Source organism: Siniperca chuatsi, linkage group LG14 (genome assembly GCF_020085105.1).
Source record: "Siniperca chuatsi isolate FFG_IHB_CAS linkage group LG14, ASM2008510v1, whole genome shotgun sequence".
Taxonomy (NCBI): domain Eukaryota; kingdom Metazoa; phylum Chordata; class Actinopteri; order Centrarchiformes; family Sinipercidae; genus Siniperca; species Siniperca chuatsi.
This window is the reverse complement of record NC_058055.1, coordinates 4,839,565-4,983,743: the sequence shown is the minus strand read 5'-3', so window position 1 is coordinate 4,983,743 and position 144,179 is coordinate 4,839,565. Positions and strand designations below refer to the sequence as shown.

At 40.0% G+C, this 144,179-nt stretch overlaps 8 protein-coding genes across 13 annotated transcripts; 2 read left to right on the top strand and 6 right to left on the bottom strand.

The window, feature by feature from the left end:
- Positions 1–26,044: 26,044 nt before the first annotated feature.
- On the bottom strand, positions 26,045–36,366 carry wnt11 (wingless-type MMTV integration site family, member 11). The gene is made up of 6 exons (XM_044223277.1): positions 36,069–36,366; positions 33,976–34,167; positions 31,986–32,230; positions 29,882–30,159; positions 29,360–29,652; positions 26,045–27,073 (listed from the first exon to the last, which is right to left on the bottom strand). Exons 2-6 carry the CDS (start codon positions 34,056–34,058, stop codon positions 26,899–26,901), a joined length of 1,074 nt encoding a protein of 357 aa, XP_044079212.1. The 5' UTR covers positions 34,059–34,167; positions 36,069–36,366; the 3' UTR covers positions 26,045–26,898.
- Positions 36,367–43,539: 7,173 nt separating this feature from the next.
- On the bottom strand, positions 43,540–55,234 carry si:dkey-250d21.1. The gene is made up of 11 exons (XM_044223266.1): positions 54,811–55,234; positions 53,132–53,252; positions 52,445–52,552; positions 52,304–52,340; positions 50,353–52,157; positions 50,218–50,248; positions 48,115–49,880; positions 47,935–47,983; positions 45,951–47,749; positions 45,804–45,840; positions 43,540–45,666 (listed from the first exon to the last, which is right to left on the bottom strand). Exons 1-11 carry the CDS (start codon positions 54,903–54,905, stop codon positions 44,132–44,134), a joined length of 7,383 nt encoding a protein of 2,460 aa, XP_044079201.1. The 5' UTR covers positions 54,906–55,234; the 3' UTR covers positions 43,540–44,131.
- A 1,928-nt stretch (positions 55,235–57,162) lies between these two features.
- thap12a (THAP domain containing 12a) lies at positions 57,163–60,752 on the bottom strand. Its single transcript, XM_044223267.1, has 5 exons — positions 60,553–60,752; positions 60,138–60,255; positions 59,807–59,905; positions 59,660–59,696; positions 57,163–59,525 (listed from the first exon to the last, which is right to left on the bottom strand). Exons 1-5 carry the CDS (start codon positions 60,636–60,638, stop codon positions 57,709–57,711), a joined length of 2,157 nt encoding a protein of 718 aa, XP_044079202.1. The 5' UTR covers positions 60,639–60,752; the 3' UTR covers positions 57,163–57,708.
- Positions 60,192–65,217, top strand: si:ch211-266i6.3 (cytoskeleton-associated protein 2). 2 transcript variants are annotated; one of them, XM_044223273.1, is made up of 7 exons: positions 60,192–60,286; positions 62,490–62,570; positions 62,702–63,492; positions 63,580–63,910; positions 64,002–64,062; positions 64,242–64,533; positions 64,650–65,217. In XM_044223273.1, the coding sequence occupies exons 2-7, from the start codon at positions 62,526–62,528 to the stop codon at positions 64,912–64,914; spliced, it is 1,785 nt and encodes a 594-aa protein (XP_044079208.1). In that variant the 5' UTR covers positions 60,192–60,286; positions 62,490–62,525; the 3' UTR covers positions 64,915–65,217. The 2 variants fall into 2 exon arrangements, with proteins under 2 accessions (XP_044079208.1, XP_044079207.1); XM_044223272.1 differs by lacking the exon at positions 60,192–60,286 and adding an exon at positions 61,838–61,987.
- A 324-nt stretch (positions 65,218–65,541) lies between these two features.
- stt3a (STT3 oligosaccharyltransferase complex catalytic subunit A) lies at positions 65,542–76,709 on the bottom strand. Of its 2 annotated transcripts, none has more exons than XM_044223268.1 (18): positions 76,562–76,709; positions 75,660–75,780; positions 75,505–75,565; positions 75,288–75,409; positions 74,921–75,066; positions 74,164–74,254; positions 73,969–74,075; positions 73,721–73,885; positions 73,302–73,482; positions 72,974–73,129; positions 72,780–72,871; positions 72,425–72,580; positions 69,268–69,456; positions 68,980–69,096; positions 68,788–68,890; positions 67,384–67,572; positions 66,555–66,670; positions 65,542–65,919 (listed from the first exon to the last, which is right to left on the bottom strand). In XM_044223268.1, exons 2-18 carry the CDS (start codon positions 75,745–75,747, stop codon positions 65,881–65,883), a joined length of 2,118 nt encoding a protein of 705 aa, XP_044079203.1. In that variant the 5' UTR covers positions 75,748–75,780; positions 76,562–76,709; the 3' UTR covers positions 65,542–65,880. The 2 variants fall into 2 exon arrangements, with proteins under 2 accessions (XP_044079203.1, XP_044079205.1); XM_044223270.1 differs by having other exon boundaries at positions 76,394–76,598.
- Positions 76,710–77,537: 828 nt separating this feature from the next.
- ei24 (EI24 autophagy associated transmembrane protein) lies at positions 77,538–89,402 on the bottom strand. Of its 2 annotated transcripts, XM_044223274.1 has the most exons (11): positions 89,248–89,402; positions 87,630–87,766; positions 86,067–86,212; positions 85,377–85,437; positions 84,139–84,205; positions 83,927–84,051; positions 82,992–83,111; positions 82,260–82,371; positions 82,064–82,175; positions 79,075–79,149; positions 77,538–78,981 (listed from the first exon to the last, which is right to left on the bottom strand). In XM_044223274.1, exons 2-11 carry the CDS (start codon positions 87,669–87,671, stop codon positions 78,819–78,821), a joined length of 1,023 nt encoding a protein of 340 aa, XP_044079209.1. In that variant the 5' UTR covers positions 87,672–87,766; positions 89,248–89,402; the 3' UTR covers positions 77,538–78,818. The 2 variants fall into 2 exon arrangements, with proteins under 2 accessions (XP_044079209.1, XP_044079210.1); XM_044223275.1 differs by lacking the exons at positions 86,067–86,212; positions 89,248–89,402.
- A 1,144-nt stretch (positions 89,403–90,546) lies between these two features.
- On the top strand, positions 90,547–98,278 carry LOC122888617 (beta-galactosidase-1-like protein 2). Its single transcript, XM_044223271.1, has 19 exons — positions 90,547–90,726; positions 91,268–91,453; positions 91,539–91,607; positions 92,102–92,197; positions 92,606–92,714; positions 92,810–92,902; positions 93,029–93,110; positions 93,210–93,274; positions 93,403–93,487; positions 94,312–94,449; positions 94,660–94,740; positions 94,837–94,946; positions 95,044–95,190; positions 96,072–96,143; positions 96,260–96,338; positions 96,441–96,528; positions 96,615–96,726; positions 96,844–96,960; positions 97,638–98,278. The coding sequence occupies exons 1-19, from the start codon at positions 90,635–90,637 to the stop codon at positions 97,722–97,724; spliced, it is 1,908 nt and encodes a 635-aa protein (XP_044079206.1). The 5' UTR covers positions 90,547–90,634; the 3' UTR covers positions 97,725–98,278.
- Positions 97,923–121,751, bottom strand: b3gat1b (beta-1,3-glucuronyltransferase 1 (glucuronosyltransferase P) b). Of its 3 annotated transcripts, XR_006380741.1 has the most exons (9): positions 121,335–121,751; positions 108,155–108,410; positions 104,307–104,423; positions 102,401–102,543; positions 101,479–101,990; positions 100,990–101,286; positions 100,576–100,681; positions 100,031–100,141; positions 97,923–99,392 (listed from the first exon to the last, which is right to left on the bottom strand). XR_006380741.1 is itself a non-coding variant. In XM_044223276.1 (8 exons), the coding sequence occupies exons 4-7, from the start codon at positions 102,510–102,512 to the stop codon at positions 100,595–100,597; spliced, it is 1,008 nt and encodes a 335-aa protein (XP_044079211.1). In that variant the 5' UTR covers positions 102,513–102,543; positions 104,307–104,423; positions 108,155–108,410; positions 121,335–121,751; the 3' UTR covers positions 97,923–99,392; positions 100,576–100,594. The 3 variants fall into 3 exon arrangements, 1 of the variants encoding a protein (XP_044079211.1); XM_044223276.1 differs by lacking the exon at positions 100,031–100,141; XR_006380742.1 differs by lacking the exons at positions 104,307–104,423; positions 108,155–108,410; positions 121,335–121,751 and adding an exon at positions 103,973–104,285.
- Between the last annotated feature and the right edge of the window lie 22,428 nt (positions 121,752–144,179).

Here is a 144,179-nt window from a genome sequence, read left to right as displayed (position 1 = left end):
TTTCAATAGCCCCTGAGCTGTGACAGGGCTTTCCGCTGCACATTCAGCGCTAGGAGTCAAATAAATAAATAGTTTCATCCTTTTTGCCTCAAGGTGCTCATCGTTATACATATTTAGTGACGGACGATTACAATTTTAATAAGCATAGGAGAAAGCCTGTTGGCCTCCCCATGTCAAAACATTTATACAGCATGCAAAAAGGCCTGTGGTTTCACCTGCGGTCAGGGGAGAAAGAGCTGATTTTTATTTTAGTCTGCCTCAGTCCTTCCAGAGCAGGACAGTGGGAGCATTTAGCGGAAGAGCCGCACGGCTCAGTCAGCTGTCTGGTTGCATGTGTGTGTGGTGGGATGATTCATACTCAGGAGGAGAGAAGATGAAACACCTGCATAATGTCATCCTTGTGCCATCTTGCTCGCTGATTGAATTCACCATGCAGGTCACGGTTTGCTAAAGCAAAACATCACTGAGTCTTTAGGTAAAATGGCTAGAAAGCAAAAACATGACTTGTAATGCAGGAGCAGTCATAACCACTGGTGGAAGAAATACTCACCATGTTTACTGAAACCTGCAATAACAGATTTTTTTTTTGGCCACCTGGGGGCTTTCAGAGTGTTATATTATTATATAATGTATATGACTGGATTATTGCTACTAACACATTAATATGTAAGCAGCATTTTAATGATGTAGGTGGCTGATGCGGAACCACTTTATATACTCTGGCAGTTTAATCTATAGCACTGCATCATAATTATATGCTGATCATATGTTTAAAGTAAATGTTAACTAGCTGTCAGATAAATGCTTAAGTAGAGTATTTGTGTAACGGTACTTAATTGCATTCCAACACTGGCACATATGACACATGCAATTTTGAATTATCCCTAATATTTTGATAAATGACTATAACAAATACTTTTTAGCCTTTATTTGAGTCCTAAAACATAATTTTCTTGAAACAAGTCCAACGATGGAGTGAGCCTGAACCACAAATTTGCTAAAATGATGTCTACATTCCTCTGAAGTCAAACAGTCAGAACTTGGATGACTATTTTTCTGTTTATTTTCAGAGTGAGATGAGCTGAAAATGTTTAGAACGGACTACCTCAAATGCCTTTTGTTGCACAATTGATTGACATCTGTTTATAGCATGCAAACTGTAACCAAATGAGATTATTGGGTTTCAACTGAGTGTGAACTGTTTCACAGCAATTCTTTTGTGGGTTGGAGTTCGCTAATTATGGAAGATCTCGTTTAAACAGCGATCCATCAGTGTGCTGACAGCTCATGCATGCATTTGGGACCAATGCACGTAGAGCTGGCAGCTTAATTGCTAGTAAATGAGTACAAGATTCTAGAATTGTTTTCATTCTGTGTGGTTGAGCTATAAATTTCATTCATGGATCATCATTCCTCAAAATCTAATAAAACATTCTCAGAAGATGCCTTTTTAAAGAACCATAACAGGCTGCACTGAGGAAACTTGAGCAAATTTCTAAGACTCAAAAGACACACAAAGCTGGATATTTTTTGTCTTAATGTCATTTTTTTTTATTATTTACAGACCCTGTTTTCTTTCTGCAACTTTGTCTATTATTCATTCTTTCTATTGCATTAAGTTTGTTTTCATCTGTTCAGCTTGGCTGGTCAGACAAATAGTTGTGAGGATGATGAGCAGATAAGAAACACAGTAGCTCAGTTCTGGTGGCTATTAGCCAACAGCTAATTGTGCCACTCTGACAGGCTGTGTTTACCCAGTTTATGATGTTAGTCAGAGGGAAGCATCTCAGCATTATCTGAAAATGACACCTCCTACAACAGCTCATGGAAAAAAAGAACAAAAATGGAAAACAGATGAATCCCCCCTAAATAAACAGGAACAACCGTTGAAAGGAATCTGTTCTCTTCCTATTGGTTTGAGCTGTAGGTCGATTGTACAACAGAAGGTCACACCAGAGCTGACTGGCACTGTGTTATCATGAGCATGCAAGATGTTTAGCCAAAGAAAATGAACCAGAACGGAAAAAGCCCAAGATGTTTACTGTTGTGTCTGTTCAGTTTGTCTTTGTTCCATAGGAATGGGTTGAACATTGACACCAAATGGGATTTTTGGAGCTGTTAAATGTCTACAAAGGCAAAAATGTTTGAAATTTGATGCTCTGTCCTTCAAAGAGCAGGCCCCACAGTTTCATGCATCTGTGATTTTGAGTTCTTAGGATAGTGGTTTATTGTCATTAGTAGTGTCTTTTTTTCATTCTTTAAATTATTAACAGATTCCGTTTTTAGTTTTTTAGGCCCAAAAGAAGATGTCAGAAACAAAGCATTTGTGTGAGAACCGCAGATTCATCCGAATCAAGGCCACTGAAAAGCTGCATGTTCACCATGTGCTGGCGGCCATTTTGGCTGAAACTCCAGAGCTGTGACCCAATTGCACACTTTGTACTAATACTGTTAAGTGTAAAGTATGTGATAATGTTCATAGTATACTCTTTTGGTCGATAGTATATAAGAAATTAACATACCATACTTTTTTGTACTAACAGGAATGATACAAGAGGAGTGCTGATCAATCAAACTGCAACTTTGGAATGCTACTAACAGTTTTAAATTTGGAAACATAACAAAGAGAAAGCACAATGCAAAGTATGATGTGTTTTTTCCTGAGATGTTCCTGGAGCTGTCTCACCATTGTCCACAGTTTGTTTAAATGTTTTCCAGCTGTGAGTGGCCTCTCCAGTTCTGTTGTGCATTGCACTGTGGGACAATAGAGTCCATCAACACCACTCCAAAAGTAAGTGAGTTCAGTATGCTTCTGACATCCTTGAGGATACTTGTTTTGTTTTTGTTATTCTGTCTTCCACTTTTTCTATTTCATGTCTTATTTCATTATTTTACCACATTTTATTGTCTTGTGTGTTGTTTGTGTGTTGTGTTTAGAAACTGATATGTAGCTCTTCAAAAACAGCTTAGTAGACCATTATACAATTTGAATTCAGATGGGATAGAGCGGCTTGTTAGCAGATTTTTATGCTCTTTTGTGAAAACTCAGTGTGTGAGTCAGTTTTCCAACAATATGTGTTACAGATTTGAATGTGTCTGTGAATAAGTCATCTTCAAAGCACACAATGAAAAGCAGTTAGAGTGCTTTGCTTCGCCCACTTTCACAGAACATCAAATCAAAGCCTCAATTACAGCAGTTAATCTGTTTCCTGTAAAGTCGTGGTAAAGGACGGGGATGAATACCACTTAAGGGAGGCATGTCTTGTTGAGATTTTACAAACAACTCCTGAATGGCACTAGATAATCCCATGCAGCTCTCTCACTTGGCTTCATTGGGATCCATTGTGAAGATGATTCTTTGCACTCTGGCTACCAACAGCAGGGGACATTTTGCAGCAGCAGGGGCACAGAGGCAGACAGGAGTGGCTGCAAATGTAATCCGCAGTAGTTGAGAGCCCATATTAAGTCTTAACTGATAAGACTGTCTTGAGGCTAATGACAGGCCACAGCAGGTACCTGACCCATTTCCCTGCAATAAAGCCTAATTTACAGCCTAGTCCCATAAGGCTTCAAAGAAAGAGTCAGCCTAAGCCAGGCCAACCCTGCTGAGGGTCACAGCCACTGAGAAGAAACAAAGTTGCAAACTGTAGAACATGCCTGACTGCCTGTCCTTCTGGTCATCTATCTATCTCTCCGTAAATGACACCTGTAACATATGTAGCTCTGCCGAGTCTCGTTGCCATGATGGCCAAGGTACAGAGGAGACATGAGGTGCTTCAGGGGTCAAGGAGAGAGGTCAGGAGGCTGTATTGATGTAGCTGCCCCTTGACCGTATGTCTCCAAAGGAGGGGGGGTGCCATTCAGCTCCTGGCAGCATGTGTCCACAGCCTGACCTGAAACCTGAAAAGTCCTGCAATGGCCAAAGGTCTTTATCAGGCACCTCCTCACTGTGCATCCAGGCACAAGGAGTCTCTCATTTAGCACCTTTCTGCTCTAGAACAAAGCAAACACTTTGTGATTTTACAGAGAAAGACAGGGCAGCTGAAAGAAAACAAAAACGGCAGGCTTTTGACGAACCAGAGAGGAAATACCAGTTAGATGAAGTGGCACTGTTCCTTCAGGATATTAAGTGATTACCACGGAAAAAGTCGGGAAAAGTCAGCCCAACCCTTTTCTTAAAAAACTTCACTAGGTGAATCATTTTGCTCTTTCTAAAGTCAACACTCATAAGACATAAGAAATAACACCCATTTTTTTACTATGGAACATGTACTGTTCCTTTGGGAAAAATATATAAGAAGGTATAAAATATGCAAATTATAATTTCCTTAAAAACAGACAGATCAGTAGAAAAATGGCTTCTAAGAAATGTGTACATAGATTTTTATCAGAGCAAACCTCTTGTTCATGACACACTAATTTAAACCCAATAGAACTCATTCATTTAGAATGTGCAATTCAGGGTTTCCTGTTTGTCTCTTAATTTGGTGGAACGTTAGGTCAGGGGCTAAGGTACGTGTGATTAGACTTTGTTTTGCAGATCCAGATCCAGGTGTGCATCAAGGAATCTTTTAGCCATGCTGCATAGCTATGTCGGTCTGTCTGTTGACCCACCACTGTGGTCCAGACAGAAATATCTCAACAACTATTGGATGGATATCCATGAAATTTGCTTCAGATGCTGAAGTTCCTTGTGGATAAATTCTACTGACTTTGGTGATTGCCTGACTTTTCATCTGGCACCACCAGCAAGTCAAACTTTTTTTACTTATTTTGTGAAATATCTCAACATCTACCCGATGGATTGGCACCAACGTTTGCACAGACAAACATGGTTCCCAGATGATGAATTCGGATCCCTGACTTTTCCTCTAGCGCCACCATGAGGTTGACATTTTTTGTCTTTATTGAAATATCTCAACAACCATCAGAGCCATGACATTTTGTATAGACATTCATTATAGTAATTATTTTATAATTCTAATGACTTTGGTGACCTTTGACATTTAATTTAGCACCATCATCAGGTCAAAATTTTAATTTGTCCAATACTTTAGTTTATGACCAACTACCTACAAAACTAATGACATTCCCATCAACCTCAGCTGTACTTTGTGTTTACTGCTGATTAGCAAATGTTAGCATGCTAACACGCTGAACTAAGATGGTATGGTAGTGTATATTTTGTTGCTGATCCGGATGCAGATAAAAACAATTCTGAGCATATTCTATTATTCCAATACATTCTGAGGAAGTGCAGCCTTGACAGAGGTATGCCATACTCTAGTCTGTTTCAGCTCGGTATGCAGCCAGCTTTTTAATTAACAAAAAATGTCTCCATCAACACTGTGGCAAAAACATGATGTAATTATAACGTACTATTACTCTCAAAATAAACAGAGAAAAACACACACTCCACCAGCACACAAATGTTCACAGGCAAATGATGCCAGTCAGACTGGAGTCCTCTCAAAGGCTCTGACAGACTGCTGTATCATGTATGGACCAACATTCTACCTGCGATGTGATTTATGACTCATCATTTGGAGTGTACAATTAGGACCCATAAATTTGCTTTGAAAACACTGAGTGCTTGCATCTCTGCACTGTTTAGCTGCACACCGCGCCTTGGGCAGCGGATCTGAACACTGACAGCAACAGCTCCCCCACAGAGACACTGGAGAGCACACAATACACCACAACAGCACGACGACCTCCTGCCTCGCCTATCAGGACGATCAAGTCACAACAGCTCTGGGGAAGAGTCACACTCGGAGAGCTGAGGGCATGTCCACCACGGTGGACTGCCCTCAGCCAGTGGCCAGTGTCAGCCAAGCAAGCAGGCGGAACTCACACATTTTTGATTTTGCAATCATGGGAAACCACTTACTCATACCTAACTGTGTTGGATTTTATGATTTGAGTTTATATTGGTTGATGTTCCTTCACATTCCTTCACAAGGGACCAGTAAAGCTCTTTGTAAAAACTCCCACAGTTTATGTAAGCTAAATTCTAGTGGTCTCTCCTGACCAGCAATGCCTCCTCCTCTGTTTTTCCCAGACTCTCAGTACACCTTACAGAACATTAGAGAGATAGACAGAGAGAGAAATAAAAGGAAAAGAAGAAAACAAAGAAAAAGGGATAGATCTAATCCGGTAGAGATAGCAGAGCTGAGCCGTAGCTTAAAGACACAGACACACAGACTGGGTCCAAGTTGGATTGGGTGCATTTTGATTTGCCAGTTTGGCTGCTCACAGCTTTGGACTGTGTTCAGGAGAAAAAAAACACACACACACGTGAAATACAATAGAAGATTAGAGATCATTGAAATGTTTGAGCTTTCTGTCTGATGTAGTTAAACACCTGCTGGTTTCAGTCCTGTGGCAGAGGCTTACAGTTTCAGTGCATCTTTGTTTGGTGAGTGAAGGATCGCCGGCATGTGACCCTCTCTACTGATCAGAGCAAGCTAAACAAATCATCCCTAAATGTCAGTTCTGGGTGTTCTGGCTCACAAGGACCAACAGTTCTCTGCTAATAAGTCATATAACAGATGGAAAGTCACGAGAAGGGTTCAACACAAAAGTGAAAGCAAATTTGTGAGGTTTTGTAGCTGCACAGACAAGGATTTCACTGTACAAAAACGCCTAATCTGTCTTATAAGAATGAAACTGCAACATCAGGTGAGATGCTACAGACTGGCTAAGTAATATTATGCTGTCAGGTATGGACACTCCACCCACTGAAAGTGACCAAATGAAATCTCAGTGAGTTTTTCTGCGGGTGGTGCTCTTTCCTTTGTCCTTTCAGCCATGGTTATTACTGTTCATGCTAACTACACATTTCCTCTCAGATGTATTACAAAGAAACCAGTGTTGCAGCTGTTACTGGAAAAGCAAAAACACATCACTTCCTGTGAACCACAGGACTTTACCCAGGGAAGACTGTTCAGCTATGTTCAACATTCATGTACAGGATATACTGCAGATTTTCAGCTATAATAACATCTCAGATTATTACTTAAAATATAAAAATACAATAATGTAAAGCGTCGGGTTGTCAGGTATGCCAGTCACACCCGCAATATGCGTAGACATCTTTCCGTGGCAGTATTGCTTGAAGAGGTCCAGTCAGCTAAGACACACTGTGCTGCAAAGGAATGTCATGGGGGCAGGGGCCATCAGCCAGGGCCTGCCTGACCTCCACAGCTCACTCCAGTAGGGCAGATGGGCCTTCACCCCATAATCCCACCACAACAGGGAGCAACAGGGACAGCTCAGGCAGCTCAGCCTCTGTAAAGGCCAGAAACTCCCTGCAGGGACGGACTCCAATAAAATCTCTTTGTTCCCCAGTGAGCGCTACATCTCAGGTCCTCATCAATGCTCTGGTTTGGGGTTTCAAGAGAAACTAAATACCCTGTGGCTGCTTTCTCCTCGCGCTCTTTGTTAGTGGAGTGAAAGGAAGACTGGAGTGAGAGCGTGCAGATTTATTAGGCTGCTCACAGAGCTCTGACTGAGTTTATTAAAGCAAAGCTGAGTGATGGTCATAAAATGCTGAAGATATTTCAATGATCACAGGCACAGAAAGACCAACACTTTTCATCATGATTGTTATTTTGGGTCTTATTTTTGTTTTTGTTGTGCTTGCGTTGGCTATATGAATTTCATTTATTTAGGACTCTAAGGACTTTAGGGCTACAACCATGATTTTTTTTATATACTAAAAAGATCAAGTTTTGTAAAAAAAAACAAAAAAAAAAAACATTCAGCATTCAAGTGAATAATGGATAGAAAATATTTTTTGAAATACAAGTCTATGAACCCCTAATTTAAGGTGTGTTCACCTTGACTCAGAGGTCATACAGAGAGGGAATAATATTTGCTGAATGTAATACTTCTCGTGCAATTGAAATTTGATAAAAGCTGTAAAACAAGTCTATGCTGTGTATTCTGACTCACGATCAATCCCAGACAACAACACTGTTATTTCACCTTCGTCAGGTGTTGCACTGCTATTAAAAATCGAATTATTCCTCACAGGTAGAAAAGTTTGCAATCACACACTATCATCACACTATATGAGATAGTGTGTGATTACAGAGAAACGTGACTTCACGGTCTGAGAGGTAATTTTAAAGTGGTGGTTTGTTTGTTTCTGTTGCTATGGAGATAAAAGATGAATACCAGAGGTATGGCCTTATCAGCTGCATAGTTTGGGAGACAACATGCCACAACCTTCTAATTAGCACTTCCACCTTTCGGAAGCACTTTGAAAACCTGAGAGGAATTTGATTTGACAGCATGAATTATGATGATATTTGTTCTTCTGATAAGTACTGCGTGCTATCCTATAATGATCCTCTGAATGTCAAACCTTTAAATCAGCTGTGTGACAGCTCTCGATGCCCTATTTTGACAGAAAGAACTAAACGCAGGGAAAATAGCCTTACACACTGCCAAATCCCATTGGTTAATGATTCTTCAGATGAATCTGTTTACATCTATTGGATACCTCAGCATGTGAGAGAGGGGAGGCCACAGAGAACAATGGAGAGAGTAAATATTTGATCCATCTTTCTCCTCGGCTGTGTCTAGCTGTCATTACAAATAGAGGGTGAGATGCAAAAGATTGCATGGCTCGAGAGTATAATGACTCATAAACAGCTTGTGTGAGAAATGAAATATGGTTTTAATTGAAGCATAAATGTTTATGACAGTATAAGAAACATCAAAGCCATGACTGAAACTCTGTATATAGCTGTGGCTGCTATCAGAGATCGCTAATAATGTTTATCCGAGTTGATGACCAAATTTTCGTTGCTGCATTTTTCAAGCAAACAAACACATCTTTTTGAATGGTTGTCTGTCATTGAGGAGTGTCTCAACATCCACTCCTCATTATTCAGGCCAGTTTCCATTCAAGGGAAGCATAATTAGAGAATCCAAGATGGCAGCAGATCCCAATCCACAAGCACAGAGAAACACATTAACTGAAAGCACCAATCAGCAGATTCATGCCCTGATTCACTAAAGGTTTGCCCCAAAACTGAGTGAACCAGAGAAAGGCAGGCCTGCAAATCACAGGTCAAAAACAAAAAGCCTCTTTGTTCTTGTTAGTGGATATGGTTAAATCCAAACTTTCCAATCTTGTGATTTTAATATTCAATAATCACTTCAAATAAAGCTCATTGCTCATGTGTCTCTGAGTTGGAATCATTTTCTGGATTTGCTTATGAAACCTTTTCAAAATCGTTTAAAGTCTCCCTCCACTCAAAACTGTGTTTACTTATTGTTACTTCACTGTGATGTTTGAGCTTCACTGTGCAGAATGATGCGTGCAGAGTTTAACACTAGAAGGCTGTTTTCACATTCATCTGTTGAAGGTGGAAAATTCCTCTGTGCTCACCTTAAATCTCAGTTGAAGATGTGCACGTACGAGTAGGATTTTGTGACATCGCAACTAGTTTGGAAGCCAGTCATGCTCCAGTATCCAACTTACAGTGATGTAGAAACCTCCAGTGCACAATGGGAGTATGCCATATCATATTGTTTATGATAATACCGTTTTTATTGATCTTAATGTGATAAAAACTTGTTGTTAAACGAACTCCTCAGGCATTATTAGATAAGGCTGAGGAGTTAGTTTAAAAAATGGAACAACTTCAGAAAAAGAACCAGACGAAAAGAGCAGACACACTACACACAGCATATACCGCCATCTAGTAACTACATCATAGCTGAAAGATGAGTCAGGTGACAATGATTGATTGATCGTGACAATGTACACTCGCCTTGCGTTAATTCTTTTTACTACCACAGTTACTACTACTAATTTCTTCTTAGTTTAGAGTTTGGTATTGATCAGCTGACTACCGTCAGTACAGCAGATTCATTATCAATGACTCTGATCAGAGAGCTATTTTGAAAAGAGCACCAAGCCATATGATATTTATTTTGTAGTATATACTGTACATATATATAATATATAATATATATATAATATATATATATATATATATATATATATATATATATATATATATATATATATATATATATATATATATATATATATATATATATATATATATATATTAATTAAAAAACTTTTAATGATATATATCACTAAAAGTTTTAATTTTAAGAATGTTTAATAAGGGAAAAACAACACCAGACCAAATAATTATTCAAAGCAAAGTATTTTTATATCTTACAACAAATGAACTTATTGCATTCATTTCATGAAGCAAATAAATATATAAATACTAAAAATTGACATTCTCAACCCTGAAACAATTAGATAATGGAATATTTGTCTTTCACTCTTTAATATCATATTAAATTGAACACTTTTGTTTGATGCATTGCTCAGATAAAATAAGCAATTTGAAGATCCCTTTGGACTCTAGCAACTTAATGATAATGTAATTATTTTTATTCTTAGTTAATTAGGAATTCATAAAAAAAGAAAAGAAAACAGATACATTAATCAGTCATGAAAACAACTGATAGCTGAAGCCCCACAAAATAAATTCACCAGAAAGTTAAAATGGCATCTCTGGCTGTTGTTCTAATCACATTATGTATTTTTGTCGTTAAGGTATAGATAATGATCATGATCATATTTAATTAACACTTCGTAACATAATGTCCATGAAAATAACCATCAGAGATATAGCTGGCACCACTTCCTCAATTTACTTTTTTGTTAAATCACTAAATACTGTATTGTTTGTTATGGCATGTCCAGGCTTCACTGATGATAATATGATGGTGTAAAAACTGTATAGGTCTTAACAAAACACAAAGCTTTAAACACCTTACACGTGCAAAGGTGTTATCTGTATAACACAAAAATCACTCTGTCAGAGCTTTTAAGATAGAGCCAGCCCTGTACATACGTTCCTCTAAGGTGCTGCAAATATTTTGCACAAATAGTTGACCCAGAATGGCTCCTGTCAAGGCTTTACGCAGCAAATAAGGAGGAACAGATTTCCATACAGTCTGAAGCCAGATTAGAGAATGCTCCAGTTATAAAATGGCTTTAGAGTTATGTGGAATAGTTCTGTGTCTGAAGCAGGCCTGTAATTGGTGATGAAAGGGGGCTGTTTTGAGGGCTTTTGTGCTCCACAACTTAACGGACAATTTTGTTAAAAAGTACGATAAAACTGTGAGTGCTGCAGTGAGGAGCAGCAGGGCAGTCTGGCATCACAACAACACTCTGTGATATCCAAAGACCAGACTGATCACTGAGGACGTTCAGGCAGACTAGACAGACTCTCCTAATGTTTGACATCGAGGTTGTTTCACAACACATGTAAAATCTAAATACAGCTGATAGAGATGAACACCCTCACAGTTTTATACGCTGTCCTTGGCTGACATCCTCTCCCTCTCACACACACACACAAACACACACTGACACTACAACCAGATGTGATTCAAGCATCCTCGGTGCATGTGCATTTGTTGCTGTGTAGTTTCTGGCATCCACCGAGGTCTTACGTTCCCAGAAGTGTGGAGTTATTTCCATGAGCATGTGGGGAACCAAGTAACCACAAGAGTGCTCAGATTACTGTCAGTAATAACATCTCAATTTGTTACTTGTTTTAATATTACAGGGTAAAAGCAACACGAAAGAAACAACATGTATAAATTGCCATGGTTGTTTGAATATATGTGCTGGCAGACAGATTCTTTTTGCCATATGAGCCAGCTCATAATCAAGAACTACATACATCTATAGAATTAATTACAGTTAAAATTTCTAAATTCTAAATATAAGAAAAACTTGCGTGTTGTTTTTTTTGTTTCAATATTTTTACAGTCCCAGTCATATAAAATATATTTTATTGTAACCAGCCACTATTTCAATCAACCAGCCATCTTACCTTGCTGCACCAGGTGCACACTAACTACTACCACTACTAACCAGCAGTGTTTCATGCTGAATGAGAGGAGTGTGATATTAGGGTATTTTAAGAAGGCTAAATATAGGTTATGTATAGCGAGTGAGTAACAAATAACATTGTTTGTGTTATTCCTCATCTAAACTCTGCTGCTTCAGCCTAGCTAGCATCTCTGGCTAGTTACATCTACTTTGGGATTAAATGAGTAAATTAATTCACTTAGAGTTAAATTGAATTTAAACTTCAGTTAAACTTGCTCTTTGTATCTTAAACGGGACTGATAATTAAAAAATAAAACATGTACTGCTGTTTAACTCAACAGATGCAATATTGTTTTTCTGGCTGTAACAATAAAAACTGGATGATAACTGAATATAATATTTGAGATAGGCCCATTATGGTACAGAGATGCACGGGAGACAGAGCCATGCGCGCTCCACGCACGCAGAGTTACAGCTACACACACCTGTTTAATCTGACCAATCATTTTCCTGTTTGGAACTACATAAAAGGTTATAAACTAAACTGATATAACAAAATATAATATCACAGTACATTTTATAGAATATTACTGTATTTATATTATAATGTACTAATATTATATTATATTATATTATATTATATTATATTATATTATATTATATTATATTATATTATATTATATTATATTATATTATATATAGCCTAGTGTCCCAGTATGGCATGGCTTTCAGGGACACTTGAATAGAATAGAATAATAATTAACAAATAGAATATCGTTAATATTATTAGTAACACCTGTGATTTTCCACTACGACATTTCAAAATGTCTGCAGTGAAAAAGGTTTGTTTAAAGTAGCAATACCACAATATAAAATACTCCTTTACAAGTAAAAGACCTGCATTTTATAATAGTAAAACTGTAGATGTATTATAAGCAAAAAGTACTGGAAGTATCAAAAGTAAAAGTACTCATTATGCAGTTGAATGGCTCTTGTCACTATTATATTTTATTAGATTATTATTACTGATTCATTAACATGTAAGCAGCATTTTATTGATTAATTAAATTTAACAACTGTTGGGTAGTTGTTGGATAATCTATAACAATGCATTATATTTTATAAGATTATCATATGTTTTGTTTATACAAGAAACAGGTAACTATAGCTGTACTATAGCAAATGCATTTAGTGAGGTAAAAAGTACAGTATTTCCCTCCTCATAGTAGTAGTAACTGTGGTAGTAATCAGTATTATTCACAACAGACTTACTATCAGTATTCCATTATACCTTTATGTCTCGTGTCATAATATTTCCAAGTCACTCTCTATTGGGCATTTAGTAACCACCTGTTTTATGTCAGCGTAGGTTTTACAGTCAAGACACTGAAACTAATTGTGATATTATTTAGACTGCTGTCATTTCAATAACATCCAAATGGTGCTTGTTAATTTTATTTACTTACTAATTTTACTGCATTGCATTTAATTTGACAGAACTTTGACCAAAAGCACCTGCCATTTTGCAAGGTTTTTATTTAGTTCTTGGTAAAACAAAAGTGGAAAAAAATCATGTTCATCAGGTAATAATTTCCATTTTAAAAGTAATGTTTCCCACTTTTGGCAGGCAGCGGGCAGGCAGAGTGCAGCCAGGGGGATTAGAGCCACTGTCAGCAAGAGAAAGGGCAGAGGGGCGCACAGGAAATGATTGTGGCCCCATGGAGGCAAGTCAGAGGCCAGTGCTGCCAGTCCAGCTGCTGCAACTGAGGAAAACAAGGAAAGTGCAAGGTCAGTAGAGCATTCAGAGAAAGAGAGAGGCCGAGCACAAAGAGCCACAAGGGAAACGATCAGAGAGGCCAACACGTGGAGAGAGGAAAGAAGTTACAAAACACGAATATAAAAACACAAATCCTCCTGAAACACACAAGAGCTTAATGGCCTAGAGACTAATGTTGAGTTTTTGTACTTTTTGATTTTGATTTGTTAAGGAATCTTGTCCTCCTGGCAAATCATATGTGCTGGCAATGGCAGCTCAGACACATTGCTCAGGCATGTGGAGAAGGAGGAAGTACGCTAGTGTGATTCCCCGGCATGTCACTCTGTATAGAATCAAGGTGTTTTCTGACTCATTGAGCTTTTATTAGCAGCGGCCACAGCTCTGAAGGTGGTAATTGATTCTGGCAGAAGAGCTATGGCTCACAGTTAGACCAACATCTAAATGTAAACAAGTGGAGCCCAGCTAATGTGGAATTTCTTTATTACCTGATACGGCCATTAAAAGGATCAGTGCCACTGCAATAACAAAAAACCAAGAGATGGTCTCCAGCTCTGTCATTTTGCCCGTTCATCCTCCACTCAGCCAGTCCAGTTTCAACACTCACAAATGAACACGTCCGCCACTTCAGATGCAAAGAACATGCAGAACTGAAAACAGCCACAAGCGAGCTGATTATCATCTATCAAAACAAAAGCAGAAGACAAACAAACAAAGATGCAGTTTGAGACTCCAAAAAAGCACAGACATGAAATAGTTCCTCCCAGCCAGGGCCAGCAGTGATTAAAGCAAAAAGCCAGGCAGGGTCTTTCATGTGGGGACCATCTCATGTGCCCCTCTCAGCTTCAAGGCCAAAACATCTCTTCCCCCTGACTGGCGGCGACGCAGACAGATAATTTCTTCCGCTACACCCTCCAACCAACAGTTTAGCTCGGGACTAAAAGTGTCATTGCAAATAATTAGTTTCTCTTGTCCCGCTGTTGCCACAACTAAAATACCTCAGTAACGCTGGTCTTTGTTTGGCAGAGAGAAGGATGAATCTGAGAGCAATTGAGGTCTTGGCACTTTACAGAATTACGGCCCAGAGAAGATTTCCGACCTCCTTCTCGGAATCTATTTACCTTCGGCAGAAATCACTGACTTGCAGTTAAAGAAGAACGATTTCCTTTGCCAAGTTTACAGGCGCAGATGTTTGAATCTAATTTTACAAATTGTAACAAATGCATACTGACAGATCAACAGCTGAAAGGAGGAGAATTCCGAATAAATAAAAACTTTACGGAGTCTATGTTGTGACTGAGAAGGACAACGTAGTGGAGAGCTGAGACAGATTATGCATGAATGGACAGCAGGATTTCTAGCCTTTCTCAGGCAGTCCAAATGATCTCCAGTCCTCTATTTGTCCTCTGTTAATCAGCCTCTATTAAAGCTGTTTAAGTGGCATCTACGCTCTGACCTTCACCTCAATAAAAAACAGCCGATTCAAAGTGTGTGCACATGTGTGTGTGACAAAGAGAACTCAGAGTACACATGCAAAGTACAAACCTTTAACAATTTCCATTCTTTTAAACACCTCTCATGCCAACACACACCCAAAAAGCTGCCAAGGTTAAGAATATAAATACACCGATTAAAAGTCCGGCTAAGTCATTCTGATAGACCAAAGGCGTATCTGTGAAATATTGCAAGGATGAATGATTCAGAGATTCATTCCATAGTCTTCATCAAAGCCTCCTCAAGTACCCCAGCCAAAATAGAGCCGGACACACAGCTGCACCTCATTGAGGGGCTGGGTTGATTTAATCTGTGCTAAACATGATCTAATTTAAAGCTAATATGGCCCTTGTGTGGTCAAAGTGCAGCACAACTTCAGACAATCAAACTTATAAGAAGAAGTGACCTCTGTTGAAAAAGAAAACATTCTGGGGGTCTTTGAAGGCCTGGCACTCCTTATTACCTGGCACCTGTTTCTCCAGACCTGTTTGTCTGCTTGTTTGTTCAGTTTCGTCAGGTTTGTTTAGTCGTTATAAGGATGTCGTTAAGGATAAAATGTGTCCTTCCCCGCTTAACCAAATTCAACAAATATTGTATGCAAATATAGATGGATTCCCAGTGAGCACTCAGCTCAAAGTGGCACCTCCAGGCCAGAGACAGATGATTGGTGGGACGCCCCTGGCCCTGTGTCCACCTGTCACAGCCAGTGATTGTTGAGCAGCAGTAATTGTTCCACGCTGGCATGAAAGCCCACAGGAAATCCCTCCAACAAAAAGCCCGTCAGGCTGGAATGTTGGCACCTCGCTGCTACGCGGATCTCTCGGCCCAGGGCAGCACCGGCCGAGCTCGAGGGCCATGTGACGCAGCGAGGAATGCTGGAGGCTGATGTTGGGTCAGATGGGGGAGATAGAGGGTCGGTGGTTGGAGGACAGTGGTGGGGAACCGCCAAGGTTAGCAGAGGATTTGGGGGGGGGGGGGGGCAGAACCCAAGGCTGTAGTGCTAATCCCCAGTTGGCAGGCTGAGAAGAAGTGTGAGGGCCTCTGTGCTGAAGAGGCCATCCATCACTGTGAAGTGTTCTGTGTCCTTTCTGTCAAATGTACTGGGAGTGAGGGGTGTTCTGCCTTGACTGTGCAGAGGTACACGACAAGAAGCCCACTGATGGAGAGGTTAGGATAAATCTCATTTCATTTCAGATTAACTAAGTAAAGAAAAATTAGCAGTGCGTTTTTATGTGATGTCAAAAGCTTCAAGCTCATATTTCGAAAAGCTTTAAGCTTGATTTTTTATACTAACTAATTGCACTTCTGAGAAGTTGCTTCTTTTCCCTTTCTATGTACTTTCCATAGGAAAATGTTTGTTTTGCTAAGCACCAGTATCCTGGAAGTCATTTGGTGCATCCTTTTACTCACGGAAAGAAAGTAATTTATACATATTCATATGACATTCTAGAAGTATATTTAGCTGATGCTATTTAATAAAGAAGAAATAGCCTTCACATTAGCCCCTAGTTGATGAAATTATTTAAATGTATAAATTTGGCTTCTCTTGAAGACAGAGTTGCTGGTTCCCATGTGTTTGTCATGACATAAAAAGCTGTCGTCAAAGATGTTTTGTGACAAGCAAAATGTCTGCCATTGGAATCTATCATCGTGTCTGCTGAACCAGCACAGCTGTGAATTGTGGCACACTGTGGAACAAAGATTGGGATGCAAATTCTACAGGGAACAGATTCGTGTAGGAATGCAGTGTGATCCAACCTCCCAGGCAATAATCTGGGTCCACTGCAGAGGAGAGAGAGAGAGAGAGAGAGAGAAGGAGGAATGGGAAACAGAAACAATCTGTCATACGTCTTCATCTCTTGCAAAAGTTAAACTGTCGGATGGGAGGAGGGAGGGCAAACTAATAAAAAACATAACACATGACAAAACTGTACACCATTTACGACAAGATGGACAATCACATACACACACCTCTACTGAGAGACTTGAGACAGTTTTGATCAGATAGCTCTGAACCAGTCTACACAGCAGATTCTTAGTGTATTGTATTTGTTTGTTCCTGAGACTTTGGTGCGGACAGAGAGAGAAAAGGCTTCCTTAATCATTTACTCGGCGTAGGATAAACATTAAATTTGACTCCAATGCTGCACTGCACTGAATGGCTGGTTGTGGAACTTAAATTCTATTTGATGTTATTGTCATTCTACTGTGAAACAGTGTGGGGGTCACACTGCTTTCTTAACAACATAAAGCAAGGAAGAACAATACAAGGCACTATAGTGGATTCTTTACAGTAACACACAGCTTGGTGATTACTTAATGAAACAAACTTATAGCTAAGATTACATCTTACTGATACTGAACAGTGAGATTGACATGTACACAGTACAGTGCACAGTATATTTTGCACCAAAACAATGCAAACTCTGCTGTTGGTCTCAAAACTAGCTGCATAAGTTCATTTGGTGGTTAACAGGCAAGCTCAGGTCACTCACATGCACTCATGAATGCACACACACACACACACACACACACAGCTTCATAATACAAACATGAACCCAACAAACAAGACCGCTCCTGTCAGTCTACAGCTGTGACCCTCCACAAAGTCACACAAGGCCCTGAAAGGACAAATGTTTGTTTCCCTCTGCAGAATTAATGAGGGCATCAGTTCCTGCCACCTCCACTCTCCTGCACCGACAGACTGCGCCCAGCTCCCGCTCTGCCTGGGCTTGAAAGCGAGAAGTAAATATTAGGACTTGACTATTTAGAAAGAGTTGGAAATGTGCAGCCCACAGCAGGGCCATGAGAGGGGCAGCAGGAGAAATGAGGAGTGAATGGGTCCACTGGCAGAACATCTGAAATCTGCTCCCCAGCAGGATGTGACAGAGATGTGCTCTAATTGCTTTAACCCTTCACACCTACTTGCTCCTTGTAATGGCCCTCCAGCTATTCCTCTTCAAATAAAGATTAATCTCCCCTCACCTACATACGTTCTGCATTTGTTTTATTTTAATAAGAGTGTAATTGGTCGACTCTGAGAACAGAACAGTAAGGAGGGAATGTTTGGTAAGCATCCAGCTCAGTCTTAAAGTAATCTGCAGCTTCATTGTTTTTTTATTCCGTCTGATTAGACCTCAGACAGACTCTAGCAGTTGCAGAGCGTCTTACTGTAGTGTGTGAAGGATAGCCTGCGTGTGAACTTATTCTCTGATCAGAGCGAGCCCATTGCTGAATAACGAGGAACAATATCATCTCTGCTAATAAGAATATCTCAGAGGCCAGATACTGGTATCCAGATAACAGTATTCACTCAGCATTCATAACTTTTGCGTGTGTCTCAAGATCCTGCATCTACTTCTGATCGTTTTCACCTCCCCAGTCAATACACCGAGAAAACATCACCTCCACAATGTTTCTTTATTACATTAGTAAAGCAATAAACTGGAATCCATGTTGTTTTCCACCAGGAAGGCTTGTTGTAATTTAGTTGCATTGTGGATTTTTCCTTTCCTTTCTTGTAAAGGTCTACTGTTCCTCCATTTCTTGCATTCACTGTTGTGCATTGATCTGGACTTTAGTTACACTTTTCATTATGTCTTTTGGCAGCATATTTCTACTCACACAGACGACATATGTGTCTCTAATGTGGCCAGGAAGTATTCTAAGCATTCACATCACACTAACAATGTAGTCTTATGTGTCCATGACCACCTCCAAATGTGACTTGTGTGATCGGATTCTCAGTGCATCTTGAACGTGTTCACACCTGTATTTTTAGCTGTGCGGTTGTCATTGGAGCACCCGAGACAGACTTTCATGCCAGGCCCACCCAAACAGTCATGAAGCTATTTGTACACATTTTAAAGAGAGCTTTTACAGGAGTATTTGCTGATACAAGATTGTACGACCACACACTGACCGTATGTGTGTTGGGAGAGGAGATTTGGATGAAGCAGGTTAGTAGGGAGTTGCAGGATGTATCTGGGGAGTAGAGGAGGTGAGACAGAGTGTAGCAGCATTGACTGCTCCCCTCTTGGCCACATCAGCGTGTAGATTTAACAGCCCAGCCGAGGGTTGAGTCCATTCCAGCTCTAACAGAGGCCAGTAAGCCAGGCTGGCGTCAGGCTGCAGGTATAATAAAGTGGACCTGTGGCCTGTGGCTGAGGTCTCTGGGTCAGAGACAGCACAGCGGACGGGTGTCTGCACCATCCAAAGAAGCCAAAGAAGAAGTCGAATGTAGTTTGTTTAGTTACTCTCCTCCTGTGAAAAAAAGAAGTTCTGGTTATTACTAGACTTACAAAAGACCTGTAGAAATGCATACATACAAGTAAATACATTTTCTTTTCTTTTTCTTCAATCAAGTTTTTTTGCTAAGTTCTTAAAGGATAATTCTGGTGTATTACATCTTGGGTGTTATTATCATAATTTTGGGCCTAATTTCTGTTGATTATGATAACGATGTACTCAACAAGTTTAAACCTGTCTGATCATCCTACCTAGTGTTTTTTTGCCCTGTTGGACTTAGAGCTCAACAACAAACGTGGTGAGGACAATGTTATTACAACAGATACACTTAGAAAGAACAAGTTACAAGCTACTTGCCATTTATAGGTTGTAACAACTTGACAGAATTAAGTAATACATTTTAAGTAAACTTAACTAGTAAACATATCCTATTTAACTATTTAACTATTTAAATTAATTCATTTGCTTATCTTTCAATCAGTTTCCTAATTTTTTTAAAGATGAACTTATTAGATTTTACAATAAACACTAACTACAAAAACTACAAAAACAAGACCCAAGTTGTACTAAACTGAAATTATTATATCATTTAAAAAGCATGCTTTATAAAAGCAACTGAATTCTAGGGTGAAACGATGAATACTTTTGACAAGAAAATAGAAGCTGCTCAACATCAGCACAAAATATCAGCCAAGATATGTCTTTGCTGATTTGGCCTTTCAAAATCGGTGGCCCTAAATAGCTCAGCACCTGTCTCACTTTCAGTAGCAGGTTATTGATGATTGATGGTGGCACATAGTTTCCAGTTGGGTATCCTTAAGTCGAAAAAAAAATTACTCTTTTCCCACAGGGCGTGTCACCAATCAGACAATTCACAAATCAAATCAGTGCTGCAAACAGTGCTAATCACACATAATGGCTTTGCTGGCTGCCCGTCCCACTCAGTTTTTTGCCAAGTAAATGGTATTACCTCATTCAGGCTGAGAAATATGGAAGCAATTAAAGAGAGGGGGTAATCTGGCTACCATTCAAAATTACTCTTATATTACAAATGGAGGAGAGATTGAAACAAATATGCGCATGTATAAAGTTGATTTCCTCCTCACATCCATTGCTTTTTCTTCCTATAAAAAAATGGTTCTTTTAAATGAGAGCTTAAGTTGAAAGATTTGCGAGGGCAAAAGATTGATTTACTGTGATGCGCTTGAGTTGCAGCAAGAGAAGAAATGTCAGAATTCTATGCCTTGGCCATTCATTTGGACAACTTGAGAGAACAGATCAGGGGGGATTTGAGCCATGCACTGAGCTCATATGGTCTATCTGCTTTAAGCCAAGGCTATGTGTATGTTTCAGCCACTCAACAACTATGGCTGTCGAAAGAAGTGGAGGAGCAATTTTAGCACTTAGGCCTGAACTTGTCCTCATGTTCCAGTGTTCAACCTGAGTTGTCTGGGTTAACAAAATACTGAAACAAAGCTGAACAGTGATCAGCAGCCTCATGGATTAACTGATGCAAAATAAAAACCTCAAAGAAGAATCATTCTCCCATTTAACCTTTGGGCCACAGTCACAGTGAGAGTGGAATATTTGTTAGAAATAAACAGGACCGAGATCTGTTTTTAATATGTCAATATATATGACAAACAAAGTCCTTTTCCAACAATATCCACTTGTGCATTTATTTTCCAAAACTGGACCCTGAAACAAAGGAATGCAAAAGCTGTGCTGAGCTTCAAATGAAGATCCACAAATCAATACGGAGTGGGACACTTAGTTTATACCAAATGTTTCCTGATTTTTGTCTTATTTAACAATGAACTCATAAAGTCTGTTCCTCAGTTCATAGAAATATTAAAACTAGAATAAATTCATTCATAACAATAAACATCTGTGACACATAAAAAGATACTGTAAATCTGGCACAGGCTTTTAAAAACAAAGCCAATACAAGTATTGATACTTACATACTAATAATACTAAGTCTTGCATAACATCACCTCTTTGTTCTCGTGGTTTCTTTAATATCCCAGCATTTTATCATATCTGCCATTGACCAGATTCCTTTGATGTGTTTGCAAGACATCAGTCAACTTGGCAGCACATGACAGCTGACTGTTAGATTAGGATATTACCAGGGAAAAAACACTTCATGCAGGGTGATGAAATGCAAAGGCAATTGGCCTGACACCTTGACTGATCTGTGGTCGGTGTGGGGGGCCGGCCGGGCCGCTCCACTTATCAGATCATCACAGCTGATCTTAATGCTGCTGGCTAGGTAAATGTTTTTCCTTATTGGTCCTCTCACTCTGGCCTTAAACTGTGATACATTTCATGTCAGAAGTTGCTAAAACAGTCTCCGCCATATTGTCCAGATATTGCCGACTTCACCGGACACACGTACACACACACACACACACACACACACACACACGTTAGTTGAAAACCCTCTAAAACTGTGACTGAAGTCATCTTTACATTTGTGACCCTGAATTCTCTCCTTGAATTATATGCTGAGGTTTACATAGTTTAACTCAGCTAGACAGTGGGTAAACATGGCGGTGTTTTACTGATCTTCATGTGAATAAAGCCGTGCCACTTCCCTCTTTAACCCCTCTCAGTAATGTTAGTTAGCTGTTTTTTTCTCTGGGTTTGTTGACTCCTCTACTGAGGGCGCAGCCTGCTCTGTCGGCCCCCCGGCCAGATTTACTGTGATTACACCGGCCAGTGTTTACTTTTCCCAGCGTACTTAGCTCGCTGTTTCTTTTATTCATATTAATTCAGTCTCACTCTTTCTCTCTCCGCGGCTCTTTTCATCTATCCTTCCTTTGATAGCTTATACTGAGGGTCTGCCATCCATCTAGGCACTGATTCACTTTATGTTGAGAGTATGGAAGTATAAATTTAGTCGAGTTTAGTCTGCAGATGAACAAATATGTTTTTATCCCAAACAATGTCGATAGCTTATATTAACTGAAGTGCTTCTACTCTTATGGAGGCTGTACAACTCGAAAATAAGTTACTTTGATTCAGTTTCACAGAGTTTAACACTACAGTACGAATATGATAGAGATGTTTAATGTAAATATGTAAACTGAAGTTTTGCTTTTCGAGTTCAGCTTTAAACCTTTACTGTGGTTCATGTGCCTTTATATGGCCAAGCTTTCCGCTGTTCACTGTGCTGACCTTAGTCACACACATATTATCTTGATTTGCGTGCTGTATTAAATTATAGGCTTATTGCGATTACCGTGAGAAACTCACTGTGACTCATAATACAGAAAAATACAAATCTGCACTGTAGCTCAGCTCCTGTTTGAAATGTTCGACCATAGTGGTCGTAAAAATAAAAAAGTAATGCTATTTTAAGGAAAAATAAGTTTTACAAAAAGAAATCCCATTTAAACTGTAATATTTCAATCACATGTTGACATAGGTTTTATCTTTAGCTTTCACATTTTCTAACTCAAATTAATTTCAAACAATATTTACAGTAGATATAAGTGATTTGCCAATTTTTGTCATTAATTTTACATCTGTTCCAGGATTTGTTTGCAGCATTATGTAATCTGAAAGAGTAGTAGAATTATTTAAAATGAAAGTAAAGCTTGGTTTGGTTTTATTGTGTCATTTACAACTTACACATAACACACGTGTCCAAATGTTCACAAAACAATCGTAAAGAAAGGACACATGGGCCAGGTCATGAAGAGACAGAAAACAGCAAATGAAATAAAATAAAAACAAACTGTAAATAGCATAAACCACAAACAAGATGTTATGCATAAAACTGAAGGATGACACAGGATAAAAGTTAAAAATAATTATTTCCACAGTGAAATCCTAAATCTTTATTTGTATTCTCTTAAAGGTCTTTGGCCAAATTAGTTTCCGACTAAACACCATAAACTGTGGTGTCACTGTCCGCTCCTCAGCCATCGGCTGTTTTGTCTTTATCTAGAAAAGTGCATGCTTTGCATGATCTGCTATCTCCCAGCAACATGCCTGAGGACACACACACACACACACACACACACACACACACACACACACACACACACTCACGAAAACAAAAAATGGCCTTTAACAGCACATACTGCTGGGTTCCTATTTAAAGGCTGGAAGGTGCAGGTGGGGGTGGGGGTGGGGGTGGGGTCCACTAAAGTCCATTTACAGTACGGGTCAGTACATCTGAATGCCTTTACCACCCCAGCCAAATTCTTTGTGTCCCTCATTCTCATCTAGTTATCTAGACCGCAGGCTTCACAAAGGCAATTGGCATTATATTGTCCAGGCTGACATTAACCCCTGATATTTTCACTGCTCTCCATTAAAGTCCTCTTTTCCTTCTCTATTACCAGGCAATTCCCACAGAGCAAGGGGTCACACCAACCATGGAGAGATACTTAGATACTTTCTGACAAAGACAGACAGAAAGAAAAGAAACATAAACTGCAGAGGCGATTAGTTCCGTTTTTTTTTTTTTTTTTGTTGTCGTCTTTACTTTTGTCTTCGTTTGGGACACAAAAGTCCTTAACAGCCTGGATAAGGGCCGCTCTTAAGCTGTTTTTTACCTGATCCCGCCAAAATGGCAGCCCATTCATGTCCTATTTTCCAAACAGTCACTCTTCCGCTCCACCAGAGCTTTGGGTTGACAGATAGAAAAATGGAAGAATGTGGAGAAAATGAATGTTGACAACAGGTTCAAATTGTTAGCACATTCAAGCCTTACATGAAATGTTTTATTGCATGGACTTTGTCCGAGTGAGATATTTCAGAAGGGTTAGACTGAGGTCAGCTGAATAGTTGCACGGCTTAATGATAACAATGGCTGCTCAGAAGGTCAGTTGGCCAGGTTCAGCATTTCCAGACTAAAGCAGGTCTGACTTAAGGCCCTATCTAATCTTTAGATGCCTGCCTGATGAAATTACTGTATAGTATTGGTGTGTGACAAAGAATTTCTCAGCTTGATTTCAACATTTACATGCACGTTTTCGTACATTTAGTACATTTCTAGACCAGACTTAAATTGACAGAAGTTGAAAGAGGTGGATAAGTCATTTTGTGAGACATCATGGGTCTTAGTATGGTACTTCAGAGGGTCAAGAGTTCAGCTGATTCCCTCATTGTCAGCACTTTTTCAAAAGGGCTTTAAACATTCCATAGAGTATTTGACATGTTGAAAATATACATATCAAAGCATCTTGCATACATACTCACTTACATACTCAGGCACACCGACTGTGGTGTCCTCATTAGCACTTTTCATCCACTGGTATCGTCTGACTCTTGTTGAGCCACCTGTATTTGAGGACAGCGTGCAAGTCGTCAATCAGCAGGTGAGGCATCACAGTGAACCCATTGACAGACAGCATTGGGTGGACTCTCTCACACACACACACACACACAAATGCACAATCTTTTCTCTCCAACTGCCAGGCTGAGGAATGCCAGTGACTGAAGAGTCCTTGAGGCTGTCGACGGACAGGCCTGTGTGCAGGTGAGCGAGGGTCTGCTCTGTCTGAGCACACAGCAGATCCTCCCTGCCCCCAGACAAAAAGACCACAGTAGACTGTGTTCATCCTCTGTGTCTGTTTCTGTTTTTAGACTGCAGCTAGACAACACCATCCACTGATCAAACTTTATTTATAAGACTTCTTAGAGTTCATTGCACAGTTACTCCCCTCAGTCATACTCTTAGCATGCATCGTCTTTGGTTCTCCGTTGGAGCATTAAAGAAGCTGGTGTAGTTTGGATACGGTGTCACATTTCTTCTCATTACCTGAAATAGACGTGTCTGATCAACTCTTCTTGTTTGTATCTAAAAATGAAATGAAATGAAATGAAATGAAACGGACAGCTGTGAATCAAGTCCAGCACCATTAAATGGCCACTAAAATCTAAATGACTAGTAATAATGTTCCCCTCAGCCTTGTTTTTCCAGAGTATGTGAGGTTGTTTTGGCAGTTTATCTGTGCGACCACAGGCTAGGGTCAAGAAGTGTTACAGCTCCAACGAGTGTGCAGCTTGTTCAGGCTGGTGCTGCGTTGTATCATGTGAGCTCACAGCATGGGCCCTACATCTTCCACAGCTATTTCTGTCAGTGTAAAATCATGAGAACCACTTTAACCAACACTAGGCTGGGCAGAGGGTAATATCTCTGCGCTGCACACTGCCAAGTCTGTTCCCTCGGACAGGCCAACATTCTGGCTATATGTTCAAAATAAATTGGATTTGTCTTTTTTTTATTTGATGTTTGTCCATTGGGGGTCTGGCTCTCAGACAGATGACTGTTTGAGTGTTAAAGCAATGACAGGAGTGACAAAATCCCTTTGCAATGGCTTTTGTGAGGAGGTGGAATGTCCAAACAAACACTCAGGGTAATTCAGAGAGCAATCCCAATAGGCTTTCAGGTTGAACCCTGCAACTGTGCTGAGCTGATTTACAATCACAGTGTGCTATAAGTTGTGGTATAACTGTTATTATAACACTTGGACTTGCAGTGAATTACAGTAAATGTTGCGTCGTTTAAAAATAATTTGCCTTGGAGGATATGAGTCTGTCTTTGCCAAAATTTCTGTACACAGTATATCATTAAAGGTGCAGTTCACAGAAGAAGAAAAAAAACATGCAATGTTTCCATGTAAAGATGATGGTGAAGATCATTTAATTATTTTATAAATACTTTTTTCTTTATTTCAGTATACAAAATAAGAGTATGTACATCCACACAAAAGTGGTTTACAAAATCCATGAGTTCAGCTCATATGCTCTGAAAAATAGAATATATTTTGAACTGCATGTCAAACATAAAGGAGATAATGCTTAAGTCCTTAATGCTCCTCTCTCAATCCACAGGGATGCAGTCATGTCAAGATCCACACAGGACACATGGTGAGAGTCCAAAACGTCAACCACAAAAATGTTCCATGATTGAAAAGTACTTGAAGTTCCCTTTGTGTTCCTTTTTCCGCTATTGTCCATCGCTGCACAGGAAAAAAAGTTTTAATAGTACCTAAAAAAGTACCACATGGATCCATCAGAACTGTTTGATTTCCGTGGAATGAAGCCAAACACAAGTCTGTCTAGTGGGGGGGAAAAGACAATGCCTCACCTCCAGCATAAAATCCAATATTATTTCTTTTTATTAGAGATATAATAAAATAGACTTTCAATATCCCTGTTAGGGGAATTTATAATCATGAACAAGAAAAAGGAAATACCCAGGAGGACGGCGGTCTTCACGTAAACCGACACTGTCGCCACACTCTCCACGTCCAGGTTTGTGAAGCGAAAAAGCTTAGAAGCCCAATTGGCAGTTTGGAGATTCGATACAAAAATCATACACACAGAATAGACCATATCTCGTCGAGATACACATGCTAAAGCTTAAGACAAAATTAAGCCTTCTTGGTATTGTAGTGCTTTGGTTAATCTGTAGCCTCGGGTGGCTGGGTACAAATAGAGGACTGCTGGTGGGGCCGGCAGTGGCACAGACTCATTTGCAAACGTATCTCTCCACGATCCGCTCACACTTCTTGCAGGTTACGTAGCAGCACCAGTGGTACTTGCAGTGGCAGCGCTCCACCAGCTTCTCTGTGTACGGGTTGTAGCCACGGCCGCAGCACATCAGATCACAGCTGTCACTGCCGACAGAGGTTTTGTTGCACTGCCTGAAAAAAAGAACATATTATATTAGACATTGTCAGAACAAGATAGAGAAAAGGGAGCTAAGACCAGCTAAGAACGCTAACATATTTCCAGTTTGGTTTCCTGCCTAAGAGAATTAGGTTTACAGCTTCATTCAAAAATATTTTGTACAATCTCACAGCCTGTGAAGGGCCTACAATAGTCCTTTAAAAGTGCTTGACCAACTGGTGCCTTAACCTTTTGTGCAGTTTCTTCCAAAATGTTTTCCTTTCATTTACTTTTTGTTCCGTCGTCTTTGGGCAGTGGATGCCTCTCATTTCAGAAGCCTGAGGCATCTTGAATGAGCAGAGAATAGCCCCGCCATAAATCACACTGAATACACAGGGCTGCCCTCCCTTTCTTTAGCTTGCCCTCTCCACATAATTGCATTGTTTTATGATGGCAGAGTGTTAATGACCAGTATGGTGAGAGGGAGACGCTGAGCTGAAGGCTGCTGCCGGAGTGAAGGAGGAGGAGGAGGAGGAGGGACAAGAGTCATTGAGAGTGTAAGACAGATTTATTACATCGGTGGGAGCTGGGAAATAGACAGAAACCCCCACACAGTTATGTTTTGTCAGGAGCAAGATCTCTTTATATCACTGCTGTGTGGAGCAAGAGGACAGCACTGTACATTCTGTAGTTCACATCTGCTGGTTTAAGCAGAGGCACAATAATGTAATTTAAGACTGAAGCACAGGCTTCAATAGAGTGCCTCTTCCCAGGTCTGTGACACTTTTGTGTACCAGTGATCACACTTTGTCCATTAGGAACAGATGCTAAAATTCATGTTCCCTGCCCCAGATTCTCTTGTTAGTCAAAAACCTGTCTCTAGAAAGGGTATCTACTGCTCTCAGGTCTTGTGAATGGGTCAGTGCTAGCAATGTAGACGGGAGTAAGGTCAATTCAAGTGTGAAAACTGATAAAAACCTCTCCTCAAGTGGCCACTAGTGAGGGAGAAATCAGCGGTGAGATGATTGTGACAAAGCACACGATATTGTGACCATGTGATGGAGTGTTATGACGTGGAGAGGTCTGAGAATCCCTCCAATACAATCGGACTAGAAACTTATGGGAATGATCGATACCTACGCGTGTACACTCACAGTTACTCATGCACAAACATCAGCGTCGCACGTTCATGTAATGACGACAGTAAAGTGGGTGCCTCGTGATTTAGCAAAAGCACTGATGTTGCAGACAGTGTGTGGCTGCCGCGTTATCAGGCTGCAGACGCATTGGGAACAGTGAGTGTCCTAGACATGAAGCATGTCTTCTGGTTATCTGTAGCGTGACCTAAGGCTGAGGGACACATGATATGACAGTTGATGTACAACATTTATAACATACAACAACATCACGTGCCATTTAGTAGAGATTTTCATCCTCAGTAGCTTACACAACCATGACTATGTGTTGGCTTGAAGCATGCTAAAGTACATGTGGCTACGCAAAACATTGCAATTATTCAGTGGGGTACGTGTGGTTAAACAAGCTAGCAGATGATCAGTGGAGTAGCGTTGTTGAAATTATATCTGATCAAGTTTTTATATTAACAGACACACTAGTCATCCTCAAAATGTGTGCCATGCAATTCAGAACTAAATAATAAAGCCTGAGATACGACCTGTCCTCCTCTGCAACATATTTATGGAAATTCAATAAGCTTGCATGATAGCGCTGCATATTTGTGCCATATTTCTCTGATATTGGTTAGTCAGATCTCAGCCTGAGTCAGACTCTCAGACAAACGGGCTCCTTGCTGCCCTCTAACTTCTCACAGAGCACAGACCAGCAGCACTAAACACTGTCCCAACTAAAACACTGGAGCTGGATGTTGTAAATAAACCTTTATCTCTGGGGGACCATTAACTGTTTCCTCATCTGTGTGGACCTCTCCAATTGATATCAGCTCGAGCGCACTCAGTCGCCTAAGAATAACTGCATTAGTCATTGTTAGAGATAATGGGACAGTGACTCCAGTCACAGCTGCCTTTTCAGTGACACATGCTCAGACAAGCCACAGACGGAGCACTCTCAGGGGCCACTGGTTGTTATCAGCCAGCCTGCAAACTAAATGGTGCCACCAGGCAGGACGGCACTAGAGTCAACTTCCTGGATGAGCAGACATTCAGGATTGGTCATTTCCTATTTTGTCAGCTGCATGGGTCTGTCACTAATATACACCATGCTAATAAATCTAACACCAAACAACAGAGAACTATCAATACCACCAAATATCCCCCTCTTTCTCATGCACGTGGCAGTCTCACCTGTCCTGTGTGCCAACAGAGCCCTGTTTTTCATTCTTGGTACAGAAGTCCGGGGAGCTCTGCAGGTAGACCAGCTCGTTCTCCCTCACCGGCCTGATGTCGATGTCTTTGGGTACCAGCTGTTTGCGTGTCCCCGTGGGCCGGTGAACCACTTTGGTGGCTGACAGGTACTTGGTCTTCAGGTCCATGGCGATCTCCCTCAGGTCTTGCAGGCCTCTCCAGCAGGTCCTTATGGAGCAGGAGCCGGACACACCATGACATTTACACTTCATCACCAGCGCCTCTCTCAATACCTAGACATGAGGACAGAGGACATGGAGGCTAGATAGTGCTCTCTCTTTGTGGGATTGACATTCACACAGATAAGATACAGTAAAAGCCAGGCATATAAAACTTACACAAATACATTTACAATTTCAACTGTAGTGTCCAGTTAAAAAAAATGTAAAACTTTTTTAGAAACAAAATCTTCGCATTTTGCACCTATTTTAAGACGAGTAAAAATCTGGCCATATTGCTTACTTGTCTCCCGACTTCACTGTTGTGTAGGTGCATCAGTTTGTTGGCATGGGAGCCTGCGCGCTTCATCTTCATGGGAGCATCAGAGAACTTGGAGCCCATGATCAAACCATAGTGCAGGTTGTCAGCGCAGCCGCCCCAGCGGTAGCCCGGCTCTGGGATCTCTGCAGGAATAGGACCACACGAGCACAGCCGCAAATCTCCAGAAGTGCACGCCCGTGCTATGGTGTGGCTGATGGTTGCTGCGGACAAGGCATAGACAAACGCCGCCTCTCTTGTTCCTGTCAAAACAGATAAGAAACCCAAATTATATAGGTAAAAAAGGAGGATGCCAGGTTTTTAGGCCCCGACCCTGCAAACTGGCAATGAAGACATAAAAACCATTCAAAGACAATCTTCCCTAGAGCTCAATGCTAACACTTAAGCATAAATTATATTCAGTGGTCACTAGCTATGTTATTTTATTTTTCTTGTTATTTTATTTTCTTGTTATTTTATTTTTCTTGTTGTGAAGCACTTTGTACTTGATAAGTGCTCTATAAATAAAGTTTTATTATTTATTATAGCGTCCATTGTGGCTCATTTTCATTATCAGTTATTTTCTCGATTAATCAAGGAATCAGATGTCTTGATTTGTCCAACCAACGGTCTGAAACTCAAGTTTGCTATCACACAAGACAAAGAAAAGCAGCAAATCCTCACGATGTAGAGTCTGGAACTAGTGAATGTTTGAAAATGCATTTTTGCTTGAAAAATGACTAACAATTAATCGATTATTATAATAGTTGCAGATTATTTTTCTTTTGACTGAATAATCGATTAATCATTTCAGCTCTAGCAGTTTTTAGTAGCAAAACACCCGAAGATTCAGAAATTGAACACATGAAATAATATTTACTCAAAATAGGGAGCTACCAGTACAGTGTGTGAATATTTTGTCTGATTTTGTTTAAGTTAGTGAGATTAGTTGCCAGAAGCTGCAAGTTTTCATACTTTTAAGACAGGCAACTGGTCTACTATCGTTTGTCATTATGTATGTTGAAGTGTTAGCATGAAGCGTGTATAGGTTATGTCATGTATAGCTTGAATTGATGTGCGTTACAATGGATTTCAATGATTAAAAGTTATTACAGCAAAAAAAAAACAACAAATCAAAACATCCATAGAAAGTTCTCGAAGCACTTCTGCTGTATAATTCACTTCTCTGCTATTCATCTATCTTATTTCTCTATTTACCTCTCAGCTTTCCAGTGTCTCAGTGAAAAAAAAAATTGAGTGCACAAAATGAAACTATCAAACACTGTCCATCAGTGCTCATGCTGTAAGGCAGAGTGAGCACTGATGTAATTGGTGGTGATGTGCGTACACGCAAAGCACATATGTTCAAGGTCGGAGAGCAATTGGAAGTAAGGGAAGAAATCATGTATGACCGTGGGCTGGTTAGATCAAAGCCATCCGTGGACAGAGATGAGCCATTTCCTGTTCGGTGCAGACTGTTCATTTGGCAAATGGCAGCCATGTCCTTTTTGGGGAGTGCTGCACAGCTCCCCCACCCACAACCCAGCAACTGTCTCTGGCTGACTCAAGGTCCTTTTGGCAATAGAAACACAGCTAAGTCAGACTGCAACGCAAACAGGCGTGCCGTCAGATAATTCTGTGGATTTCATAAATAAATAACAAGCCAATTATTTTAACATACAGAATATACACATGTTGTGTGTGTGTATGTATTGTATGAATTCTCAAATAACAGCTTCAGTACACAACCCCGGTGAAGGCTCCTCAGGAATAAATGATGGAATAATTTGGTTGGTAAAGAAAACAAAGTATAAAAGTATTGTATTAAAGTTCTTTAGATTGCTGTCATATTGATACATAAAGATACATCTATTGTGGTGTCTGAGCGCAGACACCATTAAAGGGCTGAGGATCATTTCACCAGTTATGGTAAACTGAACTGCAATATACGCACTTAATGACCCTGGTTTGGGATATTCATTGAATGTGAAGCGTGACCATAAACATCAGACTCTTGCGAGTAAAAAACTTGGAGCGGCTCTTTGGAAACAACAACCGCGCTGCCATTCCAAACTGTTTATGACCATACCTCGGTCGAGGTCTGGCCGATACTTGGGGGCGTCAATGGGGATGTCAATGGAGGAGCAGTTCCAACGCATATCAGCAAAGGTCTTCTGACACGTTTTCTTGACCTCGCGGGCAGCTTGGATTATGGTTTGCATGAGCTCCAGGTTGCTGCGGCACAGCTGAGCTTGGGAGGACACCATGCCAGGCAGCTGCTTACAGTGCTGGGTGTGGTTGATGTGTAAAGATGCAGGAGCGTGTGACAGTGATCTGCAAACACAAGAGGTGTTGGTCAGTATGCATTATACAATACATATTCTTTTCATTGTGGTGGTGATGACAACGATGTGATGATTGCTTAATCGCTTTTTTTTTTTTTCGTTTTATGAGTTGTGAAATTATCGCGTTTATGGGAATAACAAGGCATGCCGTGAGTCTTAGTTACAGTGGTGTGTTAGCGATTTGAGTTTCTTGTGTACACACAGCTTTGAACAAACAACAGAAAAATCCAAACAGATAATGCTTCAGGCAGGGAAATATTTTGGCATGCGTTGCAGAAAAGAACCATCTTATCACACGAAAATCCTGAAGGAAAGTCAGCCACGGATTCATAAAATATAAGTGACATGTTCTTGGCACAGGGCTGTTCTTTTGTTAAAGCGCAGAAGAGGCCTCAAGATATGCCAAAAAATATAAAAACCCCACTAAACGGAGGGGACGAAAAACTACATAGATCCCTCACCATTTTCATTTTCCACCACAGGAAGCATCGTCCTCTGTGGCCTCAGTTTGACATGAATCATCTGTTTAGACTACTAAAGGGTGCACACACTTGATTTAAACAATTTAAACTTATTGAGGATTAACTTAATAGAGAAACCACAGGCGGAGCAGGTTAGCTCTGATCTCTGCTTTCTGTGTCTTGCACTCTGCTGAGAGTTCGTGAGAACCAGGCAGCGCCGCCTGCACCTTGGCCTGTTTTGCATTAGGGGCCGAGGGGCCGCCACTCTGTGCCCAATGATAAGCCGCGACTCCGCTGGGCTCGTGGTAACCCGGCACTCACAGGTGTTTACAGCCGCATCTGTTTTGCATTGCATTGCTGCGCATTATCAAGACTGTAAGACTTCTCGCTTTGATTTAGCACATGCCATCCCAGCTCTCATGGGCACATCCGCTTAAGTCTTCCCACTGTGAGCATTACAGCCATTCATTCTGATAATAAGCCACGGATATCTTTGGTAAAGCCAATGCAGAAAGCTATGTTTTCACAGTGATCAGACATAAGGCACAGGGATGAAAAAATACACAACGGAACATGCAAATTGTCAAGAAAACCTCAAACGGTTTAGAAGAATACCAAACAAAACCATCCAAAACAGTCAGTTGAAACATAAACAAATTCAAAAAATAGCAACTTGGGAATTTTATGGACTTTCCAAAATTATTCGAAAATGATTGTTTGCTTTTACTCTACCATAAAAACAGTGTGGTGCTCAGTCAACATTTATGGCATCACAGCTTCCTTCTACAGCACACTATTTTTACACTGATTGAGGCCTAACTAGACTACACAGTGAGCAGTGACATCACTGGCGCTGTCTGCGCCGCCATGCCGCCTCATCATCGCTATCTTATTTTCTATTTTTAACTTCTTATTATACAGCAAGGGGTACATTTGATCGGAGATCTTGGAACTGAAATACGCACAGCCACATTCAAGTTAATAAAACAAAGAGGTTTCCTCTGCCAGCAAATCTACTGTCTCCTTCATCAGATGCACATGTAGAGAACACACAGCTTCTCCCTTGATCAGGAGCAACTTGAGGAACGTTGGGGCCCATTTCAAAGCTGCCATGGGCCCACCGCTCCATGAAACACTGAAAAATGCAGCAAAGAGCCGCACAGCAATGTGTATCTTCATGACGTCATCTGTTTTGACATTATTTGAATGTAAAGCAGTGTAAAGATGGTGAAAGGCCCAAAGAATGAGATGGCTGCACCGTGAGAATACTTACAGCCATTTGATGCCGGAGCAGACCTGAGACAGCAGCAGAGCCGCGAGCACACCAAGAGGCAGGACATGAGAGCTGCTCCTCATGGTTGGACAGTGGCTCCAATTCACACAGGACACAAATACAAAGGACTGTTGGGCTTCTTGGCTCCGACTCAGAAGTCAACTCTCATGGCACGGCCTCCTCTTCTAAACTCTGTAATAAATAACATCAGTGATATCAATGACTTGGCGATGTCACAGCATGCCAGTTGTACCATTTTCAGATTTTAAGACTTTTTTCTTGATGCGTTGATGAGTACTGTTTAAGAACCACTGTGAAAGTCTTTCTGTGAGCTCTGAACCCTTACAAGGTTTAGATCTTAAAAAGAGCGCTGAAAACAGAAAAATCTGACAAAGCAAAGAAAGAAAAGCCTGATACGGGAATTTACCAGTACCATTTATAAATGTAGCCATTTACAGGAATTTTATCTAGTTCTCCGTCAGCAATCTCACTCATTATGCACACATTCAATAAAGAATCCCTACACGATAGAAAAAAATATAAAAATTGCTGTGCATAGCAAGAAATACTTCAGTAACACTATTGTAAGCATTCGAGCACACTGTGAAGGAAATCCATGATCACACATCACCTCACCCTCCTCCACAAAGAAGCAAGACACAAGGCAAGTAATTCCAATGAAACCTTAAAAGACAAACGAGCTTACATTTTCATATAGGGGCTGCTGTATCTGTGGGACAGATTGTGTGTCAAGAGGACACGGCTTTGTGTTATCACCTGTGGTAGGCTATTTCTACAATATACAATAATAGAGTCATAACATATCATAGCCGATTGTTCCACCGTTGTATTCAGTATCTCATTGTCCGGTGGGGACGTTTAAATGGATGGCTGATTTAGGTTCTATACAATCACACGAACATTTGCTCAACTTTGGGACAGAAGCATTCAGACAAGGAGGGCCTATTCCCCGTGATTAGGCGCTGTCAGGCGGGTTGGTTTATTTTAGTCTCTGCAGTTCAGTTTGCCGTCACCTCTGCTCCACTAGGAGAAATGTAAAGAATTTTAAACAGAGAGACTGTAGCGGGACACCGGTGGACAGGGCAGCGCATCTGATTTGGCTTTGAGCTGCAGATAAGCAATCTCTTTGAAGAGAGATTAGCCTGAGCGCGTTGCAGCGGCAGGTTTCTGATAATGGGCCTTCTTAAAGCACGAGTTCCGCTGCTCGTCGCTGATTGGCGGAGACGCGTTCGAAACTGTGAAATCACTGATATTAATTATGTAAATGAGCTAACTGAAACTCATCACTGCTGTGTGTTACCGCTGCGTTAAAAGCACTGGGATTCGGACCTGCAGGCCAAAATAGTGAAATAATTAGACCATCATTAAAGAGAAGGTCGCCTGTTTACTGAGCATGTCAAGTCTGTGTTTGCCGTTTGGCGTCGTATCTGTTTAAATAAGTCGCGGATTCAAGTGGATTTACTGTTTAAATATACATTTGGCCAAAGTGGGCTAAATGGAAGCTCCTGTTTCCCCCTAAAAGATAAAAACTGAAAGCCATCCGCTGCGCGTCTCTCATCAGGCCAAGATAAGCTGGGCAGGACCCGCCGAGAGGACCGGGACTCATGTTTCCGACCGATCAGTGAGAATCTAATTAGTGGAGATGAACTAACAAGGTCGGACAAGGATATTTTTATAATAATATAGTGTTTGTGTGCTATAATAATGTTGTTTGCTAATCTGCTTGTGAAGACAGAAGTCTCCATGAGGACATATTCTAAAGTCACTTTAAAGACAGGCGCTGTGATATCTTTTAGCCCACATGAATTTAAAATTCAACAGCTAGATCTTTGCAAAGCAAATTAGAATAAATGCAGTGAACTATGATTTCTCCTGCCTTAAACTAGTCTTTGTAACAATTCTTCCCACACTCTTTCCCCCCAGCGGCTAGCCGAACTCTGGCGACAAACAAAGCAACTTTGTATCCACTCACTAATCCTAAACTTTAAACCTGTTTACGTGCTCACGGACGCACTCCGCTCACCCACAGCAGCACACACAAGCTTTCATCAGCCAAACAAGTATCACCTCACCTTTGCCGCGGCGCTCAGCTTTCACCGTTCAGTGAAACAACACAAACACACACACACACAAAAAAAAAAAAAAAAAAAAGAAATCTAATCTCAGCAGGTCGGAATATCCTTTCAGGGTGCTGTCTGTGTCGGAATCAGCCAGATGCGTCAGTAAAATCCAGCTTTGGGTGGTAGAACAGCTCCGCACAGGTACGCATGATGTGTATCAGAGCGGTGTGTGTGTGTGTGTGTGTGTGTGTGAGAGAGAGAGAGAGACAGAGGTCTGAGTAGAGCAGGCTGAGTGAGCCTGAGTGGGGGCAGACTCGGCTCTAAAGTACCCCTGCCCTGCTTTGATCTCACTGCTGATGTCAGACCCGCATTAACATAAGAAAGCACGCGGCACCGGGACAGAGCAGAGCTACTCGGAAACACTCTAATGCAATGTAGTTGGATTGATATCCCATAATATTCCCACAGGGAAGTGAAGTGAGTTACGGTGTGTCTGTGACGGCAGAGTGACCTTATTTGAAGGGCATTTTTAGAGCTGCTCCGGTATCGTGCTCCCATAAAATGCCATTAAAGATTCCTCAAGTTCTCAAAGGACACTTTGCAGTGACCTCATCATTATGCTCAGTAGTAGCCAGTTATCATTTTTCTGTACAGGATCTTACATGGCTATAAAATATTAGAGTTAGATTAAGCTGCTACAAAAATATAAAACCGAATAAGTGTCCTTGTAAAATTTGTTTTTGGATTACAAAAATATTTCTTATACTAAAAACAAAATGGCACTCAGTTTTCTATAGTTTTGCATTCTTTAGAAATAGTTATACTGTCTTTTTACACAGTAAAACAGTAATATTATTTGTTAGAAAGTAACGAAGCCCTATCAGTTTTAGCACTACAGCAATGGCTATAAATGAAGTAACAACAGGCCACAATGAGACATTCATGCATTATACTTTATTTTATATTTTATTCTTAAGATATGAAAAGATTCACAGATATGTATTGATCCAAATGAATAGCAATAGTGCCATTATTGTCCATAACACTGAAGTTAAACAGGAAATGTACTGCATCTGTTGATTTCAAATGTACAGCCCAATGGAAAAAAATATATAATAATTGAATCATTTTACCACAATTACTGAAAATGTCCATGTCTCATGCTTTTCATCCAAATCCATTTAGAAACAATGTTTTGCATTCAGACTTTGTTGCGGGATTTTTCTTTTGTACGCTTAGACCGACAAAGAGAGAGCTACAACTAAAATTCAAGAACGACGGCTGTGGTAAAACTCTGCCCTGCACAGTCTCTCGTGTGTAAGCAAATTGCCTTCATAATAAATGTTTCTAAAAGCAGCGTTTAAGGGAAATGTCACTGTCACAGACACACCCTTTCTGTCTGTATCTCCACTGAAATACAATGTGTTTTTAGATAAAGCTGAATTTGACACTGGAATCATTTCCAATTTGAAATGTAAACGATGCTCTGAATTCAAAACACAAAAAACTTATTTTATTAATTATATTGTAATACAATGTGACATGCCATTGTGGTATTCTAGTACACACGATATCCAACATATACGCTCTTTAAAACATTTCAAATAAAACCTTTCTAAAGTTACATAGAGTTTTCCTGCACTGGCTGATTTCCTTAAATATTAACCACACTGTAAGTGATACGCTGCAGAGCCAGCTGAGGGAAAGTCATGTCTAGTTTCCCTGAGAATCTGCTGCACCTCCAGCATTCAGACAGAGGCAATAGTGAGCTGTTGTACAGACCTTGACCTTGCAACTGGTATAGCTAACATGGCTGGCCTCCTGCTCTGCTGGCTGCTGCACCGGGAACAGCAGATCAGGTGTTGTCATGCTGCAGACACATTCACCGGCCACAACAAGCCCTCTGCCTCTGACACCTGGACCTTGTGTCTAAATCTGTTGGCCAAACCGGGTCCACAGCACCTTTTCCACACAGTATGATAGCCCCATATGTATGTATCTTACTCACAGTGGGGCTGGGATTCTGGTTCCAGAGAGACTCAATGGCAGTCAACTGTGAATGGGCACAGGTCGGAGCGTGTGTGGGAGTTGTGGAGCTTCCAGCGGGACCAGGCCCGTCTACAGAGAAACTTTTTACACTCAGGCTCTCCATTCCTGAGCTAGGATCAACACGCAGCCCCTTGATCTTCACATCTCACCTTCCAAGCAACACAGACGGGGAGGACACCTTCTGAGAGAGACAGAGGGGGATAAGCGAGCCACCAGAATTAATGATGAATGATTAGTGAAATAACTCATGTCACATAACAGCAGACTCAGAGAGAGTTATGATAGATAATCCACATCCAGGATCAAAATCGTCCTTTTTAACAGTCAGGATAATCAGTTTTTGACATGTGGGATTACTGGCGAAAAAGCTACATGTCCTATTATATTTACAGTAAAAACATTTCCAAGTTTCCAAAACTTACATTCTATTTTAGTTTTTTTTTTTTTTTTTTTTTACAACACACTATTGTTTTATTCAAGATGTGGTTTGAGCCTGAGATGGAAGTTTATTTTCAAATGCGTTTCAATCAGTAAATTAGATAAATCCCTTCGGATTGTGGGATGTCATAACCCCAGTGAAATATTTCAAGAACCCAAAATGTAAATGCACATAAATAGAAATGGTCATTAATTTGCCCTTGTTCAAACACTGCAGATGCAAACTGTATATCACAATTGTTCTGTTGCAAAAATGTTGACACAGTTAAAACGTTGAACTGTAAAATGTGCAGTAAATTGACTGAATGTAGAATGGCGCTAGCCCAGCTCTGGCTGAGTACAGTGTTAATGTTTGGGAGGAATGACTCCCCCGGCTCGCAGCAATGAGCCATTGTCCTTTAAATCTCAAGAGGATCGAGCCAATATCACGAATCTGGAGGCTCACCGGGGGTGGGGTGTGTGTGTGTGTGTGAGAGGGTGGGGGGGGTTTAGGACACTCAACTTTCACCCATGAGGATCAGAGCCTGAATGGGTGCAGAGTTACTATTATGCCCGTAGAATATAAAACCAAACTGGGCTCCGCTGTACAATGCAAATGTATCTGTAACTTAGTTGGCAATGCTTAATGTTAATTTGAATTTTTCTTTCCTTGCTGTTATAAATGTTTCAAGATGATTTAAAAGGGAGATTTAAAAAACAAAACAACTTGAAGTTTTAATGCCAAACCTTCATTACACAAACGGAAAAAGCAGTTTTTATTTTTAAATGTAGACCCTTTTATTTTGTCAATTTTGATAAAATGACCACAAACCACAATGATAAACTAATAAAGGTTTAACTCTGATGAGGTACGTTCGGTTCTGCCTGTTCTGCCTGTCCTCTATTACCAACTAAACCCATTTGACCATAGATCATTTTCCAATCAAAATTAAAACCAGGAGTTTGATTAACAGCCATCATAAATACAATAAGGCAAGAACTTAAAAGGGAATTTTCAAATGGAAAAAATCAGTGAACCATATCCGTAACGGTTAGTTTTTTATTTTGCCTCTTATCTTTAACCAAACACTGTACGGGGCAGGGCTCTGCTGCCAGCGGATTATTGACAAATAACAAGAACATTATGTATCATCAGCAGTATTCCTAAAGGGTAAAAACTGTCAAATTAGACCTGCAGAGGGACAGTGACAGCTTTGGATCAGCCATGTGAAAATCCCATCACCTCTGGTGTCCCACCTGTGAAAGCTGCCGTAGCTCACAGTGGGGATCGCCACAGAAACAACAAGCTCCGTCCAATCTGACTGGACCCACATCTTTTGTATACCATTTGTTTATAACCTCTGTCTCTATTGTGCTTTGAAGACAGAGTCCTTTCAAGTGACAGATGGGTGGCACTTTTGAACACGTCATGTGGTCCTCCAGGAGCCTACACCATGAGCTGTGTGTTCATGAAGCCTGGATCATTCCCGAAATACAAAGTCACCATGGCGGTTCTGGTTTGATCCGAGGGTATAAAAGTTGATGGCACTATGGGTTAACCAGCCAAGAGAGGAGTGGATTCCAGTAAAACAACTATTTAAGCTCATTACAGTCCTGTCATATCACCCGAGCATCATAACTCTCTAACAAAAGTTAAATTGAGTCCATTCACTGCATAAAACACACTTTAAAGGGAAAATTAGTCAAAGTAAAAGTCCTAAATTCAAAATATTACTTAAGTAAAAGTACATAAGCATTAGCATCAATATACACTTAAAGTGCAAAAAGTAAAAGTACTCATTATACAGAATGGTCCATTTCAAAATAATAACATTTTATTATTGGACAGTAATTATTGACACATTAATATGTGAGCATCACTAATGTTGTCTGGTAAACGTGGAGCTAATTTGAACTACTTTATATAGTGCCAGGTAGCTTAATCTATAATATTACTTTATAATTTATTAGTTGATTTTTGTTGAATATTAGTTATATTTTGTATTAATCTGAATCTGTAAAAAGTAACCACCTTCTGAAATGTAGTGGAGTAGAAGTATAAAGTAGCATAAAATGGAATTACTTAAGAAAAGTACAAGTACCTAAAAATTGCAGTGAGTAAATGTACTTAGATGTGTCTATAATCCACTAAAATATGCTGGAATTTGTTTTATTATTTACTGTCTATGGAGCAGCTGCAGGGTTTGTCTCATGACATCATCACTACAGCTTGTCTCTTTGCTGTTCTTCTGGCCCAAGTCATGAATTAAAACTGAGATATACAGCACTTTAAAATGAACACGTGAATGATATTTTGAGTGTATTTTCCCTTTAAAAAAGAGACATTTCTTCCAGTGTCAAGGGCGGCAGCACTGTCTAGCACAGGTCCTTTATCACGCTGTATGAAGCCGTATCACTGCGTCTGAAGAAGTGTTGCTGAAAAGGAGCAAAACGTGTTGAGGGCAAAGGGGGCTGAGGGGATGACTTCAGCAGAGTTTGGGGCGCTCCATTCATTTACAGACGTCTCTCCGCTCGCACCTCCTGGTAAACAAGAAGCCGGAGAGCGGTAGAGGAGTCACAAGGACAGGCACCAGCCCGGCTGCAGGATTTTAAACAGTACAATAGATAAATTGTCCAGATACATCTGGTTCTTATGAATTTAGCCCTTTAGATTGTGGTTGGCGGAGGCGTGAGAGCACCAGTGCATCCTTATAAATGATTAAAGCTTACTTCTTTAAGGATTACAAAAGCATTTGAAATTCCAAGCTGCATGGCCATTGCTCTGTGAAAATGTTCCAGTACATGAGTACAGTACATGGATGGTTTTGCACAGGTCCAAAAAGGGTGCTGAGTCATTTCAGACAATCAAGTAAAGGTTGTGAGCAATCATAAAATAAATTGTATTCACTGCCTCGTGATCAAATAGTCTCTCATACACGGCTGCAGTGTTGGTTAAACACACTCATCGAAGACAATTCTTCACATTTCACTTAGTTAAAATCCTTCAGCTTTACAATAGCAAGTAAAAATGAAGTGTACAATCAACAAGTTGACATCTGAATAATTCAAACCAAAAGTTTTGGTCGTAGTACTAGGAAGATCTGAATTCTGGCCTGTGCTGCCAATTTTCCCTGAAAGGGAACCTTGAAATAAAATCCATTTAAGCCCTCTGTCTTCCCCTCCAGAGTGTAGTCAAATCCTGGCTGTGTATGGACATGATTACAGAGTGCCACAGGTCTTACATCAGTGCAGAACCTTGACTTCCAGCAGGAAACCTGGTGCACGGGTCAATTATGGCAATACCTTGTTTTGCTTAAAGATGGAGGATGTGTTCTTCATGCTTAAACACATAGGCTGCACCTGAGATTTAAACTGAAACAATGTCCACGTCTACATCCAAAGTGTAAATAAATAAAACACAGCTTGTAGGAGGTATGTCGCTCTTGGCAGAGAGTGCAGAGATGGGGTTATGAGACGATGCTGCTGTGCTGCTGTGCTGCATATGGCTACAGTGAGGCCGGCGAACACTGCTGCCGGCGGCCCACAGCGGACACAGATCCGTTTGCTCAGCAGCTGAGCGGGGACACGGAGATGCTCCTTTCACACTGAGCTGAGCACCGACAATCAGGGCTTTGTCTGGGAGGCATCTGCTGTCACAGCTCACAGGAAAAATACATGTCTCTTTAAAAAATGCACTAAGTGGGGTTATCAGCATTAAAGATAAGGAGGCTTCATGTCAACAAACACAGTAGCATACAATCTTTCTTTTCATGTAACCTGTAGGATATTTCAGGGGCAAACAGGTCCACTTTCTGGTATCATGTCTTTAACTTCAACTTAGAGTGACTGAAATACGCCCTGGGTTATTGTGTCAGTATAGCTTCAGTCGGTAAATAACATTCAAAATGGTTATTTCCAGCTTATTATCAGCTGTTCTACTGGAAAAAATATTATTAATATTCAGATACTGTGCAATGCAAAGATGTAGATTTATTACAGGAGTTTGACAGCTTTAGATTTAGTATAACATTTGGTGGGACATTGCCATTGGCCAACAGTTATATAAAAAAAGTAATAACTCTCTCTCTCTCTCTTAATCTCTTCAATAAAGCCATACATGAGCTACAGTACCTTGCTTTTCTACAGTAGCTGTGTGTTACTGAAATTCCTCTTATAGGCACATACACCAGACTGGAATTCATAGCAAATAATTGACAAGAAAGGCAGACACTGCCCAACAGCAGACCCACAGAATACACTTGTTCTTAGAAATTACATATTAACCAAACCACATTGGTAACAATAGAGCCCGAAAGCGATGATTTGCATTACTGGCAAATACTAGTCGAACCTGTCTATCTCACATACCCAGCATTGCAGAGACCTTACACTTTGAGGACAAAAAGTAATTGTAAAATAAATATTAGCCAGGTATCTAGAGATAATGTAGTGGCTAGGACCTTAATAACCCTCGATCTAAACCCACATCCTTGTTGATCAGTAAGTGAATCGTGCAAGAATTTTTTATTCAATACATCATGACCTAGAGGGTGAACTTTCAGCAATCATTGACACAACCTTTATTGCAAATTCAAATACTTTGAGCACAACTTAAGTGCCCCATAACCATATCACAGCTAATACATATACATTTCCTTCCTTTACTGTTAAAAATATCATACAGGTTCTTTGTGGCGGCGTATTTTCATTTACCAAAATAGTAATATTAGCTGTAAGGAAAAATGACTGTATTTGGATAATAGTTCTACTAGCGAGTAACCTCCTGCTCCAGCTGGACTTAATTACTTATATTATATATACATATATATATTACACACACACCATCCCATCCCTGCAGGTATTATAATTCTACATTTAGTGATAAAACTTACAGGCATATTCGCCTACATAGCGTGCCACTTCTTACCACATTTAGTTATTTCCTCAGAAGGTAAATTACAGCCTCGCTGCGCCATCTTGTGTTAACTTACAGACATGACACCCAAAAGCCAAAACATCTTTTTGGAGCATTTTATTACTTTTTTGACAAATATATATGAAGGTTTTCCTCTTAAGGAAACATTCTTTCAAAGATACGTTTACAGCAAATTCATTCCTGCAAAGAGACAGGAAACATGGGGAAATCATCAGAAGACATGATGGAACTAACCATTTCTATTTGTGCCCAGGAAAGGTAAGAGTGCAATTTAATAATTATAATGAATTCATGACAGTGCTACAGAAGTCAGTCAACATTTTTCAACATCTGTATTATCATGATACATGGGGTGAATTATTAATTTTGCATCAAGGCACACAAGCATTGATAACCATCTGTGGAGCATTGCTTTTTTTTTGTCAAGACATTGGTCCCATTGGGCAGTACAACTGTACAAACTACAGAATTTAAAATAATAACATAGGGCTTGGTTTGCAGGATAACAAAAGGACATCTCAAAGAATTTAGATCAATAATGTACACAGAAATATTGAGTTTAGAACTTGGGACCTCAATTAGGGCTGAGACACATTAGTTCTTAAATATGGTGGTGGTGACATCTCAAACGCATTGCTCAAATTTGCTAGCCGCAACGGAAGACCTGCAACTCCTACAGAGGATGTAGCTCAGTGAGGGATCGCTTTTCCTGCTGTATGAACTCCAGTAAGCTTCTTTTTCCCTGCCTGAAGTTGCTCTCCCTCCTTGAAAATGGCAAGATGACCTGGAGTCTGAGGAGAGTTTCAATGTTACTAAAACTTCTTATCTGTGAGGTCTTGAGCGTATCGAGCACAGTAGTTGGGAGATACCCTGCCAGGGGATCCAACCATTTCTCCTTCCACAACTTCATCTCAGAGTGAAGAGAGACCTGATCTGGCAAGTCCTCCTTGTACAGGCGGAACACAAGACCACTAAGAATGCTGGTTTCTACTTTGGACATTGCGTAAGGCACAATCTCCAGACACCTCAAGGTATCCAATACCTTTTCTGTGAAGAGGTCGTCGATTTCTGCTATTGAGTGCTCTACAACCTTCATGCTTACTGATTCTTTGTAAAACTCACTCAATGGCTCTAGAAGCACTGAATGCAACATTGTTACATGGAGATTAGAAGCCAGTGCAACGGCTTCCTCAAACCAGGCCTTGTGATGGCTGTCAAAATCGCTCTTCAGTTTACTGAGGGATGCTTTGAGATCAGGCAAGTTATTCACAGCAAGTAACATATCTAAGGGTTTACCCTGAAGAGACTGACTTAGCTTTTTAGTTACACTCAAGATGTTCTTCTGCACCACTGTTGATAGGATGAACTCAAAGTTTCTGATCGCATCGAAGAACTGTGATGCTTGCTGCTGGTTTGAAGTACTTCCCTCCCCTTTCAGCTCATTCAAGCAGAGCATGACAGCTTCTAAAATCTCTACCATCACCTCGTGCATGTCATGACTCTTCTCCCAGTTTTTGATGAGTTTGTCCCTCAGCTCGTTGCCCTTTCCTTCATCGTGCTGGAACACGTGAATGATCATGTCTTCCAGTTTGTTCTGGCGTTCTGCATCCTCTGTGAGCCAATGTAATATTTTACCAATGAGAACTGCTCCATCCGCTGCTTCTTCAGCAGGAGAGGATCTAGCCAGCCATACATTAAGAGAGGAAGCAGAACTGACAGTTCTTACAGCCTGGGGGTATTTCTTAGCTATAACTAAACTTACAGCCCTCATCTGAGCTCCTACTTCACCAACACTTAGCAAGGCCTGTCCTCTACAGTACTCCATGTTGAGCCCCCACTTCTCAGACAGGGCAGTCTCAATAGCATCTGCAAGGACAACTGGGTCTTCACCGAAAGGGATGAAAGCCAATGTTTCCTCACACTGGATGTCCTCTTTGTTTAAGTACCTGATGCACAATGGCACATAGAGCTCACCGTCAATTTCAACAGCTTGCTCAGTGATAACTGTGAAGAACTGAGAGTCCCAGAGTTCCTTGAGGATTTGTTCACGCAGTTGTGGCTCATAGAAAGATACTGCTTTTCTTGGTCCTTGAGCGATCTCCAGTATCACTTCATTATCAGCTGATTTCACCTCAACATCAGCAGGCTTCTCTGCTACACTGGAGGCTTGCGATTCTGTTGGTGCTGCTGGTTTTGTTTCAACGCCTCCTGATTTAAAGAACAAAAAGAAATGTTAAGGCCACCCATAGAAAACTACCCACTGTCAAATTACTGGTTATTTGTTGTCTCATAATTAGAATCAAAGGCATTGAGATGTTTTATCAAGTTGCCATGAATGCACTTACCACTGTCCAACTTTAGTCTTTGTAAAGTTCCCATCACCTAAGAAATATGTGGTGCTTATTAGAATGGCAGTAAAAATGCTAGTTTTGTTTTCTTATACAACATGGTGATTAAACAAAGATTTTTTTTTTTTAATATTTTAAATTTACCTGGGAAAGACATGGACTACTCTCTGGATCAACCTCCATACACTTCTCAATGACCTCCGGCAGTCTCTGCAGTGTTGTGCAGTGAGAGAGGAGCATCACATGATGCATTCTGCTGCCCTTGCATACAGTGTTTTTTAAAAGATCCCTTATGGAATTCAGAGTGGTCTTCATCAGGTCACACTCCATACTGACACTAGGCAGGACAGCTACTAGCCTAAGCAGTAAGGTAACAGTTGGGTGGCTCTTTGACTCAGGATGGACAAGTGTTTCAGCGATGGATGTTGGAGGAGCAACATCCTGGTATTTCTCTCTCCAGACAGAGGCCCAGGCGCTGATTTCCTGCTCAGCAGCTTCAGGCTCAGGAAGATCTGTAAGGTAGAGGCTGAATGGCTTGTCTGTGGACTCCGACAGAATGTGCTGCGGATTGCAGGAGGGCAGCAACGACAGGACTGGCAGGGCCTTTAAGTGACTGTCTGAGAAGCTGTACTTCATTTCATCAATGAGACTTCTAAGGAGAGGAACACTCAGATTCTCTCTGTAATATATCTCAGGAGATTCATAGCTGTTGGCTTCCTCTGAGAAGCACACTTGTTCAGGAGCTACCTTGGTTGCTAGCTGGAATGCCTGCTCAAACCAAGTGGAGTGCACAGTGGTCACATTTTCTAACATTTTTTTAAGAGTCTCTATGATCGAGGGGATTTTTTCCACTTCACAGAGAATATCAGCAGGGTTTCCACATCGGAAGACAGTGCTACAGTTACGAAGAGGAGCACAAGCATTCTTCAGAATCACAAGGGTGACAATGAAATCCATATTTCTCAGAGCGGTAGAGAGAACTTGTGCATGCATTGACTTGGCACCTATGGCACTAGAGCTAACAGCATCTAGGCAGCTGAGGATGCCCTCTAATGTGTCAGCGAGTATGTCAAAGAAGTCCTCTCTCTTTTTCCACCTCGAGCAACATGTTTCTGGTATTTCCTCCAGGGCCTCTCTTGGCATATTCAAAAGCCCATCAACGGCCTGTTCTAGCTGTCCCTCCAGACAAGGAGATTCATCAAAGAACAGCAGCAGGTCTTCTGTGATATCCAACATTTTTGCTACTGAAGGGCAAGGCACACTTCCTGCCAGCCAATGGGCAAGGCCGCAAGACTCACTGGGTGTTACAACAGAGAGAGGATAGCTCTTGAGGAAATCCAAAGACATTTTCTTCAGACTTTGATAACCTGAGCCCAAGTGCATGAATGCTTGTCCACGACACTGAGACATTGGTAAGCCCCAGTCTTCAGTGAGAATCTTTGCGAGATTATTCGCTTGTGTATCAACATGACAGTTTTCATCAAATGGTAAGAAACCCATGAGCTCTACTTTTGGAGCAGATTCTCCAACAAACCTGACAAAAACAGGCAGGTGGGTCTTGTCAGCAATTTTCACAGGTTTGTCTGTGATAAGTGAGAAGAACGGCGATTCCTGTATTTCCTTGAGTATGACATCTCTGATTCCATTTATGAGGAGGTTCACCATTTCATCATCACCTATACACGGTGTGCATTTGCTCTCAATTCCAAACCAGTGGCACATGCTGAGCTCCTGGATGAAAAGCTCTCGGTCCTCTTCTGAGAGGTCGGAGAGACTGCTATTCTTTTTCCCCAGCAGTGCGGCCATTCTGAATACCGTCGCCAAACTTTGACGATTATCTCCTGCGTGCCCATTCTCATCTGCTGGTTTCATCTCTTGGTCCTCAGTCTTGTCAGGAGATTGCTGAATTTTAGGCTCTTCAGCTTCCTCTTTGAAACAATCAACTAAATGTATCAGGGAGAAAAACAGACAACAAACAATGGTTATGATAAACATTCAAATCGTCGTTTAAAAAAAAAATACTTTCAATAACTTAGTATGCTGACCTTTGTCAAGTCATGTACTCTTACTTAGGTGTTGTTAATAAATGTAATCAAATGTAATAAAAAACATCTCTCAACAACCATACCTTCCATATTATTTTCAGAGTTCCTGATGAAACTTTTGGATTCCTTGTCCTGTGAAATAAAAGAAATAAGTAAATAAAAATGAGTTTAACATTCATATAATGAATCAAATATAGAGAACAAAATAAGAATAAACTAGAAATGTAACACTGTCATTTTTATTCAAGAATACAAGCACGTACCAGACAGATACCCTCCAAGGCTTGCGGAGTAACCTTCAAACACTGGGTCACCATGCGGTCCAGGTCTCTGCTGAAGTCGGTGCCAACCTGCAGCATAGCCAAGCATGGGGACCTGTCTTTAGGATTTGTATTTCTCAGGTACTCTTGGAACTTCTTGTGGCGCATCACAACACCACAGTCCTCCAGTGCTGTGCTGGGTAGCACAGACATAATCCTCAGCAGTGCATTGATGTTCCCAAAGTACTGCATGAGTGGCAGACGCAATGTGTGAAATATTGAGCCTGGGATGGTCACGGATGCAACTTTGGTCTTCCATGTTACTCTCCAACAGCACAGCTCTGTGAAGAAGTTGTCAGCATCGGGAAGATCCCTGCTGTAGAGAGGAGGCTTTGACTTCAAGCTCTCAAACATGTAACTCACTGTGACTGAGCATGGAACTAGGGAGAGGAAGTTGAGAGCTTCTTTGTGGTCCTCTGAAAAATGATCCTTCACGGCATTGATTAGGTTATCTACTAGGGGCACACTTAAGCCATCTTTGTAAAAACCGACTGGCTTCATCATGCCGTCTCTTGGCAAAGAGTTTTCAGGCACTTCAATCTGCACTCTTAGACTCTGTGCTATTGCACAGGCCTCATCAAACCAGTTCTGGTGAAACACCTTCATATTTGTTTTTACTCGGTTCAGAGTGGCCACAATACCACTGATTTGGCAAAGTTGGGAAGCAGCACTGAAGTGGTCCTTCTGGAGACCTGCACTCAGCTCTCTGGTAAAAGAGGATGCATTCTTCAAGACCACCATAGCAATGATGAAATCAAATTCCATTACCTTGCAGAGGAGTGCCCCAGCTTGATCAGACACTGAGGCTTTCCACCTCTGTGGGTTGTTTTTGATTTTCTCCAGACATTCAACCAGGGGCTCCAGCATCTGCACAAACACCTCATAAGAATCATGCTTCTCTTGCCAAAGGGCACAGAACTTCCCCTGTAACTCTTGGACCTTTTCATAGCTCTCTCTAAGACCAAAGGCTATTACATGGTCTAGCTGTTTTTGTAATGTGGCACTGCTGCCATAAAACATCAAAACCTCTTCAAATGTATCCAGGGCTCTCTTAACAGCAGGCACTGGGATGGATTTTGACCACCATGTGTTGAAAGAGTAGGAAGAGCAGTGTGTGCTTATAGCAAGAGGATACTTCTCCTGGACTTTGCAGGCAAAGGCTTTCAGCTTGTAGGAAACGTCACCAGAGCCTAGGTATGCTTGACCTCTGCAGTTATTCAAATCAAGATGCCACTCAACTGTTACTATTTCCAGGAGACGCTGTACCATGGCATCACAATCAAGATCTGCCTCAAGGAAGCCCATCAACTCTAATCGCATGACATCAAAACTGTCCACGAACCTAAGGAAAAGTGGAAGACAGTCTTTCTCCCCCATCTTCACAACACGGTCGATGAACAAGGAAAAGAATGAACTCCCCACTTCCATGAGTATTCCCTCCCTGACGGCATTCTCGCACACAGTGAGAACTTCTTTCATTTCAGACTTGGTCACATACTCAACCTCACCGTCCTGAGCAGAAGCGTCACCATGTTGCCTGCTTTGACTGCTGTATGCAGCCGTCACTGCAGCCTGCAAAGCAGATTTAAGAGCTTCTCTATCAGTCTCCGCACACTTCATCTCCACAAGCCTTTCAGCATCCATCTCTAGGTTTATGAGTTGTAATTCTTCTTCAGTGTCCTTTTCAGCATGGTTCCCATGGGATGCCACTGAAATGAGAGGTGGGAATGGTATTGTAAGCTGAGCGTATAATTAAAACACATTCATAAATAAGCAAGTGTGCATAGTGTGCATAGACTGCAGTTTAACAAAAATATTCAACTTGCCCGAGTTATTTCCACTCAAGTCCAATAGTCATTTAATTGCTATTTTTTTTTGCAATGTAGCCATCATTGTGTATGCTCTCTATCTTTGTCTACAGCTCTATTTCGAGAACAACATTCCCTTAAATCCATTTATAAAAATGTATGTGATAGAATAGCTGTGTGATTAACCAAAATTGTAGCATGCTGAAATGATAAATAAATCATTTCAAAGTCATTTTACCTTGGGGAGGCTTCTCCTTTGTGTCATCATCCTGTAACACACACAAAGTATAATGTAATTTCAGGTAGAATGGTTGTTTTATCACTGAAGAGGCCAATGGAATTTCAATAATATTCTGCTTATGAATCTACTCACTATTTGCAGCAACTGCAGGATGTCTGGATGCTTCTGGGCATATGACTCGACCATTTGTTCAACATTGAAGTGCACATCTTGGTTCACGTAGACATATGCCATGCTGCATTGTCTTCGGTCCGCTGGTGTGGCTCTCAGGTACGAGTGGCACCGCTCCAGTACCATATGGTATTGGCCATACACATCTGCCTCTGCATTTACACATGGAACAGTGCCCAACACTCTCAGCAAGCTCTGCACATTCGGGTAAAACCCAATATCTGGAATCTTGAGTGTAGCAAACACTGTGGTTGGGAGGATCCTGCGCTTGCTAGCATGCCTCCACTTCACTTCCCAACAACCAAGCTCTTCGTAGAATGTGTCAGGCCTTGCAAGGTTGTTCAAGTTGGCGTCTGCTACTTTATCCCTGCGGATGCTGAAATTGTGGTCAGCCATGTAAGATGGCACTAAGGAGAGCCATCGGAGAATCCTCACCATCTCTGTGCTGAACACTCTTTTCACCTCTGCAACAAGATACTGCAGGATAGGCCGGCTCAGAGTTTCTCTGTAAAAGTCCTCCAGTGGCGTTTCTGTTGTGTCTCCTTGGTCCATCTCTGGTTTAGTGACCTCCACTCCCAGCTTCTTTGCTCTGCCAACTGCATCTGAAAACCATTTCCTGTGGAATATTGCAAGCTCCTGTTGGTATTTGCTTACCAGCTTTAAGGCATTGGAAATTGTGTACTGCAAGGTACTGCTGATGCTAATTATTCCCCTGAGACTCGAGTTGAGTATGCTCACACAACAGAGGGTGTTCTTCAGAACAACAAGTGTGATGATGAAATTGAAATTCTTCAAAACTGGCTTGAGCTTGGCCATCTGTTCAGCAGTATCTTCATCTACCTTTGAAATCATCTCATTGATGCAGTTCAGGAATGGCTCCAGAATATCTAACATGGTCTGGAAGGCATCTGTGCCATATTCCCAATTCTCACCGACAGCTGCCTTGATCCTGTCCACTTCCCCTTTTACATGCCCGTATGTCATCTGGATCTTTCCCTCCAAACTTTTGCACAGCTCTGGTGTTCTCCTGAGTAACGAGGCCACCTCCTCTACAGTGTCTGCAACATTTTGAATGGAGGGCACAGGCATGCAGCGAATAATCCATATGTTGAAGGCATATGGGTCACTCGGTGAAAGAACTACTTGTGGAAACTCCTGCAGAATTCTGCAGGTAAGGTCTCGCATTTTCTGACACATACTACCTGTAACCAGATAAGTCAGTCCTCTGCAGTGCTCCATCCTTAGCCCCCACTTGTTTCTCAACTCTGAGAGAAGCATGTAAAATAGATTCTCTGCATCCATGTCGCATGGTAAGAACCCAATGAGGTGCTTTTGTGGGAACCCATCTACTGTGACAGACCTGATGAAAACTGGGATCTGCTCCTTTCCCTCTATGCTTGTCACATCCTGAAGCAGAATGGAGAAGAATCGTGCCAGTCGGAGGCTGTTTTGGATCTCCTCCCGCATGAGGTCTTCGCTGAACTGGAGGATTTCTTTCTTGTCAATTTTCTCCACACAGATACGATTGAGGGCCTGTTGACCTCTTGCACCTCCAATCGGCTCATCGGCGTTGATGTTTGCACCATTGATGCTGAATCCAGTCAGTGCCAGGATTTCCTTGAAATAGACTTTCAGAGTCTCTTTTGCTTTGGAGCTGGCTACATCCTCTTGGGTTTGGTTATCTTTTTGCAGTTCAGGCGTTGCACTATTCTCTCCAAATGCTTCTCTTGTGTCCTCAGTCACTTCTGCTATTGTTGTTGTGTTTTCTGATGGAAAACAGAAAAAACTGATTGAAAGGTTGAGATGGTTTTAAAAATAGCTAAATCATTCAGTGAATCGATATTTACAACACGGGCTAATGCATTTTAACAGACTAAAACTTTTTAAGAATGAATTGAACCAGTTACTGTACCTTTTGTTTTCTTCACAGAAGTAGGTTCCTCTTCCAACTAGGTAGATGGAAAGGATAATTACAGGTTTGCATTTTTAGTGTTTTAATGTCTGATGAAAAATGCGAAGAAGAGTAATTTTAAACAATGAATTAAACACTTACAGGATCTCTAGCTCGTTTCCTGTTGCAGGTTGATTGATTATTCACAGGCTTTGTAAAGTCAAATATCGTCGGAACAGCATCTTCCTGTAAGACACTACTGGAGGCGCTCTGAAAAATAAAAAGCAGAGAGCTCACTTTTAAGCTTATCCTCAATATTCTATGTGAAATATGGAATTTCACTAAGTTTCTCTAAGTTCACACCATATGATATTGGGATTAAGGAATCCAACTGTATGCACAATAGCACTGGGCATCACTGGGAACACAAATGTTGAGTAACAAAACTATTAATAGCACATTGATCATTTGTACAGATATTTAAAAAAAAAGTTTACTGGCCCGTATTTTTGCATTAACAAACCGTCTAACTAACCAAAGTATTTTTGTTGTTGTAAAAGGACGTTGGTGCCATATTTTAAACCCGATCACATTGATAATGCACCTGTAGCTTTGAATTTTCAGTATTTGTTGACACTATATCAGAGTAGTGTTGATACAACTCCAGGTTGTAGTCATTGGTGGGGTGGGGTGCATTACATTGATGGATTGATTGCACAGATGTGTTTCTAATACCAATTATGGAACTAAAATAACAACAACACAAGGGGCAAAATGACAAATTTTCTTCTTGTAATTATTATAATAACATACACAAAAAGGGTAAAGGGAAATCGATTTGCTTCTTACCTGGTGAGAAATCATAGAGGGCTCAAAGTGCTTTGCACAAAGTCTGTACAGCTTATGCAACTGCTCAGGAGGTTCTGATGCCAAGTCTTGGCGACAGCAGTTGTTCAACCATTGTTTGCAGCTGAAAAATACAGGGGAAGGCATAAATTGTTGGGGTCACAACGTAGACTTAATGATTGAAATAGGCATTAGCCAAAACACTTACGCACGTTCATCTTCTGTACTAAATATATTAAATATGACTCATCAAACAGACATGAGCTCTAAAGGGTTTGTGAAACAGTTTGCTGTTACTGTTCATTGTCATGCACCAGTTTAGCATAGCGACTCTTTACATTACTAAAACAACTTTAAAATTGCGAATTGCTATGTTGAAAGACCTTATCACTGGGTGAATGCAAGATCAAATCCATTTTTAGACAAACATAACATCCATACACAACTCTGTTTGTGAGAGATGCTTTTGATGCTTATTGCACATGCATGGTGTCCTTATGCTACAAGAGGAACAATTACATGGATTTGGTACACCCACTGATACACCTGACTTGACTGATACAGTTCTTTGGTTAGCTGCATTTGTAACATAACCCTACAAAGTTGCGACTGACTGCTGACTAAAGCCTTCACCATTTTATATGAGCTGTTTGCTTTCATTATGCTTTTCCTTCTCTCACTTTCTGTCAACTGATTTTATTGATGCACGCACAGAATAAGGGTGGATAGATTTGCCCGCAAACAAATGAGACTTACTTCTCTCAATTTAACACAACATTAGGTGGGTTCCAGTTTAAAAACGAGCACACAGAGTAAGAAAAAAAAAAAACCTCACTGCAGGGCTGGATATTAAATATTTCAGAGACCCCGTGATATATTAGTCTTTCCTCTGGCTTGGAGGTTACGCTTCCTGTCCACAGACAGTACTGTGATTCAGCTAGCTGAACTACAGGTGCCATTCAATTACAGTCCTTAAATTAATACTACTGAATTGATTTTTAAGAAAGATAACACTTCTATAATTGCATAATACTTCCGGAATCTCAAAGTGAAAAAACTAAACAAAAAACAGCGCCAGTTAAGTGGTAACAGCAGGATAAAGGGAGGCGCTAGACTGCTATTTCTTCGTAGGGACATCACCTGTTAAAACTACGTAAATATAAGTTTCAATTTATATTGTTCACAGTGAGCTGTACTGCAAAACGACGGTGTAACTTACGCAGTTTGGTAAGCAATAGCCACAATAACGCCAAACAGCACTATCAATGGGAGGTCTTTTAGTTTTGCTAAGCTAACGTCAGTCCTTCTCCTAACGTTACCACACTATCGAGACGGTAGGTGTCGTGTACCGCTGGCGATTTAAATTACAACACAAAAAGTTTTTAACTATGGTTTCTCTTGGTTTGAGCAATCCCTGAACACAAGATAAAATTATAGAGCCAATATCACACGTCAGTATCGGTCTCCGAGGTTGAATGAGTGAACAGAGTCTATTTCACACGGACTTTTCTTTCAAGAGTAACGTTAGTCTGCGCCATTTTTCGACAGAGTTGTGTCACTGTTAGCCAACATGATGTTAAGCTAACACCAGTGCTAACAGTGGATAGCTAACAGATTCATTTTGCATGCTCAGTGGCTCATTTTTTTTACCCTCATTTCAATGAAATAAGCTAAGCTCTTACCGCTCCGGATCCAAAGGAAAGCTGAAAAGTGGAGTGGAGTTTTCGGATTCCCCTTGCTGGTAATCACAGTTCGCTGCGGCGCAGCAGTCAGTCATTTTGGACTGCAATGTAGCTAGCTAGCAAGTTAGCTAGCTTAGCTGGCGGTTGCAAGCTGGCAAGCCTACTGTGAGCAAACCTGCAGGAGAGTCTACAGAGTCATGCTTTGGGCAAAACCTACAACCGACACACTTGAGTTTCAACGTTATTTTCGCTTAATGTCTCTTCGGCAAACTAAGAACCTACTAATTCCATGCTTTCAAAAGTTGATGTTGCGTGGTGAGCCAAGTGTCGCCGAAAGCGTGTTATCCCCATCAACCAGGAACTGGACTGTGCAGTACATAATGTTAACCAGCAGAGGGCAGAATGGCACTGTCATGCCTGACCAAAGAGTTTCATTGTCAAGATAATTGACATCATCTTCCATTCTAACGTCTTCTTTTATAACAGGCTATGATTCTAACCGAGCAAAGCAGGGCAGAGCCCCAGAACCCCAAGGGCCCCGACTGCCCCATGCTTACTCTGTTTTCTTGGTAGTATCCGCCACCAAAGCACAATATCAGCTGAGGAACTTGCAGGTACATCCGACCATGAATTATTGTGTCGGTATGACAAGATATACTTTTCTGTTATTTATGTATATCAATTTATATGCCGTTCACTTAAGAATTATATAAAATTAGATTAATAGATTAATTAATAGAATTAAGCTTTGGCTGAAACAAGCAATTTTTGGTATTGATTTTTTTTTGCCAATTTACTACAATGGCAAATCAATTATCTTGGAATATTTCAATTTATTTTTCAGTTGACTAATATATTATTGAGCTATAGCCATGCTTTTTTTGGGGGGGCACTGAAGAAATTTTGTTTCCTCGCAATTTGTGGTCCCCTAAAAATGCTATGCATGGCGACTAATAGTCCGGTTACGAATGTTGATCAGTATTCATTGCTTATGTCATACCTGACATTACACAAGCATTTAACAGAAGCGTTTGATAAACATTTAAACCACGCGTAGCTCTGACAGTTGTCAGCATCTCGCAATAGTACTCTCGTTTTGACTTGGATTTGCAGCTTCCTCTTCACACTTTCTAAAGCAGATTTTGTTCATTTCATTCTTTAAAAAAAACATCCCACGTATTCTTCAGTAGACCATTTAAATCTCTCTGATCCTGTATCCTAAATCCCACCTAGCACTGTCTCTTTGTCATCTGTAAATTTCAAATAAACAGTCTACATTACATTTTGTGTAATCCATTAAATTATATACGGTGCCACGTGTCTTGGCAGAAAAGAACAATGAGTACACTGACTGGAACCTACAGTATAGTGAGTAATTAAAGATGTCTTTTTTAAATACAATTGTCTGGAACTGGAACACCTAAATGATACACAGCAAGTATCAGTTATTAACCACAGCTGTGATCATTTAAAATGTCTGCAGTGAAAAGGGTGTAATTCAAGCAAGGAATTAATCATCTGAATCATTTTATGGCTTTATCATACAAAAGAAAGCTAATGCATCCAAAATTTATAGAAACTTATTTATAGAACCTTTGAGTAATCTACACATAGTGTAATCCATACATGTTTTTTAACTGGTTGTAATGAGGTTCCTTTCATCACATTTCATTAAATGGAGAAAAAACAACAGATAACAGCTTCCTTCTCACGCATGTTAGAATGTTAAGAGCAATTCACTCAGCAACATTTTTCCATTGGAAAATGTTTAGTTTGAACTCAGTATATACGGTGGAGGACGAGACATGGCTGAAAGGGCATTTTAATATTGTCCAGTGCAGCAGTGTAGGAAGGCCAAATGGTTTAGTCTTCAATCATATCAGATTTCATTAACACCAAACACTATAGTGGAAATTTGAGTCTCAGAGCAGACGGTGACTCAGCTGTTCAGTCACAAGCATACACTTCAGTCGCAGACATAATACCTAAAGTGCAAGATGGATAGTGATAGATACTGGCAGGGGTGTAGCCAAGAATTGTGGGCTTTATTCACAGGAGGAGACTTTAAGCCTCACCCTACTTTGTCCTGCTCTCCAACTCATCTTGTACCTGAGAACAACGGAACTCAACACCTGCCTGGCAGGCCGCATCCCTAATGCAAACATTTTAGGCACTTGGAAGGAAAATTCTGCTTTAGTCTGGACAGAAAAAACAAAACAAAAATAAATGTAACACAAATCTGAATTCCATTCCTACTTATTCCGGTGTGTCTCAAAAAACACTATAGTTTCTGGATCTGCATTTTGAGTTTTGTTTTTAACAGACCTTGCTTCAGAACAGGACCACAAAAGGTTATTAAACCCAAGAGACTACCTCTTTATTAACATGTTCAGGATGTACAGCTGATCCCCCCTTATGCAACTGTTATGTCAGCAGAACATTGGCTGACACAGCAAAAACACTTTAACAAGGCTTACATGAGTATTAACTCCCACTCTTAAAACATAAACAATTTACAACTTATTTCAGTCCATTTGGTCAATGAATGGACTTGGATAGCTGGAATGAGGACTCATATCCACCCCGGGCAGTTTACAGGGTGCTTCCAGAGCGGCCCAAAACATAACATGAAACCAGCATGAAGGACAAGCATAGCAAAAACCAAATTCAAAGATGTCTGATATTTATCACTCAACTGATGACACTTTGCAGCCCAGTTTCTCGTTCATTTACGTTCTACATTCTATCACAAAAACCAGCCTACAAAAAGATTCTAGAGCTAGATAGTGGAAAAAAAGAAACAAGTTTATCTCGTCAATATTAACACAGTCTGCACATGACTCATTAACAAAGCTGTGGATAATCTGTCCGGAGGCTTAACTACCATATCACAACTGACTAAGACGCCTCCTCCCTGTCAGGGTATGTCTTCATGTAGACCTCAACCATTGAATCCAGATCATACCCAACATCATAGTTCATGGTCAGAAGAGCGAGACTTTTTGATTTAAATTTGTCAGGCGTGTTCTCCATGTACATCTGGAAGCGCTTATACGCCACATCGCCGCTGTCCTCCAGAGCCAAAGTGGGCAGGATGCCGATCAGTCTCAGGACTGCAAGCATGTTCGGGAAGAACTTCACATCGCCCAGCTGCAGTGTTTCATGGAGACTGGAGGGCAGAGTCTCGCCTTTGCCCTTTTTGCTCCATTTAACCCACCAACAGTGCAGCTCGGCGGAGAGGGTTCCTGCATTAGGGATGTCATTTTTAAACACTTGCACACTCTCTTCCTCGGGTTCAGTAGACTTATGCTGCTCTATGACAGCAGGGACCAGTGACAGACATCTCAGAGCCTTCAGGTGGTCCTCACAGAAGAGTTCATTCATTTCTTTGATGACATAGTTCACCACGGGAACAGACAGGTGCTCCTTGTAGTAACTCTCCGGCTGAACGGCTCCAGATTCTGATTGATGCTTCCTCAAAAATGACCGCGGAACCTTAACTGGGATCTCCATCGCAGCGGCTAGGTTAACGGCCTCGTCGATCCAGAACTCGTGATACACATCGATGTTGTCAGACACTTCTTTCAGGGAGTGCAATACAGCTTTTAAGCTGGTTGCAGCAAAGTGGGCATCTGTTGCGTTCCCTTGAACGTTCTTCCCAAACGCTCGTGTAAGTGTCATAGTGTTTTTCAGCACGACCAGTGCCATGACAAACTCGAAATCAGCTAGTGCTTTTGAAATCTCTAAGGCGTTGTGTGTGACTTGATCGTTCCACCTCATGTCCTCGTTGTCATGCACACTGTCCACACAGAGTAGTAATGCCTCTAGGATTTCCACTGCTACCTCAAATGCATCATGTCGTCCGGTCCAGCTGGTTCGGCAGATCTCCTTCAGTTCCGTGGCTCTCTCCTCTTTGTCCGGGTGGAAAATCGAAATGGCATGCTCCAACTCCAACTGCAGCAAAGTGGACTGACTGAAGAATGACTCGACCTTCTTAAAGGTAGACATGACAAGCTGAACCCCTGACAAAGCCATACCATTTGCCAGTGACACGTTCAATGCACGAGTAGATCTTAGTGCAAGCACTGCCATTGGATACTTCTCCATCAGTTTGGCAGCAAATGTTTTTATTTTACTAAAATGTGTCCCAGAGCAGGAGTGAGCTTGACCTCTACACTGTGCCATATCTAAGCCCCATTTGTCAGTCATTTCAGACAGCAGTTTCTCTGCTAAGGCGTCTGCGTCTCCTTCACAGGACAAGAATCCAGCAAACCTCTCCCGCTGGATGTTAGACTGGTCCACATAACGGAGAAAGACGGGGAGGTACCATTCTCCCGAGATCTTTACCAAATCCTCAGTAAGTAATGAGAAAAAGCCGTTTTGTTTAACGTCCTCCGCCAGCTTACTGTGGATGCATTTCTCGCACACCTCAATCAACTGATTCAGCTGAGCTGAGGAGCAGCACTCCTTATTCACATCGTACCTCTTCTTAAGGACTTCATCTCCACAATTCATGCGATATTCTAACAACGCCTGAAAGTTGCTTGAGCCGAGGCCATCCTGTTTATTATCACCAGGCCCCGTCGGAGGAATGCTTTGCTCCGCCAACAGTACAAGAACTTCAAATAATGACGTAAGATACTCTTTGTACTCCTCTTCCTCTGGGAGTGTCTGGACATCTTCCTTAGCTGCCTCTGCTTGAGACTTTTTGATTTCTACAGGGGAAACAGAAACAGTTGCAAGATAGAAACCAAATCAATCATTCATCTTTTGACAAATGTGGGTGTGGGTGTCATTTTGTCATCATCAAGTAAGAAACGTGTGTATGTGTGTTGATATTTCTACTTACTTTTTCTCCCCTTACTCTCCATTTCATCATCTTTGGTCTACAAAGATAAATTGTCAAATTAAAAATGTGATTACACAGAAACTACAAAAATCTAGTTATACAAATTCATTTTCCCAGTTTAAAACAATTAAGATTTATTTTACCCACCGTCTCTTTACTGCGCTTCACCTGCCCATTTTGAGGTTGGCTTGGCACGTCAAAGATAGTTGGTACGGCATCCTCCTTCAACACTGTACTCTGAGCGTCCTGAAAACGAAGTCAAGCCAAAAAGTTCATTATACAGCACATACAAGGCCTGAATGAAAATATTACTTATGTTGAACTTGTATTAAAAACTACATTACCTCCATATTCACTAAGCACTACACTGTATTTAATGAATAATTAGTGAAATAATATACAGGGCTGCATTAAGCCCTTTACTGCAAAGTCTGGGCTCACACTGTCCAAAATCATGTGCAACTTGAAAACAGCTTACACTATCAATCCAAGATGTTTCGAAATGTTTTCCACAAAGTCTGTAGTATCTGTACAACTGGTCTGGAGGTTTGTCTATGAGGTCTTGCCTCTGGCATTTTTCAACCCACTTCTTGGACCTGAAAGGAGAAGTTAAACCAAAATGAGAAGGTTCAGTGCTATATAATTTCAAATATTGTCAAACTTTTGAATTGAGTTTGCGCTTTGAGAGGTAAATAGGTATTTTTATACAGATTTTGTACAGGGCGAAATGCAAGCATAAAATGTCGCTGAAACAAAACGTCGACAATTCATCCAAAGTTAGCCTTGTTTTAAAATGCAAGCCTTGTCGTATTTTACCTACAAATAGGAAACAAACAGTTATGGGTAAGTTAGCTTGAGAGCTTCCTGTTTGCTTCGGTATTAGAATTAGTTACCTTTCTGGATCATGCGGAAACCTGAAGAGTGGCTGAGGGTCGGATCTGCCACTAGTACAGTTCGGCACAGCGCAGTGATTCTGCATTATGAGTTTGTATCATAAACCAGTATCGGTGAAATCCTTTTGAGGATAGCCAACTTTGTTGCTAACGCTAGTTAGCTGTCAAGCCACTTTGAACAGCAAGATAACTTCCGATTTTTACTTTCAAAATAAAATACATAAGCCATTTTGTTTGAGTAACTAAAATAAGACTACCTATAATGTAAAAACGAACTTGCTTTTTTTGCAAAATATCCCATTTTATTATTCACAAGCCCGTAAAAATGTCCTTATGCCAACCAGGCCATGTTATGTTGACAAGTCAAATGTCATAAACATGCAATAAAGGTATTCGCTACCTACCTAACAGCTCCCGCGGATCCCTATTCTTCGTTTGGGTTGTCCCTTTATCCTTAGTACGCTTGTTCCTAAAGGCCACAGACAAAGAATTGTGTGTATGCTTTTAAAAATTTTTTTTAATCGTTATTCAAGATTTTATTTTGAAGGCAAAGTCGCTTGCTTGTTGAAACAGTTGTGTTGAGCTTGACGTATTCAATAACGTGCATCAGTAATATACAATCTATGGCATCAATTCGCGCGCTTCGCTTCTTTCCCATAATCCTCAGCAGTCTTCTCAAAGCCCAAAGGTTGAAAACATGCAATGGCATATTTCAAAACATAATAATGTTGTGCCTTTAGTGAAGTTCAATTCATAATAAATAACACACACAGTCGTTATTATTATTACTTATCATTAAAACGCGTGCATTTTCATTTTCTACTTCTTTTACTACTGCAGAAAGTAACGATATTGTCTTCAAGATTGAATTCTCACTGTGGTGATGACTGACCTATAGAACTCATCTCCTTATAAGACAGTGGATGAGTGCATAAGTCGTTTGCACACTCAGCTACATTATAGCAACGTGATGTAAATATGTAATGTTTTCTGAAAATAATTGCTTTTGCAAACCTCATTCCCTTGATGATGCTTACTACGTACTTACAGCAAGTCATAGCTGCTTGTCTGACACTAAATCACCGTTATGACAGTGGCTCTCATGCGTTGGGCGTGTAGCTGTTTACACAGACCGGTATTAGTGGAATTCTGTTTGTGTTCAAACATTCAAACAGAAGGGATGATGAAAACTTGTGGGATGAAAATAAAGAATGGCGCTTGTCTTCTTCAATTCTCGTTCTTAATTTTGAGTTTGAGACACTCTATTGGTTATTTTTGTCATCTCGCGATACTAGCGTGACCAATTGGGGCGCAGCAGCGCTAAGTCAAATCGAATGTTTTTCCCTCAAGGAGGCAAGCGACGTGTTTTGCTTCAGAGTTGTGCTGCTTTGGAGGGACTTTCTCCTCCTATTGTACAACAAAAGCCTACAGCAGGGTAAGTTAATGTTTATTTATAATTTAATATTTAAAATAAAAATACAGCCAGTGTTCCATACAGCTAACATTTAACGTTTATTCTCTTTTATCCTTCATGCCAGCTAACGCTAAGATATGGGCACAACGTAAACGTTACGCAGACCACTGAATTTAAGCCAGCGCGTGCAAATATTAACGTTTCATTGCTTTTCGATACAAATAAGGTGCTCAACTACTTAATATATGCAAGTTTCGCACGAAAGTAAATATAGCGTAAGTTAAATGTTATTGTACTTGTAGATGCTATTTTCTCAAACCGTCAAAGAAAAACACAAGAACATGAAGTGGAATTTTTGAAAGTTTTGACAGCGTGCGGGAGCGTCATGTAGGCCTAATAAAACCACACCTGCAGATTATAGCAAGTATAATCCTAACATGCTAATATTAGATTATGTAAATTAATCACGCAGGTTATTCACTGCAATCACGCTTGTATTTGTATTGCTTTGTTCGCCTTCCAGAAATCTCCACTGATTTAACCTGGTTGAGGACTTACAATGGACAACGTCGCAGTTTCAAGACGAAACCACGCCTATAAGAAAGTAAGTTAACGCTAATGAATATCATGAAATATTAATAAATCCTGTTGTGTTGACTTGTGTTGAAGTTCTATTCAGAGTTGTTTTTTGTAGCCCATTTTCAGCCTACCTAATGGTCTTGTTGTTTTAATTAGGAAAACAAGGAAAATGCTCAGCCAGCATATGGAAGCAAATCCTTTATCAAAAGAGGTAAAACTTGTGCTACTCCCTTTCAACTGAAAAGCACCAAAAAAAAGGAAACCTTGGCAAAAAATGGTCCTCTTAAAGCCCAGGCCAAACAGGCAGACACAAGGTCAAAGACTGTGCAGAGAGATGGGAAAGGAGCTACTGATGTCAAACAACGACAAACGCATAGCCAGGCCTTCCTCACTGAACAGGCTGTGAAAGACAAAATAATAGTTGCAGAAGCTCCAAAGCCACCAGCTGCTGTGCCATCATCCAAATCTGCTCCCGGCATGTACAAAGGCAAGATTGTCCAGTCAAAAATTGGATCCATTTGGAAGTCAAGTGCCACTGCGGGCAGGGCAGATGTCAAACCATCAGCACCCGAAACAGAGAGCCAGCGGGTTGGAAATGTGACCAAAATCAGGTCCAAATCCGTTGCTGACCTTCCTGGCCATCACACACAAAAACCTGCACAGACAAGGTCCAAGTCAGTGTTAGAAAGACCTGCTCAGGTGTCCAAGCCCGCTGTCACCAGCCGTCCTCCTGCTGGATTCTGCTCTGCTCGTCCTCCTGCCAGAACCGTCCCAGCAACACTAACCAATACCAGTTCCAGAAACACTAACATGGCTCCCACCAAGGGAAGTGGGACTCAGAACTCAAAGCCAAAGATTCTAGTGACAGAGAAGAAAGTCAACAAACTTCCTGTCTCAAGCACCCTCAGCCAGTACAGATTTACCATGGAGACTGCAGAGGAAAGAAGGTAACATTTTTCTTACATATTCATTTGATGTTTGCCTTGGTGTTACTGTACCTCAAATGTTGAAAAATGTTTGTGCTCCCCCTGCAGAGCGAAACTGGCCGAGTGGCTAGCTTCCAAGGGCAAGACTTTCAAGAGACCAGCCATGACAACAGCCGCACCCTCAAAAACCAAAGTCTCTGCAAAACCTGAAGCCGATCTCAAGTCTCAGTCTCATGTTGATCCCCAGCCAGCTAAGCAGTGCGACCCTGAACCCAGTCTGGAAGCACACAAGCCCGACTCTGCTGCTCACTGTGCAGATACCCAGGGAGCAGAGTTAACAATACACAGCCAAACTCCAGTGATCATGAACACCACCCTGGACCTGCTCGGAAACTCTGACGCAGATCTGCCTGTTGACCCACAGGACAGAGTGGATGATGTAAGGAAACAGGCCCGGTTTCTTTCGCCGTTTTAAAAAATGTTACCTTCCACAGTGATAAAGCATGTTCTTTTTGTTTTCATTTTGACAGATTGTTGTGAACCTGTGTGATGTTTTGGAGGCCATGGCAACACCATCAAGATGCAACGATGGTAAGTTCACGTGTGTGTGTGTGTGTGTGTGTCATTAGGTCAGTTAATAATTGATCTACTCAGGTCACTGGCATTTCTGGTCTAAAGATGAATAATAATTATTCTGACTGCAGTTGTTTTTGCACTCAATACAGATGCTTCTGATTTACACTAACACTCGTCCTTTTTGTTCCCATTAGAGCTTTCACAGATGACAGATGTGTGCAATGATGTTGAAGTGGAGGACAGCAAACCAAAGGATGAATATACAAAAGAGCTGAAAAATGAAACGCCTGAGCATGTTAGCGAGCAGCGAAAGGTTAAACAAGTGAAGGATGAAGTAGAAGAAAGTGATGACCAGGAAGTGGAGACAGATGTTGAGGAAGGAGAAAGTGATGATGATGAGGAGGTGGGTGTGATGGAGACCACGTCACAGATGAAGGATGCTTCAGTAGTAAAGTACAGTGTGAAGACCACTCCATACCTGCAAAGGTGAGCCCATCAACTTTCATTTCTAATACTAGCAATCTGTTTCATTATTAAACTGCCAAAAAGTAATTTTTCCACTTGTGACACAGTATGTTTATTTTCACATATCCCTTGTTTAGTGTCAAGAAGACCATTGAAGATGATGCTAGCACAAGTACATCCAGGAGAAAGAGCAACATTAAAGATCTTAAGTTTCTGACACCTGTGCGCCGTTCCTGCCGCATAGAACGCAAATCCTCCCGCCTGCCGACGATGCTGGTTGATCACGATCTCTGTGTGTCGTCACTGGCTGAGCTGGTGAAGCTAGATGATGATCCCAATGCCTACATCTACAGAAAAAACCCAGCACTTCTGGAAGATCTGCCAGACCAGCCCAGACTGTGAGGAGCTCTGTATATGTGTGCAGTTTATAAAAAGAAGAAATAACAAACCTTTCGAAATGTATGGGACTGGAGCTAATGGACACTTTATACTGTTTAAATGGTTTTACTAATCTGAACGCAGCTGAGCAAAACATTTTAATTGTCATTTAAACTGTTTTATCGTATTGGGGTCATCATTCTTGTCTAGTTTTGTTCTGAATGTATTTTAGACTTTCCCCTAACACCATTGTTCATTTTAATATAACGTTGACATGTATTGCCAAATGCACTACAATAAAAGAATATTGCCTTATCTTAAACATCAGTAGTTATGTCAAACTAGATTTCTTAAGTTAAACTCTCAAATGCATCTTTATCATACAGCCCCCTGTATATATCACAATACTGTGGTCACATGAAGTGTTAAGATCAATGAGCATCCCATGAACAGCTTCATGTTCATTGGTCATTTTGGGACAATGACTGATTTATACAATTTCAGATGACTTCCCAAATGTAATGAAGCAAGCAATCCTTTCAACCAGTTGTGGGTCTCACCCAGATTCATAAACTGCTCTGTCTAGATCAACGTCATAGTTCCCACATCAATTTTGTGAGAAGAAGGGGAAAAAAAGACACCACTATTATATCACGTTCAATCCCACTTTAATTGACCACATTGTAAAAATCTGAAGCGCTCTTAAATGAACACTGCTTTCTTTTGACCGCTTCATGGCAAATTACACTTCCTGACATCAGACTGGACGTTTTGACACCAGCTCCCTCTGATCCCAGATGAGACATTTCATTATAACAAAATAAAAAAAATGAAAATCATCCACACAAAAAAAAAAAAATCTCTTGGATGCAATTTTCTTCCCCCAAACAAAAGTATAAAAAGTACTCTTTTCCCACTCATCTGCAGACCACAGGGGAAGGTGTTCAGTGCTGTGCGCTAAAAGGCTGTTTTTGCTGCTGTCTGAAGGTTTTATGTCCTTGAAAGACCCCGGTTGTCCAGATCTTTCACCTAAGAGATGGAAGACAAGACTTAGTTAGAAAGGTCTGTTAAAATGCGGTTGCCTTTGTAGTAGTACAGTGGTCAAGTCAACCTTTATTAAAAACGAGACTAAGCTATCTTTAGTTTGATTTTAAATGTATTCCAGGTAGAGCTGCAACAATTATTTTCATTAATGAATAATCTTCTGATTATTCCAAACGATTAATATTCGTTTGGCCTATATAACATCAAAAAACTGAAAAATGCTATCACAATTTCCTACAGCCCAAGGAGATGTCATGTCTTTATATATTCAATATAATGCAAGACCAAGAAAAGTGGCAAATTCTCACATTTGAGAACCTGGAACCATCAAATGTTTGTTGTTTTTGCTTGAAAAACGACCAAAACAATAAACTGATTGTCAATCAACTAATTGTTGCAGCTCTAATTCCAGGCTTAGGTTGTAAGGAAATGTTGTCATTTCCCCCTCAATCGTCACGTTTACAAAACTTTGTGATCTTAAATTTCCCCAAAAGAAATGGTTTCAGAAGATCTGATCTTGAACAGCAAACCGATTTGGGGTTCCCAACAATCCTTATAGGCTGACACGAGGACAATATGTCAAAGAACAGGGTAAGGAGAAAAAGTTTTAGCCATTTTACCTTGTATATCCTAACCAGCCAGTGCTCTGTTGTGTAGGCCTCTTCCAACACATCCAGTTCGAAGTCTTTGTTCCCAATCTCAGCGTTCCTCACTCTGTCATAACCAGGTGGGCGCTCTGCAAAGAAGATCATTAAGATAATCAGAATTACAGTATAAAAGGCTGTAGTTTTATATTTAATGAGATAGACCACCAACATGAATATTTATGAATCACTGCTTATGTCTTGTCTGCCGACAGTGTAGTCAGTTTAGAAGCTGATGCGGCAGTATCCGCTGAGCGTTATGTTTGCAGTCTTGCTCCATGGTTTTTGCCAACAGTTCTGTCTAACTGATTAAATTATTGAGTATCATATGAATGAAGGAGGTGCATCATTAATCACCCTAAACTAAACAGTCCTTTCAAAATAAGACGGTGTAGTCCCTCATTCGTCCAGGATCAGTAATCAGGCCTATTGTTATGTGATGTGATGAGGGAGGTGCAGCCGGAAAACAATACTGATTACTGGGCCATCATGGAAACAGTTAGGTCAGTTTCAGGTGAAACTAGCTAATTAACAGATACTCAGGTAGATTCCTTCCTGAGGGCAGGGCTTATGTAACACAGAGTAGCTTAAATTTCTAGTTCCCGTCCCATTTTTTCACAATTGAGAATGACTTCCAGATGGGAGCCGAAACGTCTTGATTCTGAAAACAGTGTCCAGATGACTGCGACTGAAACCTTTTCTACGATCCTTTCAAAATGCTTACATTCACAATATGCCTCTGATTGCACGGTAAAAGCGAGTCATGCATGATGACAAACAGATCCCACTAGGTTGAGTTACTCACTGGCCTCTGTGTAGACCTGGCCGAAGCGGTAGTAGCACATCTTGTACATCAGGCAGTTGAGCAGGACAGGTGAGCCCTCGCGGTCCACTCTGAACTCTCCGGTGGGAGTGTAGTAGTCGTGCTCCTTGATGTGTTTGCCTGTGTCTGTGCTTCCCCCAATACGGACCATCCAGAGAAACTTATTGATGTCTGTTGTGCAGACAGATAGATGAATTAGAGAAATGTGATGTCCTGTATATTTTCTAGTAGAGCAAATTCCAAACTACCCGTTTGACAGCTTAATACACAGCAAACTTAAGAAAAAGGGCGAAGTATGCTAAGCAGTGGAGTCTGTGATATTATATTTACCTCTATTACTCTCGACAGTACATGCACCTCTGCTTATTACTTATTTTGTTACATTGTATTATTATACTGTACTATCATCATCAACCAGTAAACCCACTTGGTACTTCACACTTAGTTTATTTTATACTTATACCGACCTGATACTTAATTTATTTTCTGACCTGTTTTTGTAGTGTTTTATAGTGTATTATATTTTTTGCTAGTACTTTCTCCTGTGTGCACTGACGTAAAGGCGAGCTGCTGTAACAAAGAGTTTCCCTTCGGGGATCAATAAAGTATTTCTGATTCGGATTCTGTGTGGTGGAAATATAGACCTGCTGCTTACTGTTGACATTGCGTGTTTTACACTGGACCTTCCTAACTATTCAGTGTAGAAGAGAGTTATTACAGAGTATAGGCTGATTTTTCTTTGCACCCTTTTCATTAGTTTTCATTTAAGATGAAATCAAATCACATCAAAAAACCAATGCACCACCAAAGGGATGACATTTACGCCTGGTTATTACACACCATCACACGAAAGAAATGCTATTACATGTGAGGCTGTCTCAGTGCTTCCTCTAGGATTTTTTTGGTTAGCATTAACAAATTAGAGACTAAGTCCTAACTTGGCAATAATCATAACCATCATGCATAACAGTGAGTTCAACATTTCAAACTTTTACTGTAGCACGTCAACCTTTTTTTTTTTTTAATGTCCCACCCCATCCAGGCTGTGATCGGTCAGTTCATAAAAAGTGACATTGACGAGCGCATCAACTTTATGAAAAGTTGGACATGTTTAATAAACATGTAATTGCGACTTCATGACATTTTATAAAATTCAGAAGCAGCGGCGGCAATAATTTTGGAGCGGAAAGAATGTATAGAATGGAAACACTGTCTGGTAACATTCAAATAGCATAGTTAAGATTTGCACTAGTAAATCCAACTCTGCAACACTTCTACCTGTAGTAGGGATGTGTCTGTAGATGTGCATGTTTAAGTCGAGCCACCTTAAAGCCACAGTGTTCAAAGTACTGTGCTGACTCTGAGCTACTGATACTTGGGACGTACCATCTGAAGAATAGCCCGTCAGTCCTCCAAAGATAACCAAGACATAACTGACATCCAGCTCCCTCATAATCTCATAAGCCCTCTCTTCCGTGGACGCCATGGCCTACAGAACAAACAACAGCCCAGTCAGCAGCACTTTATAAACGTGATTAACATATAAACATGATTACCCCGAAGGTTTCCCCTGCTCACCTGTCCAACTCTGGAGATGTGTGTGTTGTTCCATGTGTTGTTGTCCACTAGAATGGTTCGATTAGCCATGGCAGTTATCTGATAGCCATAATCCCACCACGACATGACTTTGGCATCCTGAAAAACACAAAATATAACTCAAATAACTGAATGGAAGCCCTTTAATCTAACAGCTATGGTGGTGCATAACTCATAACAACAATCTGTCTACAATTCAGATCATTCGAAATCCTAGTTAAGAAGTCCTTACTGGTTTAATTAATCTTTATTTCTTTGGGTATGACTGACCTCAGGAGTGTTGTGGCGGAGCCAGTAGTAGGCCTCTCTGAAGTCATCAAAGATGATGCGGCTGCCATCACCTCCACGTGCCGACAAGACAATTGAAGGAGAGGAGTAGGCTTCGCTGGTCACCCATGTAGAATGGAAGGTGTATGTAATGAGGAAGAAGGCCATGACCAGAATCATCCCACTGGCAACCTGGTAGGAATATGCAACACAGGATGTCGTCAGGTTTCACTCTTCTGTCTGTGGGACCATCAATGTGCTTTTAAGCCTGACTACTGAAGCAAAAGATGGTTTAGGAAAATATCTCTAAAATGTTTCTTTTAATAAGAATGCGATTGCATTTTATCAGCACTAGAGAGATTTTCAACTTTAATTAAAGCACCAATACCACAACGTATAAACAGTCCATTACAAGTAAAAGTCCTGTATTTTAAAACAATTCTACTTATGTAAAAGTACTGAGTATTCACAACAAAATATACTTAAAGTATCATGGTACGAGTACTCTGTGACTGAAATATTATTACATATGACATTATTATATTGTTAGAAGCATTTTACTGTTGTAGCTGGTTGATGTGGAGCTATTTTCAACTACTTTATATACAGTTAGTTTAATCCAGTGGTTCCCAACCTAGGGGTCGAGCTCCCCTCCAAAAGGGCCACGATACAAATCTGAGGGGTTGTCAGATGATCAATGAGGTAGAAAAAAAAATAAATAAATAAACAAACAAAAGCAGTTTTGCTATACAAATCCATATACATTTTTTGGACTAATTTCTAATCTTTGCTTTTTTGTGATATACTCGATAATTTGACCTCTTTGAGCCTCAAGCAGTTATTTAAATAAAACCATCTGAGAAATTCAGAGGGGAAATGTCTCTTTGACGGAACGGCTAACAGCTCAGACGTGAAACATGACAGGGGGCCCCAACTAGACATGTCTTGGATTAGAATCACATACCCCACTTTTATTCTTCAACAACGCATTGTATTTTTGAATCTTATATGTATCATGTTTTTATGCAAAAATCTTAATCTGAAAAGCAGCCAGCAACTCTAGCTGTCAAATAAATGTGGAGTAACAAATACAATATTGCCCTCTGAAATGTAGTGGAGTAGAAGTATTGAGTAGCATAAAATGGAAATAGTAAAAGTACAAGTACCTCAAAACTACAGTACAGTACCACCACTGGAAACAGAAATAAACAGAACAGAAGAAGGAACTAATATATTTGTGATCCCTGAAACCATTTTTTAATATATAATATAAGGCAATGTACAGGCCGTATCCCAAATCCATATTACATAGTGATTCTAAGCAGGTTTTGAGTATGTAGTTTGTTCACACTGGAAAGACAGTATGCATACTAAATATGGTTGCTGATGCACACTATTCTCCCACAATGCATTGCACAAATGCACAAACTAATCGTGTGTGGTGGTGAAACAGCTCCAGAAAAATCAAACAAAATATAACTATTCAATCAATCATAGTAAAAACATTTTGATGTCTATTTATTTATTTTTATTTATTTATTTATTTTTTTTTAAATGGGCAGGGTCCAAAGTCGCAGTTTGATTGACAACCGACGTCACACATTGTATAATTTCCTGTTAGTATAAAGCAATTAAGTATGTTGATATTTTTGTATACTAACTGCTAGAACAGTATACTATGACAGTGAGTATGTAGTACATATTTTATAGAATTAGTATGTGGTATGGATTTGGGACACAGTTTTGCGTCAACTAGGGCTGAAGCGATTTCTCGAAGTAACTCGATTACTAAAAATCATCGATTTACATTATTTACATCAAAGCTTCATTATACAGTCTATGGTTTAATCCATATAACTATATATAGTGCACTGTGTTTCGCACGGATGATTATTACTGTCGCACGACACGCTTCCACTGTGTGATCAGAGATGGTTCAGAGCGTCTTTGGTGTGATTTGAGAGAAAATAGCGAGGGGTGCAAAGAAGAGACAGGCCAGAGAAAGCGACAGAAAGTGTCCACGAAAACTCTGTACAGTGTGTCTATTGTAAAACTGAACCAGCCTACCACAGCAGCACGACGTCTGTGCTTCAGCTTCTCAGCAGAAAGCATAACGTTACAGTCTATGCATCCAGTGCACAGAGCGGAACCGACACAAGGTATAAAGAATGTAGGCTACGTTAACTATGGCTATATGTAATGGCTAGTTAACAGCGTAAATCAATGTGGTGGCCAGTTATGATGTCCCTAAGTTGGCTAGGTTTTGTTTAAGATATTAACCACAGAAAATAAAATGCTGCAGTCAATTTGTGAAAGCCTGCGCTTCATTCATGTTATTATTATGACAGCCAGTTCCTGTCCACTCGTTTTTGCCTCCTACAAATGCCACAAAGAAGACAGTAAAGGCTTACATTATGCCTGAGCTGTAGTTAGGTTGAAACTTGTAGTTCTGAAACTTAAGTGTATATACTTTTTTTAAAGTTTTTTGTTTTTGCATTTCAGAATTTCTTTGTTAAAACCCAGAATGTAATATAGCATTTACATGCATGAAATGGGTTTAGTTTTGACAGATAATATTATTGTATGCAATTTAAGCAATAAAAATGTAGATTTTTCTAAAAAAAAAAAAGAAACTAATTAGTTAATTTTAAACAGACCTGCCTTATTTCCTCTTTTGCATATTTACTATTGCTCTTTAATTAAGTATTTCTTATTCAATTAATTGATTGAATAAAAATCGGTAGAATACTCAAATAATCAATAGCTGCAGCCCTACATTTACATATTTTTAAAAGGCCCAGAGGATACACTGTTATTTATTAACTTTAACTCCTGACTTGCTACTTTGGCACAGTGTTGTTGGCTATCTCATTATCACGTGTATAGCTCTGGAACTATAGAAAGAAGGTAGAGGTCATGACCATGGAAGTATTATCTAGAATTGGCAGGAGTTATTCTGTCTGGCTAAATGGTGAGATCCCAGAACTGTCATTGTTATCGGACCTTCTGCTGGTACCGGATCAAAATGAGGTTTAACCAGTCTGAATCTAATGATGTTTCACGTCGAAATGTGTGCATGGTATTCATAATGTCAGACTGTAGATGGCACACCCTCTAACAGCCATAATAGAACTCTCAACCAGGCTCTCAGACGTCCTACCTCATTTTTGATGGGGTAGGTGGAGTCCTGCTGCTTCTTGCTCTTCTTGTCTGGCCGGCTAACATCCAAATTCTTCATGTAAGTGGTTAACACCTGGGACACACCAATGCCTGACAGGATGCACATAACAGGAGCCAGTACCAACATCAGACGCACCTGAGAAAGCAACAAACAAGCAGTACATTAACCCATGTGATGTATAATTCACTTTCCTAAATACATGTTTTTCCATTTATGCTGAATGCTGTGAATGTGCCATCTTCTGCTGTCACTGTTGAAATGTAACAAACCCCAAAAGCAAACAAATCAACGGCTCCCTGGAAAGTCCTTTGAGACGTATGTGTACAGGACGTACCATGACAGCTGAGAAGTACATGCTGGTGACCCCATACATGATGATGAAGATCCTGGCGTCCGACAGGTTGTTGAAACAGTAGTAAAGACCAACTGTAAGTCAAAACCCAACAAGCATACAGTAAGCTGTGTGCGTCATTTGCATGCAAGATGGAGTTATCTTACAGAATAAATCTCTTGTTAATGTACACTTGCCTGGGAACATGAAGACCAGCAGCTGGAGATCAAAGTAGTACGAGGACCAGGTTGTGGGCTGGTGCTCAGAGACGGAGGCAATGATGGGAATGTTGTTCTTGGCATACGAGGGGTCCAGCAGGGAGTAGAAACGACCAGTCCATGGAGAGATCTTACCTGAGAGAAATATACTTTTGGTCAGTCATGGTCCAAAGCAAAGAACTTAAATCAGTTTCTCACAAAAGGAAAGGAGAAGGTAGGGAAGGAGTGAAGCAAACCTATTAAAAAGCCCCCAAATCCACTACCCATTGCCAATGTATCTACTAGTGCACGTTGTCAACCCTCTTACCAGTCAGCATGAGAACAGCGCCCACAGACAGCAGGATGAAGCCCACCAGGGAGATGACGCTCTTGAACAGCACCTCAAATTGCTGGGCATTGAGTTTGCTGCGCAGGTAGTCCACGAAGGCATGAATCTGGCACAAGCCAAACATACCAAAGGCCGCCATGTGCTCTGATGACTGCACTGGCTGGTATATGAGAGAAGAGAGACAGGGAGGTGAACTGTGTGCCACAGAACACAGTGAAACTTATTTCCCCCTATCGCATGACTGACTTTTGTATCTTCTTTGGCCTAGATGATGATTGACCTAGACAATTCAGGCAAGATTTTTTTTCTTTTCTGGACACTTGGTCTGAAAATGTTCTGTAAGCCGAGGCACGATCAGAGTAACTCATGTGACATAAGAAGGTACTTTTTCACCTTACCTGGAAACCAACAAAAGAGATCTGCATGGAGAGGATGGTGCCCAGGCAGTAGACGGTGCAGTAAGCCACGTAGATGCGGTGAGAGAATCGGCCTGTGAGCATCAGAACCAGGACGTGGAGGGGGATAAGGTTGATCAGGAACACGTAGCCACCCCAGGAGGAAACCTAGATACACATAAACGCCTTATCAGGCCTCTGTAAACTCTGAGTTAATTCAGTAATACGTGTACATTTTTAGATCTCCTCACCATGTAGAAGTAGGCCAGTGCGCATATGGATGACCAGTACACTGACCCCGTTTTGACAGCCTTGATCCACATGTAATAGGTCAACAGCATACAGAAGATGGCAATACCTGAGTAGGATAGCACAGAGGGATTTCATTAACAATCTTGTTGGGATATTTTCTTTAAGTAACATTGTTATAAACATCAGGTGTGTACCTTCATTATCATAGGAGCCAGCTACAGAACGAGAGATATAACCAGGCACCACTGCAATCATGGCAGCAGCCAGGAGCCCAGCACCTGCATCCTACACAGACAAAAGACTATTTAGTGGCAATAGGGTGTACATTCATATTTGATGTTATATCAATAAAAGCATATTAAACTCATGCACGACATTCAACAGAAAAAAAAAAAAAAAAAAAAGGTCTTTGTCTACTGGCCGTGCCTTGCAGTAAGGCTACTAATAGGATTCTAAAAAAGGGGCAGTCATGAAGATCTGTTTACTTGTGACAAGGAGTACCAGTCCTGTGAAATCAGTTGCACAATGTCTTCTGTGGCTCTGAAGGGAACATTCTTAAATCTGAGAAAATAACCTGATGACATCACCAGGGTTATCTTGGATTGGGCTTGAGACTCCAAATACTTTACAAAAAGCATTGTTTTCCAAATGGTGGCGTGGAGTTTAAAAGGTGTGGGCATTTACGAGACAAGGAGGGCCTAACGAAAGACACTATTGAGTTATACCCATACAACTTAACCCATATTAGGAAAAACAAGTCAGGATATCTCAGACTCTGCTGCTTTGATTTTGACCATTCGTTATTTTAGTCTGACTCTGGAGTCCCTTCATTTAATTAAAGTGCAAAGCTAAATTCGCTGGAGTGCCCCTTAAGAGAAAATCAGGTTTGCATTTTATTAAGAGTTTTTAACCTTAAATAATATAGTTTGTTGTGTATCTTATATGTTTTACCTTCAACTCTTTGGTGAAGTGGTAGGTGACTATGGCTGTGAAGGATGAAAACAGGGGAGCCAGGAAGACACAGACATTACGGATGTCAATGGTGATGTGGAAAAAATGTAGGATGTGGTACAGGACGGCAGAGGTGATCATCAGTCCTGGTGCGAGAGAAGAGAGGGAGACAAGAGGTGTTCAAGTAAGCTTTGTATTAGTGCCAATAAAGGCAGACTGTATACATGAAGCTCATTGACATCTCTCTTCTGAACCTTACACAACACTTGAACTGCTATACTTTTTATACAAAACAACCCAGAATGAAGTTTATAAGCCCACACTCATCTACTTGTACTGCTCTCTAATAATTTTTTCTAATTCCTACCTGGATAAATGGTGCCACCAATGATCCTCCCCAGAGGATACCATGCCCTGTCATCAAACCAGTTGTGAAACTTATAAAACCCTTCTTCTGCCAGGAAGCGGGTGGTACGGTAGTTGAAGTACCTGACGGTGAGATGAAAATTAAGGTGAGACGTTACTTTAAGGAGTAAAATCTATTTACAATCCAAGGAAATTACCATGACAGAAGTGGCACTTACGGATCGAACTCATGGATGACACTTTCAAACCTCAAGACGGAAAAGAGTCTGGTGGAGAATGCTGGAGAGAAGGAAAAGCACATGGATCAATGCCTTACGTTTGTTTTTAGTATTCGGGAGTCAATGCTGTTGTGTATAGGAAGTAGAGGACTCACAGAGGACAGCAGCCATAGACAGGATGAGCAGCTTCAGCAGCGTGTCCTGTTTCTCATAGGACAAACGCAGGAAGCCCAGCTTGGTCATTTTGGCGAGGTTAGGGACAGCTCACCGTACTACCTAATGGGAGGAAGACAAACTGTAAGGAGGTACAAATAGAAGGAGGACTGTGGAGAAAAGCCCAACATTGCCTACTATCATTTTTTGAAAAAAATCCTGCAAAATAAGAAAATCTTTTCAAGGCAAGGTTTTAAGGAAGCCAGATAAAAAAAATCTAAGTCTTCCAACTGAGTCAACTACCATGTCCAGCCCAACCAGATAAGGCCACGCACTAAGATGTGGCGTCAGGAACCAGGAAGCACCCACTCTGGAAAACTTGTGCAGGGATTTGTGCCTGTCGTCTTCAGATTTTGCAAGTTTTTACAAAGCGAAAACACACACCATCGAGCTCAACAGAGCTCTACTTAATGCTAACTTTCAAGGCAGTACTATCAGAGCGAGCCTTATAAATAATGACAGTTAACCAACCGTTCCAACATCACAGAGCCAGGAAATGAAAAGCAACTAATATCTGTTAACTAGCCATTAACATGCATCATGTGCACATTTTAAATGAATACAAGCATTTTTATAGATTAGACAGCATCGTATAGCTAGTCAGCATCAGGCCGAACAGACTAGTGTTGATGCATTCTCCATCCAGTTAAAAGTGTGAGTAGCTAGCGAGGCTAACCTGCTAGCTGCTGTATAATGAACACCCAAGCCCCGCGCCTCTTCTCGGACTTATTTTGAAAATATCGGTGTCTCCTTCACATTTGGCAGCAGGACAACAGCCTTAAATAACAATTTGTGCTCGTAAATGAGCTATCAGGTTTAATATTTAATGTTCAGCAACACTCACCCACTCCGCTCCTGCTAAGTTACTCATACACTACTCTCACACAACCTTCACCGTAACGTAATCCCACCCAAACCACGCCATGGTGCGCGTTTATTGGTTGAGCGTCAGTCAACGGTGATCCCACATAAATCTGATTGGTTCGTTGGCTGTCATTCAAATTTGGTTCCCTACCTTGCCGCTGTAGTGTAGTGACGTGTCCTTAGTGAGGAAAGGCAACGTGTCGTCCCCTACTGGTGCAAAACTCTCAGGACAATATCGACTGGTGCTGCGGGTCAAAACCAGTAAATATTAACTGTTAACAACTGTATGACAATATAACACTAGCAACTGGTTAAATAGTATAAAATCATCAATTTACAATCTAGAGGACAGTATACCGTAGCTGTGTATACAAAGTATGCAGTCTTATCATTTTTCCTTTGTTAATCTGCCTCGTGTTTTGACATGGAAGATGCTACACTGCATATGTTCCATATATGTTGACTGGAGAAAAATAATAATACATTTATATTGCATCTTTACAGCTGTTCATTTGCAAAAAAAAGTGATGTGCTATCTGTTTCTCCTTGGGTTCAGATCACATGGCTTTCTCCAGTAACCAGGCAGGGCCAGCTTCCTCAAGTGATCATAATACAATTCACCATTAATTCATTTCTCACTGTGACACAGATGTACTGCTTCTTAACACACAGCACCTATATATTGTGGACTGCAGACCCACAATAGCTGCTTAGTTCAACCCTATTATAGTACTGAATAGCACACATTTATTTGAAATCAGGGCTAAGTGTAAAACAACATTCCACATCCACTTTCCTCTGCAGTTTAAACATTAATTCAAGTTTTAAGCTTTTCAGTGTGACCACTATCTCTGTGAGGTCTGTCCCATCTTCTTCATCCTCATCTTTTCACTGAGTTTGAAATATCCTGTCTAGTCCTCACCATGGTAGCAAAACCCTGAAGACAGTGATCAAAATATTTAATACTGACCAATTTTATTGAAATTAGACGTATTACTTTTACAAAACCTCAAACACATATTTCAGTCTGCACAAACACTATGCTCTTCTTACAATAACTGCACACTGTTTCAAAATCTTGGCCCCTCCCCATGGCCACGAGCTCTGATGAGTGAGAGAAAAGTTGGTGACTGGGTCGCTGCATGGTGGTGGGCTTCTGGTTGAACATTCAGGATGTATTAACATTATATACAGCACAAAAACCAAACAGCCGATGATCTGTAGGGACCAATTATATTTGTTTTAGCTCTCTATGGAAAAACTAGCGCAAGCAGGTCAACGCTGATCACCCATTTATAAAGACTATACAAGATATAAAGACTTTAACTATGTGACTCCTTCCTTTATTACAGAGCTTAGCATTGTAGTGGTTGAAGTGGAAAAACAAAACATAGATGCAGCAGTTTGGCAGTGTCATCTCACCTATCATCAACTAAATTCACACACACTGAAAATGCTTAGGTAGCTATTCCTTTGCTGGTGTCACTTTGTGATTTGCAACGTGGACATCTCATCAGACACTGGAGTGAGATTGTAATTTGGGATGAGACACCAAGCAAACCTTTAGTGAACACACAAGAGTGACTTTGTTATTTGGTTTCCATTACTAAGGTCACCAATCCTTTTTATAGCAGCTCTTGAACTGATTTGTATATTGTACTAAAAACAAAGCTCTTATAGGATAAAAAAGGCTCCCTTTTAACTTTTAACTAACTGGAACTGCTAGGACACCATGGTTTGACAGAGAAACATGTCCATGTGCAAGAAAGCATTCAATCTGTGAGGAAGGAATGTGACTTGCAACATCAAGTAAAACAAAACTCTGCTTTCCTTCTGAATGCAAACAAGCCCCTTCAAAGTTAAAAAAAAATCCTTCTTTAGTCACAAGTTTGCTTAAACATTAAAACTACATGGTTTCTTGTGCTGTAATTTATTAAAAGGAGAGTCACTCAAATGGCACATTATACAAAAAAAACAATGAAAGAAAATTCACAAAAGAAAACAAGTCAAGAGCTGAGTGTACAATGTGTTATGAGTGTGAGGCACAGGGAAGTCGATTTTTGTGTCACACTAAAAATGTGTCTGGTGGGGTGCTGCAAATGAATAACCAAAGGGCCAGAGATTAGATAAAAACATGTAAACCCTTTGTCCTAAACCGTTTATCATCTTCATTAAGGGAAATCACATTTAGTGAAGTCACTCATCAACTGCTTTCCCATCTCCTTCAAGTGGATCCATCATTGGGTGGGCAGAGGTCTCTGGCGGGTCGGGGAGGTGTGGGGGGATGTCAGCCTCTCTGAGGAGGTGGACGATGTCAGGGAGGACTGCAGGTGGACTGTCTTGTGGAAAAGCTTGTTGCTGATCAGCACAACCAGGGAGAAGAGACGCAGCTGGAAGTGGCTGAAAGAGTGGAAAACACAAATGTGATCAGTGACTCATGCATTGAAAGAAACAATTTATAAAGAAAAATTGTTGCCTTTATTTCACACTCACTACAGCTTTGTTGGCGTCTTGGCCTCATTAGCGCTGATGATGAAAAGAGGGAAGAGGATGGAGAACAAGCAGCCACTAGGTAGAAAAGAAAGAACAAAAAACATTGCACACAATAAATGATAACTCAGCCCACAGATAACATGAGGTCCATTTTCAAGAGTGCCCTCCTCTTCTTTCAAAATGGTTTTTAAAAAAAACAACAAAAAAAAACAGTGTTTTGTGGTATTTTGTAAATATTCTACATTTTACCATTGTTTTCTAAACTCTACTTATCAGAGAATAAAACATATTTTTATTTATTTCATGACTGTTTTCAGGCAGAAAAAACTTTTTGACTTGAGACAGGATGTGTCCCTGCAGGATGTTAGTGATAAAAAAAAATTATTATATCAGAATTAGCTTTATTGGCCAGGTATGTGTATACATACAAGGAATTTGACTCCGGTTTTTCATTGCTCTCAGAAATAGACATAAATACAGCTAAAAACAAGAACAACAAGCTCAACAAGGTAGACAAACATTAAGCTACTATGTGCAATATAGATATATATATTTTAAGTACAAAGTACAAAAAACAACAACAGTAACATTTGTAAACAGTAAGACAGTGCAAATGGTGCTGAAATAAATATGATAATGTAGCAGGTTGCTTTATATACATGAGGTAGGCGGATATGACAGTACATACAGTATGTACAGTGTGTGTGGATTTAAAAAATGCTAATCTTTACATGAACAAGATAAATTTACAGGTGCAGTGGATGTTAGTGTCACACGGTTATTGCACAGGAGTCGTTCCCGACACTATGTGACTGGTGTTAAGTGTTCATCAGAGTGATGGCCCTGGGTAGAAACTGTTCTTGTGTCTGGTGGTTTTGGCGTACAGTGCTCTGTAGCACCTACCAGAGGGGAGAAGGTGGAACAGGTTGTGATGTTTCCTGACTCTGGATGAGTATAAGTCCTGAATGGAGGGCAGGTCGGCACCGATGATCTCTTCTGCGGTCCTGACTGTCCGTTGTAGTCTGTTCCTGTCCTGTTTGGTGGCCGATCCAAACCAGACAGTGATGGATGTGCAGAGAACAGACTGGATTATTGCAGGGTAGAACTGGATCAGCAGCTCCTGAAGCAGGTTGAACTTCCTGAGCTGGCGCAGGAAGTACATCCTCTGCTGGGGCTTTTTGATGATGGACGGCCACTTTAGGTCCTTTAGGTTCTGGATGAGGCTGATGACCGTTGTGTCGCCTGCAAACTTCAGGACTTTGACAGACGGTTCTCCTGAGGTGCAGTCGTTGATGTAGAGGGAGAAGAGCAGTGAGGAGAGCACACATCCCTGAGGGGCACCAGTGCTGATTGTTCGGGTGCTGGATGTGATGTTCCCCAGCCTCACCTAATGCCTCCTGTCTGTCAGGAAGTTTGTGATCCAGTGACAGGTGGGGGCTGGGACAGTGAGCTGGGTGGGTTTGGTGTGAAGGATGTCCGGGATGATGGTGTTGAACGCCGAGCTGAAGTTCACAAAACAGGATCTTTGCGTATGTCCCTGGAGAGTCGAGGTGTTGCAGGATGTAGTGCAATCCCATATTGACTACATCACCCACTGACCCGTTTGCCCGATAGGCAAACTGCAGGGGGTCCAGAGGGGTCCTGTGATGTCCTTCAGGTGGGTCAACACCAGTCTTTCAAAGGACTTTGTGACTACAGACGTCAGGGCCTGTAGTCATTTAATCCTGTCAAGGAGGGTTGTTTGGGGACTGGAATGATTGTGGAGCGTTTGAAGCAGGAGGGGACTTCACACAGCTATCTGTTGACCTGTGTGAAGATGGGGGCCAGCTGATCAGGACAATCAGGCAGGAGGGTGACACGCCGTCTGTTCCTGGTGCCTTCCTGATCTTCTGTCTCTGAAAGAGCCGACACACATCCTCTTCGGAGATCCTGAGTGCAGATGGGGGGTCAGTGGGGAGTAGTGAGGGGGTGGCAGGGGGTGTAGGTGGTTGTTTGATGTTGGAGCAGGTGAGGGGTGTGAATTAGGGCCATGACAAACCTACAGTAAAACACATTCAAGTAATCAGCCAGTTAGTGATTCTCTTCAGCGTGCAGGGATGGTTTCCTGTAGCTGGTCATTTCCTTCAGGCCTCTCCACACTGATGCAGGGTCGAAGTTTTCCAACTTCTCAGTGTAGATCCTCTTGGCCACCCTGATCTCCTTCGTCAGCGCGTTTCTGGCTTGGTTGTAAAGGATTCTGTCCCCACTTCTGTAGGCCTCCTCCTCGGCCTGACGACGGTGCCTGTGTTTTGCTGTAAGCCAGAGTTTATTGTTGGTATGTGCAGATGGTTTAGGTCGTCACACACAAATGTCCTCACAAAAACTGATGTAAGATGTCACAGTGTCAGAGAGTTCATCCAGGTCTGTGGCTCCAGCCTCAAAAACACTCCAATCAGTGCAGTCAAAGCAGGCTTGTAATTCCAGCTTTGCCTCGTTGGTCCATCTCCTCACAGTCCTGACCACAGGCTTAGCACATTTAGTTTCTGTCTGTATGTCCGAAGAAGATGAACCAGACAGTGATCAGAGAGTCCCAAAGGTGCACGGGGGACAGAGCGATAAGTGTCCTTTAATACAGTATAACAATGGTCCAAAGTATTAGTTTCCCTGGTGGGACACTTAATGTGCTGTCTGTATTTTGGAAGTTCATGGCTGAGGTTTGCTCTGTTAAAATCCCCAAGAACGATGAGCAGGGAGTCAGGATGTTTTTTTTCCACGTTAGTTATCTGGTCAGCCAGGTGTTTTAACGCCTCACTAACACAGGCCTGAGGTGGGATGTAAACACTGACCAGAATAAACGAGGAGAACTCCCGCAGTGGATAAAAGCGTTTACAGACCTTACATACAGTACCTAATCTTACATCTTACAAAACGGGCTGCAACTAATGATTATTATCAATTTAAATTAACCTATCAGTAATTTTCTTGATTAATCAAGAATAAGAAGTCTTACCTGATGATGTATGAGGAGGGTAGGGCGGTCAGCAGGGCCATGGGCAAACCAAAGCCGAAGTAATAGGGCCAGTTCCTCTCAATATTGGACAGCCGTTGGTGCATCTCAATGCCTTAAACAAACATAACCAGTCACATTTTTGTTCTCCATTCAATCTACATGATTTATTTTGAGTGCAGAATATAATGTATCTCACCATGGTTGAACCAGCGATACTCAAAGCAGTACAGGGAGTAGAGCAGAGACATGTGGAGGAGGCTAACCATTTGTCCAATGGCATCGATGGGGAAGAGGCTAACAATCATTCCCTAGAAAACCACGAAAATACACAACATGATTATATTCACCAAGACTGTACTGAGAGAGAAATGTGTGCATTTTCATCTCATTTGCTTTAGCTTAGAGACTAGAGAGTTTATATTGTTTGTTAGAAATGAATGCAGATAAAGTTGTGATGAAAAAACAGACCTCAAAACAAGTAACAGACCTCTTTACCAGTTTCTGAAACAATTTCAGAAAAACACAACCCCACCATGTGTGACTTGGTGACAAGCTTTTTTATCATTTTTAACTTTGACGATGCTGCTGCTGCTGGTAGCAGTCGTTATGAATGACCAAACTCTTTGTGCAAAGTGCAATTGGGTATCTTTGCACATGATTATGAATAGCATGACTTGGTGACTCATGTGATATGATTTGCACACTGAGCAAACATTTGGTGAATCTGGGCCTACAGTGACAGATCAGCAGCTTCACTGTAACTGCTCTACTCAAATATCCTGTGTGGCAACTGTGAAGAGAATCAGATACAGGAGTTCTGGGTATATGCACTACAGTGTGATTTTGTAGTACTGTTAAAAAGAGAAACACAGACAGGTACATTATTTTTAAATGAAGAAAACCAAAGTATCAGTCTGCAAAAATGTACCTGAATGAGGAAGAGTGCCTGGAGGAGGAGGTTAAAGAGCATGTCCGCGATGATCTTACTGACACTGGGGAACGGCTGCGCTTTACATCCAGACACTTCAAATGCTAGGTCAGCTATATCCTGCAACAGAGAATAACAGTGATATCTACAGTACATCTGTGTCAGTGCAGCCAAACTGCAACAAAGCATATAAAAACATTACAAACATTGGGATTTGGAACACAGTTGTCTTTTGCTTTGTGATGGCAATATGAGATGACAGGAGATAACACTTGACTATAAAACAGATTGGTGTTCATGTGCATTGAAATTATTTTAATAACAATATTATAATATTGTCTATGTATTCAGTACTTTTATGTCCTAATCCTCACATATAAAAGCGCTGAGAAAAGATGCTTCATAACAAAAGCCCTTCAGTGATGCCTCATATCTTGTTTTGATCAGCTGGAAGTCTATTGGCAAGTCACAGGAGTCCAGTTGAATGGTGTGACTTCATTTCAATTCACTGCTCAATAAAAGTTCATCTTGATCTACAGGATATTTTTCCCTTTTTTGATAAAGGATCAGTTTGAAACATTGCACAGGATGAATGGACTTGATTACAAAGTATGAGAGAGGCAGAGCTGGCTTTATGAATCTCAGCCATTTTTGATAATGTCGCCCATTTATGACATCAGTTGTATTTTATTGTAACTCTATTACAAAAACTAATATTCCAGTGACAATAAAATATGATGTTATGAATATGAATGACTATATTATGCAGCCTTAGACAGCATGTCACAAAAGCCATTTAAGACCCCTGAAAAGAATGCAATTTTGAGAACTTTGTGATTATGGTATGTCAGACTGTGTAATGGGATCTATGCATAGATTTTAAAAAGGCCACTTCAGTCATCACATCATCACAGCCTAGCTAAGCAGGGCCTAACCTGGAACCAGATGGCATTGACTATCTTGCTGAGGACGAACAGAGGGAGAACCCAGAGAGCACTGAAGACAGAGGTCAGGATGAACTCTAACCAGGACCACACACTGCCATGGAGGGAGGGGTCACCTGGAGCAAAAACAGCTTGTTGACTGACTGGTTCCTACCACAAGCCATACCCATAACCTGCCCCATATTCACATATGCCATACATACCAATGATTTTTGCTGTGAGAGTCTGCAGCAGTGGGATAAACACCCGATAGAAGAGAAACAGACTGAGCTGGAGAGAGAAAATGAAATGCTGGAGTTAGCTCTTCAACTTATGCATCCCCACACAACACTGTTTTCAAAATATGGTATTTGGCTTAGATAGTTTCATGGACATTAAACATTAAATGTTACATCAACCTTAAAAATGACACAGTCTGGAAATTAAAATCAAATAGAAAAAAATGTACAAGCTTGTTGGTTGGCAGAGTTATCTGAGAGATAATTTCTTTAGCTGACATTTACAAGAAAGACTTGCTCCCAAAATTTTACAGAAGCTAAAAGATAAGTTTGGGACAACACATGGCTAAAGTAACTGCCATGCAGAAGCAGTATTATCATTAGACGCCGACCGATATGGGAATTTTGAGACTGATACCGATTTTAGAGGGGAAACATTCACCAATTACCGATAAGGCGGCCGAAATGATTTCTAGATTTGAACACTTTCTAGAAATGAACACTAAGAAAATAAAGAATAAATAAAAATAAAATAAATAGCTAAATAAATATCAGTACTGTATGTTCAGTATCAGTCAATTGCTGAAGTAGCAGAAAATGCCTTGGAAATACTCAGGTACAAGTACATTTAAATTGTACTCAAGTGCGCAATGCTGAGAGTATTGTAGCCATAGCGATGGCCAACATTTCCCAGCATGCACTGCCTAGTGCTGAAAGCAGTTTGTTAAGTTAGCTGTCTTACGTTCCAAAATGCAAATGTTACTATTTGTTAGTGTTTCTAATGTGTCTGTTCAGAACATGGTGGTTCATGTTGGTAGCTGTCATTTTTGTGCTGGTTTATATTTTTAATCATTAGTGAGGTGGCTGTTAGATTTCATGACACCAGATTTATTTTACTGGTATAATGCTAGATTTTGAGAGCTGCATCATCTCTCTCATGTTACACTGCTTACCATTGTGATGATAGAGCACTCTGCTGGATAAACTTTGCAGTAACACCAATATATTAACACAAGCCTTTCTTTCTGCCTGATATATTGAAAATAAAACATTGGCTCATATCAGATAACATATATGCCGATACCGATATATCTTAGATAGGCCAACATCGGTCGACTGATAAATCGGTAGGTCTCTAGTTATCATAGAAACTCAAAACTGTAAAGTATTCAGTAGTGTGTGAGTGACGAAGCTGTACTGTAACAGTAGGTGAAATATCTTACCCAGAACACTCCTCCATTCCAGGCACAGCACTGAAAAATCCTGCTGGCTACTTTGGGTTCACTGAAAGAGAGAATAAATAATGCCAATGACCATCACGATTCACTTTTCTTACTTAACCAGAGTCAGACAAGCTCATGGATGCGGTTAACATGTCTGTGCTTGCAGACTGAAGGTATTTGGAACAGTGATTTTATTTACAGATGTGTATGGTAGGTCTTAGAGCTGCATAGACCCATGACTGCTCCAATTAAACATGTTGGAATTTACACCTTTACAAAAGTTATTTACATTAACAGTGACATGAAAATATTTAAAAAAAATGTCCCACCACTTCTTGTTTACATGTGCAATGAGCCACAATACATGCTCAGGGGATTTTGTTGTCCTGAGTACAGCACTTACTTTCAAGCTGTGCAAACTCCTGCTCTTTTACTTGGATTGGTAAAGGCTAAAGGTAAATATCGCCATTTGATTTGGTGGAGCTTGTGGGAAAGTGGTGCACAGCATGGGAGGTGCACAGGAAGTTCTACCTGAGAGGATTGCATTTCCAGCTTTTTTAAAAGAGCTACAAACAAATCCCATAAACACAATGATGTATGCAGGCACATACAAAATGATCCATGACTCGGGCTCAGTAAGAAAATCAGTAGCATTGAAACCAAAAATATGTAGCTTTTTTTCTGGCCTACTTGTCCGGTTTGCGTTCCTCACTCTGTGCCCGTCTCTGTGCCAGGGCCCCGCTGGCCCTTCTCCTCCGCTGCTCTTCCCTTTTCTGCTGGATGCGGGCATCCAGCTTGGAGATTGTACCAATCCCCAATATGGAGTCCTTGATCCCCTTGAGAACCCAGAGCGAGAGAAATAACACATAATGTGTTTGTTTTGTTTGTAAAAATGACCTGTGTTCTGGAGCTTTAAAGTGCTTGTTGAGCTAAAAAATTAGGCCATTACAGGTATTTGAAAGCAAATCCCATTAACAATATTTTAGGATGGTTCTGTACACAAATCTGTGTATAGCCAATGCTTAAGGTCAATATTTATTTATCTGTTTAATTAATATCATGATGACCAGAATTTTCTTCTGGTCAAGCTGGAAAACAGCATGTAGAACACGCAGAGGCCCTGTAATACATTTTCATTAAAAAGATACATATAACTGAACTTCTTTTAGACAGACATACAGGTCTAACACAATGCCAACCCAGTGGCTATTTAGTAAAATGCCCCACTACACTGTCATCTTTTCTCTGTCCAACCTTCTAAAATATAATAACATTAAAAACATCCATGTCAACTATGTTAAGGGAGAAGCCTCTATCATATCAGAGGTGGATAACGGAGTCTTGATGATGACAAGATATTATGCTGAAATCCAATTTTTCAAGTTGACTGTTGACCTAATAAAACTTGATATAAAATAAAAGTGCCATTGGGGGAAAAAAAATGCCATTATGAAATTAAAACAGACTATAAAACGATATCCAGTAATTCAGTTATTATGAAAATTAATGATGAAATAACATTTCAAGATAATGAGTTGAGTTTGAATGTTTTAAATTATTATTGTTGGTCCATTTATATATTTTACACAATTTATTCATATGATTGTTTATTTCATTATGTGTTTTTTTATGTATTTAATATTTAACACTTTGGGATTCCATAGAATGGCTCCACAAAGTCTATTCTGCTACAGTATAGGCAGGAGAAACAACATTAATAGGATAACAAAAGAGTTATCTGGAATTATTCCAGACAAACATTATCCTTGGACTCTTTTGGAGTACAGCCAGCACACATTCAAGCCGATGGTACACAATGATAACGTTCAAGGTAATAAATAGAAAATTAAGTTCAACCATCCTCATTTGCCCTGGACAAAAGGCCCCCCAACCCCCTTACAAAGATCATCAGTTTTCAATGTTTGTTGACAATGTCAGAAATTTGATAGTTTGTTTATTTAGGTACTTTATGTTTATTATTGAGGTTGTAGTGGGTGGTGATGTTGTACTGGACTGCATTATATTGAAAGGTATTTGTAATATTTTGCCCACCCTATTTACACCTTTCTTTATATGTGTACCTAATAAAGTGGCAAGTGAGTGTATGTCTCTTCTATTTCAAAATAAAGTTGAATGGGTCCATTAGTTTGAATGCATGGATCTGTTCACTGTCAATGAACTACACCCTTGTACCTTGTGTCATAGCTTATGTGGGAGTACAGAGTGAGTGTGTGTGTGTGTGTCTTTGCTGACCGTCGCAACATTACGGAGGAAGGCCCTGACGCTGTCTGTCATCTCTGGACCAGCTGCAGATCCATCAACTGCAGAAGGAGGGGGGGCTGGTGACCTGGTGGTCAGCTCTCATGGCAGGGAGGGGCTCACCCAGTAACCTGCCACAACCAAACACCAAGGAAACAAATTGAGGACAAGAGGGTGGAACTCTTTCTAGAAATATACAAAAACCTTTAAAATGCCGATCTAAACAGCAAACAACTCACTTTGGTATGCTGGGAGACACAGTTGTTATAGGGACATTCCTTAGTGAATTTGCCTATAATATATATATATATATATATATATATATATATATATAGTTTACTTAATTTTCCCACCTATGTCTGCTTTATCCAGTAGTGTTAGTAGACTTGAAATATTCATTCAAAATAATCACCTTTAGTGCTTTTAGAAATAGTGATCTTGGAATTTCTAAAATTCGGCAGTTTTTCATGTGCCTACATGAGAATAAAACCTTCTAGTATTACATTGCTTTTATTTTACTTCAAAGAACAATGAGAGTGATTACATGCATAACAAAAACCCTTCTGGCCTTGAGACAGTTCAATGACAAACAGCTGTTTGGCACCTTTTTCCATACTTGGAATATTTGGTAGCCATATTGTGCTGATTCACATCAGGTTTAATCAATATGTGTCTTTGAAGGCTGATACCAATATTTCTACAGTACAGTAAAAAGTGGAGGCAGTTAAAAATCCTCAAACAGCATTTAGACCAAGAACTTAAATTTAATTCTCCATGGAACCCCATGACGATATAATTTATTTCTTAAAAAAATACCTCATCAACCCATCACATCAACCACATTTGATAAAAAGGTAATGCTAATGTGTGATTTGTCACTTTGATACTATGAAAACTATATGTGGTCCTTTAGAATTTAAAAAAGTTTAATGTAGCGTTAGATCACAAAAAGAAAAAAACAGGACACAAACTAGTTACCAGCTTCATGAATAGTGTAAAAAGTGGGTCTAACTGGATCTGACGTTATTAGCTAACCTAACTGAACTTAGGAAAGCATAGCTAATGTGTGTTTAATAAATGCAGCTATTGTCCGATTTATTTACAACAAACCAATGAATTTGTCTGCATTGTAACGCTATAACGTTACAAGAGCAACGTCACCTCGTATTCTCAAACGGACTGAGTATCGGTTAATTATACAAGTTTCGAGTTACAGGGTGGACGTGAAACGTTAATTCAGCCAATGTCTCTTGGTGATACTGTTTGTGTAAGTTAACGTTAGCAAGCTGACTCAGTGGGTTAGCTCACATATGTGATAGCGAACAGTCAGTGTTAGCTGGCACTCACTGGCCTGCCGAAAAGTCTTAACAATTTGATATGTGAAGACCCTCACTAATACGTAGCTCGTGCGGTCTGCATGATGCCTCTGGTCTCATAATATTTTACTGTCGTTGGTTTGTTTAGTGCTCTGCTAGCTTGTCTGTCTGTGTTGCTAGCTAACTGTTAACGCTCAACAACTATTTTAACTGCTGTGTTTTTCGCCAAGACAACATCTCAACAAGCGTGTAAAGTCAGAGACAGCGTGTACAGATAGCCGCGTTATCTTCCTTACCTCATGCGACAAGCTCAGGGTTATATTAACTCCGTTAATTCTTTCTTTTGCCCCCTTAATATGACAACAACACCAAACAGACACTACGAGCAACCAGGGCCGTGGAAAACATATTGCGCAAGCTCCGACTTCTAAGGAACATGGGAAGTGTAGTCCTGCTTATTGGAGGACCAAGGGGAATGAAGGGAACATCGAATTAACCCCATTTCTGTTTTAAAGAGGGAACTAGCGCATTAAAACAATGATTTGAAATGCTGGTGTATGTGCAGGGACGCTGGAAGTCAGTCTCTTTAATGACGTCACACAAAATGCTGTGCGACACTCATGGTTTTTGCATTCATGTGAATGGCCAGGATCATTTCTAATACAGGCCTATACAGTAGCCTATTATATCTAACAGTTTTAGAGTGTTTCACAAGCCGACAGCAAGCCGGCTCTCTGTCTTTCTCCCCGGGGAGTAGCCTACAGTAAGTTTAAACATTACTTAATACTTGATGCAGTGGGACACTGAAACACTGTGTGATAGATCCGACCTGCCTTGCCTTGGTTGGAAATTAGGTTGTTTCCCTATTATAGACTAATACATATTAATGATAATACATATTAATGATAAACAATGGATAAAAAACCTCTCACGCCACAAATACTTGTGCACTGCGCATATAAATCCCAGTGAAAAAAAGGGAGAAAGTCATTGTAAGTTTAACTGATGGTTTTTGTTATGCCTGATTTTAGGGATGCTTCCCTCAGCACCCCTACCTGTCCGTGTGTGTGTATGATTGTACTGTTATTCAATATGCATTCAGTTGACCATATAATATAGGCCTATTATTAAGGCTTTAGTGATACTGTGTTTGTTTGTTTCCTGTCCCACCATAAAACTTGTCGTTTCTGATCTTTGTATATGTTGGATAATTTCAGGAACGGTCTGCAATATTTAGAAAAATGTCACCCACTGATATAATTTGCTATAAAGTGTTTCCATAAATAGGTTTATATTTTGATGGGCTCTTTTTATTAAAATAATAGACAGTATTTTTGAAGATACGCTAAACTTTTTAAGTTTAAAAAGTTGAAATGTTTATGTTTTTATAAATTAATATTGCTATCAGGAAAATAATTATAGGCTATTGGAAGAAGTCATTTCGTCATCCTCACCTATTCATTTTTTATTTAATTTTTTTGCAAAACCGAAGAGTAACACAGACACACCCCACATTAACCCTGTTAATGAGGTGTGTTAGATTTCCATGACTGTGCACAGGGGCCCTCCCACGAGGCGGTGTGTTATCCATGCCAGCGTCATGCGTTCATCTGCGCTCAGATGCTGCTGTAAACTTAACTCGACGGCTGCCTATGTCACTGGAAGGGAGCTCACATCCTATCGATGGGTGTCTTGAGGATAAGAAATTCGCACAAAAAGAAATATGCACTCATCTGCCTGTGCATTGTTGGCGTCATCATGTACAGATATCTCGGGTAAGTTAGTTCTCACTGTTATTGTTCATTATGTTTCAGTTAGAGCTGCTTGTTCCTAATGTAGTACCTTACTACAGTGGATCAATGATCCGCTAAATTATCAGCAATGCTGCAAGTGTCTGTAGGGATATGATTAGAGACAACGTGTGATGCTAAATTGTCACAGACACATTATACAGGACGTCTCTATAGTAATATCATATTGGGTAAAGTGACTATATAGTGAAACTATTTCATTGTACCTCAAATATATCATAGAATTTGTTTCTTTTCTTTGTTTCTTTCTATACATATATACAAATTATTAAATAGTCACATTATCATTATACATGTATATATAATAATAAATATATAAAGTGAAAAAGTATATATAACATTTTAAAAGGTTAATATGAAGTGCTAAACTCATCTATCTTGCCTCTAAATTCAAATATGTTCCTATAAATTCCTATCAAGCATGTCATGTGGTCTATTCAAGCACAATAGTCTATGTGCTATATTATGTGAGTGTGACACAAATAAGCTACAACTCCTCGTCCAGCATGCCAGCAGGGGGATGGAGAATGAGCAGGAAGGTGGGTCTGAGTGCCAACTCCTCCCAGTTCACCCTGGAGGGAGAGTCTTTCCGCATCCTCGGGGGATCCATCCACTACTTCCGTGTGCCCAGGGCCTACTGGAAGGACCGCTTGCTGAAAATGAAGGCCTGTGGAATCAACACCCTCACTACGTAAGAAAACTACTATGGATGTGTTTTGTTTCTCAAGACTGGTCACCGGCTGACTGTTAACAGAGAACATCCTGCGTCCTTGCAGGTATGTGCCATGGAGTCTGCACCAGCCAGAGAGAGAGGTTTTCAACTTCCACACACAGCTGGATTTAGAGTAAGGAGTAGTGTGACTCTTCCTTGACCTGAATACAAAACACACTCATGATCAACACCGAAAAGTTTGTTGCTTATGGGAGCATAGCCCATGCTCTCATTTAACCAAATATGCAACTTAAACATGTCCATAATAAGAATGAAAACACCTTGCACCACCTTTGCAGCTGTTCTAACAATGTTACCTGCTCTAAGGTTTGTTGGGAATACTCTCCTTTTCTTCTCATCATCTAAGCCCCAGTGCTCAGGGGAGAGGCTAGAGGCAGAGAGGTCCCACCTGACAACACCAGCATCTCCCCAGCAACAGCAACTTAGCAAGCAATTAACAACAAAGCAGTGATAAGTGAAGAGGGATGTGATGCCTCAGCCCGCCGCTGTTGTTGCCAAGCACATTTCACACTCCTCAAACAACGAGATATGAGGTCTCACTCGGGGTCTAAACTTTGTGTTTGTGCAGATAGAAAATAATTATTGTCTTCTCCATCTGGGTTTCAGAGCCTATATCAGTCTTGCTGCTGAATTGGGATTATGGGTGATTCTACGTCCAGGGCCATACATTTCCTCTGAGCTGGACCTAGGAGGACTGCCAAGGTAGTGCTATTCTTTACATATAAATATTTGAGGAAAAATGTATATATGATTTTATATATAGAAATCCCGATTTTCTGTGTATTTGTGAAGGTAGGCTGTAGATTTAAACCCAAAGCCTGTCCAATGTTTTTATTCAACAAACTCTGACTCGTTTATGTGCCTGAATAAATGAAATTACATTTGTAAGTGAATTTAACCCGGCAGCACAAAAGCCACTTGAGCTGAACCACAAAGTGCCACTTTTTTGTTGAGTGCAATCAGGGTGAAAAAGTCCCATCTTGCTGTAAGGGAAGACTTGGCCTGTGTGTGAAGCTTTGTCCAGTATTTTCGACTTACTGTGCCTCCGTTGTTCTTGCAGCTCTGTGGCTTTAGTCATGACTAAGCATCTTGGTTTCTGTCTCTTTGCAGCTGGCTCCTCAGTGATGGCAGCATGAGACTGAGGACGACTTACCCAGGCTTTACTCAGGCTGTCAATACCTTTTTTGACAAACTTATACCAAAAGTGGTTCCACTGCAGGTTGCTTTTTGTCACTAGAGCTGAAAACAAGTTTGTTGTAGCTCCAGTTCATTTAACTTGTCATCCTTAAAATAAAACGTTTGTTTGTTTTTTAGTTCAAGAAAGGAGGTCCCATTATTGCAGTGCAGGTCGAAAATGAGTATGGATCCTTTGCAAAAGATGAAAGTTACATGCTTTTTATTAAAGAGGTGAGGTAATTAAAATGCCCCCTCAACCCTACATTAAAACACACATGTACAAATAGAGATTGATTTAATGGATCAGTCTGATGATGCCCATATCTTCTGTTGTGACATTCTGTTTTATTTTGAAAGGCTTTACAGTCCAGAGGGATCAGTGAGCTCTTGCTCACATCCGACAACCACAACACTTTAAAGTCGGGGGGTGTGGATGGAGGTACAGTATATTATTAATACACACGCACACACACACACACACACACACACACACACACACACACACAAACAGCTTACCTTGTGACCTCCAATCTTGTAGCCATCAGATCAGTAAAGCTGCAGAAGCTAAATCAGAGAGACTTCCAGGATCTGAATGCTATCCAGGTGCGTATCTTACCTTTCCACATAATTTCACTGTCTGTCACTGAGGACGTCAAGTAGACAGTACATGAAACACAGGATAGTGAGCTGTGTGAGCTGATAGTGTGGGCCTTTTCTGCACTGTTTATCAGCCCAACAGCCCTACCATGGTGATGGACTACTGGACCGGCTGGTATGATGTGTGGGGTGACCTCCACCATGTGCTTCCCCCTGAGGGTAAGGAAGCTTTTCACCCTGATAGCTGAATGGTTAAGGTGCATACCGTATAACTGCAATGTCCCGGGTTCAATTCCAGCCAGGAGCCTTTGTTGCATGACATGCCCCTTTCTCTCTTCCTTCATTTTATGTCTCCTCACTGTCAAATATCTAATAAAGGTGTAAATGAAATCTTTAAAAAATAAATTGGGATACATTGCAACTTTTGTAGAAATATCTGGTATATGCAGTACATCTGATGGAGGTTCCCCTGATCACAGCTATTTGAAAACTGCAATTCAGTTTTATTTATTTTGCATGGTTTATTCTTTCATGAATTGTTCAGTATTGTTTTTTGATGCTTTCTTCACACAAAGGTTGTAATGTATCCTAATGTGTCTTACTATTGTACAGGTGGCCAAGCGCATTTCACATTTATCCTGAGGAAAAATGATTTGATATTAATGGGGTTCCCTGGAGAGTATAATGTACGTTCTCTAGAAATACTGCTATTAGCCTTGAAAAACACATATTGGTAAAGTCACTTTCTGTCCTTTGTCATACAGTAGACATCTCTTCATAAAGTATTTATTTTATTTCTTACCTTCTAGCAATATTTAATCTCAAGACCCTATTAACTTGTGTAAACAAATGCTATCTATCTCAGTCTTTAGCTTGCATTATATTTATTTCCCTACCACTTTGCTTTTTGCATGAGGAATGCCAGCTACATGCCAACAACGAAAATGCAAATGTGAAAGTCAGATCAGCAAAGGGTCAAAAAGGTTTCAGTGACTTGACTTAAAGAACGGTATAATGATTTCCCTGTGGAAACTTCTTGTCAGATATGGTGTCCACCGTGAGAGAAATTCTGAGGCGAGGCATGTCTGTCAACCTCTACATGTTCCACGGAGGCTCCAGTTTTGGCTTCATGAGCGGAGCACTCGCTGATCCTTCCTACAAAGCACTGGTCCCCAGCTATGGTTGGTTCCTCTGTGTCGTGCGCTCTGTCACACACAAACTAGTGATGTCTGTGATGCAAATTTTACAAAGCTTTTATTATAATGATGAAGCACTGCCATGTCAGAGCTGGAGAATATGTTCCTTGTTGTCTACAGAACAGAATTGACTTTAACACCCAGCAGGTGGCAGCACATGCTAGTTAATCTTTGTTACACTACCATGTTTTTCAGATTATGACGCTCCCTTGTCTGAAGCTGGGGAGTACACTCCAAAGTACCATCTCCTTAGGGATTTACTTTCTCGATACAACAGTAAGTTAAACACTACATTTAAATGAGAATGCCGTATGTCAATACATGCCGTGACTGACCTCTGTGCCTGATCTTGTCTTGCACCTTTCTGTGCAGGAGGAGACAGTTTCCCTAACATGCCAGCCCTGCATTACAGTGAGGCTTATGAACCAGCTATCATGTACCAGCACCTGTCCTTATGGGATGCTTTGAGCTTCACTGAGGGAGTATGTTTTATGTAAGATTAGCTGTTACATATATGTGTAATGAAAAGAATTTCGCTTTTAAATCAAGGAGGTCAAGAAATTGTTCTATTTTCTGCAGCCATTTAAGTCACCCAAGCCAGTAAACATGGAGAATCTACCTGTGAACAACAGGAATGGCCAGTCCTATGGATACACGCTGTATGAGACTACCATCACCGGTGGAGGATTATTGAAGTCTGGAGGCAATGTTCAAGACCGTGCTCTAGTGAGTACTTATTGTACATGATGGCATGATCTAACTCGCTCTGATCTTATGCAGTATGGACATGGTTGCCATTATGATCACTGATATGTTTGTAGTTGCTGAACCTAAACTTAAAGGAAAAGTTTTACATTTTGGCAAATATGCCTTCTTGCCACAAGTTAGAAGAGAAAATATATACAACTCTCGTATCTGCACACAAAATATGCAGCCAGAGCCAGCAGATGTTTAGCCTAGCTTAGCATAAAAAATGGAAGCAGGGGGAAACAGGTAGCTTGGCACTGTCCAAAGGTAAAAACTGTGCCTACCAGCACCTCATAAGCTCACTAATTATGTTTGTCTCATTTGTTTAAATTTGTTTAATCCATACAAAGAAAATTAAGTGACAAGGCTGAACAATTTCTTGGTCAGGTGCAGTGACTTCCTGCTGACGTCTTGTCAGTGTGAGACATCAGATATAAGATATGAGATATAATGTGATTATTAGCAGGCATTAGAGGTGCTGGTAGGCAGGTTTTGTTACCGTCAGACAGAGCCAGGCTAGCTGTTTTCTCCTGTTTCCTGTCTTTATGCTAAGCTAACTGTCTCCTGGAGCTTCATATGTAATGGACATATATGAGAGTAGTATCAGTCTTCTCATCTAACTCTCTGCAGAAAAGCAAATAAGTGTATTTCCCAATATGTTGAACTACTCCTTTAATATTAGTCAGTGCTATCAGTGGTCGCTCATGTTGTTGGTATGCCCACAGCACTTATTTCAGGAGATACAGCACATGGAAGTTGTGTAAAGATGATGACTGTGGTGATAGTTGGCAAACCTAAAGCTAACTTTTAGATATTTCATTCATGTGAAGCAGAGTTTACGTATAAATTTTTCGTCCTAGGTGTTTGTAGACAGAAGCTACATTGGCCTTTTCAAGCACCAAAGCCTGGAGCTGGCGGTTCCTGATGGTAAGGTATGGCATCATCACCAATAAACGTCATTCGCAGTTATCGGATGTGATGGATGCTGAAGTGTTGGCTGTTTGGCTGTTAAAACTTGCAAAGACATAAAAGCAATCAATCCCTACAGGGACGGCGTACCTTGAGTTTATTGGTGGAAAACTGTGGACGAGTTCATCAGGGAAGGGACCTTGACAAACAACATAAAGGTGATCGACAGACAATATGCAGTTCATTGCTGTGCCTGCTATTAAATCACTCAAGCACTCAGTGTGTAGTATACATGCCAATTTTGATTTGTGTTCTTGCAGGTCTTGTGGGAGATATTTTATTAAACAATATCCCCTTGCGGGATTTTATAATATACAGCCTGGATATGAAACCCAGCTTTATTGATAGGTTTGTATGCTTTATTGAAAATAAAGCATTGCATATTACTTTCATTTTGATGTATTAGTGTGTTTGACGTGGATTCCTTATTTCAGTCTTTATTGGGCACCTTGGAAAACTCTCCCTGAAACTCCCAGCTTCCCTGGATTTTTCATGGGGAGGCTGTTTGCATACGGGTATCCGAGTGACACATTTGTGAAGCTGCCAGTAAGTGAAATGAAGCGTATTGTTTTTGTGCTATGTACATTTTTGTGCATGTGTGTTTGTATGAGAAATAATTAATGTATGCATTGTGAAGCCATTAAATTTTATTTGGGTCCACAGGGCTGGGAGAAAGGTGTTGTGTTTATCAATGGGCTGAATCTGGGCCGCTACTGGTCAATTGGCCCCCAGCAGACTCTTTACCTCCCTGGTCCCTTTCTCAACAGTGGAATCAACCAGGTACAGCTGTGCATAGACTAGCATTTGTCAGAGGAATAGTTTTATGTAATAGGAAATATGCTTATTTGCTTTCTTGCCGAGAGTTAGATGAAAAATTTATACCACTTTTATGTCTGTACGCTAAGCTACCGTTATCTTAGCTTAGCATAAAGACTGGGAACAGTGGGAAACAGCTAGCCTGGCTCTGTCTGGTAACAAAACCTGCCTAACAACACCTCTAAAGCTGACTAATTAACATGTTATATGTCATTTGTTTAACCGCAACATGTTGTTGTTAGATTTTTGTTTTTGTCTGGATTAAACAAACAAGATATGACATGTTAATTAGTGAGCTTTAGAGGTGTTATTTTTAACCTCTGGACAGAGCCTGGCTAGCTGTTTCCCCCTGTTCCCAGTCTTTATGCTAAGCTAAGATAACAGGCTGCTGGCTCTAGCTTCATTTTTATTGTACAGACTTAAGAGTGGTATTGATCTTCTCAACTCACTCTTGGCAAGAAAATGAATAAGCACGTTTCCCAAAACTATTCCTTTAAATGTTTTTTTTCCCTGGCATTATAATGCACTTAAAAGATTAATTTTACATTTACAATGTGTGAAAACACAGCAAGTCAAAGTCAAGTCTCACAGCTCTAACTCTCTTCTTTGTCTCTCACTTTTTTTCTGTTTAAATTAAAAAGGTCATTGTGTTTGAGGAGCAGGAGGGTGACTACAAGGTCCTCTTTGAGGATACACCTGACCTTGGCATGGCAGCAGACATCCAGTGACTGTCATCACTGCTTGGATGGGCATTGTTTTTCATGTAAAAATGTGTCTTTTGACGAAGATTTACAAAGTGCTTATTACATCAGGTTGAACCTTCAAATATAGTGATATTAATGTTGTTAATATGGTCATTGTCTAATATAATACCTTAAAATCTGCAGACATACACACAGACCCATATTAAAAACAGAGAGAGCGTGTTTGTATGGGAGCAGTTTATAGCTATGTACATACGGTACCTTTAGTTACACATAGAGCAGAATTACCAAGTAGATCCTCTTACCCATGGATTTCCAGTTGAAGAGTAATAATTTCTGGGGATGGCAGTTGTATTTGATATTGTTGATAGATTTGTATTGCTTGTGTGAATATTCCACACAACGTGTCGGGTAGCAGTTATTGAAATGGACACATCTTAGCCTGTAAAACAAAAACAGGCTATGGGACAATCTGAACTGAGGCAGGAGTGATGCGAAAAACTTTCAGATGAAACACAAGCAGCATTGTAGTAACATTTGTGCAACATTCCTTTTCTTAAATAAAAGTTCAAGTTTCAGATGCCTGACACATCGATAACTGACCAAAGTCTTAACAGGCACAGAGTTTGAGAACATTAACATTTGTAGCCAGTGCCACTGCAAGTCAATGGGGTATGAAATCATCACTTACAAGCCAGCCATCCATGGTGGGAATCATTAGATTGTGTAATACAGCTATTTGAAAGGATGCACATTCGATTTTTAGAGTAATGGTTTCATATCCTATTGACTCACACAAGCATAGCTCAAGACTAACAAGTGAATGGTACCAGTTACTCTGAAACAATAAATAATTCTGCTGAGACACCTTCAGTTCACTCAGTTGGATCTTAATTAGCTTATGAAGAAGCCTGTGAAGTGGACAGACCCTTGGGAATACTGAATCTTCTCTTAAATATGAGTGGACCTCAGTAGTAGACTGTAAGAAAGGACATTGATGTTATACTGTAATAAGTCATTGCTCTGTGTTTGTGTGCTCATCATGTGCAGTGTGACAGCTGAGCATGTGTGAATGCCTGTTGAGGAGTAACAGGACTCCTAATTAGTGCTGGGTTCAGGGTGCTATCTAAATAGCTCAGTGTTGTACAGTACAAGTGGGGAGGCCTCCGATCCCCTCAGTGCAGTCTGTCAGTCAGTGCTGACTCACTTAAGACAAGGACCCCTTTTATTCCTCTGTGCAGCCCTGTGACCGACAGCCAGCTCGCCTCAGAACAAAAGGTTCCTATTTGATGCTGATTGGATGGTTGGCTGGTGTTGTCTGTGCTCAGAGGGCTCTTTATTGCTTGCCGTGCCATCTCTTCCTGCAGTTCAAATCACGTAACATCCTTTGTTTCAGCTCTCCGAGGAGACCTCAGTGGGCAAGCTCCTGTTGGCAACCCCTACCAGTGTCTGGCATCAGCCAGTGCTCCGAGCAGAGCATACCGACTTGTTTTTGTGCAGTTGTGCTTTGATACTCTGTGGTCGGTTCATGCACATGGCTTGTGCTGTCTCCTCGGGTGGACAGGTGTGTCTCCATTTCTAAGCTGTGGTGAATTACAGCTACTGTGCTGTGATAATATTTGTGACCCTGACTATTGCTTTAAGGAGCTCTGAGGTTGGTTTCAGGTAGAATTCCATGGAGAAATGCCTCCCCTGAAATGACAACCATTTTACACTTAATACGGACAAACAAGGAAACAAGACGCATGTTACAAGCAGCATTTTTATGAACAAGACTGAGAGTCTACTGCCACGCTGTAGTGTAAGTCCAGCCTCTATGAGATAAATGCTAACTTTAGCAGGCTAACATGCTCACAAGGACAATGCTAACATGCTGATGCTAAGCAGGTATAATGTTTACCATCTTAGTAAATTGACATGTTAGCATGCTGACATTTGCTAATTAGCACTAACACAAAGTACAGCTGAGGCTGATGGGAATGTCATTAGTTTTGCAGATATTTAGTCATAAACCAAAATGAAATTATGACCTGATGATGGCACAAGATGAAACGTCAGAGGATCACCAAAGTTATCACTATTTATCCTGGGGGGAACATGAATATCTCTACCAAATTTCATGGCAATCCATCCAACAGTTGTTGAGACATTTCACTAAAAACCAAAAATGTCAGCCTGCTGGTGGCACTAGAGGAAAAATTATGGGATTACCAGTGTCATTATGATTTATTCTCTGGGTACCATGAACGCCTGTACAACATTTTCTATATATCCAGCCAATCCATCCAGTAGATAAAGCGATATTTCTCTTGATAAGTGAAAACTTTTACCTGCTGGTGGCACTAGATGAAAATTCAGGCATCACTCAAGTCACTAGGATTCACCATCTGGGCAGTATAGATATATGTTCCAATCCATCCAATAGTTATCCAAATATTTCACTAAAAAACAAAAATGTCAAAAATGTCTCATGGTGGCGCTAAATGAAAGGTCAGGGTGTCACCAAAGTCCTCTGGGGACCATGGATGTTCAGGTACAAAATTTCAGGGCAATCCATCCAATAGTTGCTGAGATATTTTAGTTTGGACTAAGTGTTGGACCGACCGACAGACCAACATTGCCACACCTAGAGCCACACCGCTAGTGTGGCTAAAAATACTTGTGATAACCAAAGCTAAAAGTTTTACATTTTCATAACAAATTCTGCAGGAGACAATCCTTTAAACGTGTTATGTAAGGGTCAGACATCTATTTCAAGTAAGGTCCATATCCCATGGTGCACATACTATGTGCTGAGACACTCCCCTTTGGTTCATTACCCAAAATAATCACTGTGGAAATGCAGTAATTTGCATTTCTAAATCTCTGCTATTACCTGTGTCAGATGAAGTATGTCATATCTCCACATTAGAGTCTGTAAATCCTTTCTTGCCCTCATTTACGAGCACAGGCTTCTCTGTCCGTGTGTGCCATACTAATACCTGCGGGAAGAAAGGGATGGAGAAGAGCAGAAATACAGTCAATATGATGAAACTGTGCAGTAGTAATATACTACATCATACCTGCTACACAGTGTCTAGAGGCAGAATGTAGCATATTTTAAATGAGCTGTTAGCATAAAGAATTGGCTATAAGCTGACAGTTTACTGACTTTAAAAACAAATTGTTACGACAACCAAGGATCTCACATTCTCTTACACTAGCAGCATTTACAGAAGCAGCTTATTTTCTTGCCAATTCACAGGAGCTGCACAACATTTCAAACATGAAGAGATCTTCCTTTTCTTACCTTAGTGCAGTTAGCAGCTTTAGGCTCCAAATCGCTGAGAGTGACCAGCTCCTTTAATAAACTGCTCTCCTGATAACCTCCTTTCACTCCACGTAACTTGAAATAAGCCTGAGGTTTAGACAGAATGAGGCGCAGGTTCACTGCAAACCCAGCCATGTCGATGGCAAAGGGCCGGTGTGGGTCGAATACAGTCTTCCAGCCGTACACCTTGCCCAAGGTGTTTACTTTAGGGGACTCATACCGTAGGCCACCCACAAAGGCCACAGGCCACACTGACACTTTTTTGGTGGAACGCATCTAGTAGTTGAAAACAGAGACAGAGATATAACGCACTCACTGAGTCATTTTAAGTTCCGTAAATCCCATAAATTTAGCTAGACACACATGTAAGAAGTCTGTGAAAGGATGAGGAGGAGGGGACATTACACTCTTAGAGAATAAGTCAGCTCTATGTCATGTTTGATTTTGCTTTGCAGTATATCTCCTTACCTCTTCAAACAGCTCCAGACTGTATGTGTTGTCATCATCTGCAAAGTAGACAATCCCAGGCTGGCTGTTGTTTACGCTGAAGGTCTCCCGGAGCCACCGTAAAGCCAGGTTCCTCTGTATTGTACCCCTAGGTATTCGGGGGTCCCTAGTGTCCCCACGTACTTTATAGTTCCTAGGCGTCTCCACGTTGAGGTGGGTGTAGTTGAGTCCCGTCTCACGGAGGAGACGGCTGACCAGAGTGGTCCTCCTCTGGGAGTCCTCCACCAGGATCCAGTGCAGGTTGGGCACGTGCAGCAAAGTGTTGGCCAGACGTGTCAGCTCTGCCTTCTGCACCGGCCGGCTATAGGTTGGAGTGATGACGTGGATGGTGGGCAGGATGTCAGACCAGGGCGGAGGCCGGCTGTACACATACTCAGTGCGCACCACCTCCACGATGTCCCGGTTCTGAAGTGAGCAGGACTCCTTGAAAGCAAAAGTATTTCTGGAATTGGAGCGACCATCACGTCTGTCATCTAGCCAGGAGGGAAAATGATTTCAATGAGCCTCTGTGTGCTGTCAAATATAGATGGGCGCTTGTGCTACATTAAGCCATTGTGTAGTCAGATTTATGTTTCTTCTTGACAGTTTGTTGTCCTACATGAGACTGTGTGGACTCTCTTTAATTTTTAGATTTAATGCCTGAAACTGTTATCATGTAAGCACACAGACACAATCTTCTGTGCATTATGAACTGACTTTATGGCATTTTATCAATAAATGACATTTTTCCCTGAGGTTAAAACACACTGACACAGATGCATGCTGTAAGTAACACAAGCACCTTTGTTGCATACAGCTATGAAAAATATGAATGGTAAAAAAAATGTTCACTCAAAAACATCTCAAAACATCAGTGCCGACTCTTGAGTAATTTTACCCTTACCCTTTCGAGTAGCAAGCAGAGGCGTGATGGTGCTCTGGTGCCAAACAGTGATGAGCAATGTCCAAGGCAACACGATCAACACAATGGCGACGATGTCTCGTCTCTTCGGCATGTCCAGGGTCAGACCTGAGTCATGTCACTACCTGCACATGAAATGGTTCACAATCATAAGAACCAGAGAGCTGTGAAATGAGGTGTCGCAGCTTTTCCAATGACCATCTTTAGATCTCACTGAAGAGAACAAGCTAACAAAATATGTGTATTTTGTGTTGTTGGAGGTATATATATATATATATATATATATATATATATATATATATATATGTATATATATATATATATATATATATATATATATATATATATATATATATATATATATATATATATAATTGTTTTATTTATTAAATTAAATGAATTACATTTAAGATATTTTATTTGCTATTTATATATTAAGGGAACTGATTTCAAATTTGTAATTCTTATAGACTGCTGTGTAATTATGTTTAAAATAATTTTAGCTGTCAGTCAGACAGACAGATTTGTATGGGTGGAGAAATTCCAAAGTGTCTTTCACCAGACTTTTAGAGTTATCATTTTTAAATGAAGCACTCACTGCTTTGAGTTATTTTTTTAGCATACTGTCTTTAGCACGTGAAAAGATGAGCTAGTTGACAAATTTCCCAATCTAATGGCCGTACATTTTTACTACATGCGAATGTGCATTTTCAAGTCCATAGATGGTGGCCCTCTATTGAACATCAACAGACTCTAGCTACAAGGCAAACTGCAAGGAAGGAGGCATTGTGTTAAGAAGCCGTCTCAGCCTGCTGGATCTGCTGCACCACAGAAAATAGGTCAGAAAATGCTCCAAGCTTTCTTTTTGTCTCATTTGAAAGCATACTGGTGTAATACAGAGAACATTTGAGCCAATTATTGCACGAAGTGTGGCTGAAAGGGTCAGGCCCTTTCCTGCCTCAATGTCTATGTCAGTTGACATAGACATTATGAATGTACTCTTTTGCAGGTTAAACCTTAAAGTAGCCTGATACATCTAAGACGGTCTATATGTTCTTCATAGTTATATACTAAATTCTCAAATAGATGTGTTTATATCAGTGGGAGAGGTAGCCTGGCCTTTATTTGGGTTTATATTACAGACATGCCTTTATTTCTAATTTCACCTGTTCCCCAGTTAATGCAAACTCAAAACCTCTTCCAATTTTATCTGTTGTCTTGATGAATTCAGTATAATTTCCATTTCCACAGCATTAATTTCATTAGTACAAGAAGTGTCCCCGAATGGTGTTAAGCTGCCATACATGAAACTCAACACTTCCTCCAGAATCTTCACATTAAAAGTCTGAAACGACAGCAGGAAACGTTGAGTTTGGTTGACAGTACCTTAACATCGATCCGGAGTGCACTGAAAGGACTGAATTGAATTGAAAGTATGAAAACATTTCTGTTAAAAAAGAGAAAGTCAGAGCAGCAGAGTGGTGAGTATAACATGACTTTGTTGTTGTACTGATGGAATTAGTATTGTGGAAATGTACATTATACTGAATTTACCATGTGAGTTGTTGTAGTGGGCCCCTCCTCAATGGTCTTTTACTCCTGCTGGCCGCGCCCCGGCCATTATTTCAGACTGATGATTAACATATGGGGCTCCTGTGTCCAGGAGGTAGACTGTGTCGGTCATTAATTGCAGGGTTGGTGGTTCCATCCCCGGCTCCTTCACACGTTGAAGTGTTCTTGAGCAAGTCACTGAACCCCAAATTTCTCCGATGGTTTGGCCACTGTTGCATGTTAGCTAACTGCCATCAGTGTGTGTGTATGAATGAGAGGTAAATTGTAAAGCACTTTGGATAAAAGCACTATGTAAATGCAAACCATAATATCTTACCTATGTTAATAGCCAACACACATGGTCACATTAAGGACTCATACTGTAGGCTCTGTATAAAGAGGCCTGGAGAAGCGGAGACTGAGTGTATCAGTGGTTCAGTTCAGTCGATTATCCCTGCAGAGAGAAAACATATGTAGGATTAGAATCTGTTTGACAGCCTGTCATGTATCTCAGGATAGCAATGCAGATATGTAACAAAGTTTTTTGTTGTAAAATCTGTTGAATTGGTCAGTTCTCTTGATCATGTGAGCTGCCTGGTGATCAACATTCTTAGTCTTTGAGGTAACTTGGAATACTCTAAAGTGTGAACAGTAATGAGTCTATGATTGGGTCCCTCTACACATGCAGAATATGTGAGGCAAATGTTTTATATTCAACATGGAAGCATGAACAACTGCTTCATCTACATTATTTGTGTGCTTTTGGTATGATTCATTTTCCAAAGGTCATTCGTGTTGTAGTGTGTTTCAGGCAATTTACAGCCAGGCAGTTTTTACCTGATTCAACATACATGTGTGTGCACGTTCATGCTCTCTGATTATCCTTTTGTTCAGCTGTTTCCTGCAGTCCAGAAGCCCTGCAGCCTTCAATGTACGCCACAGATATCTGTGATCACAACATATAATACAGACGCCAACCACTCTGTGTGCTTGTGTTTCCCTTCTCTTCATGAGTCTCTTCATGAGACGAATCCTCTGCTGGTTAATCACAAGTCTTTAAACATAATTAATCCTTGATTAAAAAGGATCAACCCCAGTCTGAGATCAAAGGTTGTGCTAGCTAATTAACACATCAGGATAGGTTTAATAGGGTTATGTTTAAACAGCATGTCATTGATATAGACAAGCTAATTATCTATGCACATCATGTTGAAAAGCAATGACTCGCTCTGTTGTGTCATGGCTGAAGGCAACCAGCAGTTTGGAATGATGTACTCTCATCTACATATACACAGATTCTGATAAAACAACAATCTAAATGTGTTATTTTGAGTATTTTGGTGACTTTTTTTCTCTGTATCTGCATCAAAATACACATAGTGGTAGACAATCGCGTTGATTTTGGGGGAATACCTACATCCTGGGAATATTAGTGCACAGTACAAGAGTGAGCTACAGGCAGAATACCATCAAATTTAGCAGCATTGCCTGGAGTTGGTATGTGCACCTGTCATCTTAATTTGGTTCCACCTGCACAATGTGTTCAAGAGTTATGGCAATTTGTGACAAATGCTAGAATTTGGCAACCAGTGAATGAAACATATTAAACAACTTTTTTGGGCTCATCCAAATATCAAGTGTGAGCTTCCTGTCCTGAAGGTGCCTGATCTCAGTCAGCATGCTGATTGTTGGATCACAGATTTTCACTGTGGGCCACATCTTGTTCTGCAATCAGCAGCAGCTGTCTGGATATCTGTGGGCCAGCAATGGCATGTCTTCTTTCAGTCACTAGTGTGTTGCTTGACACAACTTTGTAACTGGGCCAAAAGTCCCAAAACTGTTTTTATTATTATCATGTCTGATGATTTAGATTACAATGTTGTGTGTACCAGTATGGTGTCTATCATTGCTCATAATTACACTGGTCATTGGCAAATCTTTGCTTCACCTTCATCTTTACATTAAGACAGCATTGAAATCAACCACCCAGTGTCCACATGCAAACATTTGAAGAATTTTACCTGTACAACCAGAACAAAGATTTTTGATCAAATCCCATTAGCTGAGACAGCACAAATAAAGACAGATATCTATTAAACAAACACACAATGTCATTGATTAACTGAAAATCTGTGACGAGCCTGATTCAGCAGTACTTTCAACACCCTGGGCTATAATCCTCAGAAACATTATTTGTGGCCAAAATAGCTGACAAAGTGAAAACTGAATGAACTTAATGCCTGTTTGGGTTAATTGTTTGCTTGATGATAAATTATAATGGTAAGATCTGGTGTTGATGTTTTGGTGTTGGCACAATACACCATCTATGAAATTTCACAGACGCCTGTGTCCATACACATCACTAAACACAGGGGCCCTGCCCACTTGTTAATGGCCTCTGCATGGGGCAAATGAGTCAGCATACAAAGACTGGATCTCCAGCATGCAACTGTAATGCTAAGATTGTTTTTTTATCTTAAAAGGTTGGGGGCATTACGGAGGGTCGATGCACAGAATAATGACATTTTCACAATTGTATGTATCTTATATTTGATCATGAATTAATTCATTTTGATGCATCTACATTATAAAGCATTGTTTTCTTCCGCTGTGGTAAACACGGCAATTTTACTGTGTGTAAGCACTGGACCATGAAGCCAATTTAATTGTTGCCTGTCAATACACCCATCGACAACCTTTACGCCTAGAAGGAGGAATAATTCTCTTGAATGACACAAACTGACCTCAATACATTTACTTAAATATTTAACTTTGACTACATAGCAACTTGTATCTGTTTGTGTACAATGGTGAGAATGTGCCCTCCAAAGCTGCTTTCTTTAGAACACAGGGTGTCATTCTGTTGATTTTTTTTTAATAGCATCATAAGAAATGAACAAACAGCCATAAATAATCAGTCAGCACAGGCACACATATGGACCTGGCAGTAAGGCTGTAGTGCTGGAAACAGACAAACATCACAAACCTAATGATTCCAATCCAGTGCTCACTAATGATAGACCTTGACTGGATAAAGGAAGGAAGATGGTGCCAGCCTTACTCAGCACTTAAAAAGGTCAAAAGCTTCTTACTATGTGTTTAAAATGTATGGACCAGCTCATGAAAATTATAAATAGGTCTCTCTTGATATCAAACATCTCAGAGATGTGTCTTTTAAATCCTGTCTCAGCTGGGAAATCCATACTAATGTTGTCTGTGCTAATGATAGTCAAATGGCAGGGGCTGCTAGGGGCTATGAGGCAGATACAAACTGAAGGCAGCCTGCTGAGAGATCCTCGATTTAAAGGGTAACAAGCCTGGAGAGCACTGTGCAGAGCAAAAGACTGATAAGCCTATATTATGGGATCCAGATGAATAGCTTCAATGATGCTGACCCACAACACTAATGACCACACCTTTGCATTTCTTTCTGTGTGTTCAACCTCCAACCTATTAGCCCTGGCTTTGACACTGCAAACTGTATACAGGGCAAACCCTCATTACATCAAAGCAGTTCCATGCACATCCTCCAGTCCTCCAGGCAGGTGGCGGTCAGAGTCACAAACAATTTAATAAAATCACACTTTCATGCTCCTTTTGCAGTGCGTTTCATCGTATTGCCAGTGATTGTTGCAAATAAATTCACAGCAGAGAGAGATTATCAGGTACATCGTGGAGCTGTAATTTTCCTTTTTCATGAAATCCTCATTACTGCCGTCTGAATCCAGTCAACTGTTATAATCCCTTAAATCCTAATGGTGACCTCTGCATATGTCTGTATATGATAGACAGCTGCAGATAATCTGACATACTACTGTTTCTGGCGTTTGATGTTCTGATGTTTGCACTATCCCTTTCAACTGGTTTCGAGATGTAAAAGTTGAGCCTGGTGCCTTAGTGTACGGCTGGTTTGGAATTCTAATATTCAGGTGCAGTGGGATTTTAGGGATGAGTCTCTCTGAAATAGTTTTTCACTTCAGTACCTTTTGTCTCAGCTTCTCCTTCAGGTGCTGCTCAAGTTTTGTATTTTGTTGTGCTTTTGTGGCCAAGGGAAAGTTTCTTTTCCCCATCAGACCATTGTTTCACAATAATGATATAATTGAGCATTGACTCTCAATTGATTTAACTACAATACAATGTTAATTCAATAATAAAAATAATAGAGTGTAAGAGATGTATACTTACAGAAGTGAGCGATGATCCACTTTCGTCACAGAGTCTAGTCCTGTGTTAATGATGAAGGTGCTGATAATGGTGCTGGGCCTTGATGTGTCAGCTGTGATGAATAGAGGGATCCATCAAGTTCTCATCCCGGGGAAGGAGAGCGTGTTTGGCGCACATATGAGCAGCAGAGTTGGGGTGACAACTAGTTGATTTCGTTCACAGCATCCGGTGGGTGCTATCCAATCCTCGGGTAGGGTCGCGTCCTCAGTGCCAGCCCCTGTAGAGACAGAGGAGGTCATCCCTCTGGAAGAATGCTGCTTCTCATTGCAAAAACAAAGGCTGGGATTGTCAAAGCTGATGGCAAGGGGACGGGGTGGAGGGGCAGCCATGGCCGGAGGACTCAGGACAATAGAATAAATCACATGAAAAATGTCACAGCACCACAAATGGAATTCTTACTTGAAGAGCGATTTGAAAAATTGAGAGAGTCATGCATAATGTGGGAGTTGTTTATCTGAGGCATAAACAGCTATAGTCACATGGTCCACTAGTCAAACAGTAAGGGCATTTCTATTCATTTTGCTTTCATTTCCTGACAGGCATATGAAAGGAGTGCATTCTGAATAGACCCCTATGCTTGAAAAGTCTAATAATGGCACAGGGTAAGAATATGCCTCTAATCTAAAGAACTCCACAGATGGAGAGGAGGCAGCAGTGTGAAAGGCACTACAGCGCATATCAGTAATTAAGGAGGATGGTAATATTTTGGCATGTGACGAAGTGCAGTGGCTGTAAATGATGCTGCTCATAGCAGGTGGCTTAGATGAGTGACTATGCCCTTCAAGCTTGTGGAAGATTAGATCAGTTGAACACACCTACTGTATTACAGTCAGAGAAATGTTTATTTGTTCACCAAATAGATGTTTTCCATGTCAGACATGACATCATCATTGCAGGAAAATCACATGTTTAATGCCACGTTCACGTCATATTGTTCAGAATGTATTATGAGCAGCTGAGTGGGGAAAACCATTCATGCCGACTTGTAATTCCGAATCAGAGATATTGTGAATTTCTGACATCTACATAGTGAAAAGAACTACAGACGTGTCAACAAACTACTGGCATCAGCTACAGATGTGTAATGCAGTAAATGATGCTAATTTATATGTATCTGGTGTGACTACAAGTGGGGCAGCCATCATGGAATAATGTGTGAACACTTCCAAATCAGAATCAGGAGGTTTTTCTGTTCTTCCTGTTCTGCCAATATGGCGTGAATGCAGCATTACTAATATGATTAATGATGCTCAGTTACATTTAAGTGTTAAGTCTTTGTGCTAAGCTGAGCTAACTGGCTGCTGGCTATAGCTTCATATTTACTCTACAGACATGGGAGTGATATCAATCTCATCTTCATCATCATAAAGTCTTGGCAAGCAAACAAAATAAACACACTTCGTCAGACTATTCCTTTAAGAAAAGACTGGTTCAAATTTACAAATGAGCAAATGAACTGTATAATATTATAGAAATAACGTGAACTTTTTTTTGGGGTGGTACTGTAGGGGGATGGAATATGACATATCGTTCACAATATTTATTTGATAGGAAGAAGTCTGACGTTGCAACATGCTCAAAATACATTAAATTTCACAAATTTATTAACGCCAATGATTATGTACCTCACAACGACTGGTGCACGAACAAATGTTTTAAAGTAATCTTATTTTTTGTAATGGCATCACTACGCCACAGTAGAAGACAACAGTTGACAATTTTGTGTATTTGAGTGAACTATCTTATATTGACCTCACAATGACTTGTGTTTGTTGAAAAAAGCAATACAAATGTGTGTTTGGGTGAACTATCCTTTTATGTACCCCACAATGACTTGTTTAAATTGAAAAATACTATTGTGTGGTCTGTTTTGATTTGGCTGCTTAGCTTGTCCCAACCCTGTCAGCCATGACAGAACATCCAACATGATCTGATGGGGTGGCGTATAAACAGCACGCCACTTTCGAGGACATTTCGCGTGTCATGTCGACGCATTTTAAACCTTTTTGCGTGTCACGTAATGCCGTTACAGATGCCGCATTTCATGAATTTTGGACGTGCAGGAATTTTGGACGAAGTCAGGTGACCATTAGTCAGGGGACCTTCGTTGGCATACTCAGGTGACCTTCGTCGTCATGGTAACAATAATAAACACGTGGTTGACGTTGTGAAACGGTCGCAGTTTGGTTAGGTTTAGGCAATAAAACTACATAGTTTGGGGTTAATATAAGTATGTGACGTACGCAACGTGACGTAAGTCACGTATGTAACGTACGTTAAGTAAGTTCAAACTTTGAATAACTTAAAACTTTAGTAAGTCAACATTGACTTTTGGTTTCACACGGGCCACTCCGGTCTCCTGGGTGAAAGTCCTGTGTTTGTTTGAGCCATCCATCCACCCCAACCCCCTCCTCAGGCGGACTTGTCGCTCTATATACTACCTGACATTGTTTTCTATATGACATTCACGCGTCAAATCACACGCCGTCTCTGCACAGTAGAAGTCAGTAGAGACTCAATGCCGTGAAATGCAAATGAAAAAACTGGGCTGGTGGGCAGAGGGTCTAACTGAGCATATGCAGTATGAGTGACATCACTCTAGCATGTTTCTGATTGGAGGAAAAAGACTTGTTGCAACCGTCCCCAGTCTACCCTATGTGTAATGTTAAAGAGGTCGCTCAAAATAATGAACCCAGAAAGAATCACCACCCATCTCTGCAGCTCTACTCAGCTCTTTAGTCTCTGTTAATTCATTGTTTTGGTTTTACATGGCACAAATGTACTGTTTGTTCAGTCTAACTGCTCTTATCAACTCCATTTCCAGCAGCTACAGGCAGCTATTTTCAGCAAGAAGCTCTGATAAACCCACAGTACGCTACCAGCTCAGCACCAACACAGACAGTTAGTGACTAGCGTTAGCTGGTGAAGAAAGTTATAAGCCAGATATTTTTCTCAAGAGCTGAATATTGGACTTACATTTGTTAGGTAGCCAGAAACATAATGCTAAATGAATGATATAGTTGCTCCATGTCTGGTAGAAGTGTAGTCTAATGTTTGCTAACATTAACATGCTAGCTAACATGGCTTAACATGTTAGCCATTCTATGTGTGGCGAATTTTTACCCTACAAATGAAGCTTGCTTTTTGATAGACTCTTGATAGATTTTGTTGCTTTCTATTTATAGCCACAAATGTCCATGACTGGTCAGTACACATTATGTCTGCAGCCTTCTGCTAACCAACAGTATCATCAGTATGCTGAAATATCATATTCTATCATTTACTTGTATCTCAAATGGAATGAAATTCTGCTTCTTTCTAATGACTGCCAGACATGAAACTATATTTTTCCTTAAACTTGCACCTCTGCCTCCTCTGTTGTGAACCATCCCAACTTCAATGTCCCATTTTACAAGCACCATGATGTGTTATTATCCCAGTATTAAATATTTCAAATCAGTCATCATCAGTATTTCTTAGATATTAAATACACAATTTGTATATGTATGCACCTGATCACCCGTTTTGGTTTTCATTGTCTGAGCCAGCCATATTTTCCTCAGGAAATGTGTTGCTTATTCATGCATATGTTATTAGGGAGCAGAATAAGATGGTACTTACAAACAGCCTTTCATGACCAAGAGTATTAGTGGCATTATGATCTGCAGTGCTATTTGAAATAATGTGCGCACGTAAACAGATTCATTGTAAAAGAATAACTGCTCTCAGTTCAACACCTCTTCTCTGACTGGTGTCTTTGTATCCAGCAGAAACCCAGCACCTGCTATCGACCCAACGGGAATCATTTCTAAACAACTTGTCGTTATGAGGCCTTGTCCTCACATGACACCACGGAGAAAAAATACAGCAAGGAATTTGTTGATAAGGAGAAGATCATTTGAGTGAGATATTCCAGAGGTTTGGATTCAAAATGAAAAAAAGTGGGATAATTTGTATTATTATTATTTCACCTACTATGAAAGAATGTAATATTATCCACTGATAGTTCTCCTTGTGCTTTCACTTTTCTGTTATTTAATCACTTCACCATCATTCCATCAATATTCTGTCTGCATCTGTTAATGTTCTGAGGCTCAGAGAAAAGCCATTTGACAGTGTTTGACAGATGGGTGATTAATGAGACTGTGATGCAGTTTTGAAGGTGTCACATAGAGAAAAAGTGTAGGTGTGCTAAAATGCAAATCATTAAAATTCTAATTCAATTAATATCTTCTTAAGCTGCCTGTGGCAATATTGATGTGTATATGATGAAAAGACTGCGAAGCATAACTCCTGTATTTTCCTTTGAAAATCATCTGAGTGATGATCACAAGCCTCCTTTAAGTTTAACTTTGATGATGAATGCACCTTATAGACTTGTGTTAGGCACCCCCACTCTCTTCTTCTCACACACACACACACACACACACACACACACACACACACACACACACACACACACACACAAACACCTGCTGCAAAAGATTAGCTTAGATTCCCAGAATGTCCTCAGTTGTCAAGAGGATGCTCCAGAATTAATCTATTTTAATTTATTATCAGCAGTCATCATGCACTCAGTGGTGACATGTAAATGTAAAATAACTGAAGCTAAACTCATTTCAGGAAATGTGATATTTGGTGTTCAAATGTACACTATCATGGCTTATGGATAAAATATGGGTGGAGCGAAGTCAAACTCTGTTTTAAAAAGTAACTGCTACAAACAATACCTGAGAAATAGATTTTAAAGAATGTCTTCTTTAGAAAGTTAGTGAGTTATTAAAAAAGTATAGAGAGTGAGTTAAATAATTTGATATGTGGGCTTATGCAATTACAGCTTTCTACTGTGAAGATGTTTACAGCCTGAAGTCTAACATTTCAGTGAAAGTGGTAATGAGAACCAGATAGCACTGTGCCAACAATGCATTTCACAGCTCCAACAGGGAAAATGTCCCCACTTACAGCACAGTTTGCATCTTCATTTGGGATCTTCTAACAACAACTCTGGACCCCTATACCATATAATGCACATGATGAACATCACTGGACATGCATTTTATTGCTCAGAATAGTGAGAATGAGAAAAAAAATGTTTTTTGATCAGCCAGCTGTAACATTTTGTTTTTGGAATAGTGGTAAAAACAATAACTTAAAGTGAGACTATGTACCTTTTGAGAGAAGAAATAACACATTCTTCCTCTTACACATGAAAAGTTGAATTCATAAGCAATAAAACACACCGTTGCTCAATTCAGCACACTGCAGCTACAGCCTTACTGGTATGACCAGCAGCTTATTGTGACTAATGTTAGCAAATGCAGTTCTATAACAGACATTACTGGGTCAGTTTGCTGACTTTATGACTCTTGTCTATTTGCACTACTGTTACAATAGTTTAGCATTTAGCTAAATGCTCAACAGTAGCTAGTTAGTATTTAGCATTATCCTGTCAGTTGTGTAGCTGCAGTGGCCACTGTTCTGCAAACGTTACATGGTCTCACTTTAAACACAAATGTGTTGAATAAACAGTACAGGGAAAAGAAAAATTAAGTTCAATGATTTGATGAAGAGCAGTAGTGTCTGTCTCTTTGCAAGCACATTCATTAACAGATTACAAGCTCTGTAGCTCTTGGCCTTAGTTTTTAGGGTTTTTTTCTTTGTTTTTTACCACTAATTGAAAAGGAATCCTGTCACTGTTATTGTACCCAATCATGCTTACTGCTGGCTTCCTCATCAAGGAATGTACTGCCAACAATATCAACTGGACACTGATACATACAGCAAGCCAAACGATGGTAAAAAAGTAAATACTCCAAATCCATTTGGCAAGCATATTTGGACCAATAAAGCCCTGTACGCTCGAGTCCTTAATCAAGGCAAATCTTACTTATGTCAGCTCAATTACTGACAAGTTTGTGCATGAAAACGTTACAAAACCATTGTATTCATTTTATTGGCAGTCAAATTATTGAATACCAATAGTACTATAGTAGTAGTAGTAATAGTGGTAATGCATGAAAATATATTCCAACACTAACAGTTTTGCATGTTTCATCTCAGACTTGAAGAGAGATAACGACAGAATGTGTATCTGTAGGAAGATGACACTGTAACACCTTTTCATATTATATTCTGTCATCCTTGCATAATGTGGTGGCCTTGAAATACAGTCTTAATACAGCATAAAATCTTCCAGTGATTTATACAATAATTTGAATGAAATGTGCCTTTAGGCTGGGGTCTGCTTTGGAAACTTCTCCTTAGCTAACAGAAAGAACCTGAACAGCCTTGTGCTGGTCAGTAAAATCCTGAGACCAAATCAAATTCAGCTCATTGACATTTCTAATAAGCAGGTGAGGAGTAAAAAGCGTGTCACATAAAACTGCCCTGACTGTCTTCATGCACAAGGAGTCCCATCTTACAATAATAATAAAATCCACTTTCATAGTCAAAATTATTTCAGCATTAAATTTACACTTCACTGTAATTTGTTTCACAATTTTCCCGTATATAATACTGTATCATTGATGTCCCAAAACATTTTCTAACACTGCTGCACTGGAGACTAATTCAGTACATAAAAAAATTATTTCAAACTTTAATAACTGTTCAGAAACAGAAAATGAACCCATATATACCCCCAAAATCACCATTCCCAGGCTTTGGTTATGGGCACACTATAATCTCATTGCAGCATGTCAAGCTGTTCCCTCAGTTAACATTCCTATTTTCTTGCTATTTTACATACTGTATTTGTTGATGGAGTAAATAATTGTGTGCTTGTTTTTCCTTGAGGCAATTAACATTCATCAAAATGCATGTCTTATCACAATATCAATTAACTAAATATGGCCATAATCAAAGTAATGTTAAGATGCTTAAATGACCATGTTGTAATTGCTGCATTCTTGTAATAGAATTTAGATCAGCAGCCAGAGGCAAATGACAATCAGCTGCATCAAAAATCACAGTCTATACACGATTGCTGAGCACAAGTGTAATATTCTGCTAGGCATGTAATTAGCTTAATCCAATAATTCTCATGATCAAAGTGAGAAACTGTAAATTCTGTGTAAATTGTCCCAGTTTGCCTTGAAGTGACATCATAATATTCTTGCCTCTACATTTGAAATAAATGTGGTAATATTCACAAATAGTAGATCAATGCAGTTGGTGGGAAATATAAAAATCAACAAAAGTCTTTTTTGTATGGTTTAAGGTAGCATACGGCTTATTTTTGAGAGACTTCACTTTGAAAAAGGACTGGTATGATCAACATAAAGTATAGATTTAACTGCAGACTTTAAAGCAACTGGGAAAGTGAAACTATAGGCAAAATGTATTTATTCATGTACGTACGACCTCCGTGCTAAATTTGAATAAATTAGCATTCAATCACATTTCACTGATTGAAAGTAGTGTATACCCCCACAGAGGCAATTTTATCTTCCAACACAAGTAAAAATGCATTCACAACAATCACAACCACATATACAATCAGCAACCACAATCAGGAAGGAAGTGAATGCCTGGCCTTGACTCAATTATAATACACACAGGCAGAGCAACTTCCATTATATACAACCATATTATACTGCATGCCACCCATTCTGATTAAAAAAACACACACACACACAAAACACACACATTAACATGTTTAGTTTTCTCAGTTGTCAGGCGGGAGAAACTAAGTTAGTTAAAGTAGTCCAATCAACCTCAGGCTGAAGAAACACACACACTGCTGCGCTTTCTCTTTCTGTTCTCCACAATCTGAAGCTCCAGCCCACTGATCATGACGGAGAATTGGGGGGGGGGGTGTTATTGATCAAGTTGTTTCTTATGTTTTTTAGCATAATTCTACTGTATCAGTAGTCCAGCAGTAGAGACAGAACCATACAGGATGTAGGTGCTGATGTTTGAGGCATACTGGGACAAAAATGGTGACATGGTAAATCAAAAATTTACACTGGATATGTTTGTTTTATTTTAGATTTTGGAATTTCAGAATTTCAGTATCCAGAAAGAGTATAGAGTGAATGTTTACCGATCTGGCGGGATAAAAGCACTCACATGCTTCTGTTTGGTGCGAAGTCGCTATTAAAGCTGAAATCTTTCCAAACTTTACACTCTCCCCCCTCTTCCTCATTCCTTTTTGCTCCGTTCTGTGATGTTGCCAGCAGTATGGGTGTCATGTATGGGCTGCTTCTGATGCAACTGTTGACTTTTGTGTATTCACTTTTTTATATGTATTTTTTGGTGCCCACACTGCAAATCAGAAAGACAACAGAGTTATTGTGGAATGTTGTGTGGGAGTCTGCACTGTGTTTGAATAAACTGATGCAAAACACCAGCAAGTCAAGTGTGATACCACTGTACTTATGTTGCGCTTATGTTTTATTATATGTGAAAGTATACATTCTGCAAAATGTTGTGCTGATTTCAATAATTGTAAGTAAGTCATGATGAGCCAATCAACACTTTTCAATAGAAAATGTGCCAGATATTGTGTTTTATGATACACCATACAGACGTGTATTAGTGATCTATGTATTAAACATTACAGATACCAACTTAATCAACTGATTAATCAACTGATTGATCACTTCCTGTGAAAAATGAGACATGTAAACAGATACTACAATGTCATTTGTGCAAATTATATTGAAATATTAGGTAAGTCTTTTTGTACTAATGGTGCACCAGTACAGTACGTACCAATACATATGTGTAGGTACTAAGTTATGCAATAAAGGGGTAACAATTCTGGATCTTACAAAGAATTCTGTTGTTATTTTTTAACTACTGGGTACCTATTCTATTGTTACAGGGTTTGTGACCTTTTGAGTAATAATCTGGAAGACTGGTAGTTCTCCCCTTGTTACATTTGGTTACAGGCTGACTACATGGTGATAAAGCTGACCTGCTCACAGGATCATGAGTGGCAGGGCTGGGTGTTGAAGCCCGGCCTCCCGTATAAAAGAACTAAGTTCTATCCTTGAGCCATCAAATCAGATCAATCAGTTTTTGAACATGTACATAACCCAATAACCATCAAATCTGCACACCAAAGGACAATGGTGACTTGGCAGATACAACGTTTTACTTGATGATAATTTGTGTTTTTTTAGTTTGCCTGTTTGTTGGTAATAGGGTCATTTTGAAATAAAATCTAATCAGATTAATTAAGTGATACAGAAGCCATCGCGACATCTACCGTGAAACATCCATCCAGATTTTTGCTCAGTTTTATGTCATACTGTTCCCTGTAATTCATACTGTATTCTGTATAATGTAGTTATTATTTCATTACTGGGTACCTATTCTATTACTATTGCAGGGTATGTATGACCATAACATTTGAGCAAAAATCTGAGATGGAGTGATGACTTCTGCATCACTTAATAATTCGGATGTGATTTTATTTCAAAATGACCTTATTACCAACAAACAGGCAAACTACACTGTTCCTTTATCATTTTGGGGTACTTAACCCTCCTACTGTGTCCTAAAAAGGTTTACACCCTTAGTGTTCGCAAGTTAAATTTGACATATTTGAATTCATTAACAAGCACTGAAAAAATGCCGATTATCATCCAGTAAAATGTTACCATTGTCCCTTGGTGCGCAGTCCTACTGATCCAGGAATCAGTCTGGTGGTTATTGTGGCCATATAGTCTGGGTTAGGAACATGTTGGAGATCTCTACCTGATTCGATGGCTCAAGGATAGAGCTCAATTGTAAATGTAACAAGGGGAGAACTACCACTGGATATACTGTAACCAGAAGTTCTCTTCCTCCCAGTCATCCAGTTTATTACTCAAAAGGTCACAAACCCTGTAATAATAGAAGAGGTACCCAGTAGTTAAAAAATAACAAGAGAAGGCTTAGAAGTTCTTTGTAAGATCCCGAATTGTTACCCCCTTATAACTGTAACTTCACATCTTGTTCCCCAGTACCTACACACATGTACTGGTACGTACTGTACTGTTACATCGTTAGTACAAAAGATTACACCGTAACTCTGGAGTAATTACGCTGTACGTTGCGGGCTGTAATCTAAAGCATTATCAAATATTGCATTTCATTTATCATTACGCTGATAAAAAGTGTGTCATTTTACATTAAGATCTCACAGCTTTAGTGCCTGCTATTGTTGTTTGTCTCAGGACTCTTCCTGGCATCAGTGAACACCTGCTTTCAAGTTTTCCATTTGAAGACGAGCCTGTCTGCACCTGCTGTGTTCTCAGTGCAGTGAAGTGATAGTGTGAGCTCCTGCCTCAAAGTGCGTTAAAAACTTACTCCTCACTCATGTTGTTTGCTGTAGACACAACATTCTCTCACATTCAGGCAGAGGTCCAGTGTATGTCTCGCTTTAAGAAGAGTGTGAACCCCAACAAGAATCTGCTGTGGGACGTACTGTATCTGTATCTCCTTGGCATTTGATAAGGCTGAGTCACAGCCAGGCTGGACACATTTGTTTCCATACAGGTGGAAAATGCAGCACAAATTCCAGTGTAATACTAGAGCAATAAAGAATAGGATGAGAGTCATATGATGAGGGCACAACAGCAGCTAACATATAAAGTGCATTCATCTTCACTGAATTACACAATTTTCTGGCTGCTGCTGATGCCCACACAGTACAACTGTGAAGATTTAGCTGACTTAGCTAAACTTATACCGTCCACTCCAAGTATGAATGACATTTCACACTCAACAGGGCACAGCACAAGTAATCTAAGTGCAAATAGACTAATAGGCATCAATGAATATATGGTAATCATATGGTACAAGCTACAAAGTAGAATGATTTTATGTTACACATATCAGTTATGCTTGCAAGCTGTCTGCTTCTAAAGTCTAAACCCGGATTTCTGTGACTGATAGTGTGACAGAAATGTTGCAAATACATTTTATGAAAAATATATTACGTGAAAAAAGCGGCACTCTCATTCCTTTGAATGAGACCGGTCCGACGACACAGCAGGGGTGCCAGTGCAGATGGCTTTGGCAAAAAACACAGGCTTGTCTGTTTGCAAGTATTGGACAAATTTAAATTTTGACTTGATGATGGCGCTAGATGAAAAGTTAAAGGATCATCAAAGTTATTACAATCCATCCAATAGTTGTCTATAGTCTGTTAGACTACAGTCTCCACAAAGATTACAGTTCAGTGGGAACCTCAGAGGAGTCAGCATCCCGCTTCGTAGGATGATAGTGCTGATTTTGTGAGGTCCTGTATTGATCTGCTCATGCAGCATTCCCTCCGCTTGAAGTGAGAATTTGTCTCTGATCTGAACCAGCTTTCAAGTGGGCAAAAACAACCTCAATCAATCTGACTCAAAGGCACTTTTTTGTAATGTACATCAAGAGCACAGCGGAGTATGCAGATAAAAAAAAACCTCAGCAAGCCTGCATGATTTTCTCTTGAATATCCTTCTGAGCTGCTCTTAATTCTGCTGAGATGCATTCGATATAGATTACACAGAAACTGATGCAGGATCTCAATTGTTGGGAAGGATTTCAAATGAAATAGTCCTCTGATGAATTTCCAAGCAGATCTGAATTCTAGATCCATCTATTTCAACAAGAACCATTTGTGAGCAATTTGTTAATGAACAGACCAGTAAGTGAAGAACACGTTTGAAAGTTAAATCTTTAGACTTCATTACAAATTTCTATAAAGACAATATGGCAATGACCCACTGCTGGTGCAGTCATAGAATATAGTATAGCTGACTAACAGTGAGGTGACTGCAGCACAGGTTCATGTTTTACACTGCGAACAGAAGAGAGTTTGTTTTCCCTTTGACATTCAGCACTGTGCACAAAAAAAGATTCTCAGGAAGTGTGAAAAACATCTGTACAGAATGCCACACTTGCAATTAATACATTGAAATGAGGGGGAAAATCAACTGCGAGTGACATCTGGTACAGTCTGTGGGTAGTTTGGGTGTTTTTTAATTCCATATTCGTAACTCACGTGTCACTGTGTAAGTGAACAGTGGGACTCGAGGAGCATTTAAAGAGGTGTAAATGGTGAGCATTTAGACCAACAAGGCTTTACACTGGATTCAAATTTGAAAATCAAAGGAGCAGTTACAAAATTCTAAATTCATGCTGCTGTCAAGGTCTGAATCAACCTTTTTAATACGACACTCTGGCCACATTGTGTAAAGCTGGTGTTTCAGTAGTATTATTGGTAGCAATTGGTTTGCAACTCATTTGTGAGTGCTTATCAATAACACACTGATGTACAGTTTGTGCGGTGCTGAAGCAACATTACAAGATTATCCCTATGATAGGGGGAGATCTCATTAAGTTGTATCAACTATATTGCTGTACTGCTGATGATTTGGGATAAGTGTATTTTTTTCTGTGTTGTTATTGTTTTAAGTGTTCCGTTGATTTTAATGAAGACACATTTCCTGCTGGACAATAAAGTTTTATTCTGGTCTATTCTTTCTAAATCACTGTAAGCTTTTGTAGAAAAGATGGACTTTTTGTGGCAATAAGTAATGCAAAGGAGTGAATATATTTTATTTAATAACTGCATCTTCATTAGTGTCAGTATTTGGAGAGTGTTAGATAATCTGCAGTTCACTCCAGAGAGTTTGGCAGCAAGATGCCAAAAAGACCTCTTGAAGATCATCCAAAGTCTAATTAAAAGATTTACATTGCAGTAGTGCTGAGCAGAGCCAAGAATGACACATGACTGCATCTCAGCAAACTAAAGTTTGACAGTGACTATATAAAACACAGATGATATTAAGGCATCAATCTTTTCAACCAGATGTCCAATGTTTCGCAGTGACAGTATTTCACTAATTAGATGAGATTTCATGCTGTGACTAGGTGTGAAACAACAAAGATTCTTAAGAAATGTGCATTCTAATCCCATGAATCTCAACAGTCTTCTGTAAATGGCTTGACTCAACATGAAAGTTCTCTGTAATTCAGCAAGATAGATAGCAGAGGGTTTGATAAACTCATTTCAGTTGCTGTAGCTTGTCTGCACTATGATAGTAGACACAGCAAAGCAGGAAAAAAAACATCCATAAACAGTCAGAAAGCATGTCCTGTCTGTCCATACTGTATATTTCAAAAGGCTGACAGATCAAAGGAGAGAAAAGGCTCAGACCTTAATTGTAGACTGGAGCAGCTCAACATCCACTTCTTTGCATGTCGCCTTCTCCTCCGCTGCCTCTGCCTCCGAGCTTAAATGATCTCATCAAGACAGATTTAAAACACTCTTTGCTGCCGTTAACGTCTCAACAGTGTCGCTGCCATTCATATGTGACTGCTGCATCCCTGAATGAATGAATAGGGCTTACAGGTGTACATGTCGGGAATGCGCTCCAGAGCTCACGCTGTGCTCCAGTGCTCACAGACTGAGATGTGGGAGAAGAGAGGGCAGCTTATTTGGCTCTAAACCCTCCCTCCCTCTATTCTACTCTCCTCCCGTCGCTCTTCCTTTCTCTGTCACTCTGTCTCTTGTCTCATTCCACTTCACCTTGTTGGTGCCCCTGTTTAGTTCCCACCCTTTCCCCTTGCACCAAATGAATACCCTCGGCTTCCTCTTTGTTGCTGTTAGTATAAATGCTAGTAACTGTCTGATTCCAGCAGGAGTGAGAGAAAGAGAGGCAGACACGGCTTGAAGCAAGACATCTGTGAGTGTATTTATATGGGACTGAGGGAGTCTCTGCTTTGAGGACAGGACCAACCCCCATCCTCTCTGCAACAAGCAGCTATTGGCATGTACCAGAGAGGGATCAACAGCCTACACGAGTACAAGAGGATGAGAAGGAAAGATATGGAGACGCAGCATCATTTTATCAGCTGTGTGCTGTTGGTGTGTGTCCAAGAAAGATGAAGATAAAAGAGTTTGAAAATCTCAGTGTGCATGTAGTGTGCTCTATGAAAAGCCACGGATTTAAACAAGCACAAAATCACCTTCAAAAATGGGACGCGATTACATTTTTTGACATTGAAAGATCGCCTGTCAGGAACCATTAAGTGCTACTTTTCCTTTTTTTGAAAGGTGTGACATTTAGAAGAAATGCTAAGATACTGAGGGCAATCCACCAAACTTGAGCCTAACCTTTACTAAAAGGTTTGTGGCTATGCATCATGTGACACCTCTGTAATTGGAAAACAATATTAAAATCCATGTGCCTCACTGTGACAGTTGTTAAGCCACAGTAGTGTGAACATTAGTAGATTCTATAATGCACTATATTGATTAACAGCAAAAACAATGCTGATTTAAGGAAGACACCTCAGCCAAGAATTGATGAAGTGGCCGAGTTGCACAAAGCCATCAATCATATTTTGAAATCTTTCCGCTCCTGTGCTATTCTACTGCACTTCAAGAAAAGATGCGTACACCACTGGCTAGAAGTATTTTAAACCTTCTCTTTAAGAGCCCGAGTGATCGTCTTAAGTGCTTTGTCCAATGTAATAGCACACTATATTATTTTACTTTATTTCTATAATCTTGCTAATGAAAGGGTTGATGTGGCCATTTAATAGAAAAGCTAGCTAGAAAGGTCAATGTCTACAGATATGCTCACATTAATTTATTTTATATACGGGCAGAATTTTCATGTAAATAACAGTTTTTGTGTTTTTTTCTTTATAATCAGGCCAGTCTGTAACAAGATGCATTATCCCCTTAGCTTCATCAAAATGAGACCCAAGGGTGCAGCAGCTGTGGCCTTTCAAAGTTTGAAATGTGACCTTTACATTGTGGCCCCAATCACAGCGATTTGTAAGTAAGGCTGGATGTGAGCAGTTTTGTTTATTTTCCTGGAAGTGTTGCAAACTTTAGTGGAGAAAAAAAGGAATTGAAACTGCAGGCATTTTTATGTTTTTCCTCATTATGGAGCTGTATAGCGATGTGCCTTGAATGCATCGTGTCCCATCTCAAACTCTAATCAGCACTGATTTATTTTTGTGACATTCAGGGACGTTCTGAAATCACCTCAATAAAACTGGTTAAAGCAACAAATATTTAATGCAAAATCAGACTGTGACAAGGATTTTAATGAGAATGTCAGAAATTGGTGAATTGGCTAAAATAAAGATGGTAGAATGCCCACGTTTTTAAAAATATTTTATTAAAACTTTAATAAAAAATTGCCTGGCCAAAACAGCAGCAAAGCCTTTTTGATCTGATTTTGCAGATCCTATTCTCTTGGTCTTATTTTGAATCTAAATTGACATGCAATCAAAATGGCGTGGACTTGTGTCAAGCAATATTTTATCTCACTCTCAAAAAAGAAAGAGCAGAATGGGAGTGCTGCTAAACCGGTTGATTCAGTGACCTACAGCACACCAGTTTGGTGTATGCCGCCTTAACTTGAGTGAACTCAGTTTTTGCCAGAATAACATGCCGTCGTAACGCTCTTTTTGATGTGAGTACTGGCACTGATGATTGGATGCTTTATAATTGTGAACTATTTTCTGTTTCTGTATGTTGCCACAGTTTGCCTTGCAAGAGGCACAAGTAGGTCAAAGCGCCTGGGGACCCTGTATGTATTTTGACAGACTTCCAGATCTCCTGGAAGTTGGTCTCCAGAGGGGTGAAGGCAATATTTAGGGCAGACGGGTGAAGGCAATATTTAGGGCAAAACACCGCAAAGTTATATCCTTCCTGCAGCTAGTGCATCAGAAAACTTGGGAACATGAAAAATATTTTTTTAAAGAGAGAGATATATGTAAATAGGAGAGCTTGATGAAAGCAAGACACATTCACAGATGGATCTGTGATTCAGGCAGTCAGCTGCAGTATTGTTTTGAGAGATGATTGTGCTTTCAATATTGCCAAAGCAAGTCCCTTATGGGAAAGCCGCATCTACCTTGTCACTGCCACTGTTACCAGACAACAGCTTGCACAAACTGTAGCAATGGTGGTAAAAGGGGCTGAGAGAGAGAACAAGGCAAAGGAAGTTGCAAAAAAAAAAAAAAAAAAGGCTCAGCCAAGCTGAATGGCCGGGTATTTTGTCTCTGGGTGCCTCAATGGGCAGCCTACAATGTGTGTTAATTCATCCTTCACAAAGAGCCTTGAAGCGAGGCTTTCCCAAACCAGCAAACAAATCACTTACTTAGCTCAATTGGTATTCTGTGGCTGATTCCCCAGTCTTTGTGTTGTGAAATGAACAGTGGAATAACAAACAGATTCAAGTTATAGGTGCGGTTCACTTTGACTGAAACTACTCTTCATGCACAGAATCACATATCCTTTCTTGTTTTGACCGGCTGGTTTTTTTTTTTACCTACATACATTATGAAACATGGATAATGAAGTACTGTCAACAGAGAACCAAGTTATGTGTTCCTGTGAAATATATTAGTTTCCGTTACATGTACTGCTGCTATTAGCGACCCCACAATTCCATAACTATATGTGTAGGTAACTGTTTGCTAACACGTTAGCTGTATTATCTTAACTTATACCGTTGGATCTTCCCTCCAGCACATAACGCAATCCAATATGGCAGCAACTCTGTTTTTTCCTATGTCTTTGTTCAGTGTTTGTCATCGTTGTCATATTAACCCAGACTCTCATGCTTTGGAAACATGTTATATTGAGAAGAGAGATTGCGGATGGACTACTGATTATATTTTGGAGGCTATACCTGATTCATCAACACTTTTGGACTAAAAGTGGTCTGCATTGTTTGTGCTGACTCAGTGGACTCACCTTTCTTCTGTATCAGCCTATAAATGCAGCAAGCTCTGCATCAGTGAGTGCACGGGCATTTGGAAGTTGTTTCTGGATTTATCAACTCCATTTGTCAGTTTTGGGGCCGTGGCGGAGGTATTGGCCTACTATCTGCAACCTACTCCAGGCTAGTGCTGGAGACATGTTCTGTGATCGCGAGCTAAATGGGAAAAGCTGGGTGAGTGACTGCAACGTGTCATTGCACACAGTGCACATGTCATTCCAAGTGGGGGTGATCGATGCACAGGATCTAGCTGGTTGTCGGGGGTGCTTGGTAGTTTGTGTGCACCTCATCTCACAACAGGCAAACTTGAAACATCTTTTAAGCCTCCTTCTCATAAATTACTGTTTCATTCCATCTGAAAACTCTTGGCCTATATTCATAAAGAGATCTGAATCTAAGACAAACTTTTCTCATTACACACACACACACACACACACACACACGCTGAAATGTATCATTACGTTAATGTTATTGTTATCTGGGAATGTGCAGCCTAATCCAGGGCCTGTCACTAAAATGATATATTTACAAAGTCCTGCTGACTTCCTAAATAGATCTGGTATTGGTTTTGCGCATATGAATGTGAGAAGGCTTTTGCTGAAAATTGAGATGGTTAGTATATAGGCAAAGTCAGCCAATGCTGATATTATGGTTTTATCGTGAGAGACACAAAGCTTCCAAAGCTACGTATTAAAAGCAAAGAAATTTTAAGTCTTTTTGTGAGCAAGCATTTTTACATGATCTTTATCTGGTTGACTGGGTCTGATTCCACACCCCAAGATGGCCTTATCATATTTCAAAATACTGTTAAATAATGTTATAAACAAGCATGCTCCTCTTAGAAAATACAAGGTTAAAGGACATGACAATCCATGGTTCACAGATCTTTCAGATATCATTCATGAACAAAATCTTGCCTGAGCACCTGCAAAAAAATCCAAAAGTCATTCGGATTGGATAGGTTTTAGGTACCTGAGGAACAGATGTATCTGCTTAAGACGTAAAGCTAAATCCGACCTTTATGTTAAAGAAATGTCTTACAGCTTGAATAACCCATCTAAATTTTGGAAGGTTGTTCACTTAATGTCTTCAGGCACCGGTAACAGTGTGCTACCACAGTCAATAAAACTAGATAATGAAATCATTACAGATAAGACAAGTATGCTAAATACCCTAAATCAGCATTTTATATCCTCTGCTCTGTTGTTTGAAAGGGAAACGCGAACAGAAATGATTCAAAACTCTTCTGATTTGGAACAAAAGTTGTCTTTTGTTTTTATCTTAACTTATTTTGGAATTACTGAAGTTCATGATAAGCACCAAGAAAGCAGCTGACCCAGATGGTTTAGATCTATTTTTACAGATTGCTGCTGAGAATATTGCTGAACCTGTAACTCATATTTTTAACCTGACTACAGAAAGTGGTAAAATACCTGAAGTTTGGAAGGCAGCACATGTTACTCCATTATTGAATGGTGGAGATCCTTCTAACCCTAACAATTATAGGCCAATATCCAAACTTTCAGCCTATGCCAAGGTTTTGGAAGGGCTTTTTTATCAACCTTAGTCTGTATGGTCATGACATGACTACAGTCTGGTTTTCGAAAAAAACACGGTACAATGACGGTCTTACTGCATCTAAGGCTTTTTGTTTCTGTTTTGCTACAGAGGCTGGTTAACATAGGGCTGTCCTCAAAAACCGTTCAGTAGTTCGGAAACTACTTGAGCGGTAGAGTGCAAAGGGTCCAAATTGATGGATTATTTTCTAAATTTTAAATATACAAAATGGTGTCCCACAAGGGTCCATACTGGCTCCTATTTTATTTACAATGTATATCAATAATTTATGTTGCAATGTTTTATCTTATATATATGTTATGTATCTTAATACAAAATGTTATTTTTATGCTGACGACACCATTATGTACAGTTCTGCCTCATCTTTTGCAAGTGCGATTAACGAACTGCAATCTGCTTTTAATGTTGTTCAGAGAAAACTTTGTGAATTAAGACTTGTACTAAATGCTGACAAAACTAAAATGATGTGCTTCTCAAAGTCAAAGAAGACGGTGTATATCACATTGTTACTTTAAATAATAAGGTGATTGAACACGTCTCAACTTAGAAATACCGGGGTTTTTCCCTAGAAGATAATCTGTCTTTTAAACATCATATCGAGTGTCTTACAAAAAACTCAAGGTAAAGTTGGGTTTCTATTATAGAAGCAAATGCTGTTTCATCTTCTTTGAAAATGTTAGATTCAGTGTACCAAGTGGCATTATGATTTGTCTCTGATTCTGGTTTCATTGAAGTTTGTATGAGAAAGTTGGTTTGTCTTCCTTATAGAACCGTAGAACACAGGTTTACTGTGTGGTAAATTGATCAAACACATTAATTTAGGAATATGTAATGAGCACAAAACTGAAGTCTACCAAAATCTAGTTTTAAAACTAGATTGCATCTAATATTTAACCACTATTGTTTAACTTATTGTGTTGAATCATACAGTTTCCACCAGTTAAATAGCTACTTCAAAAGTCGTCCTGTCTTGAACCACTACTAGAAATTGTCTGTTCACTTGCTCCATAGTTTTGCAGCTACAATTTCATAGTGAGGGCAGATGAGGCTGAGCTAATTGCATCGGAATGTGCAAAGAGGCTATTATTTGGCTCAGCAGTGCTTACAGAAACAGTGACTCTTTTTTCTCCTTGTAGGAGCCTTAAGTTACACAACCTGTTTTGTAATTACCTGGAGCCAACAAGGGTTAGACATTAAGTCCTGTTAAATGACACCTCTGCAAGTGTTCTTTATGGTCCACATTCAAACAAGCAGGATGTCAAGTGGCTATTTTGTCTGAAGCATTTCTCTGAAGGTAAAATGGTACTTTACTGTAAAGTAGAGCTATAAAAAAGTGATGAAAACTGAAATGGATGGCTAATTACACACATACAAAAGGTAGTGAAGTTTAAAAAAAGGAAACTCTGGGCAATTGAATCACACTAATTATAAGTTAGATATACCTCTTCTGTTCACTGCAGTAGCACCACTATCAAGCTGACATTAAGATGTTCCTCTACTTTTATCTTTTGAAGAAAGGCTTGGCCCAAGGTTATTTCATATCATAGTATGAATTATTAATGAACCAAATGGCCTTGCTTCATTATTCAATAACAAATGGTGCAAGACAACTGTCTCGTCCATGTTGATGTGTCGTGGTTTTAGGGTCCTGTAAGAATCCTGAAAGAGCCCTCACTGGGGACAGTCAATATTTCACTGAAGAAAAAAAAACACTTCCATGAATGATGTGTGGTCTTTATGCAAGTGATGAGTGCATTTTTTAATTTATGTGGTTGTTGTTTTTGCCTTTTCCCTTTATTTTGTCATTTAATTGTTTCATGTAAACTATACACCAACAGGACTAAGAGTCTTCAGCAATTGTGAAATATATCTGACCTAAGTCTAAAAAAACTGCAGCAATCCAGGAGGACTGTGAGGCTGATGTCAGCATGTTAACATGCTCTCATTGACAATGCTAACATGCTGACGTTTAGCAGGTTTAATATTATGGTCACCATAGTTCAACATATTAGCATGCTAACATTAGCTAATTAGCACTAAACACAAAGTAGGCTACAGCAGAGGCTGATAGGAATACCTTTAATATGCATGCATTTGGTCATCAACCAAAGTACTTTTGACCTAATGATGGTGCAGCAGGTAATCAAAGTTATTCAAATTTCATACACAAAACCTCATAGTGTTGCTAGAGTAAAGGTCAGGGGATCAGTCAGTCAGATTCATCCTCTGGGGACCGTGGATGTTTGTACAAAACTACACGGTAATCCTGGACCAAAGTTGGAGACCCACCCACCCACCGACATTGCTTACCCCAGAGCTACGCCACTAGCATGGCTAATATTGAACTTTCTTCCCTTGTTGGGCTCTGTTTATTATAGCGGTTTGAGATTTGTATCCAAATTAAAATCACTTACTCATCATGAGCTTTGTATTCCAGAGTTGGCTGGCCATCTGTTCATACATTGACTGAATCATTTGTAATTTTTTATTTTAAAGCCATTCTGTGCAAATGATCACCATATCTCTGCAAATTTCTTTCACAGAGTTTATCTTTCAAACATTATCTCAGATTGCAGACATATATCTACCGTCAGTGTCATGGTTTGAGGGTTTATGTATGTTATTTCCTGTTTTATTTTGAGTTCTCCCTCATGTGTCTTGTAGTTTTACTTTCTGCTTTTGATTGTTACCCTGCCCTGATCAGTTTCACCTGTGTCTACAGACAGAGATGGAAAAGAAGGCCTTCAAGTTTTCTGCTCCAGCCAGAAGGAAACTGTTAAATCAACCTCACTGTGAGGAATTTATATCTCTGGCTGTACTCAAGATGTATAAATTCTATAGTAAATGACTCCTTCGCTAATAGTCTGTGTTCTTACCAGTATCTTATTTTAGTCTTCTCAGTATTATCTGTCTGATTTTATATTGTTTTGTAAACTTGGCCAGGTTTCCATCCTCAGTCGGGCATACCTGGTTAAATAAAGATTAAGTTAAAAAAAAGCTTCTGTATGTTTGATGTAGTGTTTTTTTTTTGTTTCAGTGGAAGATTCGATTAAAGTTGAGATTTATTCAGAGATTTCACCATGAAACTTTTTTCAAAACACCACATGGTTTTTCAAAACATTTCAGCTACTAATACTGTCAACTGTTTTTCATCAGATACTAAAATGTCCTGTTGCTTTGAAATCTGCCATCATGAAATTAATCTGCCATCATGAATATTCCTGCTCTAGACCGATTTATACCTGCAACTTTGTGCACTAAACACTCCTGCACTTTGACAGAGGCATGCGTGGGCAGACCACTGTTTTTATTTTTTTGTGTCCTGCTGGTACTAAAGTGATTGTGGCTGATGTTTCTTTCAGCAAACTACACTTTCCCCTTTCCATACAGTAATTATGCCAGTCACCTGCACTTCATGTTAGGGAGAAAGCAGACTTAACCCTGCAGATCACGTGGAGACTTTTTACACTTCAGTTACCACTTACAGTATGTTTGTCTTTTACACATTGAGAAGTGAATTATACAATGATGAAGGCTCTGATTTTTAATAAATTGGTCTGAATCAAAGGACTTAAGTAGCCAAAAGGTTTTCACTTATTCTGTGAAATATTTCACCATCAACTGGATGGATTAGCACAGCATTTTGTACAGATGTTCATGTTTCCCACAGGATGAATCCTAATGACCTTGGTGATCCCCAGACTTTTCTTCTAGCGCCACCATGAGGTTAGCATTCATGATTTGGAGTGACACATCTCAACAACTATTGGAAGGATTGTCATAAAATTTGGTGCACACATTCATTGCCCCCTCAGGAAGAATTGTAACTTTGGTGATCTGTTAAAGGGAAACTTCTGTATTTTTCAACCGGACCCTATTTTCCAATGTTTTTGTTAATAGAGACAAATTTGTCCCTGTATTGATGGAGAGCGCTGCAGCTGCGAAACAGAGCTACAATGTAATCTTTTCGGGCAACTGCGCACCGTCAATGTACATCCACTAAGAGTGCTTTATTTTGCCCCTGACCTCAGATTGTTATTCTAAGTGTCTGACAACTTTATGGAAAGGACCCTACGGAGAGAGACCTTTTTGGTAAAGAGTAAGATCCTTTTTGTTTGACCAGAAACATCCATTGTATCACTCTTGTCAAAGCCACCAGACTCCATTGACAATTACAGTAATTTTACAGAATTAATTGGCTTGACAGTAATGTGGAGTAAATGCAGTGCTGTATTATGCTCAATTTACTTGTAAACTCTTTCATTCTACCTCTTTCTTTATGATGTAATACATACATAAGTCTTCATCATCATCATTATGGTTCATGTATAGACTCTTCCATGAAAACATCTTGTTGGGTCCACATTTTTTATCTGTTCTGGATTATGGTGACATCCTGCACATGCATGCATTCATCAAACTAACAACTGCGTAGGCTCAATTCTACCATTCATCTCTGCGTTTTTCTGTTTTGGATCATTGTAATCACTGAACTCATCACAGTAATTTATATGTTTTATCTGAATGGGCCTCAAAGAAAATACAAAGGAAGATTCATATGTATAATTTTTTATTTAAAGCCAATCTTGGTAAACTTTTTGTCAGTAAAAGAGACAATATCTCAAGAGACTTTAAACAAAGGTTAAATTGAAAAAAATAAAATAAAAACATATCCCTGCATTTCCATGCATGCTGGATTTTGCATCGTATCCTTTACCTCAATTATAGTTTTCTACAATATATGTAAGCTATTTTTTTTGGATCTTAATATTTTTAACAAATATTCTCTCATCAGCAGAACACTCTTAAGATAACTGTACCATACAAATCGGTCTCCCAGCATCCTGAGTATGTTTCATATATATATATAATGTAATGTATATAATGTATATATATAAACTTGGTCTTTTTTTTATCATAGACACATTGTTCATTCCACTTTTTCCATTATCTCACATGCCTTACATTTTAGTAGAATTCAAATACACCCAATATAAAGTATACACTAAAACATATTCAATAATACATGCAAAGTGGACAGGGTTTAAATGTAAAGAATGTTTGCAGCCTCTTTCACTGTTTCTTCACTATCTTCCCCTTGACATCCCAGTTGTTGGTCACACTTTTGAAAATGCCTTAATAAAACTGTTATGTCAACAGCACTGTGATTGTTTGCTGTTTCAGCAAAATGCAGAGGTGCTGTAAAATCAACAGAACCTGCAATTCTGCACTACTACTGTTCTGGAAAATGATGATGGATGATGGGCGCTTGGTTAATAAAGCTGCAACTGTTATTGAAGTGTAACTCCAAATTGGATTGTACTGTCCTGAAAGAGACATGACCCAGCAAACTCCATCTACTGGATCTGCCTTTTAATTATTCATTTGGATAGAGCATAACACTGCCGTTTTCACACACTGATACCACTTAATGTCAGTGTGTGTTTGCAAATGTAATATAAGTTCACTGTAAACACAAATTTCATTTCATTTCCTGTGGACACAGGAACTTTGTGTGGATTTAACTTTTACACACTCATTAATAAAACATCTTAATGGTTCTTATTTGGTGCTGGATTCAGGAAATATAATCTCATACATGAGCAAACAAAGTCTCCAAGCAAACAAAACGTGGTAATGCTATGTTCATAGCTGGATTAATAGTGGATGACATTTCCATAAAGGAAATATGGTACATGCAAGGAGCGATATTAAACAGAGAACAGTTTCATTTCCCACAATTACACAACTTCATGGCTTAAAGAATTACATTTCCCAAGTATACTAGACATTAGAAACTAGCATGCAGTTACAGATGAAAAAGTGTTTTCTGGCATTTGGTAGGTTCAATTACAATTTATTTGTGTATGAAATGTGCTGTAAATAAACTTGTCTCACAAACATGCAGTTTGATTTAGCTTTCTGTAAAATTGGTCAAGAACAGATAATTTGTGCAAAGCTAACCAAAATCTTCTTGGATTTATAGGCAAGTTCAGTGTATGTCGTATTTAGGGTAACAAAGTTAGCATAACACATAACAGTGCTTTAATGGGTTACATTTTGATTGAGTATACATCCATAATTACAGTGATCTTGCATCTTCTCGGATCCAAATTCTACATATATTATATATTTACACTCAGTACATTTATTGCATGTCTGTCTGTCCTCTGTTGTACTTCCTGAGGTTTCTGTTTCTACAACAATAGAGGATGTCGTATAGTGTTCACATTGTAAAGCCCCTTGAGGCAAATTTATAATTTGTGATTTTGGGCCATATGAAATAAATTGACTCAACTTGCATCAATCCCCCACATTTCTCCTCCCACCTTTTCCATATTAGAGTAAGGGTACCTGCATGGAAGCACAACTCCAACAGAAATGAGCAGAAATTAAATCAGCCATAACTCCCTCTCCACGGGATGGATAACACTTTGATCTGCTACACAGTATGTACGGCATTCAGCACGAATTGTGGTCAGAGGTCAGCATGATGGAGCTTATGTAAAGCAAAGTATAGTGTTGTAGGTTGTAGTAGGTGCTTGTGGATTGCTTTACTGTATGTCATTAAGGGAAAGAGCTCAAATGCACCAAATCAGAACCATTTTTGCCTTTTAAGTAAGAAATGTACACCTCCTCCACCCTTCTAACTGCACCATTTCATGTTCATATCAACTTACTTTGATCTGCAGATATCTGCTTTTATCAAAAGCTGATATTATTCTTTATGTTGCTCTGTAAACACCAGGGAACATTAGGAGGGAGGGTGGGAGGGACAGTAGGAGGAAGTAGTGTTAGTTGTCTTCATCATAGTCTCTTTTGTTTACAGTACTTACTCCAAAGAATCACAATTCATTTGACAGTAGTACACTGGAGTTTAAAACTGCTTGCATAGCATCTTTAAAAGCCAGTGCACCATCCTCATCCCACCCTTTATTACCAGACAGCAAAAACAAACAAACCCTGGAAGCGTCTCTCTGCAGCCATCTTGCTCCTTAACTGTCTAAACATGCACATGCCCAAAATGAAGAAGCACCACATTAAATCAGACCCTCAGCTTTTATTTCCACGTCCTCCCACAACATCAGGAGACAAACAACCTTGTGTTTAATAATGAGAGACGGGCAAGAAGACCTTTGTCTCGGGAGGAGACTGGAGAAATAATGGCAGTAATTAACTGAACGTTACTCCTCAGCAAGACCTCCTTAGAACCCCCACAGTCATTCCAGCCCTCTCTGTGCCACCTCCTCTGCCTAAATTAACACTGCTGTCTAGTTTGACATGCCTGATCACAACAGTGCCGGTTTTCAAAGCTGGGAACAGAAAACCATTATATTGCCAAGAGCTGGGACTGTACTGCTTTTAATGGAGTCCTGGATCAGTGCTAGACCTGAATGTCAATATTTTCTTTTATGCCATTTTAATTTACTTCACTATCTGTCTCAGTATCCAATACAGAGCTGCTCTAAGACGTCAGTCACGATGAAAAACAGAATACAATTTTGGTATCACTTTAATCACACAAATCAGTCATCATTGTGGAATCATCACCTTACACATAACTGTTCATTTAGTGCTGTAACTTTGTGAGATGTTAATCTGCATGAAGAGCATTTGTTCCAGGGGGTGCTGCACACTTTGTGCCACTGTGGCAGCCTGCAATAAATCACTATGCCTCGATAATTTATGAATACGAGCAAAAAGGGAGGCATGATCATTATGCTTTGACAGCTCACACAGCTACTATCCACAGCACATATATTAGATCAGCCAGGTTAACACCTTCATCTAGGCCATTTGACATGACAAATTGCAGAGCACAGCTGCAGGGCCCTTCAATAAGGATAGGATTATAGTTTTCTTCTTTTGGCTTTTGTCCCTATAAACAGCACATGATCATGGCATGAGGATCTATATTCATTGTATTTTCTCTTGATTTCAAACTTACACGACCTAATGTCAGAAATTGCGGTTATTTAGGAAATTCAGATAAATCTTGCTTTCTGATGGATCACAAAAGAGCAGCTTGAAACCTCAGAAGCTTCTTGCAAATTTGCTTTAAGGCTGGTTTGAAATCAGCTATTGAGAAGCAGGTTATTTCTGACAGGACAAACATTCCCTGCTGTTTTGTAAATGGCTCTGCTATCGCTGTTGAAAACAGGTTCAGAAATCAACTTGACATTTTCCTCCTACTGCATGTGGAACACATGTTTATCATCTACTATTTTGCATTATCATTGCCTCGGCTGTCTCTTATTAGGATTCCTGGAAATTGTTGATGCCGTTGAGCCTCACAGCTTGTACTCTAATTGTCATTTCAATAGCATCCCTTGACTCAAATCAATTGGCATGATTCAACCTATAGTTTTTTTGTCCTGGTGTTACAGTATAACAATCAGCTTTTTTATGCAGCTCCCATGCTGTCAGCATGTGCACTGAGCCTCTTTTAACGTGAGAAAATATATCCCTAAAACAAATAAGCTCAAATGTCTCTATATCACTCCTCACTAAAGCTTGACTGTTTCACGCTGTGACACTGACTTCAAACTGAAGTGTCAAATGAGAAAGAAGATCTCAGCCAGACAAGCTCTCCTGACAACCCTCACATGACTGGCTTGATAACAGACAGATACACTAGGTGTTACAGGGATGAGTTTCTTCCCACAGAGGAGGAAAATGACAGAATTACTTTGCACTAAAAGTGGTAAAATAAAAATTAGATTGAATTTCTTTTGATATTGGGACTGCATTATGCACATTAGTATGCACTCATGTCTGCCATTTGCAAAATGTTAGACAGCAGTGATGAGCGCTGGTCTGAACATCAGTGCTGCATAATTCCTCTCTTGGTGGCATATTGATGATACAGTTGTTCATTTTCAATATACGGTATGTAAATGGTCTTCATCCTGTGATAGATTCTTCAGAATACACTTGAGGTCAAGCAAAGGCAATCTCGGGCTCCTGAACTGCTGTCACCCAGATAAAACATAGCTCACATCCAGGTATCTGGGGGCAATAGATTATTTCCGAGCCTTATGTGATCCATTCTTCTCCATCTGCCTGTCAGCCATGCCCACTTGACAAATAACATTGTCATTTGGGGCAAACTGGGAGAGCGCTGGGCTCTGAGGAAACATGAAAACACATCTTTCAACACAAAATAGTTAGGCAACAGGTGTGTGGGAATCATTCCTACATGACAGTGATACTGCCTCACTGTCAAAATGATTCACCCTGGTCCTGACTGTGGTCGAAATCACATCTTCACAATCTTTCAAATGTTGCACAGAAAGCTATTTTATGGCCATTACGAAAAATTTTGCACGTTCTCTCAGTAGCTGCAGTAGCAAAATATTATACTGTTTCTACTTGTGGCAGCATTAATATGACTAAGTGAACTTTGTGTGTGCACATACACACATGCCATCCAAGCACTGGTAGGGTACAGCTAACACTCCAGTACTACCAGGTGGCCTCTCTTTTCATCCATACCTTCACTAAATAAGTATCTGAGCACAAATCAGTTACATACTGTATGTTGACATGTTAGAACCATGACATGCCTCCAAAAGGCTTGTTTGTTATGTGATGTAGGTAAGATTGAAGATGAAGTCCATTTTATGTTTTATGGCTCATTATAGGTCCAGTGTGTAGGATTTAGTGGCATCTAGCGGTGAAATTGCAGTTTGCAAACATTTGAATACCGCTCGCCTCACCCTCCCCTTCCAAGCGTGGAGGAGAAACTACGGTGGCCGCGAAACTTGGGAAAAACGCTAATGGCCTTATCTAGAGCCAGTGTTTGGTTTGTCCTTTCTGGGCTACTGTAGAAACATGGCGGTGCAACATGGTGGCCTCCGTGGAAGGGGACCCACTCCCTCCGGAGATGAAAACGGCTTATTCTAAGGTAATGAAAACACAACGATTCTTATTTTCAGTTGATTATACACTTTAAGGGCTATTTTTTTAGTAAAATGTCCTTAATCTCTGCTGTCTTTTTCTGGCTGTTTAAGGGAACCTTTTTGTGTCCAACAATTTTTGTCGACTTCAGCCCTGCATTGAAAAACACAACCCCCTCTCATTTATTTGAAAGAGACCAGTCTGCCAACACAGAGGGCTTTGCAAAAAATCTCAGGGTTGTCCGTCAAACAAAGTTGCTCGCTCAACCTTGGAGTTCAATGTGACATCATCCATCAAAGTGCTGTGTTGGCCAATCAACGTGTGCAAGCGTACATTCCTGATAGATTACTCTGTAACATGAATGCCAGTTATGCTGTTTACTCGCGATCGCAGAGTTGTAAAAACCTGTTTATAATTAATTTGCTGATTATATTTTGTATTAATAATCTGAATCTGCAAACTAAATAGTAACTAAAGCTGTCAAATAAATGTTATAGAGTAAAAAGCACAACATTTGCCTCTGAAATGTAGTGGTGTACACATCCGCCCGCTATAACTTTTCTGAAACCGTCAATCTGCCATTTCTGCCCACTTTATACAGTGACTGGCCAAACTTGTACAAACTACTAAGAATGTACATTTCCTTACCTGGTTTATTATTTTTTTCATGCATTACATGGTTATACTTGTCAATCTATATAGTAAAGCTGATTTGATCCTAAGAAGGTTAATTGTTGTTAAGTAATGCCACCACTCATGTCATTTATTTGCATGTGCACAATTCAGAAGAACTAGTTAGACTATTAACACCCTGCAGTAGGGTGTGTGTGGAGCTGCTCTGGAAATAAATCATAAACAATATGTCAATACATTATTCAGAGAAAGAATATTATACAAAACATATACAATTCCACCTCCCTTAAAGAGCAGAGCAGGGGGAAAGGATGAATTTTCAGTTTGCTTATGGTGGGGGCTAAATTGTTTCAGATGGCAAGTACTGTAAATGATCAGGAAAAGATATTTCTGAGATTGGTTATGCTGATGCAAAGACTCTATCACAGCAGGTTGTCTAACAGGAGTTTACAGTAAAGAGACCCGATAGACAGGAGGTGACGACATTTTACTTTCAAAATGCCCTTGACAACAAAACAGGTCCCTCCATGACAGCTTTATTCAAAATGCTTTCATCACTGACAGGTGACCATGAAATAACCTATAATTACAGATTGTCTGATATTTTTTCTTCCCCTGTTCCTGCTGTCATGCAGGATCTGTCCTTTTCACTCTGTACATTTCCTCTTATGTGCTCATTGGACCACTTTGTGCAGAAATACTGAATTTCCTACGATATGGCATAATAAAAATCACAAATAGTCAATAAAAGCATGTAGCCAACGGCATCATTTTAAAAATATATATATAGTATATACTGTATAGACGATACAGTATATCAGGGTTGTGATGTCATTGTTTAGTGTGTCTGTCCCTAAGTGATTTCTCTGTTTTTAAATATTTTTTCAAGGACCATGTACAAAATACATCAATCTCATACAAAGAGAAGATATGCTTTATACCAGATTTAGCTACTTTCCATCTGCAGTCCTTGTTGGGAAAATGACTGGACATGTTCTGGTGTTCCAGCTCTGACTGCAGTGGCCTTGATGGTGAAGAGACACAGACCCTGCATTGGATCATAGTCTGTATCTTTTCATTCACCATCCCTGCAGGAAAAGAGTGAAGAGAATCTTAGGATGGCAGGATTGCCTGACATACTTACGTACAATATGGCCACATTGTTGGTTATGTTATTTTGTAGATTACAAGTTGTTGATCAGGGCAAGTGTTCTGCTGAATGTAATGGCTGGGTGACACAAGTACAAGACCATTATTAAAAAATACCTATTAAAGCCCATAGGAATAAGGTTAGACCCAGGTTAAGATGACATATCGACAGGAAAACAGACTTTGACACAAGTCCAGCATCTGAACGGACCAAAGTGACATTTGCAGTTACGTTTACATGCTGTTTAATGTGTTGCAGCTGAGTAGCTAATTAGCTATGTAGCCTGAAAACTTATGCTAGCAGCGCACTTTTCCCAGGTGAATGTTTGTTTGGTGGCTCGTTCAACAAGCTAAGGTGCAGGACAAGACGTGCTCATGTCTGTATGTTAGATAAGAAGGAGACTTTGGCAGGAAAGCTAATGTGGTTGTTGTTCAGAGTCACTCTTGTGTAGAAGGCTGCAGTGACTGTTAGTCAGTGTGACAGTCTGCCTATAATGGAATGCTGACGTTACTGCTTTATGCAGACATGATTTAAAGTCTCCATCTACGTAGATGATGAACTAACGGTATTCCGATGGATTAATGCAAAGACTGGGGCCGCTATCATGAAAGCAAAAAATATAAACTATATTTCTCATTTTTTGTTTCAGATTTAGCAGGTAGGTATGTATGTGTAGCAGGAAAAAAAACTTTGAAGTTGGACTTTGAGACCCCAAATCTAAACATTTACTCTCTGTAGGCTTGAATATGTGGCTGTGATAAGCAGGAGTGGAAGTAATGAATGACATTTACTCTTGTGTCTGTCACAAATTTGTTATTTTATTTTTTTGTGTACCTTTTTGATTTTTAAAAATCAGTAATTCTACTTTTAGCTAAGCCTGTTTTTGGTCGAGGATTGTACGCTGGGTCGTGTCAACTACAAAAAGAACAAAAGTCACATTAAAAAGTCATGATAAACTGTGTGAGAATGGAGCAGCAGACAGATGCCACAAGAAGCTGCTGGTGTGGCTCTGGGCTCCATGTCCAGCAAGGTGCCTCTCGGGAGCCTGGCACTCAGCTCTCTTTCTGTAAAAGGTGGAGGAAACCCACTCTGCGGAGGGGATGAGACTGCACAACACCTTCATGCTGCCAATATCATATAACATTTTTTCTTCACCCCCCACATTTGAACTGATCTAAGTTTTCATGGTGATGTGTTAAATCTGTGATAAATTTCTACAGAAATGTCTCAAACCAGTCCCGTAGAATAATCCACTGCTCTGCTGTACATCTGTACGTTCAGTCTTTACCAGTCATATTTTTGCCAACATACGACTCACTCAGCGCAATGTGACACAAGTATTTCACTGCTTTATTTAACAACAAACACTTATGATGAAATGTTCATGTCACGTGGTTTATGCCATTAACTGCTGTGAACACCTGCACACTGCTAAACAGACATACACACACGATGCACCTGCACACACACATACAAGCACTCTTACATTTCCCTGAAGAAAACCTGCATTATCCAGCTTATCACTGCACCATTCAATTCATGTGTTGTGTTCAGGAAAGGGAGGAATGTTGGTTTGACTTCCACTGGAGGTGTTTGAAACAGGAGACTGATTACTTTTCTCAGTAACATCCCATGTTTTGACTCTGCAGCCCACTGAGGTCAAATCGCCAATCAATCAAAGCAACATTTCACAGAATGCAGACTTATAAAAGTGAACTTCTCTTTGATTTTGTACTCTGAATTTTTAGTAAAATCTGCAGCTGTGTTTATAAAAGTTACAACAGAAAGACACACAAACATTGCACCCTCAGCTGAGTACACTGCAGGTTCAGCTGCTTCTTTAATGCAGAAAACAATCAGCTGTACATACTGGATAATCAGTTTGGAACAGGGTGATTCACTTTTAATATATTTGTCTTTTGGCACCCACAGTTGAGGGTGCTCTTTCTTACTGAGACTCATTTTGTGTTCATTTAGCTAACAAGTATAGAGTGCCCTTCTTCATTCTAGGTAATGCATAGTAATTCTAGTATTCATAGTATTTCTTTTTTTTTTTAAGAAGATTTTTTGAGCATTTTTTGCCTTTATTGAAGAGAGAGGCAGACAGGAAACAGGGGAGAGAGAGAGGTATGTATCACATGCAACAATGGTTGCCGAGTGGAACTGAACTGGAGACGGTCACGACTGTGTGGCCATGCGGCATGCGCTGTAACCATGTTTTGTATGTTCATGGAACTAGGAAAGAGAAAGCATAGCATCAACTGATGCTATGTCAGATATCTCTGAAGTGTTGCCTCCTCATTGCACCTAAACATTTGTAAAATTGTCTGCATGTATTTTTCTAAAAAGACTGACTCCTGTCAACTTGTACAAGCAAATGGAGAAAAACTATTGAAAATAAAAATAAAAAATTGTTGACAATTTTAAATAGCTGTTTCTATACAGTATGTATATACTGTATAATATATGTTTCAGATTCAAATTTGACTTTTAAGAAACAAGATTTAAAAAGTTGCTAAAATGGTTACATTGTCCTTGTCTAACTTTAGACATGATAGTATTTATCTACCGCTAGAAGCTGCAAAATTGTACATGCATGCAGGGACTCTCTCACACATCAGCTATTGCCTCACAAGTTGGTTCCATAAGAGACTCACTCTACACTCTACAAACACTTAAATTAACAAATCCAGTCATTATCACCACTGTCATCATTCAGAGATACTGTATAGTTTATTCAGTATGGAAAGTTTTAAATAGTATATATACTGGTCTGGACAACTTTGATTGGCTCCAGTAAAGCTGCCCTGAAGGCCCCCCCAGGCTTAAAAACATTTCTGAGCAGATGGTTGAACTCTAAAAATAGTTTCCAAAGATACTTTATCTTATTAAAATATGGTGAAAAGCACATGCGTGACTCAGAAATAAAAATGTGTTAATTGTGAACGATGAGCATAATGTGCAGAATGTGTATCTCATGCATATTCAACAAGCACTAATCTGTGTGTCAGTTATACAGTGTAAGGACACATTTCCTCATTTCCACATTTGACACACTGAGAACAGCAGAGCCCTCAGCATCAACAGTGATATTCAGTTTTGGTAAATATAAAAGAGCCAAATGAACCATTATAGCATTTAACATATTAATGCGTGTATGTGTAAATATACAGTATATGTAGGGATTTGAAACTTGACCCAAGGTTAGTGATTGCCATTCTCCCATTGTAAATTACATTTACCTCAGCCGGTGATTGTTTCCTGGTCCACCACTTGGTCTTCCTTTTTCCAGATGGCATGTGAACAGCTCTCCGTCGACATGAGACTACTAACAAATAAGGATGACGAAAATATGTGACTGACTTCATTTACGGCAAATTGTAAATTAAGTCAGTCACATATTTTCGTGCCCGATGGCAAACTGCTGAGGTATTTCTTTCCTTGTTAGTCTGTTAAATTGATCAGAAGACAGTGGTGATCAAATGTAAAGTAAGTGAATAATAAGAAAAGTGAATATTTCTTTATTTCTCTGTCTTATACCCACACTCAGCTTGATGCTGTTCTTTGAGCTTTTACTAATGGCCTGGTCGCAATGCTATCGTTAAAATGGCATTAAATGAGTTATCCTCATTAGGTCATCATGATATGGATAGACTGTAATATCCACAGCACCCTTAATATTCATTAGAATTTACTTTGTGAGATTATCTGATTAGCTGAGATTGTCTTAACCTGGATAATTTCATTATTTTGATATATGACATATTTTACTTAAATTGTGTTTTCATTTGTCTTAAAAGAAATACGGTAATGGAGGTCCCATTTTGGAAGATACCCTTTAGTTATGTGTTTTAAACACATGATGACATGCATGGACTCTGTGGGAGCAGAGCTGAAAATATAAAAGAGGAACCTCTCGTGCACACAGAGGTAGGGTTCTATGGGGTTAGGTTCCTTTTTTTGCGCCATGGACACACCAAAGGCGCACTTGAGCTTTCTTCAGACAAGGGGCACGTCATCTGAGTAAAAAGGGTTTAATAAGCTCAAAGAAATATTTTCCCATTTTGGGAAATGCACATATTTGCTTTGTTGCTGAGCGTTAGATTGATACCAATCTCATATCTGGCTGTTAAATATGAAGCTGGACTCAGGAGACAGTTAGCTTAGCTTAGCATTAAGAATGAAAGCGGGGAAAACAGCTAGCCTGGCTCTGTGCAAAGGTAAAAGGTAAAAGGTAATCTGCCTACCAGCACATTTAAAGCTCATTAATTAATGAATGAATTGCATTAATCATTGCCTTCCTGGCAATGTCTTCACTGGTTGCCTGGCAACATCACGGTAACATGTGGTCTCTCAAATGCACATAACCCCCTGTAAAACCATAACTTGTTGTCTTTACATGGATTAAACAAACAAGATAAAATGTGTTAATGAGCTTTAGAGGTGCTGGTAGGCAGATTTCTTTAACCTTTGGGCAGAGTCACGCTAGCTGTAACAGACCACAAGCAGGACGGGTTGACAATTCACTGTCTGACACCCACCATTATTCTCAATACCGGCGCTCCACAGGGGTGTATTTCTCTACACCCTCTATACAAACAACAGTCAAAGTCCATCCACCACTACCCTCTACTTCAAACATGCAGATGACACGGCCATCCTGACTATCTCTCTGCCTATCAACATTCCATATCCCATTTTAGCACATGGAGCGATGATAACTTTCTCCACCTTAACATCTCAAAAACTAAAGAACTGCCATTTGTTTTTTCCATAGTCTTACAGTCACCAATAAGAATACACTCTTAAATATAACTCAATTAGCCAGCAAACTCATTGGCGTTCCCACCCCCAACTTATCTGATTGTGTCACCACATCCTTTATCTGCAAAGCAATCACAATCACACATGACCCAGACCATCCACTCTACCCGCACTTCACCCCCTCCTTCCCTCTGGATGCAGGCATAGACTACCCGTGTGCAGGAAGACTCATTTTGGCAAGAGCTTTGTTCCTGCAGCCATACAAGCTTTAAATAGGTAACTCTTAAGTTACTAGGAATCCAGTCTGTGTCTCTGTTGTGTGACATGTATTTTGTAGAATTCTGTATAAATTCTGTATGTCTTACTTGTTTGTACTATATTTGCACTGACTGTGGAAAAGAATTTCGTCCTTGAGGACAAATAGACTATCTATCCATCTTTCCCTGTGTTACCAGTCTTTATGTTAAGCTAAGGTAACCGTGTGCGGGTTGTAGCTTCATATCTAACACACAAACATGAGAGCAGTATTGAAAGCAAACAAGCATATTTCCAGAAATGTTGAACTATTCCTTCAATGTTTTCAGCCATACTAGTGGTGTGGCTCTAGGGATGGCAATGTCGGTGTATCACTCAGTTGTCGATCCAACACTTTGGTCCAGTCTGAAATATCTTAACAGTTAGTGGATGGATTGCCATATAATTTGGTACAGACATTGATGGTGCCCAAAAAATTCATCCTAATAACTTTGGTGATCCTCTGACGTTTCATCTAGCGCCACCATGAGGTCAAACTTATAATTTGTCCAATACTTTAGTTTATGACCAAATACCTGCAAAACTAATAAGCCTCAGCTGTGTTTAGCGCTAATTAGCAAATGTTATCATGGTTAACACACAAAACTAAGATGGTGAACATGGTAAACATTATACCTGCTAAATATTAACATGTTAGCATTGTCATTCTGGGCATGTTATGCATAGTAATGTTAGCATTTAGCTCAAAGCACTGCTGTGCCTAAGTACAGCCTCACAAAGCCGCTAGCATGGCTCTGGACTCTTGTTCAGAGAGACAACATGTTAGGTCTGAATAGAAATTGAAAGTATGACACTGGAGGGGAAATCTTTTCCTCTAGTGTTACAGCTATAAATGTCAGCTCACTGCTGCTGGATGCAGAGCGACAGGTTTAATTTGTTAGTTTAACAAGAAAGTTCATGTGACATTCACCCTCAA

Coding starts and splice junctions, on each gene's coding strand:
- LOC122888617 (XM_044223271.1), top strand. CDS start 90,635: ATGGGTGTCTTGAGGATAAGAAATTCGCACAAAAAGAAATATGCACTC. Junction 92,903..93,028: donor ACATGCTTTTTATTAAAGAG/GTGAGGTAATTA, acceptor TTATTTTGAAAG/GCTTTACAGTCCAGAGGGAT. Junction 93,488..94,311: donor CCATGTGCTTCCCCCTGAGG/GTAAGGAAGCTT, acceptor ACTTCTTGTCAG/ATATGGTGTCCACCGTGAGA.
- stt3a (XM_044223268.1), bottom strand. CDS start 75,747: ATGACCAAGCTGGGCTTCCTGCGTTTGTCCTATGAGAAACAGGACACG. Junction 68,891..68,979: donor ACATCTCCAGAGTTGGACAG/GTGAGCAGGGGA, acceptor TTTGTTCTGTAG/GCCATGGCGTCCACGGAAGA. Junction 67,573..68,787: donor GACGGGCTATTCTTCAGATG/GTACGTCCCAAG, acceptor TCTGCACAACAG/ACATCAATAAGTTTCTCTGG.
- ei24 (XM_044223274.1), bottom strand. CDS start 87,671: ATGACAGACAGCGTCAGGGCCTTCCTCCGTAATGTTGCGACG. Junction 83,112..83,926: donor TCAATGCCATCTGGTTCCAG/GTTAGGCCCTGC, acceptor TCTCTGTTGCAG/GATATAGCTGACCTAGCATT. Junction 78,982..79,074: donor AAGACGCCAACAAAGCTGTA/GTGAGTGTGAAA, acceptor CCACTCTTTCAG/CCACTTCCAGCTGCGTCTCT.
- si:dkey-250d21.1 (XM_044223266.1), bottom strand. CDS start 54,905: ATGACTGACTGCTGCGCCGCAGCGAACTGTGATTACCAGCAAGGGGAA. Junction 47,984..48,114: donor CCTTGGAGGGTATCTGTCTG/GTACGTGCTTGT, acceptor TTTATTTCACAG/GACAAGGAATCCAAAAGTTT. Junction 45,841..45,950: donor GTAGTCCATGTCTTTCCCAG/GTAAATTTAAAA, acceptor CATATTTCTTAG/GTGATGGGAACTTTACAAAG.
- si:ch211-266i6.3 (XM_044223273.1), top strand. CDS start 62,526: ATGGACAACGTCGCAGTTTCAAGACGAAACCACGCCTATAAGAAA. Junction 63,493..63,579: donor GAGACTGCAGAGGAAAGAAG/GTAACATTTTTC, acceptor CTCCCCCTGCAG/AGCGAAACTGGCCGAGTGGC. Junction 63,911..64,001: donor CACAGGACAGAGTGGATGAT/GTAAGGAAACAG, acceptor TCATTTTGACAG/ATTGTTGTGAACCTGTGTGA.
- wnt11 (XM_044223277.1), bottom strand. CDS start 34,058: ATGAGGAGCAGCTCTCATGTCCTGCCTCTTGGTGTGCTCGCGGCTCTG. Junction 32,231..33,975: donor TGCTCCGGCATCAAATGGCT/GTAAGTATTCTC, acceptor TTGTGTTTGCAG/ATCACTGTCACACGCTCCTG. Junction 29,653..29,881: donor ACAGTGAAGTCGGGAGACAA/GTAAGCAATATG, acceptor CCTCATGTCTAG/GTATTGAGAGAGGCGCTGGT.
- thap12a (XM_044223267.1), bottom strand. CDS start 60,638: ATGCAGAATCACTGCGCTGTGCCGAACTGTACTAGTGGCAGATCCGAC. Junction 59,906..60,137: donor AAACATCTTGGATTGATAGT/GTAAGCTGTTTT, acceptor CTTCGTTTTCAG/GACGCTCAGAGTACAGTGTT. Junction 59,697..59,806: donor TGAAGCGCAGTAAAGAGACG/GTGGGTAAAATA, acceptor TTATCTTTGTAG/ACCAAAGATGATGAAATGGA.
- b3gat1b (XM_044223276.1), bottom strand. CDS start 102,512: ATGCCGAAGAGACGAGACATCGTCGCCATTGTGTTGATCGTGTTGCCT. Junction 101,287..101,478: donor GTCTGGAGCTGTTTGAAGAG/GTAAGGAGATAT, acceptor TTCAACTACTAG/ATGCGTTCCACCAAAAAAGT. Junction 100,682..100,989: donor AAGCTGCTAACTGCACTAAG/GTAAGAAAAGGA, acceptor TTCTTCCCGCAG/GTATTAGTATGGCACACACG.